This window comes from Oncorhynchus kisutch, linkage group LG17 (assembly GCF_002021735.2).
Source record: "Oncorhynchus kisutch isolate 150728-3 linkage group LG17, Okis_V2, whole genome shotgun sequence".
NCBI lineage: Eukaryota > Metazoa > Chordata > Actinopteri > Salmoniformes > Salmonidae > Oncorhynchus > Oncorhynchus kisutch.
The window spans coordinates 34,332,538-34,476,716 of NC_034190.2; the positions used below are offsets into that span (position 1 = coordinate 34,332,538).

Sequence of the window (144,179 nt, forward strand, 5' to 3'; positions counted from 1 at the left end):
TGTACAAATTACCTTGACTAACTTGTACTCCCGCACATTGACTCGGTACCATGTTAATATATACTTTTTTTTGTTTTTTTACTTTAGTTTACTGAGTTAATATTTTCTTCACTCTATTTTCTTAAAACTGCGTTGTTGGTTAAGCATTTCACGGTAACCTGTTGTATTCGGCACGTGATGAATAACATTTAATTGAATTTATACGTGTCATGTCTGTTGCGTTAGTCAACAGAGTCATGACCTGTGGAGCAAAGCTTTAATAGAGTTAGGGTCTATTCTCCTGAATTTCCGCCTGGCTGACGTGCCCAAAGCAAACTCAGTCTGTTGGCGCACAATGAAGGGGACAAGCGCTTTACTCATTTGACTTTTCTATTGAACATACTTCTTTCCGGATGAAATATTATAGTTGATTTACATTTTAGGATACTTGAGGATTAAATAGAAATGTAGATTGACTTGATTGACAAAGTTTAGCGGTAGCTTTTCTGACTCCTTTTTCTGCATGTTGAACGAGTGGATTACTGAAATCAGTGGCGCCAACTAAACAGACTTTTTTGGATATAAAGAAGGATTTTATCTAACAAAATGACCATTCATGTTGTAGCTGGGACCCTTGGGATTGCAAACACATGCTGGCTTATTGTGAATTGCATATAGGACCATGATTAGTGTCGGGAGTATTTCCTGGTCTGGTCATGTGGTAAGGAAAGACTCCTGGCATTATGTTGAATTGGAAATACACTACATGACCACAAGTATGTGGACACCTGCTCGTTGGAACATCTCATTCCAAAATCATGTGCATTAATATGTAATTGGTCTCCCCTTTTCTGCTACAACAGCCACAATTCTTCTGGAAAGGCTTCCACTAGATGTTGGAACATTGCTGCGGAGACTTGCTTCTATTCAGCCACTAGCATTAGTGAGGTCGGGCACTGATGTTGGGCGATTAAGGCTGGCTCACAGTCGGCGTCCCAATTCATCCCAATGGTGTTTGATGGGGTTGGTCAGGGCTCTGTGCAGGCCAGTCAAGTTCTTCCACACTGATCTTGACAAACCTTTTCTGTATGGACCTCACTTTGTGCATGGGGGAATTGTCATGCTGGAACATGAAAGGGCCTTCCCCAAGCTGTTGCCAAAAAGTTGGAAGCACAGAATCGTTTAGAATGTCATTGTATGCTGTCGATTTCACCTCACTGGAACTAAGAGGCCTAGCACCGAACCATGAAAAACAGCCCCAGACAATTTTTCCTCCTCCACAAAACTTTAGTTGTCACTATGCATTCGGGCAGGTAGCATTCTCCTGGCATCCGCCAAGCCCAGATTTGTCCGTCGGACTGCCAGATGGTGAAGCGTGATTCATCACTCCAGAGAATGCATTTCCACTGCTCCAGAGTCCAATGGCTGTGAGATTTACACCAATCCAGTCGATGCTTGGTATTGCACATGGTGACCTTAGGCTTGTGTGTGAATGCTCGGCCATAGAAATCCATTTCGTAAAGCTCCCGAAGAACAGCTCTTGTGCTGACGTTGCATCCAGAGGCAGTTTGGAACTCGGTAGTGAGTGTTGCAACTGAAGACAGATGGTTTTTACACGCTACGCGCTTCAGTAGTTGGCGGTCCCGTTCTGTGAGCTTGTGTGCCTACCACCTTGCAGCTGAGCCGTTGTTGCTCCTAGACCTTTCCACTTCACAATAACAGCACTTACAGTTAACCGGGGCAGCTCTAACATGGGAGAAATTGAACGTACTGACTTGTTGGAAAGGTTGCATCCTATGAAGGTGCCATGTTGAAAGTCACTGAGCTCTTCAGTAAGGCCATTCTACTGCCAATGTCTGTCTATTGAGATTGCATCGCTGTGTGCTCAATATTATACACCTGTCAGCAACAGGTGTGGCTGAAACAGCCGAATCCACTAATTTGAAGGGCTGTCCACATACTTTTGTAAATATAGCGTAGGTGCTTTTCGCTTGAAATATTATCTTCATATTTCAAAGTGTCTCTTTTTCCCCGTCAGATACTCTCATATGGGGAAGCAACCACTCACCTGCTCCATCTGTGGTGAACACTTCTCCACAAGAGCAGCCTGAAGCATCCACACACCATGCTCAGAGTAATACTAATGGGGTGTGTGTGTGTGTGTGTGTGTGTGTGTGTGTGTGTGTGTGTGTGTGTGTGTGTGTGTGTGTGTGTGTGTGTGGATTTCTTTACCAGTCTGTGTCCTCAAATCTTGATTTAATCTTTTATCTGCATGGTGTTGATAGCCCTCGTGATGTCATCTTGTGTGTTTGACTTTGCGTGGGTGGCTCTTCAAGATGCTTGCCTGTTGCTTTGCGTATGCACCCGTATCTACGCCAGCCTCTGTGCCATATGCACCTCCCTACGTCTAGTCTGTCTTCTGTTCCCTCGGCTAAGCGATGGATCGGGCCCGCACTGATAAAGTCAGCTAGCATTCACATCCATTCATATCCATATGAGCTGTTATCCGCTATGAGAGAAAAGACTTGGAGGAGCAGCAAATCCGAGCGAGGGCGTCCCCGCTGCCCACAATCCCGTACAACAGCCGCCATCCCTGCCGCCCTGTGTCACAACACACAATCCATTTTAATACAGCGCATTGGGCGTTTCGCAGGCCGTGACCTGACGATTTTTACGTGATTTATTTTGTTATTTGCTGTCCTTGTTAAATCACGCCGGCTCGGGCCCAGTAAGCGAGGTCGTCGGGGGCAATGTTGCAACACAACTTACAAGGCCTCACGCAGTCACCTCGGTCTTGTGCATATTCCCCCTTTTCACTTTGACTAATGAATTTCCCCACCACCACCTTATTCACCCCTTAATTAATTATGTTGGTGTATCTGGGAGAAGTTGTTGCCTGAATAGACGGAAGATTTTATACCTTCACCTATTTCAATGCATTGACGTCTTTGACCTCTGACCTGAAAGGGCCTCTCCCCCGTGTGGATTCTAAGGTGAGTGATGCGCGGCTGGGGAAGTCCTTACCACAGTAATTGCAGTGAAAGGGACGGGGCTTGGGGACGTTGGCGGTGGCCACCGGCGCCGGGCAGTGGGTGAGGAGGTGCTCCTCCAGAAGACAGCCGTGGCGTAGCACCGTCTGCAGGGGATCATGGGGCAGCGTAGGAAGGGGGAGGGGTCTGTCCGGTGTGGGACAGTCTGTGGATGTCCAGGCCTTCCTGGGTGACACAGTGGTAGCGGCAGATCTCACAGTTCAGAACCCCTGTGGTCCTCTCTCGCCTTCCGCCTCGGCCATGGCCTCTACCTCTGTCCTGGCCTCTACCTCTGTCCTGGCCCATTTCCCTAACAACCAGGCTGATGTCCACCTTTCTTGCACGAAGAAGAAAGTCAGTGAGATTACACGGCACAGGAGAACCCATGTTAAGTGAGCATACGAAGACAACAGGGTTAAGGGTTAAGAAAGCCGTTTACAAACGTTGACATTTCTATGGGTGATAATATCAAAGAACTCTACATCATACAATGACAAGGAACAATTCCAAAGTCCTAATTAAACTAAAAGAGTACACAGGCTAGATCCTAATACAATAAGATGGTATGAAAACACTTCGATAGGTTTAGGGAGGCAAAATTCCCTGCTGATTCCAGAAATCCTCCAACTGTAATTTCAGAAATACAAGGGAATTTGGGGAAAGTTTCATGATTGTTTCAGCTTGTTTTAAATGTCAACCCAAATGCCAGTTCCAGACAACCAAATTGTCTGTCTTTAGTCCCCTTCAACAGCTTGTTGTGCTGGCGATTTATAGAGAGGAGTATTTGGTAACACTCCAGGCTTTGGGTGTCGAGTATAAAGCTCTTAGCAGCTCATTAGACCCCTATTAATCGTTGAACACTCTGGGCTAGTGTCTAAAATACATTTTAAGGTTGCTAAGGCCTTGTATTTTTATTTGCAAAGCTTTTCGGTGTTCACATGAACAATAACCTCTCAGTTTTATGTTCCGATGTGTAGAATTCCTTTTGAAGGAAGTTATTTCTAACAGAATGTTTTGAAGACAACCCTCTAGGGCGGTGGTATTCAAAGCGCGGTGGGGTCGGCCCGTCCAAAAATTAAGAGTACAGATTATTGTATGGGACAATATACAAACGTTTTTGAGAAAGATAATTTGACAAATAGAATTGAGTAAATGTGTTTTTTTTCTCTTCATTTTTAGAAGATGAAATATAATTAATTGAATTTAAGGACCCCTTTAGGTATCCCACTTTTTTCTGTTAAAATGATTTGATAGCCTCAGTGCAATTACCGCATTGAAACTCACTGAATAACAGATGAATACATGAAAAAACAGTCACGTGGAAGTATGTTTTGAAGTGTCTGTGAAATATCTGAGAAATATAAGACAGCTCAGGAATATGTATATACCCTAAACAAAAACATAAATGCAAAATGTAAAGTGTTGGTCCCATGTTTCATAAGCTGAAATAAAAGACCTCAAAAATGTTCCATATGCACAAACATATTATTTCTCTCAAATGTTGTGCACAAATGTGTTTTCATCCCTGTTAGTGAGCATTTCTCATTGCCAAGATAATCCATTCACATGAGAGGTGTGGCATATCAAGAAGCTGATTAAACAGCATGATCATTACACTGTTGCACCTTGTGCTGGGGACAATAAAAGGCCATTCTAAAATGCCACACAATACAATGCCACAGATGTCTCAAGTTTTGAGGTAGTGTGCAATTGTGGCATGCTGACTGCAGGAATGTCCACCAGAGCTGTTGCCATAGAGTTTAATGTCAATTTCTCTACCATAAACCGCCTCCAATGTCGTTTTAGAGAATTTTGAAGTACGTCCAACTGGGCTCAAAACCGCAGACCACATGTAACCAAGCCAGCCCAGGACCTCCACATCCGGCCTATTCACCTGCGGGATCGTCTGAGACCAGCCACCCAGACAGATGATGAAACTGGGTTTGCACAACCAAAGAATTTCTGCACAAACTGTCAGAGTCTAATCTGCGTGCCATCTCCTCATGTTTCAGGACGATAATGCACGGCCCCATGTCGCAAGGATCTGTACACAATTCCTGGAAGTTGAAAATGTCCCAGTTCTTCCATGGCCTGCACACACACAAGATATGTCAACCATTGATCATGTTTGGGATGCTCTGGATAAACGTGTACGACAGCGTGTTCCAGTTCCCGTCAATACCCAGCAACAATACCCAGCACAGCCGTTGAAGAGGAGTGGGACAACATTCCACCGGCCTGATCAACTCTATGTGAAGGAGATGTGTCGCGCTACATGAGGCAAATGGTGGTCACACCAGATACTGACTGGCTTTCTGATCCACGCCCCTTCCTTTTTTTAAAAGGTATCCGTGACAAACATATAACTGTATTCCTAGTCATGTGAAATCCATAGATTAGGGCTTAATAAATGTATTTCTTTATATGAACTATAACTTGTTGCATGTCGCGTACATTTTTTTGTTCAGTGTACATACAGTGGGGCAAAAAAGTACTTATTATACTTATTTTCCACCATAATTTGCAAATAAATTCATTAAAAATCATACAATATGATTTTCTGGATTTTTTTTTCTCATTTTGTCTGTCATAGTTGAAGTGTACCTATGATCATATTTACAGGCCTCTCTCATCTTTTTAAGTGGGAGAACTTGCACAATTGGTGGCTGACTAAAAACTTTTTTGCCCCACTATATATACATACATTTGTACGTGGAACTGCCCTATATTTTCATGAGAAGACACATTTTCGGGATTTCTCCTGGTTTGATAAACACAGCCGTAGCTCTGCCATCCTCGACCACAGATGGGGAAGGCTAACATCGGCGGAAGCTGTGGTTTGAGACACAGCCCATACAAATACAACATCTGATATCTCTAGCTAAACAGGCTGATTTTGACTGGGATTTTGAAATCATTAGCTTTCAAACTGGATTTGACACGGTGCATTCAGAATCAGTTGTATTTCTTTGAATAAAACGCTCTCTCTTTCCATTTCAATGTTCCTCCCTTTTGTAGGGAGATAGCATGGCAGTTGGCCTTAATCTGTCTGTCAAGAGATTTAACGTTTTCTTTGGCATGACAAATGTAAGCCAATCGCTAAAGTCCTTGCTTGACATTATTTGTCTGTATCTATACAGTTGTACTATGTTACCAGTCAACAGGGGCACGTTTTCCCTTTGCTCCGAGTGAGAATTACGAACACGGTGAGCTGAAAGTCTGTGAATTACAAAGCCCACTTACGAAAAGTGTCCCCAAAGGTAGGTAATCTAGGCCTCGGGTTCAAATAGAGAGAGATTGTTTGGCATGGAGAAGCTATTTGGTAGTGTATTTGTGGTAACAAATCCACTGACAGCAGTCGATGTGGTTGCAAGGAAGGTGTAAAGGTGCCGACTTTTGGCAGCTGTCTGGGTTAAAGAGGCAGCCAAGCCCTAATGGTGTCAGTCCCAGGCTTAATTCTGAGAATTCTGAGCCATGGTCAGAGTGGAACTCCAATTGACCCGGGTTTCTTTTTCCAGGAGCATGTCTGCAATGCGGGCAGGTAGACAGTTAAGTCAATGAGACACTTGTACTTCCAAATGAAGCATCAAGCTCTAAGTGCTTTCACTTCCTATGGCTTGTATGGATCGCGGGGGCGTTGTTAAAATTGAATTGCCTCTGTTGAACTGATATTCCTGAGATTAAGGATACGGGTCTCATTTAGTGAGATCATGAATGAATGACTCTAAAGTGCGGACATATTTACCTGCTTCACACTGACGTGATGACATTTACCTGTTTCACACTAAAGTACGGACATATTTACCTGTTTCACACTGACGTGCAGACATTTACCTGTTTCACACTAACATTCTGACATATTTACATGTTTCACACTGACGTGCTGACGTATTTACCTGTTTCACACTAACATGCTGACATATTTATCTGTTTCACACTGACGTGCTGACATATTTACCTGTTTCACACTAACATGCTGACATATTTACATGTTTCACACTAACATGCTGACATATTTACCTGTTTCACACTAACATGCTGACATATTTACATGTTTCACACTGACGTGCTGACATATTTACCTGTTTCACACTAACATGCTGACATATGTACCTGTTTCATACTTACTTTCTGACATATTTACATGTTTCACACTGACGTGCTGACGTATTTACCTGTTTCACACTAACATGCTGACATATTTACATGTTTCACACTGACGTGCTGACATATTTACCTGTTTCACACTAACATGCTGACATATTTACCTGTTTCACACTAACATGCTGACATATTTACATGTTTCACACTGACGTGCTGATGTATTTACCTGTTTCACACTAACATGCTGACATATTTACCTGTTTCACACTGACATGCTGACATATTTACCTGTTTCACACTAACATGCTGACATATTTACATGTTTCACACTGACGTGCTGACATATTTACCTGTTTCACACTAACATGCTGACATATGTACATGTTTCATACTTACTTTCTGACATATTTACATGTTTCACACTGACGTGCTGACGTATTTACCTGTTTCACACTAACATGCTGACATATTTACATGTTTCACACTGACGTGCTGACATATTTACCTGTTTCACACTAACATGCTGACATATGTACCTGTTTCATACTTACTTTCTGACATATTTACATGTTTCACACTGACGTGCTGACGTATTTACCTGTTTCACACTAACATGCTGACATATTTACATGTTTCACACTGACGTGCTGACATATTTACCTGTTTCACACTAACATGCTGACATATTTACCTGTTTCACACTAACATGCTGACATATTTACATGTTTCACACTGACGTGCTGACGTATTTACCGGTTTCACACTAACATGCTGACATATTTACATGTTTCACACTAACATGCTGACATATTTACATGTTTCACACTGACGTGCTGACATATTTACCTGTTTCACACTAACATGCTGACATGTGTACCTGTTTCATACTTACTTTCTGACATATTTACATGTTGCACACTGACGTGCTGACGTATTTACCTGTTTCACACTAACATGCTGACATATTTACATGTTTCACACTGACGTGCTGACATATTTACCTGTTTCACACTAACATGCTGACATATGTACCTGTTTCATACTTACTTTCTGACATATTTACATGTTTCACAATGACGTGCTGACGTATTTACCTGTTTCACACTAACATGCTGACATATTTACATGTTTCACACTGACGTGCTGACATATTTACCTGTTTCACACTAACATGCTGACATATTTACCTGTTTCACACTAACATGCTGACATATTTACATGTTTCACACTGACGTGCTGACGTATTTACCTGTTTCACACTAACATGCTGACATATTTACCTGTTTCACACTGACGTGCTGACATATTTACCTGTTTCACACTAACATGCTGACATATTTACATGTTTCACACTGACGTGCTGACATATTTACCTGTTTCACACTAACATGCTGACATATTTATATGTTTCACACTGACGTGCTGACATATTTACCTGTTTCACACTAACATGCTGACATATGTACATGTTTTATACTTACTTTCTGACATATTTACATGTTTCACACTGACGTGCTGACGTATTTACCTGTTTCACACTAACATGCTGACATATTTACATGTTTCACACTGACGTGCTGACGTATTTACCTGTTTCACACTAACATGCTGACATATTTACCTGTTTCACACTGACGTGCTGACATATTTACCTGTTTCACACTAACATGCTGACATATTTACATGTTTCACACTGACGTGCTGACATATTTACCTGTTTCACACTAACATGCTGACATATTTATATGTTTCACACTGACGTGCTGACATATTTACCTGTTTCACACTAACATGCTGACATATGTACATGTTTTATACTTACTTTCTGACATATTTACATGTTTCACACTGACGTGCTGACGTATTTACCTGTTTCACACTAACATGCTGACATATTTACATGTTTCACACTGACGTGCTGACATATTTACCTGTTTCACACTAACATGCTGACATATTTACCTGTTTCACACTAACGTGCTAACATATTTACCTTTTTCACACTAAAGTGATCACCCGAAAAACACTGTGATGGTTTCGATATTTTCTTTTCACATTGTCATTTTAAAGCACGGTTCCAGTAACTATGGTGAATGTGTAACCTGGCCAGCTCAGTACAGCTTGGCTCGGTTTGGCTCAGTAGTGTGGAAATCTCTAAAGAGCATTAAAAATAACTATTTTGCTGTGTCTTAATCTGAATGTTCTGAATGTTCAGCAAACGTCAGCAATTCTTGGATACAAGCATCGGTGCCTTGAGACAGGGCATGGTGCACTTGAGACAGGGCATGGTGCACTTGAGACAGGGCATGGTGCACTTGAGACAGGGCATGGTGCACTTGAGACAGGGCATGGTGCATTTGAGACAGGGCATGGTGCATTTGAGACAGGGCATGGTGCACTTGAGACAGGGCATGGTGCATTTGAGACAGGGCATGGTGCACTTGAGACAGGGCATGGTGCACTTGAGACAGGGCGTGGTGCATTTGAGACAGGGCATGGTGCACTTGAGACAGGGCATGATGAACTTGAGACAGGGCGTGGTGCATTTGAGACAGGGCGTGGTGCATTTGAGACAGGGCATGGTGCACTTGAGACAGGGCATGGTGCACTTGAGACAGGGCGTGGTGCATTTGAGACAGGGCGTGGTGCATTTGAGACAGGGCATGGTGCACTTGAGACAGGGCATGGTGCACTTGAGACAGGGCGTGGTGCATTTGAGACAGGGCGTGGTGCATTTGAGACAGGGCATGATGCACTTGAGACGGGGCATGGTGCACTTGAGAAGGGGCATGATGAACTTGAGACAGGGCATGGTGCACTTGAGACAGGGCATGGTGCACTTGAGACAGGGCATGGTGCACTTGAGACAGGGCATGGTGCACTTGAGACAGGGCATGGTGCACTTGAGACAGGGCATGATGAACTTGAGACAGGGCATGGTGCACTTGAGACAGGGCATGATGAACTTGAGACAGGGCATGATGAACTTGAGACAGGGCATGGTGAATTTGAGACAGGGCATGGTGCACTTGAGACAGGGCATGATGAACTTGAGACAGGGCATGATGAACTTGAGACAGGGCATGATGAACTTGAGACAGGGCATGGTGAACTTGAGACAGGGCATGGTGCACTTGAGACAGGGCATGATGAACTTGAGACAGGGCATGGTGCACTTGAGACAGGGCATGATGAACTTGAGACAGGGCATGATGAACTTGAGACAGGGCATGGTGTACTTGAGACAGGGCATGGTGCACTTGAGACAGGGCATGGTGCACGTGAGACAGGGCATGATGAACTTGAGACAGGGCATGGTGCACTTGAGAAGGGGCATGATGAACTTGAGACAGGGCATGATGAACTTGAGACAGGGCATGGTGCACTTGAGACAGGGCATGGTGCACTTGAGACAGGGCATGGTGCACTTGAGACAGGGCATGATGAACTTGAGACAGGGCATGATGAACTTGAGACAGGGCATGGTGAACTTGAGACAGGGCATGGTGCACTTGAGACAGGGCATGATGAACTTGAGACAGGGCATGGTGCACTTGAGACAGGGCATGATGAACTTGAGACAGGGCATGGTGAACTTGAGACAGGGCATGGTGCACTTGAGACAGGGCATGATGCACTTGAGAAGGGGCATGGTGAACTTGAGACAGGGCATGGTGCACTTGAGAAGGGGCATGGTGAACTTGAGAAGGGGCATGGTGCACTTGAGAAGGGGCATGGTGCACTTGCCACTTACTCCACGTGTCTACTAAATTAAGTAGTGAAAGCCTCTAACAACTCTTTCCACTGATTTGTGTGACAGATTTTTGTTGTTGTTGTTGATTTATTAGGATCTCCATTAGCTGACTCCAAGGTAGACATCTAGTCTTACTGGGGGTCCAATACATTACAGACAAAAGACTTTACAATTGACATACATTTAAAAACATTAACATGTAGTGTATGTGTGTGTGTGTGATAATTAAATGCACCCACCTGCTGTCCCAGGTCTAAATCAGGCCCAGATTAGAGTGGAACAATGACAAATCGCAGTGGAACTGGCTTTGAGGTCCAGAGTTGAGTTTGAGGGATCTAGACGGTGGTGAGACGGAGTGTTTAACCTCCCAAATGTTTGTGCCAAGTCTTGTCACATTTCACGTAACCACTTTGTCCATGTAAACATCAATGTTGCAACTCCTTTTTGACATTTCGGAGCTTCAATGAATCATTGGAGCATTTAACATTCGGACGTTCAGAGTTTATTTCTGCTCAACCGTGCTTTCAGAATTTATATTATGGCTATTCGTCATAGTTACTTCTTTTTGTCTTCTTCACACCTCAAATTTGGACGATGACCTAGAGTAGCCACACAAACAAGATAGATTATCTCATCTAGGCAGTACGGTAGTGAAATCTCAGCAATTCATTTTCTCAGACATTTCATATTTCACAATTTGCGTCATGCTAAATACGCCATATCGTGACGCTAATGACAGTTGTTCCCACAAAGGGGAGGCTTTAACATGTAGACGTGTGAAAACTGGTTTGAGAGGATGTATTCTTCCTGGTTTGAGGGGACATGTCCTTCCTGTTTTGAGAGGGTGTATTCTTCCTGGTTTGAGGGGACATGTCCTTCTTGTTTTGAGAGGATGTATTCTTCCTGGTTTGAGGGGACATTCTCTTCTTGTTCATCTTTTCTCTGTTGTTTTTAGTCTAGAATCATATCCTCACATTTACAGTTGTACACGCTGTTATTTTCTGCACATAATTCAAGTACTGTGTACCATCTTTTTGACCTGTGGTTCTCCTGGCAAAGCCCCCAATTGCTTGTATTTCTGCCCACCCTGGCCACGACCTATGCCCTCACCACGCACATGTGGGTCCCAAGTGTGTGCCTCCAAACATCTTCATTCTCATACTGCACCCCCCCCCCCCCATACCTCGACATCACTGCGCTTCATTGCTTCCCTCCCCCTCTCGCTATCCTCCCCTCCGTCTCAATCCTCTTTCACTCTACACTCTCTTATTCACTTTGTTGCTCCCTCAATGCATCGCTCTCCTGCTCCCTCTCTTCCCTCCTTTCCTCTCTCTCTCTCGCTCACTCACTCATTGATAGTAGAGCGTATGTGACCGGCATGCTGAGAGCCTAATCATTATTCCACAGGCGAGGTATGGCGCCGGGGCTGAATGTCAGTTCTCCTCTTTTCTACACCCTCTCTCTTTTTCTATCTCTCTCCCTCACCCACTGGTCTCTGGCTTTCTCCTTCGTAGTCTTCCTAACACACCTTTCTGACGTTCTCTCTCTCTCTCCCTCTTTCTCTATCGCTCTCTCTGGCTTTCCCCGCCATAGTGTTCTCAGGCTGTGGTGAACAGTGGGACCACACAGACAGGCCCGGAAAGGAGAGGACAGTATGAGTGAACGGGGACGATAAAACACCACAGTTGTTACATGCAGATAAAGGGACTCGGGTAGCGCACTGCCCTTAAGCAGGGGACACTAATGTCAAGCTGTGTTTGTGTGTTTGTGTGTGTGTGTGAATGCATTAGTGTGTGCTGGTATGTTACAGTGTGTGTGTGTATGTGTGTGTGTGTGTGTGTAGATGTGTGTTAATTTTTGTATGTGTGTGTAGCTAGACATTTGTATTACATCTAGGCTGACTCTGATCAGTTTTATAGTTTCAATTCTGACGTACTAGATATCCCGGTCATCTATCATCCTTCTGAATATCTAAGCAGCATTGATTTCATGATCGGTCGAGTCTCATCCTGAATATCTAGGCAGCATTGATTTCATGATCGGTCGTGTCTCATCCTTCTGAAAATCTAGGCAGCGTTGATTTCATGATCGGTCGAGTCTCATCCTTCTGAAAATCTAGGCAGCGTTGATTTCATGATCGGTCGTGTCTCATCCTTCTGAATATCTAGGTAGTATTGATTTCATGATCGGTCAAGTCTCATCCTTCTGAAAATCTAGGTAGTATTGATTTCATGATCGGTCGTGACTCAATTTTTTTCTAATTTTTTTATATAAATTTGCATCACCTCACATTCGATTTCCCCCAATTTATTTCCTCTTTCAGTTGTTCTCGTTTTCTCTCGTCCTGATCTCATATAAAGATCTGAAGCTAGCTATGCTCTTTATGTCCATAACGTCCCAGTAAGTGGTTCTCATTTCCTGCTTTATCCTAAGCACCCAGTGGCAGTTACAACATAGAAATAGCCTGAATAGTGCCAGACCCAATGAAAATGGATATAGAGATGTGTGCACCATTGATTTAGGGAGCTTTCCATAGCAAATGTGTTATTGTGTTATTGTGCCTGTTTTTGTGTAGTGTAGTGTAGTGTAGTGTGTGTGTGTGTGTGCCTTGCGTGCGTGCGTGTGTGTGTGTGTTTGTGTGTGAATGAGTGAGAGAGAGAGAGGGGGGGGGAGTGAAGTACCTACACATCATGCCCCAGGGGGACTCTACTTTGAGAGGGAGAGAGGATGAAAGAGGGGAGAAAGGAGGATCAGGGAGGTAAATGTAATGTATTGTGAGGGACGGTACGTAACACTCCTGTAGGGCATAAGGTTTATGAGCCCTGTCTCCCCCTGTGATCAGGCATTCCCTTTCCCTTTATCCTATCCTCACTGGATGCTCACACACACACACGCACACACACACACACGCCATCCGTGATGGATTTCTTCTCTCACATAACCATCTGCCTTATGTTTTTTTAACCGCAGGTTGAGTCTGTCTGTGTGTGTGTGTGTGTGCATGTGTGTGTACACTGTATGCTTGCGTTTGTTACTGTGATTTATAAACATAATATTATGTACTTTGTAGTGTGTGGATAGAAATGGATATGCCTGTGAGTTTGTGCAGGGAATTTCAGTGTGGTTCTATGTCAGGGTGTTACTAGTAGGAAACAGCATCTCCACCCCGCTGATCCTCAACACTGGGGCCCCACAATGGTGCGTTCTCAGCCCTCTCCTGTACTCCCTGTTCACCCAGGACTGCGTGGCCATGCACGCCTCCAACTCAATCATCAAGTTTGCAAACGACACCACAGTGGTAGGCTTGACTACCAACAACAACGAAACGGCCTACAGGGAGGAGGTGTGGGCCCTCGGAGTGTGGTGTCAGGAAATGACCTATGTCATTGTGTGGGATAATATCAGGTTCCACCATGCTCAAATGGTACAAGCATGGTTTCAGGCCCATCCACAATTTACCACCCTGTACTCACCCCCATACTCTCATTTCCTAAAACCCAAATGAAGAAGTTTTCTCCACATGGGGGTGGAGAAAATAGGCGCCCTCGCGAACAAGCCGCCCTTCTCCAGGCCATGGATGACACATGCAATGACACCACTGCAGACCAGTGTCAGGCCTGGATTTGCCCAAAGAATCTTCCCAAGATGTTTGGCTAATGAAAACATCCATTGTGATGTGGATGAGAACCTGTGGCCAAATCCACAAGACAGAGTTGAGGGAAATATAGAAGTACAGTAATCAATCCTTTGTTCAGCTTTTTACAGTAAGCCAGGTGAGGAACACCGCAGTTGATGTTTTACTGTAGTTTTTTTTCTTTTTTGTAGCTAATTATTTTTGCTCTGATTCAAAAGGAACCTATGAGTGATTTTATTGTATTTCATCAATAAATGTCAGATTTTGTTCAATGATTCCACTGTGTCTGTAGTATTATCTTTACTAGTCCTTTTACAGTGATGTATTTACGTGTAGTACCATAAACAAACATGTATCACATATTTTGTGCTACAATATTTAATGATTGTACTAACAACTACACAGTGAAACTATCGGTAGATTGTGTGTGGGTGATCTAAATGAATGTTTCTATGGTATTTCATGATAAATGAGTTATTTGAACCAATGATTCTGCAAGTGCAAGGTTTCTTTAAAGATATGAATGCACAATGCTATGTTTTGAACATTGGACAGCCTGTGTTACAAGTGAGGACCGTTTTGAGTTTTGTGTCTAGAGTTTTGAAAAATGACCACAAGGTTCTGAAATGACTGTTTACATATCCTACATTACTCATCTCATCTCATATGTATATACTGTATTCTACACCATCTACTGCATCTTGCTTATGCCGCACGGCCATCACTCATCCATGTATTTATATGTACGTATTCTTATTCATCCCTTTACATTTGTGTGTATAAGGTAGTTGTTGTGAATTTGTTAGATTACTTGTTAGATATTACTGCATTGTCGTAACTAGAAGCACAAGCATTTTGCTGCACTCGCATTAACATCTGCTAACCATGTGTATGTGACCAATAAAATGTGATTTGATTTTGTACTGTGCGAGTATGTTACTATATGCCTGTGTGTCTGTCTGTGTTTTAGTGTGTGTCTTCTCTTGAGAGAGAGAGAGAGAGAGAGAGAGAGAGAGAGACGATTGGACTGGAGAGAGCTGAAGAGGTATGGAGGTACAATGAAGAGAGAGAGAGAGAGAGAGCAAGGAGCTTGCTGGTAGTGCTGAATGCAGTCCGTTCCTTCGCTAGCCCCACAGGAAATACAGCGAGCCCAATACTGAGGGACAACAGGACAAGAGGCGTTAGATAGAAAAAAGAGGAGTCAAAAAGAACAGGGGAACAGGGGAACAGTTACACAGCTTTCACTCATCTCCAAATGGACTGGTCTTTATGAAGAAAAGGAGCACCACAGAAGCCCAGAGAGGAGGGGGTCGATTCCTGTCATCTTCTTGTGACAGCCTGTGGAGCCGTAACCGGGGTGTCATTGCGACAGCGTTTGCTCTGCATTTTATTTGAGTGTGTGTATCCGTCTACCTGTCAATAGAGTCTGGAGCTGTGATTGGCTTCATGGAAAGAAAGTGATCTGTCGTTCTGTTTGTAAAAGGGGATTTGGACAGGACGGATTTTGGGAAATTCAGGGAATGCTTAAAGGACACAGACCTGATAGGGTCATAGTGTCTCTATTGCGCCTGCAACGCGCAACTCTGCTCTTCTCTCCTCTGCTCCTCTCCTCGGCTTTCTCCCTCGTTTCCCCCCCTTCCCCCTCCTCCCATTCTCTCCTTTCGCTCTCTTTTCCCCGTCGCTGGCACACACGCTCGTAATAGCCGTCCGTTTGGCATTTGGCTGAGGGCTCCCTCACTCGCTCTCCGTGGCAGCCGCTAACTGCTGATGTAGCAGGGGCTAACCGTTCGTTCGCCCATGGAAAGGGGACTGAGATGGGTGAGTGTGGGTTTTTCCCTCTCCTCTTTTCTCCCCCTTTTCATCTCCTCCTCCTCCCTCTCTCTCATCCCCGTTCTTATTTCTGTTACATCTTTATCTCGCTGGTCGTTATTTGTCCATTGTTCTCCATCAATCAACCCTCGTCCGTCCCCCCCCTTTCCTATATCGACTATGGTCATCCATCAGCCATTTTATCGCCCCCCTCTGTCTTTCGTTCCACTCTTTCCCGTTCCCTCGTTTCTTTCGTCACTCATTCCCGCCATCACCCACCCAGCCACCCATCGAGGGTGCATACATACTGTATGAACGAGCCTGGATGTCAACCGCCGTTCAACCGGTCAAAAACCGTCACTCACAGCGAACTCCCCACCCCCGGAATTCCTATTTCTCCACATAATCCCACTCCCCCCCCCAAGTTCCCTCACCCCTACTCAACCTCCATGATTACCCCCAAACCACTAACCACTAGCATCATCTCAGCTCCATAGACTCATATTTTTGGTCAGTGTCTGAAAAGCCATAAGGACTGTAATGGCTGTACGCTAATGCTAACACTAGATGGCACTCGGGGTGACGGGGTCATAATAGCACAAGCTGTGTTCTGTTACTGAGATCACCATCACTCTGTGTGCCTCCGTTGGGTTGCTGCAGCGGGTCTAAACAGCGGGAGGCAGGGTCCTGTTGTCCCGTAGGCTGCAGGCGACGTTCTGGAATAGAACACAGCAATGACAAACCAGTGTCTGTTCAATAACGCTATAGCTACACCTCAGGGGGGGATGTGTTGAGTTCTCGTGCACATACACACACTTACGTTCGTTCGCACGCACACACACACACTGTAACATACCAGCACACACTAATGCATTCACACACACACACACACACACACACACACACACACACACACACACACACACACACACACACACACACACACACACACACACACACACACACACACACACACACACCCTGACACACATTCTTTCACAAGATGCCTACAACCATGATGCAGAAAGGGGTACAGACACACACACCTACTGTTTTGCCATCTGGCTGTACCACAGGTTTCTACATTCTGAGACGTAAATGGTGCTTTACCGTATGAAGACACAAAGATGACCCTGTGACTAAAACAACGTGAAGCCTAACGAATAATGACACAAATGAGAGAGAACTGTGATTTACAAACAATGACTCATGGGTTTGGAAACAGAAGTCCTAAATTACATTGAAATATTGGAGATGATATCAGAGCAAACCAGCACTTATTTTGTCTAGGCCTCAATATATAACCCAGATGATGTAAACAGAGATGCTTAGGGGACATTACTCATTTTTAAAAGGCTTGTGATATTTTTTTACCTTTATTTAACTCGGCAAGTCAGTTAAGAACAGATTCTTATTTTCAATGATGGCCTAGGAACAGTGGGTTAACTTGTTCAGGGGCAGAACGATAGATTTTTACCTTGTCAGCTTGCAACCTTTCGGTTACTAGTCCAACGCTCTAACCACTAGGCTACCCTGCCGCAGTTGAACCTGTATCTTTCCCACTGGAAAGTTGCCCCTAAGCACAGATCCAGGGACAGTTTATGTTTAATCTCTGAGAGGTTTACTGTTAGGGCTGGGATAAGGAAAAGCTGATCTGAGATATGCTATTAGGGGCATCCTCCGCCTGTGACCTCTCCATCCAGCTAATTTGCCTGCCATCACCATTCACCGTCACACCACATGAACTCCAAACTCCTACTCACCGTACACACCACACACACACTTTCAGTTCTCACACATTCAAACATCTATCTATCTGTCTCCCAGGAGTTGGAAGCATCCACACAAAGAACTCGCTCACAATAGCTACATGCGAGCTGTTGTGCTCTGCAGATGCACTTTCGGCTGGAGTGTTGCAGTGAAGCCGGGTAGCTCCATTTGCTAAGTGCTAAATTAGACTGTAGTTGCTAGTCGGTAGCTACATGCGGAACACAAGAGGCCACTTGACCGTCGTCCCCCGCTAAGGCGTGCAAGCTGTGCGCGTTCGGCTCCCGCTGCCACTGATGGCGTTACGTAAAGGGCGCTAGCGTTAGGCAAATGTTAGTCAAAATGTTGGTAGAATGGTAAAATATCCAATGTCCATCGCTGTGGCTACACCTTCAAACACGTCCACCCCCCCCCCCCTCCCTTTTGAACAGCCTCTGCATTTTCTGAAATGAACGCCCTTGGTGGTAATGTATATGATATGAACGCGCTGCTAATGTCATGGCAACAGTGAGGAAACATTTAGACAGCGTACGTTTGAAGCAGTGCGGCCTTTTAAGTACAGAGTGTAAATGTTGATGTTACAGGGAAAATACCATAGAGTCCTCCCTGTCTGTGTAAACACTTACTTAGAAGAGCATTCGCTATATGTACAAAAGAATGTGGACACGTCCTTGATTCGGCTACTTCAGCCACACCCGTTGCTGACGGGTGTTTAAAATTGAGCACACAGCCCTGCAATCCCCATAGACAAAGATTGGCCTTATAGAAGAGCTCAGTGACTTTCAACGTGGCACCGTTAAGAGATTTCACCTGTCCAACCATTTTTTATTTAACTAGGCAAGTCAGTTAAGAACAAATTCTTATTTTCAATGACGGCCTAGGAACAGTGAGAGCCTAGGAACCTCGTCTGCTCAGAGGAGTCGATCTTGCAACCTTTCGGTTACTAGGCCAACGCTCTAACCACTAGGCTACCTGCCGCCCTGTCAAGTAGTCAAACAAGTCAATTAGTCAAATTTCTGCCCTGCTCGAGCTGCCCCCATCAACTGTAAGAGCCGTTATTGTGAAGTGCAAATGTCTAGGAGCAACAATGGCTGAGCTGCGAAGTGATTAGGCCACACAAGCTCACAGAACGGGACCGCAGAGTGCTGAAGCGTGTAGCGGGTAAAAATCGTCTGTCCTCGGTTGCAACACTCACTTCCAAATTTCAAACTGCCTCTGGAAGTAATGTCAGCACAATAACTGTTTGTTGAGAGCTTCATGAAATGGGTTTCCATGACTGAGCAGCCGCTCACAAGCCTAAGATCACCATGTGCAATAGCAACCGTCGACTGGGGGGGGGGGGGGGGGTGTAAAGCTCACCGCCATTGGACTCTGGAGGAGTGGAAACGCGTTCTCTGGAGTGATGAATCACGCTTCACCATCTGGCAGTCCGACGGACGAATCTGGGTTTGGCGGCTGCCAGGAGAACCTGCCCGAATGCATAGTGCTAACTGTAACGTTTGGTGGAGGAGGAGTAATGGTCTGGGGCTGTATTTCATGGTTTGGGCCCCAGTTCCAGTGAGGAGAAATCTTAACACTACAGCATACAATGACATTCTAGACGATTCTGTGCTTCCAACTTTGTGGCAACAGTTTGGAGAAGGCCCCTTTCCTGTTTCAGCATGACAATGCCCCCGTGCACAATTCAAGGTCCATACAGAAATGGTTTGTCGAGATCCATGTGGATCCATGTGGCCTGCACAGAGCCCAGACCTCAACCCCATCGAACACCTTTGGGATGAATTGGAACACCAGCTGCAATCCAGGCCTAATCGCCCAACATCAGTGCCCCGACCTCATGAATGCTCTTGTGGTTGAATGGAAGCAAGCCCCTGCAAGTTCCCAGTCACCTGAGCCACGGCGTGTTCACACTGTTACCACCTGGTACACAGTCTCGGACCAGCAAGCTACGAGGATTCTACTACCACTAGACCCATCTGACTGCTGAACAGCTAACTCTAGCTGCCTCCCTGCACAGAACTGCACCTTAGAGACTAGTTTCATCTCATAGACTATCTGCCCTTTGGAGACTATTTGCACTGACGACCCGCACATCCAACCCTTACACCCAAACCCAGCCACATGCACTCAAAACTCACACACAGGCATACACACAGTCAATGCTGCTTTTTCTACAATATTTGTAAGTACGGTCCATTATGACCGTGTAGTACTATGCATACTACGTCTCATATTGCTCCTATTGCTTGTTGTTCTTGACTTGTTATTGAAATGACTGTTATTGACTAATGTGCTGCGTTGTTGAGGGAGTTAGTCCAAAAGCGCTTCGATGCACCCTTTCTACCTGCTGTAAACTGCATGAGACATATAATGTTATACTAACATTCATTCCCGAGTTGAACAAATAGTGTCGTTTACCTCGAAAACAAAGTATGATTCAAGTCAGCGGAACCACACATTTAAAATTGGATGAACAATGACAGTTTGCATAACTACAAAGGTGGCTGTGCCTGCTATACATTTCTTATGAAATAGATGTTGTAATTGAACACTGACAAATAAATAGAATAAGTCACATTAAATGCGGCCTTTTTACAGTGCATTTTCTGGGAGATGGTGAATAATGACTGGGTATACAATACAGTATAATGTTGAAATACTGAAACGCACTCTCTCTCTCTCTGCCTCTCTCTCTGTCTCTCTCTCTTGCTCTTTTTCTCTCTTTCACTACAGATCTCGAATCACTCCTTTTCACCTGGCGTCCATTTCCTGCCCTGACAAGGACCACACTTCCCTCCATGGGGGCCACTCTTCTGTGTGATCACCTCTAGAGTACCCCGCATCCTTCACACCTAAAGACTTTGCATCAAGCTTGCTTCCTTTCGGTGGTGCCATGGCAACCCGTTCCGTTCACAGCCTCAGTGTTTTGCTGCCACGTTGAGTGACGAGCGGATTTGGGTAATTTTTTATGTATGATGACAAGTGGATGTGAGAACTAAAAGACAGGAAAACCATCGGTACCCGTGAATTTCCTGCCAAGATGTCTCACACGAGGTGATGCGGCTGTCATGTAAGGAAGTACAGTAATGTATTGGATTCCCGAAAATCCTTTAGTTCCAGATAATCTCATTTCAACATAAACACTCTTTGTATCCTTCTGTGATCTACAGATCGTTTGAAATTGCAACTAGGTTATTATCTGCCCATCTCTTCTCTCATATTCCCATCATTTCACGTATGCTTTTGAGTAGCCTAATTATGTTTGGCTTACTCTAAGAGACTGCGTGAAAATCTTCCGGCCCTCCCGGTGAGAAGTACACCTGAAACAAACAAATTACAACAACAACAAAAAGGGGTAGATACGGAAGAGAGAGGTAGAAAGAGAGAGATTAACAAAGATAAGCGTGTTAAGTGGGAGAACAGGTGTAGAGTATCTAAAAGAGAAAAGTGAGAGAGAGGGAGGCTGAGAGTCAGGCTGACATTTTTCAGAAGCCCGGTTATAGAGGAGAGGGGAGAGAAAGGAGAGAATCTGTAGGGATGGTTGGGCAGGGGGATGGATAGAGTGGGGGGGTCTGGGTAAGGATCAGGGGGCCATTTCTGTCAGATAGTGGGGTAACGGTGGGATCCCAACCTTTAGACTGACACCCACCCAGTGTCATTGGCATTCTCTGCACTGCCTTCCTCGCTATTCGTCAGGCAAAGGGGAGAGTGTAAGAGAACAAAAAGAGAGAGGTGGGGGGAGTGAAAGAGAGAGCAAAAACGAGTGCTTCTGAATGATTGTACTGTTGCCACAACCGGGGCCAATTAAGAGAATTGCATTATATGCCTTAATCTTGCCAGTCAAGTGGGAGAGATATAGACAGAGAGAGGAAGAGAGAGGGAACCCGAAAGAGAGAGGGGTACAGGTACCACAGACACATGTCATTATCGCCTTCCTCTTTAATTTAGTTTTTTCTTTTCATCTCGGAACGAGATCCCTTTTGAGGACTGTTCGCCCCGTTCGCCGCAAGGGAAGGCGGGAGAATGAAAGAGTTCTTTTTTTCCAATTGAAACAGAACGTTATTTTTCCTCCCGGCTCTTTTATTTGTTAACAGCACACACTCGTTCATTCTGCCGTCTGTTCATCGCTCCACCAGGGCAGAAAGCTAGATACTTCCCCTTCACCTCCGTCTAAATCCCCTTTTCCTCTGCTGTTGGATATTTTTCACTCCTGTAGAAAATGCATCCTTTTGCACCCTGAGGGAATAATTTCCTATTAAAGAACAAACCCAGGGGTTGGACATTACTCCTATATAGGTTTCCCCCGTAATACACCGTATCACCATATCAAAAAGAATAGACTACTTGGTGAAAAGAAACAGAAAACCCTCCCAAAGCCCAGAGACCCAGTCCCTCACGACACCCCCCAACTCCTTTCTCTTCCTCCCCTCCCTCCCTCCCTCCCTCCCTCCGCCTTCCCCTCCTCTCGGATCTTACTCCTCTCGCTCCATTCCTTTTATCCGTGGGGGCATCCCACTCCCCGCCGGGACTAAGCCGGCTTGCATCCGCGGGAATCTTTTGATATCGGCTCCTGGTGTCGTCTGATTCATTCTGTGAGTATACCTCTCTTTCCTCTCGCTCTCCCCTCTCAGTTGGTGTGTGAGTGCGCCATTGTGTGTCTACTCTACAGGTACCTTGCCTCCTGTTAAGGCGTCTCTCCCTTCGTTTGATTATAGTGGCGAGCTTGTAGTAATGCTCTCTAGTAAAGGGTAGACCGGTTTAGTCCGTGTGTGTGTTTTTGTGTATGTGTGTGAGATGTATTTACATGTGAGGAAGGCAGTAGTGTTGATGATGAATGATGCACCTGAGGTACTTTGTGCATGATTGTAGATAATTATAAACTGGGTGGTTTGAGCCCTGAATGCTGATTGGCTGAATGCTGTGGTATATCAGACCGTATACCACAGGAATGACAAAACATATATTTTTACAATTAGGTTGGTAACCAGTTTTTAATAGCAATATGGCAACTCGGGGGTTTGTGATAAATGGCCAATATACCACGGCTGAGGGCTGTGTCCTAGCACTCTGCGTTGAGTCATGCTTAAGAAGAGCCCTTAGCCGTGGTATATTGGCCATATACCACACCCCTTTGGGCCTTATTGCTTAATTATACAGGTATGGTTGTGTCTTCTCTGCAATGTGCTTGTGTTAATTATGTGTGTGTTCATTTTTTCCTTTTACATGTGTTTGATGGAATGTGTTGATTTACAAGCTTTCATTCTGCACTCCCCAAAAATATTTTGGCTGCCCTTCAGTTTTGCTCTATCATATTTTGTGAACATTACACAATCAATTCATGTTTTCTGGCGGAATGTAATCGTCTCTTTTAGAATTTACTTAACTCGGTGGGACTTGATGTGCACCAGATTCATTCATGTAGAAATGAACTGATCAAATTTCGTTTGGTCACAGAGTTTTTTCTTTTTTGGGGGACAGAGCTCATTAGACTAATACCCAGCATGCTTTGCAATCATATATTTGTACATTTACATTTACATTTTGGTCATTAAGCAGACACTTTTATCGAGAGTGACTTCAGTCAGTGCATTCAACCAAGTTAGATAAACAATCACATGTACAAAATAAAACGTTTATGTAACCATTACTGAGAATGTTGTTGTAGTTAAAGCGATACTTCGGGATTTTGCATGCTAGCAGATACCAATAGGCTTCAAGTCATTGTGTTAACACTAATTTGCATTGACCTGTGAAACTAGCGCTAACTTCCTTCACTGGACACATAGACTTAAAAAGGGTTTGCACGAGATAATCTGACTCTTGGGAAGTAGATAAATGGAATTGCCAAGATCCTGAAGTATCCATTTAAACTGGTCTGTTGGTTGATACACTGTACCTTCAACCCTGTTGGTTTAGGAGCTGGTAGAAAAGCTCATGGATGAGCAAGAAGCAGATGGGAGGGCAAAGCTCCCTACTTAAATCTTTGTTTGTTGTTGATTTTTTTTAAAGTTAATAAATGCTTTTTTAATTTAGCAGTTAGGATGAATGCAACTCAGAGCTAAAACTGACACAATTGTTTCATTTGGGAGGTACTTCTAATTAGGTCAACATGATTGCCTGAATAGATTTGGTCAATCTGAGGTAATCATTTCTAATTATTATCTCTTAATTCCATAGTGTTTCAATAACACAATTAAATGAAGTAGATCTGTGTCAATCATTTCATGTAAAAAATAACCTGTTTCCATTAGGTGTAACTACTGTCCAAAATTGAATTGTGTGTGTATCAGGATTGGGCTCATTTCGAATTAATGGCAGTCAATTCGGGAAGTGATTTGAATTTAAAATTCAGAAAATTTCAAACATTTGAAACAACTACTTTTCACTTTATTGAGAAGTTGTTGAAAATAAATGCCCTTTTTTTTTGGTTTATTGAATTGTAATTTTTGTTTACTTCCTGAATTGACTGCCTTCAATTCGAGTAGATCCCAACCCTGGCGTGTATATGGCTTTTGATGTACTGTGTGTGCCAAAGCAAGGCACTTTACATGATGTGTACTAAGTGTTTACCACTTCACCAGGCTACTATAGAAAAACATCTTATCATACAGAGTGTGCATAACATCCAAATGTTTTTAAAAAAATGACATGCTAAATAGTCCACGTGGCAGCAGAACTATACTCATACCATACATTGTATTAACCCTGGGATAGTAATTGATGGGCCCACAGAATGTAATTCCACCACATCCAAGGCCTATAGATAGATGGACAATCTGCACCGACTGCATTTCCGAGAAGCACCAAGGACGCTATTTCTGCCAATAAGTAACCGTGGGGTATGTTATGATTAAGATCATTTTTCTTTGTGCTCTTTCAGTCCAACTCCACTGACACCTCTTAGCTCTGCAGAGCTCTGTATATTGTAGAGTGCTAAGACCTCCTCTATCACTGTCCAGGCCACACACTGGGCCTTGTCGATAATTCGAAAACTATATTGATATTCTGCTTGAACTAGATGGAGGAAAATCACTCCCTTTTACAGTTAATCGCTTAGATGGAAATGGCCTCTTTTTTCACTCCAGACAAAACTCTTACCTGGAAAAGTCAGGGAGTTTGTGCTATAGCTTGAGAATTGAATAAGAATTGTCAATCTATTATCCATTATTCTGGTTTCAGAGTTGATATTATGCAGTTTGACGCTACGGTGTTGACGCTACGGAGTTGACGCTACGGTGTTGACGCTACGGAGTTGACGCTATGGTGTTGACGCTACGGAGTTGACGCTACGGTGTTGACGCTACGGAGTAGACGCTACGGTGTTGACGCTACGGAGTTGACGCTACGGAGTTGACGCTACGGAGTTGACGCTACGGAGTTGGCGCTACAGAGTTGACGTTTCAAAATGTATGTTTTTGAGGTCATCTTTTGATGTGTGGGGAATATCAGTCATCAGAAATCAAATGGCTTTATGTTGATTAATAACAGCTGCATGAACTTGGACACGTAATCATTCAGTTATGGTGATTCATGTTAGCGATCAGATTGTTTTGTTAAAATTGGTGAGGATTTCTGTCAGTCACACAGAACACCACTCTATGTTGATTCATTCATAATGATACATGTCAGATCTATCTGGATTCATCTACCCATGCATGTGAAAATGAAGGACGAACCACAATGCAGCCTACATGTCCAATGTTATACAACACGTCTGTGTTTCCAATTGATAAGCAGTGGGTATAAGTCAAGTATGTATATGAACGATATTCAAATTCCAGATTGTGTGTTGCTAGGAATTATCATTTGAATGGGCATCAATGATGTTGTCCTCCAAAAACAATTGAATTGAAGTCCTCTATTCTTCTCAACCTTGGCAACGCGTTCTAAGTACCATCTCACAGGAGACAAAGGGGTCCACATTCGCTGCCAGATAGAAATACACATCACAGACACTTCTGCGAGGGCGCTGAGAGCCGATATCAGTCATAGGAAGTAAGATAGTAGGTTATGATTAGTTAGAGTGATTATATGCCTGGTGGCCTTACATCAGCTGATGAGCACCTTGGCTTGGAGTGTGTGCAGCACTGAACTCATGTCTCTGAGCTGAGCTGCTTAGTCAATGCCGCTCGCTGGAGAGGGGCGCTGCTTCTACTGTGGCACGTTGCTGGCTTGTCAGGCTCTGCAGCCAAGCCACACAGCTCAGCACATGCTGCACACACTGCCACTAGAAACACACACACACGCACGCACAGATGCACACGCACACACGAAGAAGCACTGTCCAGCTGTATGGAAGGCGGAGGACTTTGGGTCAAAGCATGTCCTCGTGGGACAGCCTCAGCTGGGTTTTGTCGCCATGCTATTGGTGGATCGGATCGTGCCATTTTGTTAGCAATTTGTCACATAGTTGATGTCGGCAGTAAAGGATGTCCCAGTCGGCCAGTGGCAGAAGTGACAAATATAGAGTTCTAGAGCCTTCCTATGTGCTGGGATGTCAGCATTGCAGTCAAATCGAGAGAGTGGGGACTAGAAACGCATTCCCATGGTGTCCTCTTCTATTGCTGCGGAGTCCATCTTTGTTGACACCTTTGGAATTTTGAAATCCTCCTGACCTCTCTTACAGACAATGAGGTAGAACTATCTTTTTCATGTAATAATTTACGCATCAAAGATCATCCTTTGGCATTTTCTTCAGAATGGGCCAGCGACAAAAAATTTAAAGGCCCAGTGCAGCCGTTTTTATCTCAATATCAAATCATTTCTGGGATAATAAATTAAGCACTTTACTGTGATTTCTCAAGCAAGAATTTTGCTAGGACTGTCTGGGAGTGGTCTGAGTGGGGAGGGTAAAACTGAAAATGAGCAGGTTTGGAACTCTCTTGGTCTATCAACTTATTCATCGCCTAGTGATGTCACCAGGCAGGCCAAAACTCCACCCCACCCAAAACAGGGTGAATTTTCAGGCTGTCTTTTCAAACCGCTCTTACACTAAAAGGGCATTATCATCATTTTTACAATTTCAAAGTATTATTCCAACTTCATAGTGTAGAAATATATGGAAAACACAGGAAATCACATTTTTGTCTGCACTGGGCCTTTAAGAGATGGATTTGAAAAGACTACAATTAGTCTTTTCACAGTAAGGGGTGTACATGTGTATTCAAATTAGTCATTCCTCATATTTAAATGGTATTACCCAGAGCAAATTGACAATAAACCAGCGTATTCATATTTTGAGATGTGCAGCTTTGTCAAGGACTTTGTTTGGGAAGGTTGCGGTTCAGTCAGTGCCTGGTTATGTGGTTGATTATTGTTGAAAAGATTGCTGATCTGCAATTGTCACATCTTTGTGTAAAATATCCCGATTTTTCTTAGTTTACCTGCGTGTTGGGTGCTGTAGAGTGGAATGAATCAATCAAAAGGATTGGTAGAATAATGAAACCACATTTGGAATAGAACAGTTGTCATAGTTACCTTTGTAGGTATAGAAAAATGTAAAGCTTTATTAGGGAATCATACAAAAAAACAGCTATTCACTTACCTCTGATTCCAGTAATATTCAGTGACAACAAAAGCCTAATCGTGAGTGTGCAAAAGTGGTGCAGGTAGCCTTCACAGGGTCCTTCCATCAGCATTGGCCAAGCATCAATGTCTCAATGTGGTAGCAAGGCCATTACTTAGTAAACATCTCTAACATTCACTGACAAGGGACAGTTCACCCACAAGGTATAATGGCTAACCAGCTAGTTAATGACATCAGTGTTCACCACCAAACAGATGTTCGTTCGTCCACTAACTCTGTTCTTCTGACAAGGTCTCTACTAACTAAGAAGGGTTGCCGTTTGGCGGCTACAGACCGTTTCAGTAATGAAACCACCCGGTAATGAGGTAGCTTCTGGACATCAGATGACAGTTACTAACCTCAATTTCGACTTCAAATAAGACTTGAACTCCGACTCAGCTGTTCCACTGTTCATACCGGACCCTATTCCTTTGTTCCATGGGCTACTAAAACGCTGCATGCGTAGAGACGGGAGACAAGATGTAGTCCTGGTGAAATTGAGGCGAAGAGGAAACCGAACGACGCTCCTATCTGTTTTATATGCAAATGTCCGGTCACTCGAGAATAAGATGGATGAGCTTCGTTTCGAGAGTCTCGTATCAGAAAGACTTTAAGAGCTGCAATATTATAGGTCTTACTGAAACGTGGCTGGAGGACGGCACTATGCACGTGGTACTCGGTGGATTGTCCATGCAGCTTCAGGATCATACAGCGGCTTCGGGGAAGTCAAAAAGGAGGGGGAGTGTGTTTTTTCATAAATAACAACTGGTGGGCTGCTTCAAGTATGATGGTAGGTTGTAGACACTTATCTATCAAGAGAGTTCTCATCCGTAATTATCACAGCTGTCTACAAGCCAATACAACTATGGACGCTAAAACTCTAGACCTCTTTTAATCTACCGAAAGAAACGCTTACTAGGCAAATCTGACCATGACTCCATTCTCCCGCTTCCTGTTTACACGCAAAAGCTCAAACAGAAAGTACCAGTAATGCACTCAATACGGAAGTGGTTGGATTAAGCAGAAGCGAGACTACAAGACTATTTTGGTGGTACTGTACAGACTGGGCTATGTTCCAGGATTCATCCGATAGCATTGACCACAACAGTCATAGGCTTCATCAATAAGTGCATTGACAATGTAATCCCCACAGTGACTATAAGAATGTATCCAAAGCAAAAACCATGCATTACAGGCAATATCCGTGCTGGGCTAAAGGCTAGAGTTACCTTTTCCAAGGAACGGGACACGGACATGGATGCATACAAAAAAGCCTGCTACAACCTCCGTGACATCAAACATGCAAGAGTACAATATCATCTCAGACACCCTAGACCCACTCCAATTCACATACTGTCTCAACAGATGACACAATCTCAATTGTACTTCACACTGCTCTCTCCCACCTGGACAAGAGGGGAAATAATTATGTGAGAATTCTGTTCATAGACTACACCTCAGCGTTAAAAACACCATAGTCTCCAAGCTCATCACCAAGCTAGGGACCCTGGGACAGAAATTCTGGACTTCCTGATGAGCCAGCCCGATGTGGTGAGGGTAGGCAACAACACCTCCACCATGCTGACTCTCAACACGGGAGCCCTTCAGGGGTGTGTGCTTAGTCCACTCTTGTATTCCCTGTTCACCCACGACTGCGTGGCCACTTACGACTCCAACACCATCATCACGTTTTCTGACAACACGACGGTATACGGCGATGAGTCAGCCTACAAGGATGTCTGAGACTTAGTAGTTTGGTGCCTAGAACAACAACCTCCTCCTAAATGTCAGTAAAACCAAGGAGCTAATTGTGGATTATAGGAGAAAGAGGGGAGAGCACACCCCATACACACTGATGTGGCTATTGTGGAGTGGGTCGAGAGCTTCAAGTTCCTTGGCATCCACACACACCTGCACAGTCATGAAAAGGGCACGGCAGTGCCTCGTCCCCCTCAGGAGGCGGAAAAGAGTTGGCATGTGCACTCGTATCCTCAAAATGTTTTACAGCTGAACCATTTAGAGCATCTTGATGGGCTGCATCCCCACTCGGAATGGCAAATGCACCGCCCATGCCTGCAAAGCGCTACAGAGGGTGGTGCGAACAGCCCAGTGCATCACTGGGGCTGAGCTCTCTGCCATCCAGGATCTCTATATCAGGTGGTGTCAGAAGAAGGCATGAAAATGTGTTAAAGACTCCAGCCACCAAAGCCATAGACTGTTCACCAACAGGCTCCGAGACAGCTTCTACCCCCAAGCCATAAGACTGCTAAATAGTCTGCTAAATAGTAAAGGAATGGTACCTGAACTATCTGACCTGACGCTATCTTGCACTGATCCTATGCACACTCACTAGACTAAATATACACACTCACACACGCTACATTGACACCCACACAAAACCCCCACACACACATATCGCCACAACCCAAACACACAATCATACACACACACACTTTTACACTTATCATTTGCTGCTACTGCTCTGTTCTTTATTTTACTCATATTATTATTATCTATCTTGGTGCCTAGTCACTTTACCCTGCCTTCATGTACATATCTACCTCAAATACCTCGTACCTCTGCACATTGATCTGGTACTGGTACTGTAATTAGCTCCATTCTTGTGTGTTTTATTTTATTCTTACGGTAAAGTCAACACCCGTTTTATTCGGCGCTTGTGACTCAAACATTCAAAAGGCACTCGCAGGTCTGAGCTCTCCTGCTCCACCCACATCCGTTCAACGCATTGACTGGGGTTGGAGACGAGGGGAAAATAAACGTGTTGCCAAATATAGCCATGTGCATTTCACAAGTATTCTAATCAAATGTGTTCATAAAACGTATTAAAAACACGTCCGTAAACCCACGATGAGGACATCGACCGATCGAGTAAGTTTCCATAAATCATTGGGTACAGTTGCATGAAAAAAATGTCAGATCGGCTGAAGTGGTGGCAAATCGGTACATGTGACAAATAAAATTGGATTTGATTGGATTAGCTCTTTGCCTTTGTTATCGGTCAGCTGGAAGGGCCTTGGACTCTTCAATTACCAACGGATTTCCCAAGGCTCTGCCAGGCCGTCCCACACTCATCATTACTGGCCTTGGGAAGGCATTCATCTCTATGGGCCGAAAGTACTGGAGAAAAAAATCAATGGCCGTCTCCCAATAGATTTAATGACTCCTTTTGCTTGTCGGCTTTACTTTAGGACCACTGGTTGGGGAAGGTAACAGACAGGCTTCTCCCACCATATTGTGCTCAAGTATGAGGCACTGTGAGACCTGAGTTCATGAAAGAACATGAGGAGTAAAGAGAGCTGTTTTAAACTATTGGAGCACAACCAATGCCTTCGGGCTAATGTATTTTTGTCCTGCATACTTGTCCAGCCAGACCCCGTGCATATGAATGAGAGATGAGCTATGCATCAAATACATGCCAAATAAATGGATCATCAATAAGGACCAAACTTGGGTTAAAATACAAGTTTATTTGAGTATGTGTTTTTTAAATAATTATTTTCTGTGTATTTGAGTATTTTCGAATAATGTGGTCTGAATCAACTACTTTTGTAAGGAGTGTGAATCTGGTGGCAGTGAAGTCAGACGCAGGAGAGCAGAACTTGATAATAGCCGGAGCAGTTTAATAGTAAAACCAACGGCATAAGAAATACAAAGTATGGGCACAATATCCTGACGCGCACCAGTCAAACAAGGAGAGGCTTCGACTTCGGGAGACGTCGTGACAGTATCTATTTTCAAACAACTTCTTATGAATAGCTTACTACAGTAGCCTTTTCAAATACTTATTTCAATTACAACGTTCAAATACCCGGGCTAAATGCATGGGAGTGTATTTGAATTATTGTATTTGAGTATTTTCAAATACTTTCCAATATTCAACTGTCTTTTCAAATACAAAATATCTTAATACTTACTTCCAAATGTATTTAAAAGTAATGAAATACCCTATTTGAACCCAGGACTGATAAGGATAAGGACGCCAATGGAGTCCGACACATATTTACATACATTCAAAAACATTAACATACGTGTGTGTGTGTGTGTGTGTGTGTGCATCTATCAGTTACGCATACATGTCGTTACTTATACACAACAAATACAAATAGGTCACATGAGGGAGACGGTTTGTGCCGTGAGGTGTTGCTTTATTTGTTTTTTGAAACCAGGTTTGCTGTTCACTTGCACTATATAAGACGGAAGGTCATTCCATGCATGGCTCTGTATAATACTGTGCTTTACTTGAATTTGTTCTGGACCTGGGGACTGTGAAAAGACCCCTGGTGGCATGTCTGGTGGGGTAAGTGTGTGAGTCAGTGCTGTGTGTAAGTTGACTATGCAAACTATTTTGAATTTCCAACACATGAATGTTTCTTATAAAAACCAGGAAGTCACGCAGTCAGTCTTTCCTCAACTCTCAGCCAAGAGAGACTGGCATGCGTAGTATATTAACCCTCTGATTACAATGAAGAGCAAGACGTTCTGGGCCAGCTGGAGCTTAACTATGTCTTTCTTTGCAGCACTTGACCATATGAATGGACAATAATCACGTTAAGACAAAACTAGAGCCTGCAGGACTTGCTTTGTGGAGTGTGGTGCCAAAAGAGCAGGGCATCTCTTTATTACGGACAGACCTCTCCCCAGCTTTACAACCATTGAATCTATATGTTATGACCATGACAGTTTAAAATCTAAGGTAACAACAAGTAATTTAGTCTCCTCACATTGTTCAACAACCACACCATTCATTGCCAGATTCAGCTGAGGTCTAAAACTTAGGAAATGATTTGTACCAAATACAATACAATACTTAATAATCAGGACCAGAGTATTACTGGCCACCCAATCCAAAACAGAATGCAACTCTTTGTTAAGGGTTTCAGTGACTTCATTAGCTGTGGTTGCTGATGCGTGTATGGTTGAATCATCAGCATACATGAACAATATACTTTGTTTAATGCTAGTGGCCGGTCATTGGTAAAGATATTAAGAGAGGGCTTAGAGAGCTGCCTTCCGGTACACCACACTTCACATGTTTGACATTAGAGAAGCATCCATTAAAGAAAACCTTCTGAGTTCTATTAGATAAGTATATACGGTAGAGGTTGAAAAGCCATAACACATACTGTACGTTTTCTCAACAACAGGTTATGGTGAGTAATATCAAAGGTTTCACTGAAATCTAACAGTACACCTCACACAATCTTCATATTATCAATTTCCTTCCACCAATCATCAGTAATTTGTGTCTCCATAACCTTCTCCATAAGCATGGTGAAAGTCTGTTGTTCATTTGTTTACACAGAAATAGCATTGTATTTGGTCAAACACCATTTTTCCAACAGTTTGTCAAGAGCTGGCAGCAAGCTGATAGGTCTGCTGTTAGAGCCAGTAAAGGCCGCTTTACCACTCTTGGGTAGCGAAATGACTTTGGCTTCCCTCCGAGATATGACAGATAGGAGTGGCTATAGTCAGCTTCCATCCTCAGTAGCTTTCCCGCTAAGTTATCAATGCCAGGAGGTTTGTCATTATTGGTCGATAACAATCATTTCCCCACCTCTCTCTCACTAACTTTGCAAACATCAAACTTTTGTTTCATTCTATATTATTTATGCATGAGTATGATGGCTCACTGTTCATTGTTGGCATTTCCTGCCTAAGTTTGCCCACTTTGTCAATGAAGTAATCATTAAAATAATTGGAAACATCAAATGGTTTGGTGATGAATAAGCCATCTGACTCGAGGAAAGATGGAGTTTAATTTGTCTTTCTGCCTATCTTGGCTTCATAATACAGTTTCATCTTCTTTTTGTTGTTTCGTCACATCATTTCTAAATTCATGGTGAGTCAGTCAGTCAGATGTGCAGCCAGACTAAGTAGCTGCTCCTTTTGCCCCATCTCTTTCAACCATACAGTTTTTCAAATTCCTCATCAATCCATGGAGCCTTAACAGTTCTAACAGTCAGTTTCAAATCAAATGTTATTGGTCACATACAAGTGTTTAGCAGATGTTATTGCAGGTGCAGTGAAATGTTTGTGTTTATAGCTCCAACAGTGCAGTACTATCTAACAAGTAATATCTAACAATACACACAATCTAAGTAAAGGAATGGAATTAAGAATATATAAATATTAGGATGAGCAATGTCAGAGCGGCATAGACTAAGATACAGTAGAATAGAATACAGTATATACATATGAGATGAGTAATGCACAATCTGTAAACATTAAAGTGGCCTGTGATTTTAAGTCTATGTATATAGGGCAGCAGCCTCTGAGGTGTTACTGATGGCTATTTAACAGTCTGATGGCCTTGAGATAGAAGCTGTTTTTCAGTCTCTGTCCCAGCTTTGATGCACCTGTACTGACCTCGCCTTCTGGATAATAGCGGGGTGAAGAGGTAGTGGCTCGAGTGGTTGCTGCCCTTGATGATCTTTTGGCCTTCCTGTGACATCGGGTGCTAACCCTAACCCTGTGGTTGCGGACGGTTGCCGTACCAGGCAGCGATACAGCCCGACAGGATGCTCTCAAATGTGCATCTGTAAAAGTTTGTGAGGGTTTTAGGTGCCAAGCCACATTTCTTCAGCCTCCCGAGGCTCAAGAGGAGCTGTTGCGCCTTCTTCATCACACTCCCAGGGCCCTCACCTCCTCCCTGTAGGCTGTCTCGTCATTGTTGGTGATCAGGCCTACTACTGTTGTGTCGTCTGCAAACTTGATGATTGAGTTGGAGGCGTGCATGGCCACGCAGTCATGGGTGAACAAGGAGTACAGGAGGGGGCTGAGCACACATCCTTGTGGGGCGCCAGTGTTGAGGATCAGCGAAGTGGAGGTGTTGTTTCATTCCTTCAACACCTGGGGGCGGCCAATCAGGAAGTCCAAGACCCAGTTGTACAGGGCGGGGTTCAGACCCATGGCCTCGAGCTTAATGATGAGCTTGGAAGGTACTATGGTGCTGAAAGCTGAGCTATAGTCAATGAACACCATTCTTACATATATATTTATCTTGTCCAGATGGGATAGAGCAGTGAGCAGTGCAATGGCGATTGCGTCATCTGTGGATCTATTGGGGCGGTAAGCAAATTGAAGTGGGTCTAGGGTTTCGGGCAAGGTAGAGGTGATATGATCCTTGATTAGTCTCTCAAAGCACTTCATGATGACAGAAGAGATTGCTACGGAGTGATAATAATTTAGTTCAGTGACCTTTGCTTTCTTGGGTACAGGAACAATGGTGGACATCTTGAAGCACGTGGACAGACTAGAATAGGGAGAGATTAAATATGTCCGTAAACACACCAGCCAGCTGGTCCACACATGCTCTGAGGTCGCGGCTAAGGATGCCATCTGGGCCGGCAGCCTTGCGAGGGTTAACACACTTAAACATCTTACTCACGTCGGCCATGGAGAAGGAGAGCCCACAGTCCTTGGTAGTGGGCTGTGTGTTATCCTCAAAGGGGGCCAACAAAGGTTTTTTCGATTGTCCGGAAGCAAGACGTCGGTGTCCATGACGTGGCTGGTTTTCCGTTTGTAGTCCGTGATTGTCTGTAAACCCTGCCACATATGTCTCGTGTCTGAGTCGTTGGATTACGACTCCATTTGTCTCTATACTGACATTTTGCCTGTTTGATTGCCTTACGGCAGGAATAACTACATTGTTTGTATTAGGTCATATTCACAGTCACCTTGCCATGGTTAAATGCGATGGTTTGCGCTTTCAGTTTTGCGTGAATGCTGCCATCTATCCACGGTTTCTGGTTAAGGTAGGTTTTAATAGTCACAGTGGGTTCAACATCTCCTACAACACTTCCTGATAAACTCAATCACCGTATCTGTGTATTCGTCTATTTTGTTCTCGGAGGCTACCAGGAACATATCCCAGTCCGCGTGATCAAAAGCAATTTTAAAGCATGGATTCCGATTGAATTTGGGTAGCTTAACAGAGATAAACATAATATGGGAAATCGCAAACAAAGCCAAAGAAAAATATATACATTCAGCAGTCCATTAATCAGTTGGTGTGTGTAAGTGTGTGTGTGCTGTGGGGTTGAATCCACAGGCTTGGCTCTCTCATCCCTTCCAGGCTTTTGGGAGGGAGGGTGAAAAATAAGCATGTCATAGCAGATGTAAGCAATGTCCCCACGCGATCTGGCAGCTTTCATGGCTGGGAGAAGTTTTTTCCTCTTCTGACGCACAGCTTCAGGATAGTCCTCGTTGAGGAAATTGTACCTTCCTCTCAAGTTCTTGGCTCTTCCAGAACCGCTACAGTACCTTGTCCTTGAACCTCAGGAACTTGACCACTATCGGCCTGGGCCTGTCACCTGGGCCAGTGGTGAGTTTTCGAGTCCTGTGAGCTCGCTCCACCTCAATCTTCCGTTTCTCCGAGACCATTTCCCTCACTTTGCCCTCAAACTCGGACCAGGTTTCAGATTCTGCAATTCCGTCCACAACAACGTTGTTCTGTCTTGACTGTCCCTAGAGATAATCTGATTTCTCATACAGATCTGTCTTTTCTCAATGACTTTCCAATTGCAGTCATCTTGCCATTCCCATGTTTAAATTCATTGAATTGAATTGAATTTATGGGTAACAGACATATACAACAAAATGTACAATGTGCACCCAGAGGATATCACTTGAAAGTATTAATTAAAACGCTTGTTTCCACAGTGGTCCTCGATGGTAAAAACAATAACACACACAATGATTAAAAGGCAAGACAAATTTACAAACAACCATAAATACATTAATTTACACTGACATCCTAGAAAGTGACACTATTCACTGCACTTTTCCCGAACCTTAAAAATCAACCATATTCATTTCACATTTCAACCTTTAAAAAAACGCTCTCTTCATTGCACATCATACCTATCATTCAAATAAATACACCTGACCAGCAGTAGGGAGGCACAAGGGGTAGCGGAGTGGTTTCTCTTACTTATACAACCTTGTCCAAATGAAAACCTTTGCCTGATTTTTAAAGCTATTTCTTAGCTTGATCTCTAAGGGGAGGCAAATGTCTGTATGGAAAAACATGCTCCTCGCAGTACTGTTTACTCTTGGGATTTTACAAGACATATCACTAGCTCTGGTATTGTAACTGTGTTGGTTATAGATCATATCGATGTATTTTTTCATATAAGCTGGGGCACGATCATTTAAGATGTCAAACATTTCATTAAGTTTAAGTTGGTCAACTCTGGACTCCAAAGGCGACAAGCCCACCTCCCGGGAACTCCTGCTCCCCTATATGGTCCTAGGGGGTCATTAAGCATATACCTGATAACATTACTTTGCATGACCTGCATTATCTTTTTCAGTTTTTTTTGATAGCCCACTAAACTAAGCGGAGCAGGCATAATAAAAATGACTCTGAGTCAAGACAACGATATAAACGATATAAACATTTCAATTAGTTTGCCATTTGAGAAATACTTTTAGCAGCAATCAGGTCTCCAGAAAGGGATTGATCTAAGGACACACACATATAAGTTGCACTTGGTTTAAGATTCAATCTCATTGCCTGCACAGTTTACCTTGATCTTGTCAGCCCTAAGCAATACTGAGCTGACTCTGTGAGAACTGCAAACTGTTCTTCAGGTCCTGGACCTCTCTGGTCAGGTTGTCCATTATTTTATTGGTTTACTCCACCAGTATTTGGACCCAACACTTGAAGCTATTTTCTTGTTGTTGCTTGTAGAACTATTTTTTGGTAGATTAAAAGACCCTTCACCTGTGATAGAGAGACTCCACTGTCCTTTTGTCTTTATCATGGTAGCAACGTAGGTTAAGCGATTCCTCCTGGCAGTTCCAGACAGGGCAGGATGCAGGGGAGATTGGAAACAACAACAAACAGCAGGGTTCTAGACAGCCACAAGCCACTATGGCTAAGAAAATCCAGCTAGCTTGATAGGCAGCTAGCTAAGAAGAAAAGTGTTGCCACATTTTTCATCACAGTAACCAGGTTTCCATCCAACCTTTTTATGCAAGTAATGCACATGTCGGATAAAATATGTCATGACGGGCCAGAGTTTTTTCTATTTAACCTAAGAACAAATTATTATTTCCAATGGCGGCCTACCCCGGCCAAACCATAACCCGGACGACGCTGGGCCAATTGTGCGCTGCCCTATGGTACTCCCAATCACGGCCGGTTGTGATACAGCCTGGAATCAAACCAGGGTCTGTAGTGATGCTTCTAGCACGGAGATGCAGTGCCTTAGACCGCTGTGCCACTTGGGAGTGGATGGAAACGGCAAATATGCCAGTCAACTTTCAAAATGTCGACAAAACAGGATACTCTAGTCAAGGTGGGATATTTTTGTGTGGGGGCGGTAGGGTAGCCTAGTGGTTAGAGTGTTGGACTAGTAACCGGAAGGTTGCAAGTTCAAATCCCCGAGCTGACAAGATACAAATCTGTTGTTCTGCCCCTGAACAGGCAGTTAACCCACAGTTCCTAGGCCGTCATTGAAAATAAGAATTTGTTCTTAACTGACTTGCCTAGTTAAATAAAGGTAAAAAATATATATATATATTTTTGTGTCAGTAAAATGTATAATGCTAGAAATGGCGGTGGAAACGTGCTTATGCGCAAATATTGATATAATAACCATCAAACGATATGTTACGTGGTCCTCCCACTAAGACTCGGGGCAGCGTTTCAGTTTGTTAGGCTACAGATTCGATAAGTTCTGATAAGATTCACAGGGGGGTGAAAGTGCACGGTGGTGAGCTTGATACTCCACGGAATATTTATTTATTTTCTGGCGACATGCCGTTTAAAAATACCCGCACTGTATTTGTGTTGTCTAGAGCGCACATGCCAACTGTCAAGTGGGCAGATTTGCTATATAACACACATTTTTTTTGTGTGACAAAACCATCAGTACAGTTGAAAATGGGATGGAAACCCCTTTTCAGAAACCCCCATTTAACCGCAAAAGTAATTTTTATGTGCACTACGTAACCATGCACAGACGTTTTATCCGCAACAAGTCCATTCCTACACAGTGTTTGTGCGTGACCTCTTGTACGTCACCTCTACAAAGACATTGTGGGGATCAGACTACCATAATTGACCTACAGTAAAGAGGAATTTTCCAAGGACGTTAATGGAGAGGAGGCCAGATAGATACTGCATCTCAGGGTAAATCGCTTGTGGGTTGAGAGGTGGTTATTTGACTGCAGTCTATTTCCTGTGACAAGGGACCCTTTTAAGCCTGGTCTATGATGACCGCTTTGGCCGCTGCAATAGGGACCAATCAAAAGCCATTGATTAGCTGTCAGAGTCCCCCCCCCCCCCGTAGCCAAACAGCCTTTCGACAGCCACAGTGGTAGGGAGGTAACTAATGTGTTATTGAAATGGTACAGGAACTGGATGGGGCTTTTAGTTTTTTTTAGAACATTGCGTAGAAGGTGGATGTGATTGTGTGAATAAGCCATTGTCATGACTTTACTTTCATTAATGTGATGACTGTTATTTATCTAATCAACTGTTACGGCTTTCTAAGTGTGGTGAAGGAGAGTCGGACCAAAACGCAGCGTGTAGATTGCGATCCATTTTTAATCAAACAAACGTAAACACGAAATAACAAACACTACAAAACAATAAACGTAACGAAAACCGAAACAGCCTATACTTGTCAACTAACACGGCGACAGGAACAAAGACACTAAGGACAATCACCCACGACAAACTCAAAGAATATGGCTGCCTAAATATGGTTCCCAATCAGAGACAACGATAAGCACCTGCCTCTGATTGAGAACCACTCCAGACAGCCATAGACTTTGCTAGACAACCCACTAAGCTACAATCCCAATACCACCATCAAAACCCCAAAACAAACACACCACAATTACAAAAACCCCATGCCACACCCTGGCCTGACCAAATACATAAAGATAAACACAAAATACTTTGACCAGGGCGTGACAGAACCCCCCCCCCTAAGGTGCGGACTCCCGAACGCACCTCAAAACAATAGGGAGGGTCCGGGTGGGCGTCTGTCCATGGTGGCGGCTCCGGCGTGGGACGTGGACCCCACTCATTTAATGTCTTAGTCCCCTCTCCCTTCGTCCCTGGATAGTCCACCCTCGCCGCCGACCATGGCCTAGTAGTCCTCACCCAGAACCCCACTGGACTGAGGAGCAGATCGGGACTGAAGGGCAGCTCGGGACTGAGGCAGCTCGGGACTGAGGGGAAGCTCGGGAGTGAGAGGAAGCTCAGGAGTGAGAGGAAGCTCAGGAGTGAGAGGAAGCTCAGGAGTGAGAGGAAGCTCAGGAGTGAGAAGAAGCTCAGGAGTGAGAAGAAGCTCAGGAGTGAGAAGAAGCTCAGGAGTGAGAGGAAGCTCAGGCAGGTAGATAGATCTACCAGCTCCTGGCTGGCTGGTGGTTTCAGCAGATCTGACTGGCAGATCTGGAAGATCCTGGCTGACTGGCAGATCTGGAAGAGTCTGGTTGACTGGCAGATCTGGAAGAGTCTGGTTGACTGGCAGATCTGGAAAAGTCTGGTTGACTGGCAGATCTGGAAGAGTCTGGTTGACTGGCAGATCTGGAAGAGTCTGGTTGACTGGCAGATCTGGAAGTGTCTGGCTGACTGGCAGATCTGGCGGCGCTGGGCAGCCTGGCGGCGCTGGGCAGACTGGCGGCGCTGGGCAGACTGGCGGCGCTGGGCAGACTGGCGACGCTGGGCAGACTGGCGACGCTGGGCAGACTGGCGGTGCTGGGCAGACTGGCGGTGCTGAGCAGACTGGCGGTGCTGAGCAGACTGGCGGCGCTGGGCAGACTGACGACGCTGGGCAGACTGGCGGCACTGACGGCGCTGGGCAGACTGGCGGCACTAGCTGCTCCATATAGGCTGACAGCTCTGGCGGCTCCGTGCTGACTGGCAGCTCCTTGCAGACTGACAGCTCCTTGCAGACTGACAGCTCCGTGCAGACTGACAGTTCCTTGCAGACTGACAGCTCCTTGCAGACTGACAGCTCCTTGCAGACTGACAGCTCCTTGCAGACTGACAGCTCCTTGCAGACTGACAGCTCGGGCTGCTTCATGCAGACTGACAGCTCTGGCTGCGCTGAACAGGTGGGAGACTCCAGCAGTGCTGTAGAGGAGAAAGGCTCTGACAGCGCTGGAGAGGAGGGAGACTCCGGCAGCGCAGGAGAGGTGGAAGGCTCTGGCTGCGCTAAACAGGCGGGAGAATCCAGCAGCGCTGTAGAGGAGAAAGGCTCTGGCAGCGCTGGACAGGCGGGAGACTCCGGCAGCGCAGGAGAGGAGAAAGGCTCTGGCAGCGCTGGAGAAGAGGGAGCCCCCGTAAGGATGGGCCGGAGAGACAGCCTAGTGCGGGGGGCTGCCACCGGAGGACTGGTGCGTGGAGGTGGTGACGGATAGACCGGGCCGTGCAGGCACACTGGAGCTCTTGAGCACCGAGCCTGCCCAACCTTACCTGGTTGAATGCTCTCGGTTGCCCTGCCAGTGCGGCGAGGTGGAATAGCCCGCACTGGGCTATGCAGGCGAACCGGAGACACCGAGCGCAAGGCTGGTGCCATGTAAGCCGGCCCAAGGAGACGCACTGGGGACCAGACGCGTAGAGCTGGCTTCATGGCATTTGGCTCGACGCTCAATCTAGCCCGGCCGATACGCGGAGCTGGAATATACCGAACCGGGCTGTGCACCCGCACTGGAGACACCGTGCGCTCCACAGCATAACACGGTGCCTGCCCGGTCTCTCCAGCCCCCCGGTAAGCACAGGGAGCTTGTGCAGGTCTCCTACCTGGCATAGCCATACTCCCTGTGAGCCCTCCCCCCAATACATTTTTGGGGCTGACTCTCAGGCTTCCATCCGCGTCGCCGTGCTGCCTCCTCATATCTGCGCCTCTCCGCTTTCTCCGCCTCTAGTTCTTCCTTGGGGCGGCGATATTCTCCAGGCTGAACCCAGGGTCCTTTACCGTCCAGTTCGTCCTCCCATGTCCATTTCTCCAGGTAGTGCAGCCTCTCCCACTGCAGCTGCTGCTCCTGCTGCTGCTGCCTCTGTTGCCTCTGTTGCCTCTGTTCCTGCTGCTCCTTTGGGCGGCTACACTCCCCTGGTTTAGCCCAGGGTCCTCTCCCGTCGAGGATTTCCTCCCATGTCCAGAAATCCTTATTTAGCATCTCCTTTTTTGGCTGCTCCTGCCTGTTGACACACCGCTTGGTCCGTTGGTGGTGGGTGATTCTGTTACGGCTTTCTAGGTGTGGTGAAGGAGAGTCGGACCAAAATGCAGCGTGTAGATTGCGATCCATTTTTTATCAAACAAACGTAAACACGAAATAACAAACACTACAAAACAATAAACGTAACGAAAACCGAAACAGCCTATACTTGTCAACTAACACGGCGACAGGAACAAAGACACTAAGGACAATCACCCACGACAAACTCAAAGAATATGGCTGCCTAAATATGGTTCCCAATCAGAGACAACGATAAGCACCTGCCTCTGATTGAGAACCACTCCAGACAGCCATAGACTTTGCTAGACAACCCACTAAGCTACAATCCCAATACCACCACCAAAACCCCAAAACAAACACACCACAATTACAAAAACCCCATGCCACACCCTGGCCTGACCAAATACATAAAGATAAACACAAAATACTTTGACCAGGGCGTGACATCAACTAACTATGTTTAATTTTTACCAGATTAAATCAATCATGCTAACAATTAACTCATTAGGATTTAGGGCACCACGAGAGCGGTTGTTTAAAGAGTTATCATCTCCAGAATTAAACTCTAAAAGGTCTTTACCTATCACACCCATAAAACAGTCAACGTATTAATCATAACCTCGTATCATATCATCATTAATTTTCTTAGTCAACCTTGTGTTCTGTTTCGTTGTGTTCTTGAACGTAGCCCTTTTTCTTTGGGTTCTTGAACATAGCCCTGTCTTTGATTTTTGTTCATTGATTTCACCTAGTTACTCACCTGGTCTCATCAGCTCCTTATTTAGTTCAGTTCATTCTGTATGTGCCTTTGTGAGGTATTGTTCGTTTTGACTCTACTAAGCCTTTTCCTAGCTTGTTTGTGAGAACCAGTTATATATAGCCTTCAGTCCTAGTTTTGATTCACCTGCCTGTTTGCCAACCTGTGTATGACCATTGCCTGCATGTGACCACGATTTCTGCCTTCTGCGAAGGCATAATAAACACCTGTTGCGCTCTGCAAGTGAATCCTTTTCTCCCTGAGTATTCATTACATTTAGAAACTTCTCTCACAGTAATCCTATACTTTGCACACAAACTGCCGCACGTTTGGAGTAAGAAATCATGAATGAAATTATTCTTTGAAGATCGGTGGTTCTCAGTGGGGTGATGAGAGTAGTAGAATATGGTGGTTTGGAGAGTAGTATAATATGATGGTTTGAAGAGTAGTAGAATATGATGGTTTGAAGAGTAGTAGAATGGTCCCATTTAAATGAGCTTTTCTAGATACCTTACTTAGGACAGCTAGTCAGTCATACCAGTGATTGTCCGGGAGGTGACGTTATCGTCTCTACCTTGTGTTGAGATTGAGTTTGAACCACTTTGGACGTGAGCTGGAGCTAAACATCTCTCTGGTCTGATATGTTCATTCTTAACCCACCATTTTATACAGCTCATTTAAAAGGGGCGGTGGGTGAGGCTGAGACACTCTCTGACTTCACTCAAGTTACAGAAAGTTACAAAGTTACAGAAACAATTTCCTCTTACAGTTTCTAAGATAATTTTTCATATTTCCTACACTATGTGGAGGATGGAGAATTCGTACAGTTAGTGTATATACTTTTCAAGTTACAGTATTTTTTAATGACATTACAAAATAACAACCCGAAATTACATTATTACTCTTTAGATCGCCTCTGACCATCCCCCACGGTCTACGTTGAAATATTGTTCTAGTATTCGCTTTAGGACGTGTTAGAGTTTCGGCGGGAAAACGTCTGTGAAACAAAGGCACATTCCTGTGTGAATTTGGAGAGGGAGATAGCTGTAAATTCTAATCCTTGATTTACAACAGGGTGTGAACTGTCAACCCCCCCCCCCGCCCCCCCCAGTTCACCCTCTGTGGGTGAGAGAGGGTCTGGCCGAAGTCATCCACCGCAAAGCTGATCCAACCCATCTGGATCCGCACAGGACAATCATGATACCATGTTGTTTGCTGGGAAAGAAGTGTTAAGGTTTAGTAAAAATTTGAATTCAGAAATGTGTTATTCCAAGAAGAGTGGGACAATCATTTAACATTTCGAGAGTATTTAAAGAACACATTGAGATGCTGTCCGTAACAAGCATACAATGCAGCTATCATTTCATAACTGAACTTGCGTGAGCATTGCGTGACTCATTTCCTAATTAATGTGCTATTACAAACAGAGAAATGTTGAACTAAATTGATAATGTTATCATTGTATGTCACACTCTTGATGTGCTCAGCCATGGTACCAAGATATAATACGAGCTAGACTCCAGGAACTTTCAATAATGCAATAGAGGTTTTGATTCCAGAGACAGGATTATTAATAGCGACATTCAGTCATCTACATGACAAATCAGTGGCAGTGGGTGCCATTTAAGATGAAGGAGGATGATTTTTTTTTGTGAACATGACCTTATTTCTATTACAGCGTATTGGATGACTGTCATTCATATTCCATTCATCCAGCTCAATGTAACATTGATAGGTTTATGCTACTAGATGATACTCTAATTTCCCTGTACCCATCATGAGGTAGCTAAGACCTAGCCTATGAATGAATGTTTACCAACGTGGGTGTACACAGGTCGAGAGAATTTTGAGTAATGAAGGTGACAGACAGTGTCACATCAATACCACCGTGCACACTCTTGCCTGCATCTAGGTGTTTCTAGGGAGTAATCATTGTTCCAACAATTGCAAACGAGAGTTTCTATAAGACAAATTCAGGTATGTTTATCCTCGTTTCGTTCCGTTTAAGAAACGTTTCTCAACAGAATTGGCGCAATGAATCTGTACTTTACTATTTATATGTTTGACAACTTTTACTTTTATTTCACTACATTCCTAAAGAAAATGATGTACTTTTTACTCCACACATTTTCCCTGATGCCTAAAAGTACTCGTTACATTTTTCCTGCTTAACAGGACAGGAAAAGGGTCTAATTCACACACTTACAGTGCATTCGGAAAGTATTCAGACCCCTTCCCTTTTTCTACATTTTGTTACGTTACAGCCTTATTCTAAAAGTGCTTAAATTAATTGTTTCCCTCATCAATCTACACACAATACCCCATAATAACAAAACAAAAACAGTTTAAAAAAAGATTTAGCTAATTTATTTTTTTAAATTATAATAATTGACATAGGTATTCAGACCCTTTGCTATGAGACTCGAAATTGAGCTCAGGTGCATCCTGTTTCCATTGATCATCCTTGAGATGTTTCTACAAGTTGATTGGAGTCCACCTGTGGTAAATTCAAATGATTGGACATGATTTGGAAAGGCACATGCCTGTCTATATAAAGGTCCTACAGTTGACAGTGCATGTTAGAGCAAAAACCAAGCCATGAGGTCGAAGGATTGTGTCGAGGTACAGATCTGGGGAAGGATACCAACACATTTCTGCAGCATTGAAGGTCCCAAAGAACACAGTGGCCTCCATCATTCTTAAATGGAAGAAGTTTGGAACCACCAAGACTCTTCCTAGAGCTGGCCACCCGGCCAAGCTGAGCAATTGGGGTGGAAGGGCCTTGGTCAGGGAGGTGATTAAGAACCCGATAGTCACTCTGACAGAGCTCCAGAGTTCCTCTGTGGGCATAGGAGAACCTTCCAGAATCACAACCATCTCTGCAGCACTTCACCAATCAGGCCTTTATGGTAGAGTGGCCAGGCGGAAGCCACTCCTCAGTAAAGGCACTTGACAGCCCGCTTGGACTTTGCCAAAAGGCACCTAAAGGACTCTCAGACCATGAGAAACAAGACTCATGAAATGGCTGCACCATTCCATATTGTGGTGTACCTTATAGATGTTAGTATGTCAGTAAAGCAATATAGCATAACAGTAGCCGTGCATCAAAATAAAAACTCTATTTGGCAAGCACGGAACCCCATTATCCATCTAAAGAATCACACTATTTGGCAAGCACGGAACCCCATTATCCATCTAAAGAATCACACTATTTGGCAAGCACGGAACCCCATTATCCATCTAAAGAATCACACTATTTGGCAAGCACAGAAACGATTAGATCGCAATATTTCAACCATTCATTTATCATTGAGAAAGTTATGGTTACTAAAATATGAATATTTGATCAAATACATATACATCCTTTATAAATCATTTAACTAACTACCACCTCATTAACATCTAGTAAATTATTTACAAGGTACTTAATATCCAGAGTATTAGCTAGTTATAAACCACTTATAAGCTGTTATCTATTTACAAATCTGCTTATTAACTAAATACAAACCCTTTCATAGCTTCTAGTAACTACTTATAAACCCTTTAATAGCTTCTAGTAACTACTTATAAACTCTTTAATAGCTTCTAGTAACTACTTATAAACCCTTTATATGCCCTTTGAGTTACCTTCATGTAAAGGGCTACCAACAAAGGGACATGGTTGTGGTTTTTGTGGTGATGCTCTCTCCAATGCAGTGGCAGAGCCTGTCTGGTTGGTTGGGCTGGTGCATCGGTTCTCCAGAATGATGGGTCTAATTTCCAGACGTTGTGAGAACACCTCTGAGATTTTTCAGGCCGCACAACTCTTTGAAGTGCTCCTTATTGGCATATCATAAATAAACATGAGCTTTGGATTAAGGAGGCTAAGCACACAGGATGGAGCAAGGAATAATCATATGCTCCTGTATGTTGTGGCCAATGTTTTGCATGTTTTGTGTGTGTGTGTGTGTGTGTGTGTGTGTGTGTGTGTGTGTGTGTGTGTGTGTGTGTGTGTGTGTGTGTGTGTGTGTGTGTGTGTGTGTGTGTGTGTGTGTATGTGTGTTGTGTGTGTGTGTGCGTGCGTGCGTGAGTGTGTGTCTATGGATGTGAATGGGATGTTTATGGATGTTTGCATCTCATTTTGGAGGTGTGTGTGGATGTTTCATCTTCTTCTAAAACGATGAAATCAAGCGGTTACAGTACATAGAGTTAGCGTAGCCAGTCTTTTCCCTTTGATCTAGTTGAATTCATTTTTTTTTTAAACACACAATTGATTTGATGTTGTAAGGCAGGGGTGTCAAACTCATTCCATGGAGGGCGTTGTGTCTGCGGGTTTTTGGTTTTCCCTTTCAATTAAGACCTAGACAACCAGGTGAGGGGAGTTCATTACTAATCAGTGACTTTAATTCATCAATCAAGTACAAGGGAGGAGTGAAAACCCGTACACTCGGCCCTCCGTGGAATGAGTTTGACACGTGTTGTAAGGGGGTCAAAAAATGCTCAGAATAGCTCATTGAAAAAAGTAATACAGTTTCCATATAACCGAATTACCAGGTAGATGAAAAGATAATCAAGCACAGAGTCAACTGGAATGTCGTGGAATATGAAAAGGTTTAAAGATAAATGGATAAGAGGATAATAGGAGACTATCTAGATAGACATTACTATCAGCTTCAACTGGTCAATTCTACAAGTAGATGGGATGCCCAAATGTACTTGAATATGCACATCTCATCTTATACTATGACATTTTGTATTTCTCCTTTAGTCCCATATACACTATATACAGTACACAAAAGTATGTGGACACCCAATCAAATGAGTGGATGGCTATTTCAGCCACACCCATTTGCTGACAGGTGTATAAAATCAAGCACACAGCCATGCAATATCCGTTGACAGTTCGTACAATTTCTGCCCTGCTAGAGCTTCCCCGGTCAACTGTAAGGGCTGTTTTTGTGAAGTGGAAATGTCTAGGAACAACAACGCCTAGGAGCATCAATGCTTTGCGAAATGCCAAGTGTCGGCTGAAGTGGTGTAAAGCTCGCCGCCATTTTACTCAGTGCAGTGGAAACGCGTTCTCTGGAGTGGTGAATCACACTTCACCATCTGGCAGTCCGACAGACGAATCTGGGTTTGGCGGATAACAGGAAAATGCTACCTGCCCCAATGCATAGTGACAATTGTAAAGTTTAGTGGAGGAGGAATAATGGTCTGAGGCTGTTTTTTCATGGTTCGGGCCCCTTAGTTCCAGTGAAGGGAAATCTTAACGCTAGACGATTCTGTAGTTCCAACTTTGTTGCAAAAGTTTTGGGAAGGCTCTTTCCTGTTTCCCGTGCACAAAGCGAGGTCCATACAGAAGTGGTTTGCCGAGATCGGTGTGGAAGAACTTGACCTGCCTGCACTGAACCCTGACCTCAACTCCATCGAACACCTGAATTGGAACGCCGATTGCGAGCCAGGCTTAATCGGGCCAACATCCGTGCCTGACCTCACTAATGCTATTGTGGCTGAATAGAAGCAAGTCCCTGCAGCAATGTTCTAGTGGAAAGCCTTCCCAGAAAAGTGGAGGCTGTTTATAGCAGCAAATGGGGGACCACCTCCATGTCAATGTCCACGATTTTGGATTGAGATGTTTGAGCAGGTGTCCACATACCTTTGGTCATGTAGTATACTCTGACTGTCACATGCCTTTACTTCACTGCACCTATCCTGTGTATGTGACAATAATACACTTATTTCTACCATAAATAAATACATTAAAGTAATTGAAAAGATAGAGTACAATTATACATGATCCCCTTATGGGATTGCAGTAGCCTATGAGAGGCCCACGGCTAAGATTAGTTAATGGTTTCATTCCGGGCACCATATCATATCTAGATAAGCATATGGAGTAACCCCAAGTGCTTACTAGGAAAAGCAATAGAAGCCATTGACCTCCAAATCTCACTTAGGGCCCCCAGAAGACCAGAGCCGGGCCTGTGTGGAGGTGCTGCTCAGAATTTATCTTGTAAATGTGGAAATCTTTGCTTTGGTTTTCTGTAATGATCTTGACTGAGGTCACCATTCTGGGGCATGGCACATCTTGGCACACAATGAGGTCATTTATGCTGAGCGAGGTTAAGAGAATCCCCACATTACATCCGTCAACAAAATGAGGCGGACATAATACACGGATTACCCCGGCCTGAGGGACATTTATCTTCATTCAACCACACGACTCCATTATGTACCCTTGTAATGGCAAGAATGAAAAGATCACAACACTAAGAGTTATACGCTGGCACTTTATTTTACAGCCCGATTAAGCTAGCACTAACCTGGTATTGTCACAACTTCCCCCGGAGTCGGTCCCTCTCCTTGTTCGAGCAGCGTTCGGTGGTCTACGTCACCGGCCTTCTAGCCATCACCAATCCACTTTTCATTTTCCATTTGTTTTGTCTTTGGTTTTTACACACCTGATTTCAATTCCCCCATGACATGTTCATTATTTAAACCTCTGGTTTCCCCCATGTTTGTGTGCGTGTTTGTTCTATGTTGATGGCTGTATCTGACGGCTGGTATGTTGTTTCCCGAGTTTTGTATTTGCGCCCGTTTATTCGTGGAACCAGTATATTTCACTCTGTTGTATTGTTTTTTTTTTTTGTATTAAATACCTTGTTAAATATCTCAACTCTCCTGCGCCTGACTCCTTTTCACAGGTTACCCAAAGCCTTGACAGGTACGTATTAACTCAGAAACTATGTGGTAAAATGTATAATTTCTGATATTAGGGATGGCTCGAAATTTACAGAATGGTTACTTGGAGGAAAATGGAGGAGGGTCATGATTTTTCAATTTCAGTCAAGAGGAGGGTTTAGTGTATATATATTATTTGTCCAGGTGATGGTCATGTAATTTGTAATTAATGAATTTTCTATATTTCTCAGTGTTTTAGAATGATGCTTATTAGGCTATATTGACGTGTGCCCGATGCTATTATTATTCTCCGCTGGGCGCGCAATATCAAGTGTGCCTATAATGCTATTTAGTGTGGTCTCAATAAAAAGATCCATAGCCTATAGGCTACAAAGTGCATGCTCGGAGAAGCGCAGAGAAAAGATAGTCGTTTCTAAGATAGCTGCTGGGATGGTGTAAATAACACTAGGCTGCATTACACACTGCAATGGACATTCCAACCCTGAGCCCCGGCCTGCTCTCCTCTTGCTAATCAAACACTTTTTTTGTGTGCTGCCTAACCAATGGCTGTGCTGTGTGTAGGCCTAAGGTGGCTGTTCAGGAGGAGAGTCAAAGGCTTCTTCCGAAAATAATTGTTGATTAGGCCTAGCCTATAGACACTTCAAACTCAACTCTGGACCTCGAAGCCAGTTCGACTGCATTTTTTTTCATTGTTTTCCCTCTAATCAGGGACTGATTTAGGCCCTGGGACACCAGGTGTGGGTAATTAATGATCATGTAGAACAGAAAACCGACAGGGTCCGGACCTCGTAGGGTAAGAGTGCAGTATAGACTATGTTCTGTTCAGTTTGAGAAGGAGAGTGCAAAGATGAGGACTGGAGGTCAGCTTTGGTAGCTTGCTACTACTATAATTGATTTGATTAAAAACAATGTGTTTCTTGCCCATTAGCTATTTATCAGAGTTATTGAGGTCACAATAAGCCAGATTCGAGTAACTTACATTGTGGTGCTGGAACTTGAAGCAGCAGCCGTGGCACAATAAATCATAAATGGACAAGTCATGGTGCTGAAAGTAGGCACATTTATGTAGGCATAATTCATTTAAACCGTCTTAATTTGAATTATACATGACTAACTATGAGTGCTTTGTGTTGCAGTCTATTTGCTCCTGTTTAAGAAATACCTGTTTGACAGACAAAATTAGGCTATTGGCTGTTATATCCAATTCCTCCACCCAACATGCACTCTTTAAATCGCTTACCCCTGTGTCATTGAATGGCTTTAAAGTTAAAAACCAAGACTCAAATTGAGGGGGCATGAGACTACTTTTATTAATCAATATAAAGGAAAAAAGCACAGGCCTACGCCTTGTTAGCTTAAGATGTTGAATCAAATAAAACTGATCAGATGATATAAAGTGATCTACAGTGTTTTTGGTCCGCGACGCTTTATGCTACAAGCTGTAACTCTGATGGAGATATCTTTGTTTCCTTTCTTTGACATTCAAAGGCTGAGCTACAACTTTCTATAGGCGAGGAGACCTGTGTGCGATCAAAATTCCTGAGCTGCCATGTAATGCTTACAGGACAAAGAGCAGTTTCTAAAACTGCATAAATAAGGCTCTGGTCTGTCCAAGAAATGAGGGTAAACTGTAGACATGTTCTCTGTAATCTACTTTGTTTTAATTATTGTTTTGGGCATAGGGGAGGGTTTTTCATGCGTTCAGGGAGGGTTTAGGTCAAATATATTTTGCTGAAGGGAGGGCCATCCATTTTAATTTCAGAGAGGTCTGATTTTCTCCATGTAACCCTTATTATAAACAACGTTATCTCCCTTGCTTGCCTCTTGGGTGACAACATTTCAGGAACGTTCAATAAAATCCCTGATTTTCCCGAAATCCCGGTTGGAAGATCCCTGTAATAAGGAGGGAGTAAGCAGGAAACCTGTAAGCTTCCAACCGGGATTTCTGGAAAACCAGGGAATTTATTAAAGGTTCCTCGAATTTATTTTGCAACCCTAATCACCTCAAAGAATTAAAAACAAATGGTGACTACCTGGTACCAAATGGTCAATGAATCTTAAAGGAACTGACATGCTACTGCTATGCAATTAGGTTATTACTGTTTTACTGTAGAAAGTCATTTAATATATAGTGATATATGCCATTTAACAATATCTAAGTGGTAAACATGATAGGTAAGCAGCGGTCTTTAAAGGAAAGCGTCACCGGGTATGCTTCCATTCATCCTTTAGATGAGATGAAGTTGTTTTTGTGTTTTCGTAGGCGAATTTACTTGCCTGTGTGCCTGTATGATTGTAGTTGTTACACGACAAAAGGTGATGTTATCTTTTTTTTTTACCAGAGCGAGAGAGCGAGAGAGAGCTCAAAGTTGAAACACTTTCGTTATGGAAATATCTCGGCGGCTCGACAACTCTGTAAATAAAGTAACCCACTCCTATCCACAGAGATGATCCTTTGACATCAGTCGTATACAGTATAGCAATTTGGTTTCTGTGTTTTTCTTGGCTCCTCTCAAAATCGATGGTGTCATCCTCTCTCCGAGTATTTTGGTGCGTAGGTGCACGCGTTTGTGAGTGAGCGAGCGAGCGTGTGCATGTGCCTAGAAGTTTAGAGTTCATGCCCATTCGTTTAGAATAGGCTACACGTGTATAGTTACAGTACATGCAATACTTATGTCTCCGTGTCCGGATGTTGGTGCTTAGATACTGAGAGAGTCTGTATTGTGTGCCTACAGGTTGAGAATACGTGTGCAGATGCCTGTGAGTTAAGAGTACGCTACACGTGTATATGATTAATGCAATACAAATGTGTGTGTGTCCGTGTTTGGACTTTTGCGTGCGTCAGAGAGAGAAATGTGTGAATGTACGTGGGTATGTGTGTTTTAGTGTGTGTTGATGTCTCATCATCCCAATACTGTATGTGCAAATGTCCTTTTGAGCGGCCACATTTCTTCCCCCAGTCTGTCTCCTAAGAGGACTGCTGCAGAATGGACAGTGAGAGAAGAGAGACAATGACGAACACTATTTGAATCCACTCGCCCTAGGCTCTCCCGGTTACACACAATATAAAAGCCCATAGCACAGAGCTATGTATTCAAAGACACTGAGCTTATGAATGCAAAAGGAACTTCGCTTCACACAGTCCACGGTGCAGTGTTCTAAGTGTGGCTCTGCCATTGTTTCTGAAGACACACAAATGCCAGTGTTTACATTAACTATACTAAAAGTGAATAAAAATTAGAAGAAAAAAACGAACTGTGAAAGTCCAAGAGAAGACAAGGAAGGGAACAATGTTCTGCAATGCTCTGAAGGCCATATTCCTGTCCATTCTGTCTGATTTGCACTGTAAGTGCTACAAGTACATATGAAAAGCACGATAGACAATATGATCATTTATAATAATGGATGAAAAATGTTTTAATGAATAGCTCGGAGTGGAGAGGTAAAGGCAAAGGTAAAGGAAGCCTATTGTGACTGACAATGGATGACTTGCTGTAGCTGCCTTTTGTCATTGTCAGTATGATTGATTGACAGGGTTGGTTGGAAGATGATATATGAATGCGCTTTTCGGGCCTTGGGGACAAGGTGAAGTGACATGAAAAAGCACAAGGTCTTTGGAACCAGGGACAAGGGCACATCCTGCGTGTCTCTGTCTAAATGTGTGTGTGTGCGTGCGTGCGTGCATGCATGGATGGGTGCGTCCGTGTGTGTGTCGGCATGCATGTGTGCTTGCATGTGTATTCTATTCAGAATATGAGCTTCTGCCAGGTTTCAGACTTGGCATGGCACTCGCTGCCTCTGGAGCTATCCGTTGTGAGCGTGAAAAAAACAAACATTTCTGATCTTAATTACTGGCGGTGAAAGAGGGAGAGGCAGGAGGACAAAGAGGGAAGCTGAGCTTCGTTCCAATAATCTAAACCTGTCAACCATTATCCATTCCTTGGCTCACGCCTTTTCCTCAAGACCTCAAAGCCATGAGGAATATCCCGAATATCTAATCAGTCCTAGCCATAAAGACGTGCAGTTCTAGATATTTTATCTTTATGGTCCTAGCTATCAGTTGTCAGTGGGTTTGAGAGAAACCAGGAGGGTGAAGTGAAGTGGTAGACTGAGTAAAGAGAAAGGCAGACATGTCAAGTGAAGTGGTAGACTGAGTAAAGAGAAAGGCAGGAGGGTGAAGTGAAGTGGTAGACTGAGTAAAGAGAAAGGCAGACATGTCAAGTGAAGTGGTAGACTGAGTAAAGAGAAAGGCAGGAGGGTGAAGTGGTAGACTCAGTAAAGAGAAAGGCAGGAGGGTGAAGTGAAGTGGTAGACTGAGTAAAGAGAAAGGCAGGAGGGTGAAGTGAAGTGGTAGACTCAGTAAAGAGAAAGGCAGGAGGGTGAAGTGAAGTGGTAGACTGAGTAAAGAGAAAGGCAGACATGTCAAGTGAAGTGGTAGACTGAGTAAAGAGAAAGGCAGGAGGGTGAAGTGAAGTGGTAGACTGAGTAAAGAGAAAGGCAGACATGTCAAGTGAAGTGGTAGACTGAGTAAAGAGAAAGGCAGGAGGGTGAAGTGGTAGACTCAGTAAAGAGAAAGGCAGGAGGGTGAAGTGAAGTGGTAGACTGAGTAAAGAGAAAGGCAGGAGGGTGAAGTGAAGTGGTAGACTCAGTAAAGAGAAAGGCAGGAGGGTGAAGTGGTAGACTGAGTAAAGAGAAAGGCAGACATGTCAAGTGAAGTGGTAGACTGAGTAAAGAGAAAGGCAGGAGGGTGAAGTGAAGTGGTAGACTCAGTAAAGAGAAAGGCAGGAGGGTGAAGTGAAGTGGTAGACTGAGTAAAGAGAAAGGCAGGAGGGTGAAGTGGTAGACTGAGTAAAGAGAAATGCAGGAGGGTGAAGTGAAGTGGTAGACTGAGTAAAGAGAAAGGCAGGAGGGTCAAGTGAAGTGGTAGACTGAGTAAAGAGAAAGGCAGGAGGGTGAAGTGTGGTAGACTGAGTAAAGAGAAAGGCAGGAGGGTCAAGTGAAGTGGTAGACTGAGTAAAGAGAAAGGCAGGAGGGTGAAGTGGTAGACTGAGTAAAGAGAAAGGCAGGAGGGTGAAGTGAAGTGGTAGACTCAGTAAAGAGAAAGGCAGGAGGGTGAAGTGAAGTGGTAGACTGAGTAAAGAGAAAGGCAGACATGTCAAGTGAAGTGGTAGACTGAGTAAAGAGAAAGGCAGGAGGGTGAAGTGAAGTGGTAGACTGAGTAAAGAGAAAGGCAGGAGGGTGAAGTGGTAGACTGAGTAAAGAGAAAGGCAGGAGGGTCAAGTGAAGTGGTAGACTGAGTAAAGAGAAAGGCAGGAGGGTGAAGTGATAGACTGAGTAAAGCGAAAGGCAGGAGGGTGAAGTGGTAGACTGAGTAAAGAGAAAGGCAGGAGGGTGAAGTGAAGTGGTAGACTCAGTAAAGAGACAGGCAGGAGGGTGAAGTGAAGTGGTAGACTGAGTAAAGAGAAAGGCAGGAGGGTGAAGTGGTAGACTGAGTAAAGAGAAAGGCCGGAGGGTCAAGTGAAGTGGTAGACTGAGTAAAGAGAAAGCCAGGAGGGTCAAGTGAAGTGGTAGACTGAGTAAAGAGAAAGGCAGGAGGGTGAAGTGAAGTGGTAGACTGAGTAAAGTGAAAGGCAGGAGGGTGAAGTGGTAGACTGAGTAAAGAGAAAGGCAGGAGGGTGAAGTGAAGTGGTAGACTGAGTAAAGAGAAAGGCAGACATGTCAAGTGAAGTGGTAGATTGAGTAAAGAGAAAGGCAGGAGGGTGAAGTGATAGACTGAGTAAAGCGAAAGGCAGGAGGGTGAAGTGATAGACTGAGTAAAGCGAAAGGCAGGAGGGTGAAGTGGTAGACTGAGTAAAGAGAAAGGCAGGAGGGTGAAGTGAAGTGGTAGACTCAGTAAAGAGAAAGGCAGGAGGGTGAAGTGAAGTGGTAGACTGAGTAAAGAGAAAGGCAGACATGTCAAGTGAAGTGGTAGACTGAGTAAAGAGAAAGGCAGGAGGGTGAAGTGAAGTGGTAGACTGAGTAAAGAGAAAGGCAGGAGGGTGAAGTGGTAGACTGAGTAAAGAGAAAGGCAGGAGGGTGAAGTGAAGTGGTAGACTCAGTAAAGAGAAAGGCAGGAGGGTGAAGTGAAGTGGTAGACTGAGTAAAGAGAAAGGCAGACATGTCAAGTGAAGTGGTGGACTGAGTAAAGAGAAAGGCAGGAGGGTGAAGTGAAGTGGTAGACTGAGTAAAGAGAAAGGCAGGAGGGTGAAGTGGTAGACTGAGTAAAGAGAAAGGCAGGAGGGTCAAGTGAAGTGGTAGACTGAGTAAAGCGAAAGGCAGGAGGGTGAAGTGATAGACTGAGTAAAGCGAAAGGCAGGAGGGTGAAGTGGTAGACTGAGTAAAGAGAAAGACAGGAGGGTGAAGTGAAGTGGTAGACTCAGTAAAGAGACAGGCAGGAGGGTGAAGTGGTAGACTGAGTAAAGCGAAAGGCAGGAGGGTGAAGTGATAGACTGAGTAAAGCGAAAGGCAGGAGGGTGAAGTGGTAGACTGAGTAAAGAGAAAGGCAGGAGGGTGAAGTGAAGTGGTAGACTCAGTAAAGAGACAGGCAGGAGGGTGAAGTGGTAGACTGAGTAAAGCGAAAGGCAGGAGGGTGAAGTGGTAGACTGAGTAAAGAGAAAGGCAGGAGGGTCAAGTGAAGTGGTAGACTGAGTAAAGAGAAAGGCAGGAGGGTGAAGTGAAGTGGTAGACTCAGTAAAGAGAAAGGCAGGAGGGTCAAGTGAAGTGGTAGACTGAGTAAAGAGAAAGGCAGGAGGGTGAAGTGAAGTGGTAGACTCAGTAAAGAGAAAGGCAGGAGGGTGAAGTGAAGTGGTAGACTGAGTAAAGAGAAAGGCAGACATGTCAAGTGAAGTGGTAGACTGAGTAAAGAGAAAGGCAGGAGGGTGAAGTGAAGTGGTAGACTGAGTAAAGAGAAAGGCAGACATGTCAAGTGAAGTGGTAGACTGAGTAAAGAGAAAGGCAGGAGGGTGAAGTGAAGTGGTAGACTGAGTAAAGAGAAAGGCAGACATGTCAAGTGAAGTGGTAGACTGAGTAAAGAGAAAGGCAGGAGGGTGAAGTGGTAGACTCAGTAAAGAGAAAGGCAGGAGGGTGAAGTGAAGTGGTAGACTGAGTAAAGAGAAAGGCAGGAGGGTCAAGTGAAATGGTAGACTGAGTAAAGCGAAAGGCAGGAGGGTGAAGTGGTAGACTGAGTAAAGAGAAAGGCAGGAGGGTGAAGTGAAGTGGTAGACTGAGTAAAGCGAAAGGCAGGAGGGTGAAGTGATAGACTGAGTAAAGAGAAAGGCAGGAGGGTCAAGTGAAATGGTAGACTGAGTAAAGCGAAAGGCAGGAGGGTGAAGTGGTAGACTGAGTAAAGAGAAAGGCAGGAGGGTGAAGTGAAGTGGTAGACTGAGTAAAGCGAAAGGCAGGAGGGTGAAGTGATAGACTGAGTAAAGCGAAAGGCAGGAGGGTGAAGTGGTAGACTGAGTAAAGAGAAAGGCAGGAGGGTGAAGTGGTAGACTGAGTAAAGAGAAAGGCAGGAGGGTGAAGTGAAGTGGTAGACTGAGTAAAGCGAAAGGCAGGAGGGTGAAGTGATAGACTGAGTAAAGCGAAAGGCAGGAGGGTAAAGTGATAGACTGAGTAAAGCGAAAGGCAGGAGGGTGAAGTGGTAGACTGAGTAAAGAGAAAGGCAGGAGGGTGAAGTGAAGTGGTAGACTCAGTAAAGAGAAAGGCAGGAGGGTGAAGTGAAGTGGTAGACTCAGTAAAGAGAAAGGCAGGAGGGTGAAGTGAAGTGGTAGACTGAGTAAAGAGAAAGGCAGACATGTCAAGTGAAGTGGTAGACTGAGTAAAGAGAAAGGCAGGAGGGTCAAGTGAAGTGGTAGACTGAGTAAAGAGAAAGGCAGGAGGGTGAAGTGGTAGACTGAATAAAGAGAAAGGCAGGAGGGTCAAGTGAAGTGGTAGACTGAGTAAAGAGAAAGGCAGGAGGGTGAAGTGAAGTGGTAGACTCAGTAAAGAGAAATGCAGGAGGGTGAAGTGAAGTGGTAGACTGAGTAAAGAGAAAGGCAGACATGTCAAGTGAAGTGGTAGACTGAGTAAAGAGAAAGGCAGGAGGGTGAAGTGAAGTGGTAGACTGAGTAAAGAGAAAGGCAGACATGTCAAGTGAAGTGGTAGACTGAGTAAAGCGAAAGGCAGGAGGGTGAAGTGGTAGACTGAGTAAAGAGAAAGGCAGGAGGGTGAAGTGAAGTGGTAGACTCAGTAAAGAGAAAGGCAGGAGGGTGAAGTGAAGTGGTAGACTGAGTAAAGAGAAAGGCAGACATGTCAAGTGAAGTGGTAGACTGAGTAAAGAGAAAGGCAGGAGGGTGAAGTGGTAGACTGAGTAAAGAGAAAGGCAGGAGGGTCAAGTGAAGTGGTAGACTGAGTAATGAGAAAGGCAGGAGGGTCAAGTGAAGTGGTAGACTGAGTAAAGAGAAAGGCAGGAGGGTGAAGTGAAGTGGTAGACTCAGTAAAGAGACAGGCAGGAGGGTGAAGTGAAGTGGTAGACTGAGTAAAGAGACAGGCAGGAGGGTGAAGTGAAGTGGTAGACTGAGTAAAGAGAAAGGCAGGAGGGTGAAGTGGTAGACTGAGTAAAGAGAAAGGCAGGAGGGTCAAGTGAAGTGGTAGACTGAGTAAAAAGAAAGGCAGGAGGGTGAAGTGAAGTGGTAGACTGAGTAAAGAGAAAGGCAGGAAGATGAAGTGAAGTGGTAGACTGAGTAAAGAGAAAGGCAGGAGGGTGAAGTGAAGACAAAAGAGAGCACACAGTCTGAAACCCCAAAGGGCCCGTTGTAGTCACCGCAAAAAGTCAAAGAGACAGGCAGGAGGGTGAAGGCAGGAGGGTGAAGTGGTAGACTGAGTAAAGCGAAAGGCAGGAGGGTGAAGTGGTAGACTGAGTAAAGAGAAAGGCAGGAGGGTCAAGTGAAGTGGTAGACTGAGTAAAGAGAAAGGCAGGAGGGTGAAGTGAAGTGGTAGACTGAGTAAAGAGAAAGGCAGGAGGGTCAAGTGAAGTGGTAGACTGAGTAAAGAGAAAGGCAGGAGGGTGAAGTGGTAGACTGAATAAAGAGAAAGGCAGGAGGGTCAAGTGAAGTGGTAGACTGAGTAAAGAGAAAGGCAGGAGGGTGAAGTGAAGTGGTAGACTCAGTAAAGAGAAATGCAGGAGGGTGAAGTGAAGTGGTAGACTGAGTAAAGAGAAAGGCAGACATGTCAAGTGAAGTGGTAGACTGAGTAAAGAGAAAGGCAGGAGGGTGAAGTGAAGTGGTAGACTGAGTAAAGAGAAAGGCAGACATGTCAAGTGAAGTGGTAGACTGAGTAAAGCGAAAGGCAGGAGGGTGAAGTGGTAGACTGAGTAAAGAGAAAGGCAGGAGGGTGAAGTGAAGTGGTAGACTCAGTAAAGAGAAAGGCAGGAGGGTGAAGTGAAGTGGTAGACTGAGTAAAGAGAAAGGCAGACATGTCAAGTGAAGTGGTAGACTGAGTAAAGAGAAAGGCAGGAGGGTGAAGTGGTAGACTGAGTAAAGAGAAAGGCAGGAGGGTCAAGTGAAGTGGTAGACTGAGTAATGAGAAAGGCAGGAGGGTCAAGTGAAGTGGTAGACTGAGTAAAGAGAAAGGCAGGAGGGTGAAGTGAAGTGGTAGACTCAGTAAAGAGACAGGCAGGAGGGTGAAGTGAAGTGGTAGACTGAGTAAAGAGACAGGCAGGAGGGTGAAGTGAAGTGGTAGACTGAGTAAAGAGAAAGGCAGGAGGGTGAAGTGGTAGACTGAGTAAAGAGAAAGGCAGGAGGGTGAAGTGAAGACAAAAGAGAGCACACAGTCTGAAACCCCAAAGGGCCCGTTGTAGTCACCGCAAAAAGTCAAAGCGAGTGCAACAGACGACGCTTTAAACAGAATGCAACACATGCGTTGGTAACAAACAAACACACAGAGGGAGGTGGGCGGGAGAGGAAGGAGAGGAGAGAGGGGGGTGTTTCAGACGATTTGTTTGCTTCTAAGGTGGAACGCAAATCTGACAGGTATAACAATGGGAGCATGAATCAGTGTCATTATTAAATGCGAGTCTTGGAATGGCGTGCGATAGGCTTCTCCTCGCTGGCCACCATTAATAGCTATTGTTTCCCTAAGCGCTCACATTGGTCAGAGAGGAGGGAGATGAGACTTGAAGTATACAGTGAGGTTATGGACGGGTGACACTCACAAAAACATGTAGATGGAAAATAACACACACACACACACACACACACACACACACACACACACACACACACACACACACACAAGCAATATACTGGATATCAAGTATATAGTATATATTGTATCAAGTATATATTGTTTGCAATGGACACATATCTATACAATACAAATAGATGGAAATAAAAACCGCTGATGAAATAGATAGATACAGCAACTAATGATAGCCCCCCTCGAAAGTTAACTGTAAGTCTTCTAGCAGTGACCAGGGCTCTCCAACCCTGTAGGTTTTTGCCCAACCCCCACTTGTAACTAACATGATTCAGTTTATCATCCAGCTAATTAGTAGAATCAGGTGTGTGAGATTAGAAATGGAGAGAAAAGCTACAGGATGGTAGCTTTCCAGGAACAGGGTTGGAGAGTCCTGCACTAGACACACTACAAGTATTGTCGGTTCCTTTTCTGATCCCTAGGCCAAACCACTGACTGTCTCCTTTGTGTGCGATCATTGCAAGTGAAGGTTTTATGCTCTCTGACTTTGTGTTTTCAGCTAGTCAATATTGAGCGACGATTGTCCGGCCCCGAGACTACAGAGAAGAAACGTCCCACGGTGTGGTTGCAATCGACCCGTTTGACAAGCGTTTCGCCACGCTTCACAACACACACCGTTGATCCACAACAGAGACACTCTTTTCGTGGAGCAAAAGCTTCCAACATTCAACTTTTCCCATTTTGAGTGTGTTGAGTTACTCGCTCAAACTAACTCGTAGCCTTGTGCAGTTGCAGTTACCTTTCCTAGCAGTTGATGACTCACTCACTCACTTACTCGGGTGTCTATCTGTCACTCCAATAGTCACTCATCCTCTCACTTACACACTCACCAACTCCATCTCTCGCTAAAGTTATATTACCGATTCTGTCTCTAACACACGTCCACACATAGGCACACAGGCACACAGGCACACAATCACACGTACACACGTACACAGGCAGGCTGCTCATCAAAATGACCAAGATGGCATTTGCCATTTTGCTCTCCTCCTCCCTCTCTCCTTTCTTCCTCTTTTCCTCCCTCGCTCATTCTTTTTCACACTGCTGCCGTGGCAACAGAGAACCAGGAGGGAGATAGAGATAGATGGAAAGGAAGAAGAGAGGGAGAGAATTGCTCAAAATGAGATTGGCGTCAGAGTCCAGCAATGGTGTGAATCAGAGACGGGGGGTAGATTGAGAGAGGGAAAGGTGGAGGGGGTAGAGGGGAGAGATGTGGGGGTCTCGGTCTGCACAGAGTCTGTTGCGTAATTCCTCCACCCTGTCGACCAGAGCTAAAAATGGCCACTTTTATGGCAAGCAATCATTCCGTTTGAAAAACATTGAACAAAAACACACCCGGCACACAAGTGACTGCAGTGAAGGACAGCGGGTGGATTTCATTATGCAATGAAGGCTTACAAAAGTGATTTGCATGTGTGGAGTGTATGTGTGTGTGAAGTGTGTGTGCATTGGCACATGTGTGATTATGCAGGTCCTTGTGTGTGTATGCATGAGCATGTAGTCAATTATCAGTGTATGAGCGGGAGCATGCATGTCATTTTGTTTGTGTGTGTGTTAAGAGCTAGTATGTGCAAAAGGGTATCTGTGTGTGTATACTGTATCAGTGTGAGGGCAGGTATTTTTGTGTGATAGGAGAGACTATTCTCTCTCAGTCTTTGTAATTAAATGTGAAATGTACTCAGTGCGGCAGGACTACATAACGCTCCCTCGTCGTGTTCATTACACAAACAAAAGTTCACCAATCAGGGGCTGTGAACAAGCAGCTGTGTACAAATGCGTATCCCTGCATTCAAAAGGTCTCCTGGAGGCCAACACTGACTACAACCTCATTAACAGGAAGCAAAATCTCGCTCCGGCGCCAGAATCCATGATTAAAGCCCATATTTACCTCCCTTAAATAACAGGATATCAATTTGCTGCAGGGCATTAGCTCCAAATAGGCCTTTATGCACTATTACTTTGCCAGGAAGTCAAGGCGGCTTCTTAGCAGTTAAACATATGCAGGGTTGGGGAGTAACGGATTACAAAAATAATTATATCTGTAATCCGTTACGTCACTAGCAAAAATATCAGATTACAGATACTTTTGGAAAAACTAGATGATTACTTCAAGGATTACTTTTAAATTCAGAAAGGATGTTTGCCGGTTTTTTCGGGGGGACACTTCTCTGTTTTCTCAACATTCAAATCAGCATTGAAAAAAGGCGCAAGTTTAAGTTTGTTCCACCTGAGTGAGTCTGACCATAAGTCAGAGACCACTATGATGACACACCAAATGGGTTTGATGGATCGCTGGAAAAGAGCAGGAATAGGCTTTTGTAGGCTACAGTCCAAGCTATGTCTTCCAATGGTGTGATTGCTCTTGGCATCCAGAGATTATCTAACTTGAATAAATGCTTAGAGGTAAGGATGACAGCAGTGGTGTAGTCTACGGCGATATGGATAACACTTATTATTGATATCTACATAGCGCATTGATGTGAATCTCTCTCAGAGGACCTGAGCCCTAGGACCATGCCTCAGGACTACCTGACATGACGACTCCTTGCTGTCCCCAGTCCACCTGCTGCTGCTCCAGTTTCAATTGTTCTGCCTTATTATTATTGGACCATGCTGGTCATTTATGAACATTTGAACATCTTGGCCATGTTCTGTTATAATCTCCACCCGGCACAGCCAGAAGAGGACTGGCCACCCCACATAGCCTGGTTCATCTCTAGGTTTCTTCCTAGGTTTTGGCCTTTCTAGGGAGTTTTTCCTAGCCACCGTGCTTCTACACCTGCATTGCTTGCTGTTTGGGGTTTTAGGCTGGGTTTCTGTACAGCACTTTTTGATATCAGCTGATGTACGAAGGGCTATATAAATACATTTGATTTGATTTGAATCACTCTGCTGCTCTCATTTAGTTATTTGCGCCTTACAGTTTGTGGTTGTTGTGGATGGCTGTTCACAAATCTAAATGTGTATTTGAACCCAATAATGGTGAAATTCAAGAAGTTTAAGCTCCCTATCAATCATTGTTTTTTAAAACCATTGGACAGCCAGTGAAAAATGCCCTCTTGCAACAACTGCATAGTGCGGATCCCAGCCTATGGAATGAAAGTGGGGCTGTTATTGCTCAATGTAATTCATGCTGATAAAAAATAAAATAAAAATCCATAGGCCTAATGGACATATGCTCAATTTCGCACACTTTTGATAGACAATCTGTAGTTGTTACATCTATTTTTGGACATAAATGATATATATTAATGTAGAGATGTCATTTAGTTGTATTATATGTAGTAGAAAGCGATGGGTTAGAAGAAGCCTACATAACCAACCCATAAAGTAAAATGTTATATCCACATATGGCCAGCTATGTAAACTTTAACATTGATTTATTCTGCCATAGATGTCGTTCAATTGGTAACATACATTTTTGTCTTCTTCTAATGCCTCTTAAGGGGAAAGTAATCTAAAAGTAACTGAATGTAATCAGATTACGTTCCTGAGTTTGGGGTAATCCAAATGTTACGTTACTGATTGCAATTTTGGAAGGTAACTAGTAACTGTAACGGATTACATTTAGAAAGTAACCTACCCAACCCTGAACCTACAGTATGTTTGTCTAAGTATCTGTTCATATACATGTGTGTTTGAGTGAGTATCAGTTTGGATTTGTGACCTTTGCCAAGTAAATGCAAGTTCATACACTAGCAAAGCAGAAATAGTAGACTGAATGACTAAATGGTTGAGTATTATGCAGAGACTGTGTGTTTTGGCGAAGCATACTTGCCCTTACACTGCACTGCATGTTCTCCCTAGGGGGTACTTATTAGGCAGGTCCCTCTCTACACTGCTCTCCATTCAGTGAGCTGAGTAGTGTTGCAGAAGAAAGGGCCCGTTTCAGGATCAGCCTATTGATTTGCTTCGCAAATCCACCACCGCAGGCTAGTCCCGTGTGTGTCGTTCTGACTGCACCGTGGTTATACGCCTGAATCGGTGTGGGAGTGTATGTACCGCAGACATTGTCCTACTTTACGCCTGGTTTGACAATAGCTGGTGGATGGAGGTGGACAGTGCAGAATCTCAATGAGCTGTCTGTTGCCCGTGTCTATGATTCAGCATTTCAACCCCCTCCTCTTTCTTCACATCCTTCTCATCCCCCTGTCCTGCCTCCCAACAGGCAGTCTCCCTGGGGACATGATCCGAGGACGCCCCTCCCCCTTTCACCCTGTTTGATCAGAGGGGGCTAGTGCTCTGCCTGTCAGACCGGTGGGTTAGCATTACGCTACACAGGGCCATATGCTCTCATGAAAGAAGGAGACAGAAAGGGAGGGGGCAGAGAAAGAATAGGAGGAGAGGAGAAGGAAGCCTTAGGGACGATGGGGAGTGAATGAAAGGGAAAGACTGTGAAAAGAGGGAGATAAGAGAGAAGCAAGTGAAAACACTCAGAAGGATTGCTCTGAAATTTGTGAAACCTGTTATGGCCAGTTGTTACCTGTTGTGGCCAGTTGCTACCTGTTGTAGCTAGTTGCGAACTGTTGTTGCTGGTTGCGACCTGTTGTGGCCAGTTATTTTGACCCATATAACACCTGTGGGTTGTTTTGTCTACTGCCTCTTTTTGAAATGACATGTTTTTCAAATGAGCTAATGACATCTGAAAGATAGGTGCGAAGGAGATGGGTTGATAGGTTGAAGATGTGAATTCTTTGGAATCACATAAAAACAAGACCTTTGAAGACTTGAGAAAATACTTCAAAGAAAGCCTTTCCTTAACAATATAGTTATTTTCACACTGATGTGTAGTTTCTCATTACTCTGAACAAAGAAAGGGAATCAGGGTCGGTGATTATTATTAAATTTTTTACCTTACTCAGATTTCTATGGCAACATACAGATGTAGGATCTTAATTTGAGCCAGTTTACTACACAAGGAAATAATCCAGGAAATGTGAATTATTATGTGGATTATAATTAATGGACATTTTTGTAGGGGCTGAAAATTTTTTTGTTAGGCCAAATCAATTTTGAAATATTGGATTGTAAAAACAAACTTTAGAAGCCTTTTAAAAAATCAAATACACGACAAGTTTGCATTTCTTGCTTTGCTGGAGAATTCTCAGCAACAAAAGAGTTATCAAATTAAGATCCTACATCTGTAGGGGCTCCTGATGCAATCAAAAAAGGATTGAAATCAAAAAGAAGATTATCCTGTTTTTGTAGCGTTTTGAAAAATACAGATTTAATCGAATGTTTGGTTGAAACCTAACTGTAATGTCTTTGTACATGCTGTTCACATTTGTAAGGTGCAATCTACAGGAGTAGAGTGGTTTCCTGGCCTTTGATCTGTTAGTTAATGGCCTTAGAAGATAAGTCAGAAGAAAGTCAGTGAGCATAATGATAATAATGCAATTAACACCAGCGGTGGTGTTCAATGTACACTGTGTATACAAAACATTAAGATCACCTGCTCTTTCCATGACATAGACTGACCAGTTGAAAGATATGATCCCTTGTTGATGTCACTTGTTGAATACACTTAAATCGAATGAAGAGGAGGAGACGGGTTAAATAAGGATTTGTAAGCCTCCAGACAATTGAGACATGAATTGTGTATGTTGGGCCATTCAGAGGGTGAATTGGCAAGACAAAATATTTAAGTGCGTTTGAACGGGGTATGGTAATAGCTGCCAGGCACACCGGTTTGTGTCAAGAGCTGCAACGCTGCTGGGCTTTTCACACTCAACAGTTTCCCGTGTGTATCAAGAGCAGTCCACCACCCGAAGGACATCCAGCCAACCTGACAGAACTGTGGGAAACATTGGCGTCAACATGGGCCAGCATCCCTGTGGAACACATTCAACACTTTGCACTGTAGAGTCCATGCCTCGATGAATTGAAGGTGGAGGACCAAAAATGGGCCATGAGACTCAAAAAATGTCTGTATTAATACAGTACCGTGACAGAGAAGTTAAAACCATACTGCACATCTGAAACATTCTACCGCACACGCTCAGTGTGATCCTAGAGCACAGGGTGGCTTCATCCTGTGCACATGCTCAGTGTGATTGGTCTGCTGACCGGTAATTTACAGTAATGCAGGGGTGGCGGAATGATATTTTGACAGGGGGTGAGGGGAACACTGTAAAAATGTGTTCTCTTGTTAATGCGGCATGAACACAACCAGGCATGTTGTTTTCATCTGACTGTCAAGCAAATCACTTCAGAACGTAGGCTACTTGCGCACGTTCGATCCACTCTATAATGATTCCAGCACGTAAAACAGTGCAATTTGATGAATGGAAAGAGATGAGATATTAAAACACCAAAGGTATAATGGCATTTGGCGATCTTCATTAGGCACACTTGTAGCCTGAATTGATTGATGCCTCCACCTGCTGTCCTGTGTGTGTCACGGTCCCAGCCAGTCATCTTTGCCTACTCACCACTATTTTAGATATGCAAATAATATAATTTACGACATTTGGTCGGCTATTTGTCAACTTGTCTATCATTAAATAGGCCTTACATGCAGCTTCTCTTCTGTCATGACTTGTTGCCCTAGAAGACAAAAAAAGCGGTGCTCACCAGAACAACGTAATAAATCCATAGAATGAACGCACCAATAATAAGATGAATCCAAAGTTTTCTTTGTGACATTATTCGGATAGTCCAACTGTAAACGCTCTACAGACTATCAGTAACATTTCAACTAGCTATCTACTAACCCTAACCTTGAACCTTATCCTAAACTTAAACCCCTGCCCTAAACCTAGCCCTAAATTGAACCTGAACCATAACCTGAGCAAGCAGTTGCATATCAACAGATAGTTTGTTGATAGTGTGACCATCTGTAGAGCTCTTCCATTTGTGTTCGCAGAGCAAGGACTTGCAGGGCCCTGGGAGAAAATGCAATAGCCTACCTCTAAAACAATGGAAAGATTTTCTCTGCAACATTTCCAAATTATTTCAGTTTGACCATTTTCAAGGAAATTAAAAGGTGGGAAAACTATCCAAAATGAATCTCATTAGATTTCAGTTAGCCTTGGATATTGTATGCGGTAGCCTACTGTCAGCTTTTACGGCACTGACAAAGACAGCACGTTTGCACAGTCCCTCACCTTGCATTCGCATTCTCTCAAGATGCTGAAAGAAATACATCTTATTTCTCCACTCGTATTCCCGAGACAAAATTAACATTTGTTGTATCGTTATACCGCAATAACTACTATTATATTAGGCTACATATGAGAGTTATAGGCATTTAGTCTGTGTCCATAATTCACTTCACTTACTAGTGGCTTCCTCACTCCCCTACTTCCGTCATCTCTGGGGAGGGGGGGGGGGGGGGGGGTGCTAGGGAGAGTAGCCAATATGACAGAAGCTCACAGTCTTGGGCACAGTATCTGCTCGGACATCATTTAATGTGATGAGTCATTATGGATTAACTGTGATAAAGGCCACCCAGGACACACCGTGGCAGAACAGGGTCACCAAGCTCCACCAGGCCTGAACTATCACTGTCTGACGGTCGCTATGTCAGAGGAATCACTAAATAAAGAGTTTCGTTTTCCTTCAATTTGATATCGCTATGGCTGACACCACAGTAATTAGGCCTTTGCGTAAATCAACTAGTTATAAATGAATGTATGTACATTGAACAAAAATGTAAACGCAACATGTAAAGTGTTGGGCCAATATTTCATGAGCTGAAATAAAATATCCAATACATTATCCATAGGCAGAAGAAGCTTATTTCTCTCACATTTTGTGCACACATTTGTTTACATCGTTGATAGGGAGCCTTTCATCTTTGCCAAGATAATCCATTCACCTGACAGGTGTGGCACATCAAGAAGCTGATTAAACAGCATTATCATTACACAGGTGCACCTTGTGCTGGGGACAATAACATTTGCAGTTTTGTCACACAACACAATGCCACAGATGTCTCAAGTTTTGATGGAGCGTGCAATTGACATGCTGACTGCAGGAATGTCCACCAGAACAGTTGCCAGAGAATTGAATGTTCATTTCTTTACCATAAGCATTCTCCAACTTTGTTTTTGAGAATTTGTCAGTATGTCCAACCGGCCTCACAACTGCAGATCACGTGTATGGCGTCATGTGAGCGAACGGTTTGCTGATGTCAACGTTGTGCTGTGCCCTGCGGTGGGGTTATGGTATAGGCAGGCATAAGCTACGGACAACGAATACAATTGCACTTTAACAGAGATACCATGACAAGATCCTGATGCCTATTTCTTTCAAAGTATCTGTGACCAACAGATGCATATCTGTATTCCCAGTCATGAAATCCATAGATTAGGGCCTCATGTATTTATTTAAATTGACTGATTTCCTGATATGAAGTGTAACTCAGTAAAATCTTTGAAATGGTTGAATGTTGTGTTTATATTTTTGTTCAGTGTATATTATTGTACATGTATGTACAGGTAACTGACAAAATAAAGGAAACACAAACAGTGTCTTCATCGGGCATCGGGCCACCACAAACCATTCAGAACACCTTCATTGCACCTTGGCATAAATTCTGAAAGTGTCTGGAACGCTATTGAATGGATGCGACACCATTCTTCCATAAAAAAATCCATAATTTGGCACCAGAATCTCCCATAAGTGTTCAACTGGGTTGAGATCTGGTGAAAGACACTCACACTGATACAACACACACACACACACACACATTTTAAACCCCTTTGCTTCTTTGAGACCCCTCTTTGAAAGTTACTGAGATCTATTCTTTTAGCCATGGTAGCCAAAATAATGGGCAACAGGGCATTTGTATACAGCACATGACCATAAGCACGGTTGGGATGTGAATTGCTTAATTAACTCAGGAACCACACCCGTGTGGAAGCAACCTTTGTTTGATACACTTTATAACCCTCTTTTATTCAAGTGTTTCCTTTGTTCTGGCAGTTCCCTGTAGATGTAGGCTTCCTTGGTCATGAACACATACATGTGTAAGCAGTCAGTGGAGATTTAGCTAACCACTGAAGATTACATTGGATAAAAGGCGTCTTTTGCTCTCCAGCCCAGGTGGTAGTCAAACCGATTACATGAACAAGAGGAGCCGGGGAGGAGGTCATTGCTGAGAAGCGTGTTAAAATATAGATCATAGTGCTAGCTCTGCCTTGACGTCAACGGGTTATATCTGCCTCCCAGCTAATGTCTTCTACATCAAACAAAACAACAAAAGAGATCCTAAACTGTACGCTTCTTCTCTCGACCTCTCGTTTAGGGAAGGCAGCGAAAGACGCCCCGGCTAAGAGTGGCGAACATTACTCATCCTCTCTCTCTCTGTCGACTCAAAACATCTCATTGTTACTCATCGTTGTGTTCTGTTCGATTGAAATGTGGATAACTGTCAGTTTGGGTATAAAATGGAAGGCTAGGTTATCACCTTTCTGTTTTGCAGCCCGTGGCTCGGGGCGTTGCGGAGAGCAGCAGTGGTGAGACTGAATGCAGTGTTGGCTATAGACAGCATCTGGAGATGGCTTGGTTGGGGGTTGAGGGCTGGATGTGAGCGAGCGAGCGAGGGGCTGGTGGCGGGATGGTCTCCAATGGCCCGTGTCGCTCCAGCTGTCACTCAGTGCCCCCAGGACTCTCCGCTCACACCTTGTCATCTCCTCTGTTACTCAGGGACAGCTGAGAGAGAGGGCAAAAGACAGGCAGAAAGTGAGAGAGATTGAGGAAAATAGGTGGAGGGAGCCCATAGGCCTACATAGTCATTGGGAGAGAGTGTATGAAAGAGAGAAAGGGAGACAGACAATGGCTAAGAGAGAGAGAGAGAGAGAGAAAGACAGTCTTTCTTGACTAAGATAACACCGTTTGCAGCCGTCCTTTGATATAGAATAGATATTGTCAGAATGGAGGAGATTAACGGGAACTCAAAACCTGCCAAAGGTGCCTTCTTATAAAAGAATCAACCATAAGCCCCACATATCATACAATCTTGCCTTATGTATTGGATGAAACATAGGTGATATTATCAACACAATTTACTTTGTAGTTGGTGAATGGGATTGTGTGGTTATGGCAATAGATAAAGATGCAGAAATCGCTCCCCATTTCCTGGTTGCTCAAATTTGAATAGTTTGCCTAATTTCAGAATACGTGACAAAACAAGCAATAGAGTGGAGTATTATTGTACCATCTAAACCGCTGTGAAATATAGTTTCCCAAACCAAATATATTGTATTTTCAGTTGTTTGAAACCGGTGTAAAAAAAAAAAAAAACACAACTGAAGAACATGAAGCATAGAAATAGCACACATAGAACAGAGCTACTGCTTCTTAGTCTTGTTTTCAATGAGAAAAGCAGATCTATAAGTCACGTTCTATGTGAATTTGGTCAGGTTGCCCAAAAAGTTACATATTTCAGTTTTAAAGTGTAGTAGTAATAACAGTCGTTGTAGTGTAGTAGTAGTAGAATAAGAGCATCTGCTAAATGACTAAAATGTCAATGTAGTAGTAGTCTACTGGATCGGCCATTTCATGCAGCGTATATGGTCTAACAATAGCTTTAAGCACTTCATTTGGCCGTGTGTGTGGATAGCTCTGCATGTCCTTTGATTTACACAGTGTGCTACAAAGGGATATACCTCAATCCCCTTACTGCCCCAAAAAATAGAAACCAAGATTCAAGAGAAAAGGAGGGAATAAGATAGGATGATATGAGAGACTTAATAGCCTATAATACAATTGATATTTTACAGAGAAGTCTGGGTCTGTGGGTCTCAGCTGGGGCTTGTGTTACTGCACTAGTGATATGCCTGAAATTGGGTCTGCATTCACGCTGCTTTATACCTGTAATCCGGCTTTGCTTCTAGTACCTGGCTGTAATCTGCAGGCATTTTGGTAGTAATCTACCTCAACTGTGTCACGGCATTCAGAGGTGGAAGAAGGATCAGACCAAAGGGCAGCGTGGTAAGTGTTCATGATGTAATATTTAATTAATCAAACTGAACACTGGAATACAAAACAATAAAGTGAACGAATGAAAACCGAAACAGAACCGTGTGGACCAAACACTCACACGGAGACCAAACACTCACACGGAGACCAAACACCCACAAACCAAAAGTGAAACCCAGGCTACCTAAGTATGATTCTCAATCAGAGACAACTAACGACACCTGCCTCTGATTGAGCACCATACTAGGATGAACACAAAAACCAACATAGAAAAACAAACATAGACTGCCCACCCCAAACCCCAAATCACGCCCTGACCATACTAAAACAAAGAATAAAATAACAGAACTATGGTCAGAGCGTGACAAAATGCTTCTTCTCCGTTTAACCTCGCTGAAACAATATTTGTTTTAGAGACTGGATCAAATAAATAAAAAAAATTCTGACATTATTTAAGACTAATGTAATTGATCAGAGAAACACACTACCGTTCAAAAGTTTGGGGTCAATTAGAAATGTCCTTGTTTTTGAAAGAAATTGTTCATGTTAATGTTGTAAATGACTATTGTAGGCGTATCTACATAGGCGTACAGAGGCCCATTATCAGCAACCATCACTCCTGTGTTCCAATGACACGTTGTGTTAGCTAATCCAAGTTGATCATTTTAAAAGGCTAATTGATCATTAGAAAACCCTTTTGCAACTTTGTTAGCACAGCTGAAAACTGTTGTTTTGATTAAAGAAGCAATAAAACGGGCCTTCTTTAGACTAGTTGAGTTTCTGGAGCATCAGCACTTGTGGGTTCGATTACAGGCTCAAAATGGACAGAAACAGACTTTCTTCTGAAATTCGTCAGTCCACTCTTGTTCTGAAAAATTAAGGGTATTCCATGGGAGAAATTGCCAAGAAACTGAAGATCTGGTACAACGTGGTGTACTACTCCCTTCACAGAACAGCGCAAACTGTCTCTAACCAGAATCAAAATAGGAGTAGGAGGTCCCGGTGCCAAACTGAGCGAAAGGACAAGTACATTAGAGTGTCTAGTTTGAGAAACAGACGCCTCACAAGTCCTCAACTGGCAGCTTCATTAAATAGTACCCGCAAAACACCAGTCTTCAATTAAAACTAGACACTCTAATGTACTTGTCCTCTTGCTCAGTTGTGCACCGGGGCCTCCCACTCCTCTTTCTATTCTGGTTAGAGACAGTTTGCACTGTTCTGTGAAGGGAGTACTACACAGCGTTGTACGAGATCTTCAGTTCCTTGGCAATTTCTCACCTGGAATCGCCTTCATTTCTCAGAACAAGAGTAGTGTGACCGTTCAGGGCGGGGTATTGTGATGGCTATTTAACAGTCTGATAGCCTTGAGATAGACGCTGTTTTTCAGTCTCTCGATCTCAGCTTTGATGCACCTGTACTGACCTCGCCTTCTGGATGATAGCGGGGTGAACAGGCCATGGCTGGGGTGGTTGATGGCCTTCCTGTGACATCGGGTGATGTATGTGTCCTGGAGGGCAGGCAGTGGTGATGCGTTGAGCAGACCGCACCACCCTCTGTAGAGCCCTGCGGTTGTGGGCGATGCAGTTGCTGTATCAGGTGGTGATACAGCCCGACAGGAAGCTCTCAATGGGCCAAGACAAATTTCTTCAGCTTTCTGAGATTGAAGAGGCGCTGCTGCACCTTCTTCGCCACACTGTCTGTGTAGGTGGACCATTTCAGATTGTCAGTGATGTGTACGCCGAGGAACTTGAAGCTTTTCACCTTCTCCATTGCGGTCCCATCGATGTGGATGGGGGCATGCTCCCTCGGCTGTCTCCTGAAGTCGACTATCAGCACTTTTGTTTTGTTGATGTTGAGGAAGAGGTTATTTTCCTGGCACCACTCCCAGGGCCCTCACGTCCTCCTTGTAGGCTGTCTTGTCATTATTGGTAATCAGGCCTACTACTATTGTATTATCTGCAAACTTAATGATTGAGTTGGAGTCGTGCGTGGCCACACATTCATGGGTGAACAGGGAGTACAGGAGGGGGCTGAGCACCCATCCTTGTGGTGCCCTTGTGTTGAGGATCAGCTTAGTGGAGGTGTTGTTTCCAACCTTCACCAACTGGGGGCAGCCTGTCAGGAAGTCCAGGACCCAGTTGCACAGGGCAGGGTTCAGACCCAGGGCCCCGAGCTTAATGATGAGCTTGGAGGGTACACTATGGTGTTGAAGGCTGAGCTGTAGTCAATGAACATCATTATTACATAGGTGTTCCTCTTGTGCAGATGGGATAGGGCAGAGTGCAGTGCAACGGCGATTGAATCGTCAGTGGATCTATTGGGGTGGGTCTAGGGTCTCAGGTAAGTTGGAGAAAATGTTCCTGTTTTAAAGCAGATTTCCTGCAATTCTACACATATTATCATGGGGCAGAGAGAAAGATGTTTAGTTGTATAGCTAATCTCATGCTATTCTACACATTGTGCAATGAGACTGAGAGAATTTAGCATTTTTAAAACTAAATTCCTGCAATTTTACTCATTTTGCCATTAGGCTAAGGGAAAATGTAGCAGTTTTACAGCTAATTTCTTGTAATTCCATTTTTTTTAGATCCGCCTATACAATCGGAGGTGTGTGGTACGTCAGTGTCTAAGATCCCTCCCAATGTGTTCTCAAACATATAAAACATTTTCAAAAAAGGCTCAGTGCCATTATCCTTACAAGGTGAGGTGTTGAAAGGTACTCAAAACAGGGTTGTCAATCATTTTGACCCCTACTTTTTGAGGAAAATTATTATTACTTTTAAACAAAATATGTTTCCCTGAGCAATTGCAGTAGTATCATAATATAATATATAATATAATTTCCCATTTTTGTTTTGCATACAATAGCTCCATATTTTGAATTATTTATTTTATACAGTCATATTTCCTCATCTTTATCGAGGGTGACAGCAATTTCGGAGCCCACTGTAGTAGGTCAAGTTGTATGCATATGGATTACAACAAGAGGGAGGCTGATTTGTACAAACTCAATTTGAATTTGATAAATCTTTCACATCCACTACAGAACGAAATCCCCAAAGATTTGCGCCGCCTCTTACTGACCAATGAGCCTTGTAAATGTAGAAAACAAGGCATTCTGGTTTTTAAATATGTTTTGGGAGGAAAATATAGAATGATGTTGATAGAAACCAACGAGGGTCGATGATGAGGCTATTGACGAATGTAAAAAAAAAAGTGTTATTCATTTCGGGATATGACATTTGACTCTAATTACTTCAATAGGTCACATTGGAGCATAGAAGAATCACCACTGTCTCCCCCCTTCTCTAAACCTCTCTTGCTCCCTCTCTCCCCTTCTCTTCATCCCCCCCCCCCCCCCCCCGTGTTAATCTACCACTTTGTTTTGATTAATCTCTCTTTCAGTACAAATCCTGGCCACCTCTTCCCCTACGCTTTGTACAGCGTTACACGAGGAGCCGTATGTCTACATTTCCTTGTTTGCAGTAGACATGAAATATGGATATCAGACCGTATCAAACAAACTGTGATTTCCTCTAATAGGCCATTTCAAAAGAACCAAAGCACTGACAGAGAGAGAGAGTGAGAAGGGAGAGGAGGAAGAGGGGAGAGAGGAGAGAAGAAAGGCTATCGAGGGATTTTTCACTCAGTACTCGCTACCCTCGCTACAACTGTACAGTTTTTTTCCCCCTCCACTATCCACCCCGGGGATGGTGCGTTTCATGACCACAGGCTGTGATTGATGACAGACTTGGTATTTAGCGCCCAGATCTGACCATTTTGGAAAATTACATTCTGACAGAAAGCAAAAGGAGGACATTATTGCCATGCGGGAGGCGGAATGCTCTTTAAGCCATTTAATTTACCTCCCATAAATCTAGCCTACTCACCCTTTTTTCTTTGGATGCGGAGGGGAGATAAGAGAGGATGGTAAGGGGCCTTGGTGGGGGGAGGGGAGAGGGGGAGCGGGGTCAGGTACATTTCCATCAAACACTAGCCAGCCTGTAATGAATCTGATATGACACACGTTGGATGATTTCATGCAGATAACAAAGCATGAGGGAAATGTTTCCCTCTTCCTCAGCCTCTCAGAGTATATGCAATTTACTGCGTGTGAAATTGTAAAATGTTTGTTTCTTTTCCCGATGGTATTTACAGTTCTTATACCAAGTGACAAGTCTGAACATTCAGAGGCTGTGTTTACACAGGCAGCCCAATTCTGTATTTTAGATGTTTTATAATTGGTCTTTTGACCAATCAGAACAGCCCTGAAAAAGTGCGGATGTGAAAAGATCTGATGTGATTGGTCAAAAAAACTATTAGTGGTTCAAAAAGATCAGTTATGCTGCCTGTGTAAACTCAACCATACTATCACACATGATGATATAAGCCTATAGAATGAAGTAACAGACATGCTATACATACTAAGTAGGGAGTAAGTATGTATACTGAGTATGTATACTACATATGGTAAGTTTCAATTAAGCCTGGCTGCATGGCACTTCAAACTGAAAACAATCCCTCTATTTATCTGTTGCACAGATTGTGAGGGCATGGCAAAGCTGGTAGAATACGGTGCTGGCGGCAGAAGCTAGTGGCATATGGAGTGACTCGGTCGCTATAGGGACAGCTCGGCGTTCGCAGCATTCCCTTTGTTTCCACGGCGATGGAGGTAATTAAGAGGAAGTGTGTCCTTAGCGACTCCAGAGGGGTCATTCCCAGCTCCGCTAACTAACTCTCAATGTAAATACTTAACGTACAACAGTTTTCATAAAGCATGCAGCAATGAAAACAACCATGATGCTACTACTGCACTGGGATCCCGCTCCTAGCTATCGGCTCCCTGCTTTTTACAAAAACTGTCTCAATCCCACTTCCTCTTACATCAACCAATTCCAAGACCTGTGTCCTCTGTCAAATCATCCAACTAGAAGGATTGAGAGCGATAAAGAGAGAGAGGGTATTCTCTGTCAAGTATAGTAGCGCGTAACTCCATAGAGCAGAGTGGAAGAACCTGCCATAGCTCGGGGGCCATTTTGTTTAATTTTAGCAGCACTCTGACTAACTCATATTAGACTTAGCATGGCTCTACTTTTTATAGGAGTGGTGGATGTGGGGAAGGCTCTAGGGGTGTTAGACTGTCATTTGGCTCGCTGCTGACAGTGAAAGACTGGCAGAGAGCCTACTTTTGCAATTGCAATTTTAATGTACCCCAAATTAGTGAGTCTCTAGTAGCATCCACAATGTTCTGACTAGCTCAGTCAGTGGCCCCTTAATTGAATGTGTCTCTGCATGTTCTGTCAGACGGAGAGTCAACTTACTCTGTACATCCCATGATGTTAGCTATCTTCATTCCCTGGCCAAGCAACTGTTAAATGTACCTTAGTTGAATGTGTCTCTGTGTAAGGTATCTTCTTGTTATAGGTTGTACTGTGGACATTTTTACCAGGCTTAGAATCTGTTTTCTATGTACATCCCTTGTAGCTAGCTAGCTCTCTGTATTCTTTAGCCAAGTTTGTGCTTGTAGAATTGAGAACGTTTTCTCAAAACCAGTCAAGGTTGTGTTGTGTTCCATCCTTAGAACCTTGCCATACATGTGTAACCTTGGTCAAGTTGGACAGCAAATTTTCTTTTTTCCTCAAATTTGACCAATTTCTGTGCTCTCTAGGCTCACATTTTATATTGCAGTTACCCTCCTGCCCATATATAAAATATATACACCCTCCCCCTCTCCTCCCCATCTACCTCTTTCCCCCCACTTTCGTTCTGTCTTCGCTGACACTGTACAATCTCACTCATTCCCCGCCGGTGTGATGTCTCATGTTCTCCTCTGCAGCTGAGCGCAGTCAGGCCACAGAGGTTCAGCCTCACCTTCGCACTGTAGAAGCAATACCCTTTCCTCCCTCCCTTCCTTCCTTCCTTCCTTCCTCCATGTTTGTGATCGAGTGCTTTAACAACGATTGGAGTAGAGAAACGCAAGAGTAAACCTGGAAAGAACAGCTGAAGCAATATAGAATAGAGGCACAGTGCATGATTTTAATCCATTTATTCACAAACCCTATATATACAGTACAGCCTACAGTGCAGCCAACTGTACACATACACAGTTGGTACCAACAATGGAACAGCCATTTGTTGGACTGTGCAATACATTAACAATACAGTTGAGTGTCCAGGTGGTTTTCCCTAACCATCTGTGTCAGACAATGGGCCGCCGTTTAAAAAAATACAATTCAAGAAGACACAGAGACGTCAAAACACGCAATTAGTGGAGTCAATGTAAACAATATAGCTAGTTACCACCATTCACCATCCACTGCCCATTCCAAATCAATTTGGCTCACTCTTTCATTTCCTGTTTGTGCCGCATGTGGTGGCATGCTAGCTGTCGGAAGAAAGCACAGCGATAAGGGTGTGCTCGTGTTGAACCCATGCCACTGTTTGTAGGGAGAAATGTATGTCATGTGCCTCGGGCTAAATGAAAGGATTACCATGTCATTATAGCATTTGAGTCAGCAAGACGGCTCCATGATGCCGGCTAAGCAAAACAAAACCGTCTTATCCCCCAGGAATATAATGCGAATATTCTATATTTAGGGACGGTATTAAGTCCCATTACCCAACAGACTAACAATTGATCCGGATGGATTCTTTTAAATATGTTATTGGACCATAAACATATTTAGCTCATTAAACTATAAGGTCCAAATAATGATGATCCATGCTGCTTTGAAAATATAATAATTTATCAAGCCTACAAGCAATACAAGACTCTATTATTATGGTGGGAGAATATAATACAGTTTTAAATAACTCAATGAATCATAAATGTCATGCCCTGATCTGCTTCACCTGTCCTTGTGCTTGTCTCCACCCCTCTCCAGGTGTCGCCCATCTTCCCTATTATCCCCTGTGTATTTATACCTGTGTTCTCTGTCTGCTTGTTGCCAGTTCGTCTTGTTCGTTCAAGCTTACCAGAGTTTTTCCTGTCAGCTCATTTCGTTTCCTGGCCTCTCTTTGCTAGTCCTCCCGGTTTGACCTTTGCCTTTCCTGACCCTGAGCCTGCCTGTCGTCCTCTACCTTTGCTCCACCTCTGGTTTACTGAACCCTGCCTGTCCCTGACCCTGAGCCTGCCTGTCGTCCTCTACCTTTGCTCCACCTCTGGTTTACTGAACCCTGCCTGTCCCTGACCCTGAGCCTGCCTGTCGTCCTCTACCTTTGCTCCACCTCTGGTTTATTGAACCCTGCCTGTCCCTGACCCTGAGCCTGCCTGTCGTCCTCTACCTTTGCTCCACCTCTGGTTTACTGAACCCTGCCTGTCCCTGACCCTGAGTCCGCCTGCCGTCCTCTACCTTTGCTCCACCTCTGGTTTACTGAACCCTGCCTGTCCCTGACCCTGAGTCCGCCTGTCATCCTCTACCTTTGCTCCACCTCTGGTTTACTGAACCCTGCCTGTCCCTGACCCTGAGCCTGCCTGTCGTCCTCTACCTTTGCTCCACCTCTGGTTTACTGAACCCTGCCTGTCCCTGACCCTGAGTCCGCCTGCCGTCCTGTACCTTTGCCTTACCCTGGATTTCTCGACCCCTGCCTGTCCCTGACCCTGAGTCCGCCTGCCGTCCTGTACCTTTGCCTTACCCTGGATTTCTCGACCCCTGCCTGTCCCTGACCCTGAGTCCGCCTGCCGTCCTGTACCTTTGCCTTACCCTGGATTTCTCGACCCCTGCCTGTCCCTGACCCTGAGTCCGCCTGACGTCCTGTACCTTTGCCTTACCCTGGATTTCTCGACCCCTGCCTGTCCCTGACCCTGAGTCCGCCTGCCGTCCTGTACCTTTGCCTTACCCTGGATTTCTCGACCCCTGCCTGTCCCTGACCCTGAGTCCGCCTGCCGTCCTGTACCTTTGCCTTACCCTGGATTTCTCGACCCCTGCCTGTCCCTGACCCTGAGTCCGCCTGCCGTCCTGTACCTTTGCCTTACCCTGGATTTCTCGACCCCTGCCTGTCCCTGACCCTGAGTCCGCCTGCCGTCCTGTACCTTTGCCTTACCCTGGATTTCTCGACCCCTGCCTGTCCCTGACCCTGAGTCCGCCTGCCGTCCTGTACCTTTGCCTTACCCTGGATTTCTCGACCCCTGCCTGTCCCTGACTCTGAGTCCGCCTGCCGTCCTGTACCTTTGCCTTACCCTGGATTTCTCGACCCCTGCCTGTCCCTGACCCTGAGTCCGCCTGCCGTCCTGTACCTTTGCCTTACCCTGGATTTCTCGACCCCTGCCTGTCCCTGACCCTGAGTCCGCCTGCCGTCCTGTACCTTTGCCTTACCCTGGATTTCTCGACCCCTGCCTGTCCCTGACCCTGAGTCCGCCTGCCGTCCTGTACCTTTGCCTTACCCTGGATTTCTCGACCCCTGCCTGTCCCTGACCCTGAGTCCGCCTGCCGTCCTGTACCTTTGCCTTACCCTGGATTTCTCGACCCCTGCCTGTCCCTGACCCTGAGTCCGCCTGTCGTCCTGTACCTTTGCCTTACCCTGGATTTCTCGACCCCTGCCTGTCCCTGACCCTGAGTCCGCCTGCCGTCCTCTACCTTTGCCTTACCCTGGATTTCTCGACCCCTGCCTGTCCCTGACCCTGAGTCCGCCTGCCGTCCTGTATCTTTGCCTTACCCTGTATTTCTCGACCCCTGCCTGTCCCTGACCCTGAGTCCGCCTGCCGTCCTGTACCTTTGCCTTACCCTGGATTTCTCGACCCCTGCCTGTCCCTGACCCTGAGTCCGCCTGCCGTCCTGTACCTTTGCCTTACCCTGGATTTCTCGACCCCTGCCTGTCCCTGACCCTGAGTCCGCCTGCCGTCCTGTACCTTTGCCTTACCCTGGATTTCTCGACCCCTGCCTGTCCCTGACCCTGAGTCCGCCTGCCGTCCTGTACCTTTGCCTTACCCTGGATTTCTCGACCCCTGCCTGCCTTGACCTGTCTTTGTCTGCCCCTGTTTGCTACAATAAACAGTGTTACTTCAACAGTTTGCATCGGGGTCTTATGTTGACCCCTGATAGTTTATAATGTGGTTTCCTATCAACCTCATGCACGAATATCATGGATATATTGGAATGAGTGGATATACAGTATGGAGGCTTAAATATCCAAGTCATCTTGATTAAATTATGTAATTCTTAAAATTGTTGATAGGGGTCAAATTTGCTCTTACAGAATCTCCATGTGGGAGAGGATATTGGACATTTAATCAAAGCCTATTGGATAAAAACATTTTTTTGACTAGACCCAAAAAATGTATAACTGACTTTTTCCAACATACCATAGGTACAGCAAGATCCCCTTGTTGCTTGGCCTTTAGAGGCAATTGATAATTACTCATCTTTAAAACAAAAGCAATTTAGGAAAAAAGAGTTAATATTCGCAAAGGACATTGAGGGACTAATAGTACAGATAGATAACAATAAAAACTGTACCATATAGGCACAGAATAAGTTAGAGGAACTTGTTTAAGAGAGATTAAGTGTAATTTTTTATTTTTTTATTAAGCGTACTGGATGGACTATGGGGAAAAATGCCCCATTCACTAAACAATATTTTGAAAGAGGGACCAAAGAACTTTAAGAATAAGTTTTCATTTCAGTTTCCTCCATTTCCACTAACCAAAGTTCATTTCTATTAATAATGTACAAATAACGCTGTACAGAAAGATTCATGTGAAGGCCAAATTACAGAGGTGGAACTTGATGCAATTAAAGCCTTTAACTCCAGGGCTGACATACCAGCCGTGAGGTACACAGCCTGGAGGCATATCAAACCTTTTTTGATGTACTCAAAAAAGGTTTGTTATTGTTTTAACCACTCCTGTAAAAATGGTAGATTATCAGATACTCAACCAGGTTTTATTTCACTATTACTAATTCAGGACTCAGGGTGGTAAACATTATTTTTTATTTTTTTTCCTCCAGGTAGGATAGTTGAGAACAAGTTCTCATTTGCAACTGCAACCTGGCCAAGAAAAAATATATAAAGATCCAGTCCATAAAAAAAATTGGAGGCCCTTTACACTTAAGTGTTGTGCCACAAAAAAAAATTGGCAAAATGCATAGCGCATAGAATTAAAAAGGTATTGTCGGATATTATTCATCCTAATCAGAAAGGTTTTTTACATGGATGATACAGTGGAGATAATATAAGGCAAGTACTGGAAACAAAAGAACACTATGAAATATCTGGGAAACCAAGCCTGGTATTCATAGCTGACTTTAAAAAGGCTTTTGATAAACTAAGAATGGAGTTTATACTGAACAGAAATATAAACACAACATGTAAAATGTTGGTCCCATATGTTTCATGAGATTAAATAAAATATTCTTTACACAGGTGCACTTTCTGCTAGGAACAATAACAGGCCACTCTAAAATGTGCAATTTTGTTTACATCCTTGTTAGTGAGCAGTTCTTCTTCGCCAAGATAATCCATTCACTTGACAGGTGTGGCATATCAAAAAGCTGATTAAACGTCATTATCTTTACATTACACAGGTCCACCTTGTGCTGGGGACAATAAAAGGCCACTCTAAAATGTGAAGTCTTGTCACACAACACAATTCCACAGAGGTCAAGGTTTGAGGGAACTAGCAATTTGCAAGCTGACTGCAGAATGTTAATTTCTCCACCATAAGCCGCCTCCGTTGTTTTAGAGAATTTGGCAGGACGCCCCACCGGCCTCACAACCACAGACCGACCATGTGTAACCATGACAGCCCAGGACCTCCACATCCGGCTTCTTCACCTGTGGGATTATCTGAGACCAGCCACTCGGACAGTAGATGAAACTGTGGGTTTGCACAACCAAAGAATTTTGAACTGTCAGAAACCTTCTCAGGGAAGCTCATCTGCGTGCTTGTTGTCCTCACCAGGGTCTTGACCTGACTGGAGTTCGGTGTCATAGCCGACTTCAGTGGGAAAATGCCCACCTTCGATGGTCACTGGCATGCTGGAGTAGTGTGCTCTTCACGAATGAAGCCCGGTTTCAACTGTAATGGGCAGATGGCATACAGTATGTAAAAGAGTGTTGGAGGCTGCATCAGATGATCTGGCCTCCACAATCATCAACCCAATTGAGATGAGTTGGACCACAGAGTGAAGGAAAAGCAGCCAACAAGTGCTCCTTCAAGACTGTTGGAAAAGCATTCCAGGTGAAACTGGTTGAGAGAATGCCAAGAGTGTGCAAAGCTGTCAAAGGCTACTTTGAAGAATCTCAAATTTATATTGATTTGTTTAACACTTTTTTGGTTTTTGATTCTATATGTGTTATTTCATAGTTTTTATGTCTTCACTATTATTCTACTATGTAGAAAATAGTAAAAATAAAGAAAAACCCTGGAATGAGTAGGTGTGTCCAAACTTATATATATATCAAGGGTGTGGGGTTTCCACATCACCTAATTCAATAACAAAATATGCACCAGTAGCACAACTAGAATGCAAATAGGGAGTTTATTAGGGATTTTGGTACACTGGGGAAGAAGGGGGAATTCACCAATCACCTCACAGGCCACAAGCCGTTCTCGTTGTTTGTTCCATTTTCCAGGGGTAATCCTCACACTCGGGTCCTTAGCCAATCTGGTCCTGTACCCAAGGGGTGTAGTCCGACAGTCCAGGTCACAATGGGTAATCACACAGATATTGTTCTCTCTTCTCCTACTCTTCATATAGCACTTTGTTCTCTCCTTACTCTGCCCCTTTGTGCAGACTGCTTCTTCCTTTATCCCCAAGCACTCCCTGGCTTAACGTCCACAGCCTCGCTTCGTTGGGGCAGGAAGACCATATAAGGCTTGGGGGTGGAGCCAGCGACCTGCAAGAAATCTCCCCTCAATAACCACTCCCCTCACCTCTCCCTGCCGTCTGCCACAATATATTTATTTTAAAAAAGATGTATGGGGGATTGGAAATGATGCAGACAATTACATTGATAGAAGCCACAATTTACTTTCAAAATTAAAGCTGATGCACCCCTTTAAAAAAAACAAGAAAATAACTTTCCTTCGTATCTTTCAGTATTTGCGAGGCTATCTTCCTCCACATTAGAATAGTTTATGGCAACTACTTTTTACTTGAAAGGCAGAGCTAATGTTAACTCGAGTCTTTCGTTTTTTAAGCCTCTTTAAACTGGACCAAAAAACACTTTCAAAGCAGCAGAAATAATGTGAGGCAGATTTTTTTTATCAGGACCATATTGTTTAACATGGTAAAGAGCTTTCAGATAAGATTTAACGATGAGAAAACTCCATGTTGATATTTGCCATTTTATTCGTAGGAAAGTAACTCGTCGTTTGTAATCCCCTCTTGATTTTATAGGGGTAATCTGCAGTTCAAACAATAGCAAAGCCACCACACCACCACTGTTTTTGTGAATAGCTGAGGGATGGGTCTGGTGATCTGTAACCACTCAAATTCATAGACAGAGCTATGGATGCAAGGACTCACCATCGATCAACACAGTTCTGACCATGTTCTGTAAACAAAGGATATATTTTGGGTTCTGATGGGGTATGACAGTTTAACTAAGCTCATGAGACGTTTAGAAGTTCTACTCTTCAAGACTCAATGGCTATATGTATCATTAATTTAAAAGTCCCCAAAAAATGGATGTGGCAATCTAAGATTGCCTCTTTAAGCTAACGCACCCAGAGGTGCTGTGTTTTGTAGCAGTGTACTGGAACAGCAGGCTCACTACATGGCACCACTTATAGCCTAGCGGAAGATCCTAATTAATTAGGATCATTATAATATTTATTTCTACCAGGCACCATTTCTCATTTTCTCCTACAATTTGTACCGTGTCTATTCCTACTATATTTTCTGTCACTCAGTGCAGCTGTCTCGTGTGCTCTCTCTCTCTCTTCCTCCAATATTAGCTCCATTCGCTTTCTTTATCTATTACCGCTCATCTCACTCTCTCGCACTCCTCAGCCTCTTGCCTCGTCAGCCTGTCCTACTCAACTCTTTCAATTCAAATTATTTTTGGAATCCAGTTTAAATGCACGCAGGAAGGCGTGTCCTTGTCAGGACAAATAAGCATTTAGCAGGGGTAACAAATCAGACAGTTGACAAAACAACTCGCTGTCCAGAGTACAGATGAAGTTATGGGATGTGATGGAACGATATTAGATTTGTTTTACCCTGTGGCTACATCCTGTGTTCAGTTATGCCGGCACTCCTTAAATCTCACTACTGTAGCTGTAATCTACTTTGAAGATTTTTTACACATTTTGCCATCCCTCCCCAACTAATTATCCTATTTTTCGACACCTTTATCTCTCCTTTTTTCTCTCGCTCCATTTCTCTCTCTCTCCTGGCTTCCCCTATTTCTTTGTGCTCGCTTTGTGCTCTTTAAGTTTTCCTTGGGTGACTAATTCTGGTAACCATGTGAGTTTCTATGTGAGTGGGACCTATCTGTGTGTGTGTTGCCTCCTTACCTCTGAAATATAGACATGAAGTCCTGGGGAGCATCTCAATGACGTACTCCACACGTCCTCTCTCCTCACCTCCTTCGAGTAGCAAGGACCCATTGGAGTAGAAGGTCAGAGGGGAGGGGCCTCTGGCTTGTTCATCCAATGGATTTTAAGGAGGCGAGGAGAGAGGATGCGAGGAGTACGCAACTGAGATTCTCCCCTAGTCAGGTGTGTATTATATCACTTAGCTCCAGCCATATATTATGTCATATAGTTGTATGTTATGTTATAATGAGTCCTCCCATCCAGCAGGTGGTGGACCAGGCAGCCAGAAGACCGTTCTCCATGAGGAGTAGTGGAAGATGCCGGCTCTGCCAGCGCTGCTGCTGTCGATTTACTTCCTCTTACTGTTGCTGACCATGGCCCCGCTCTCTTTCACCCAGGCTCCCGCACTCTCCTCCGTCAGAATGGGTGGGATTTCTACTAGTTACCACAGCCACAAAGTCCAAATGGGCTATATCATAAATGGGATGTCAAATGTAGAATGTAATAGAACACACGACTAATAGGACAGAACACACGACAAGAGAGCCACGACAACACTACATAAAGAGAGACCTAAGACAACAACATAGCATGGTAGTGACACATGAAAACACAGCATGGTAGCAACACAACATGACAACAACATGGTAGCAGCACAACATGGTAGCAGCACACAACGTGGTACAAACATTATTGGGCACAGACAACGGCACAAAGGGCAAGGAGGTAGAGACAACAATACATCACGCGAAGCAGTCACAACTCTCAGTAAGAGTGTCAGTAAGAGTGTCTGGTAACACAGGAAGCTGCAGTACAGTACAGTTCACAGTACAATGTTCTATCAATGTCTCCATGGATACGCATACTGTAGGCTAATTGAAGATCAGGAAGATAAGGCTTGGATCAGAGAATGCCTCATTCCTCAGTAATTGTAATGTAAACAAGGATCGTTACCATAAGGATGATAGGATCATTTATGAACTCATTTGGTTATGTACATCTCGCTGACTTCACCGATGTGATCATCATTCAGTGATCGTCCTAAATGTCAGATGACAGGTTGTCCAGTTTTCCCCCTGAATAACCTTTCCTTGAAAATGTCTCTAGTCCGTGTGATTCTCTGTGACTCACCCCTGGTATCCATTTTGCAGATGGGTTGAATGTTAGTCAAAAGGTCAGCCTCATTGGAACATAGATCAGATAGACTTACTTTGAAAGGAATCACAAAACCCAACAGTGGATTTGAATCCATCTGCCCCCGGGTCTGGTTTTTCATGCTCCTTTATCTTCTCGTCTGTCTTTCTATCGTTCTATTTATCCCCCCAGCGGCCATTTTGGACGACCAGTCGGTGTGTGGGCGAGGGGAGCGGCTAGCGCTGGCCCTGGCCAGGGAGAACATTAACAGTATTTTTGAGGGCCAGTCCAGAGCCCGGGTGGAGGTGGACATCTTCGAGCTGCAGAAGGACTCACAGTACGACACCACCGATACCAGTAAGCATGATCAGTACAAACCACTATTTTCTCAATTGAGCTGGATAGACATTTTATTCATTCAAATTTGACAGAATGGGTTCAAACCAAGATCTCCTGAGTGCCACAAGACTGTTAGCCCTCTGTGCTAAAAACAATACATTATCTCAGAGGAGCTAATGCATGTCTTCTGATCCCAGGCAAGGTTACTCATCACATGAGTTACACCGACATACACTCACACACTCACAGTGTACCGCTGACAGAAGTCATTGTCTTGGAGAAGGACGAATCGACCGAGGAAGCTAAGTGTGTGTGTCCGAGATCATTATTTTTCACGTCATAGCCTTTTGTACTCCCACCATCACAAAGGGAGGCAATATGGTAGTGGGTGTTAACAGTTGCTCTTTAAACAGTGAGTGACCTGCAAGTATTCACGTGCAAACACACTCACACACACATACACACCACAGGAGGTTGGTGGCACCTTAATTGGGGAGGACGGGCTTGTGTGGTAATGGCTGGAGCGGAATTGGTGGAATGGTATCAAATACATGGTTTGATGCCATTCCATTTACTCCGTTCCAGGCATTATTGTGCCCTTTCCTCCCCTCAACAGCCTCCACTGATACACACACACACACATTGCTGATCTGTCTCGGATCTGGGAGAGCCGTGGAGGTTTTCTGAACAGAATATTAACACTCATCTCCAATAGACAGAGTGTGGATTCAGATTGCCATTATGGCTACAATTAATCAAAAGTGTCCAGCATTGACTCTTAATTTGATATATCATCCAAGAACTGGACAGAGACAGAACTGGACCTTGTCCAGAACTGGACCTCCGTCTTGCTGGTGAATAATCTCTCCTTACTAATTCCCCCCTTTCTCATTCCCTCCTGTCTGTCCGTGTCCGTGTGTCTGTCTGTGTCTGTCTGTCTCTGTCTGTCTGTCCCCTCGTTTCTCTCCCCCCCCCCCCATCTCGCTGCTGTCTGTCTCTCCTCTCTATCTCCCCTCTGTCTCAGTGTGTCAGATATTGCCAAAGGGGGTGGTCTCTGTGATTGGCCCCGCCTCCAGTCCTGCCTCAGGGTCAACTGTCAGTCACATCTGTGGAGAGAAGGAGGTGAGCTAGCTATGTCCTCTAAACCACATTCACACTGCTACTCATACTATATCCCCAAACTCCCATAAACCACTACTCCACTACTTGTCTGCTTACTGGATGATTACCAATCATTGAAAGGACTGGATAGGTTTCGGACATTTTGTTTATACCTATCCTGCTGGGGTTTACTTATTAAGGAAGTGTTCTCTCAGATTATTAGGTACACCCATCTAGTACCGGGTCAGACCACCCTTTGCCTCCAGAACAGCCTGAATTATTCTGGGTGTATTCTACAAGGTGTCAGAAAAGTTACACAGGGATGTTGGTCCATGCTGACGCGATGGCATCACACAGTTGCTGCAGATTGGACGGTGGTACATTTATGCTGCTAACAGCCCGTTCCATCTCATCCCATTATGCTCTATTGGGTTGAGGTCTGGGGACTAACCAGGACACTCTAGTAAACTGAACTCACTGTCAAGTTCCAGGGAATGTTTGTGATTGCGTGCCCACTGGAGCCGCTTCTTCTTGTTTTTAGCTGAAAGGTGTGGAACTTGGTGTGTTCGGATGTTGCAATAGCCCATCTGTGACAAGGAGCTGTTTTCGCCCACGGGACTGCCGCTGACTAGATGTTTTTTGTTTGTCGCACCATTCTCGGTAAACCTTAGACACTGTTGTGCGTGAAAAGCCCGAGACGGTGGCAGTCTCTGAGATACTGGAACTGTCGTGCCTGGCACCAACAATCATACCACGCTCAAAGTTTCTTAGGTCACTTGTTTTGCCCATTCTAACGTTCAACTGAACAGTAACTGGATGCCTGGATGCCTGTCTGCCTGCTTTATATAGCAAGCCAAGGCCACGTGACTCACTGTCTGTAGGAGCAATCCATTTTCATGAACGGTTGGTGTACCTAATAAACTGGCTGGTGACTGTATGTAGCACTGCTATAAATTCAAATCAAACTTTATTTGTCACATGAGCCAAATACAACAAGTGTAGACCTTACCGTGAAATGCTTATTTACATCCATTAACCAACAGTGCAGATCAAAAGAGTTATGAAAATATTTACCAAATAAACTAAAGTAAAAAATAATAAAAAGTAACACAATAATAAGGGAATCAATGTAAATAATCCGGTGGCCATTTGATTAATTGTTCAGCAGTCTTATGACTTGGGGGTAGAAGCTGTTAAGGAGCCTTTTGGACCTAGACTTGGTGCTCCGGTACCACTCGCCTTGCGGTAGCAGAGACAACAGTCTATGACTGGGGTGACTGGAGTCTCTGACAATTTTATGGGCTTTCCTCTGACACCGCCTATTATATAGGTCCTGGATGGCAGGAATCTTGGCCCCAGTGATGTACTGGGCCGTACGCACTACCCTCTGTAGCGCCTTACGGTCAGATGCCGAGCAGTTGCCATATCAGGTGGTGATGCAACTGGTCAGGATGCTCTCGATGGTGCAGCTGTAGAACTTTTTGAGGATCTGGGGACCCATGACAAATCTTTTCAGTCTCCTGAGGGGGAAAAGGTTTTGTCGTGCACTCTTCACGACTGTCTTGGTGTGTTTGAACCATGATGGTTCGTTGGTGAGGACACCAAGGAACTTGAAACTCTCGACCTGCTCCACTACAGCCCCGTAGATGTTAATGGGGTCCTGTTCGGCCCACCTTTTCCTGTAGTCCATGATCAGCTCCTTTGTCTTGATCACATTGAGGGAGAGGTTGTTGTCCTGGCTGTCTCATAATTGTCGGTGATCAGGCCTACCACTGTCGTGTTGTTAGCAAACTTAATGATTGTGTTTGCTTTGGATAAAAGCCTCTGCTAAAATGGCATATGTTTTATGTCCTTTCAGGTCAGTTGATGTTAGGGAGAGGAGACGTGGAAACAGTTCATGTTGGGATACAGCCCACATCACTCTAGGAAATGTCCTCTCTGACCTCTCTCTCGGTCGTAGTTTAGTGAACTCTGTAATGAGTTAACTGTGGCTCATTCAGTTCGAACCTGCATGGTCACACTTTGGTCATGCAGAGATTTAACCTGGTTAATACTCCTTCTTTCATTAGCTATGATAATGAATCAGTCTTAAACCGTGGTTAGATTACGATCTCTCGTCATTTAAATCTGCAATGGGATGCTGTCAATCATCTACCAATGGAAATCTCTTCAGGCATTTTCACATTAGATTTAATTTCAGTACGGGCCAAGCAGCATTTCATCCCAGGGGCGAAACAATTCAGACCTGGCCCTTAGCCAGATGAAGTCAAACAAGGGTTTAAAATCTCGCAATAGGAAGAAAATGCAAATGTGAAGAAAATAGAGCCTGTTTACCATCTATGGATGAAATACCAGTATATCAACAGCTTTTGCTTTGTTTGGGTTGAATTGGGTTGAATATGTCAATGTGATGGACAGTGCATGATAATAATGTCCAGGGTAAAAGCTTGAATGCTTAAACTCCCAAATGCAGCCATTTTTTAAAATATCAATATCAAATTATTACCTTGCTGTAATAGTTCTCAAGCAAGAATTTTGCTAAGACTGTCTGGGAGTGGTCTGAGTGACGGGGGACAGGGGTAGAGATATGTCATCTGAAAACTAGCTGTTATTGGCAGAAGTCTTAAATCAAATCGAATCAAATCAAATTTATTTATATAGCCCTTCGTACATCAGCTGATATCTCAAAGTGCTGTACAGAAACCCAGCCTAAAACCCCAAACAGCAAGCAATGCAGGTGTAGAAGCACGTTAAGCATGTTAAACTCTCTTTGTTATTGGTCTATATGAACGTATACTGCCTGGTGATGGCACCAGGCATGCAAACAACTCCACCCATGCAAAACCTGTTAATTTAGAAGGTCTTGTGTAGATTGTATCTTCAACCAGCAACTATCAGGAAATATCCCCGATCAAATGTTTTCCCACTTTTTACAGTGTTAGTTTCATCAGCTGTTGTACAATATGATACAAAACACAGGAAAACATCATTTTGACTGCACTGGGCCTTTAAACCCAACCCCTTCATCTCCCTTCCTTTACTCTTTGTGTATGATATGATAATAATAATTTTGCTTATTATAGTATACACAAGTATGATAATAATAATCCATTATCATCATACGTCATACATCATTTATAACATACTCACATAAACAATTGTGCACACTTCCCATGATCGATTCATGATGCCTAAAAGAGCAGTTATAATGCCTTTTGTTGCCTGCTGTCTCAGATCCCTCATGTGAAGGTGGGCCCGGAGGAGACGCCCAAACTCCCATACCTCCGCTTCGCCTCGGTCAGTCTCTACCCCAGCAACGAGGACCTGAGCCTGGCTATTGGGGCCATCCTCCGCTCTTTCAGCTACCCCACCGCCAGCCTCATATGCGCCAAGGCAGAGTGTGAGTGTATATGCCTCAGGTTGTCTGATACTGCATGCATGTTCCTATAGTTCCCTACTTGTAGAATTCCGTACAACAATATTTCCCTACGTACACATTTTGTGGAAAGGATTCTACATGGAACCCAAAAGTGTTCTATCTGGAAACAAAATGGTGCTATCTCGAACCTAAAATGGTCCTTTGGCTGTCCCCATGGGAGAACCTTTTGAAGAACCCTTTTTGGTTCCATGTAGAACCCTTTCCACAGAATATTTTACATGGAACCACAAAGGGTTCTACCTGTAACCAAAAGTGGTTCTACCTGGAACCAAAAAGGGTTCTCCTAGGGGGACACCTGAAGAACCCTTTTGGAACCCTTTTTTCTAAGAGTGTACAGTCTACTTCCTTTACCTCCATACATCAACTCTCCACGGTTACGGTTTGATCTGAACAAAGGTTGAGTGTGAGTGCAGGATGTTTGATACTGCATTTGTCTCATGCTTCTAGACCTTGATTATTGTTGCAGTATCACCTGTGTGAGCGTGGAGAGTGTATAAGAAATTATACATTGTATACGTTGTCAAATGAGATGCCCTGCGTTGCTGTTTTCCTCAAGGTGCATGTTTACATTTGAGTCATTTAGCAGATGCTCTTATCCAGAGCGACTAACATGAGCAATTAGGGTTAAGAGCCTTGCTTAAGGACACATCGACAGATTTTTCACCTAGTCGGCTCGGGAATTCAAACCAGTGACCTTTCGGTTACTGGCCCAACACTCTTAACCGCTAGGCTACCTGCCGCCTCCATGCTCATGTAATCCTTTATTTAGCAGGTTCAAGTAGTCCAAGTAGCTTCAAGTAGTGAATATGTAACCGGTGTGAAATGGCTAGCTAGTTAGCGGTGGTGCGCGCTAATAGCGTTTCAATCGGTGACGTCACTAGCTTGGAGACCTTGAAGTAGTTGTTCCCCTTGCTCAGCAAGGGCCGCGGCTTTTGTGGCGCGACGGGTCACGATGCTTTGTTGGGTGTCAGTTGTTGATGTGTGCAGAGGGTCCCTGGTTCGAGCCCAGGTAGGGGCGAGGAGAGGGACGGAAGCTATACTGTTACACATAGCTATCTGTTGAGGTTCATGTATTGTGTGTATGTTTTGACGCTTTAGACTTGTCAGCGTACAGCCGATGCCCCTGAAGCTTCAGCAGAGCAGTAGTGCGTATCATTTTGCATTGGTCTGATGCTCCTCTCTTCAAATAATACAACTCCAACAAAGACCCTGAACTGTACAAGAGTACTCCAGTAGCCTGGAGCCATTCATACAACCCCTCTATCACCCTCCCATCATTCCTCCTGCGTTCCAGTGTCCCCTGCACACAGAGTGCAGCCGCCCAGCCAGTCTAGGTGGTGGATTAGCCCAGCTCCCCTCCATAGTGGCTTATGCCTTCCACTTATGAGCTGCTGCTCTACTCGACTGCTCAGGTCTAGGCCAAGGTTGGGTGTGCCGAACGCATCTTTCAACAGTCCGCGCCACCCTCCCTCTTTATGGAGCCCACTATTTTCCACTTGGCTGGTCTAGTCTGCGCTCTGTGTAATGTTCTTTCGCAAAATGGTGTCTATTCATTCCTCTTCCCTTGGTTTTTCTTGTTTTATTTTCCAGTCAGCTATGTTGCCACTGTATTGGTTTGTCTGTTCCCTGTTCAAGGCCCAGATTATCAAGGTCAGGCATGTGATAGACTCGTTTCTGGATAGGGTAACTCACTGGACACTGAATGTTATGAAAAGGGGTAGGAAGTAAAGGTGGACATGTACTTTCTGTCCAGGGATGAAGAGGAGGATGGTCCTCCTCATTCATTTCAGGAAAAAATGAAACAATTTAACACGTTCAGAAATCCTTCTTGTAACTCAAACGATACCTTTGTTTACACACCTCACCTAAATATCTGATTAAACATACTGGTAACAGATATATATGTGTTAACAGCACCAGCTAGACATGTACAGTTACCTTCTGGTTGCCAAAGTAGATTTAACGTTACTACACAGCATAATATAAAGTGATGGGGGGGACAGAGAAATAGAGCAAAATATCATGTTTTTCCGGTTGCAGTAATCAAAATGTCTTTTGAAATAGCAATACAGTGCTATAGTACTCTGTAATGTTTGGTTGAGGTATCACAAAGTATGTGTTTCATCAAGCCTCTGAAGTGCTCCGCCTCCACCCCCTAGGCCTGCTGCGATTGGAGGAGCTGGTACGGCGCTTCCTGATCTCCCGGGAAACACTGTCCGTTAGGATGCTGGACGAAAGCCTGGACCCCACCCCCCTGCTAAAGGAGATTAGAGACGATAAAGTGGCTACTATCATCATCGACGCCAATGCTTCCATCTCCTATCTCATCCTCAGAAAGGTCAGGACCCTCACCAGGCTACAGTCACAAAGACAACTAACAACAGTGTGGTCCTCTGTAGCTCAGGTGAAAGAGCAAGGCGCTTGCAATACCAGCAGCATCGGTTTGATTCTCGGGACCACCCGTACGTAAAATATATGCACGCATGACTGTAAGCCACTTTGGATATAAGTCCTGCTTAACAGAATATACTAGTATTATATATTTAAGCAATAAGGTCCAAGAGGGTGTAGTATACAGTATGGCGTATATACCACAGCTGTTCAAACATGACGCAAACGTGCCTGGATACAGCCCTTAGCCGTGGTATACTGGCCAATTACCACAAACCTCCGAGGTGCCTTATTGCTATTATAAACTGGTTAACAATCTAATTAGAGCAGTACAAATAACTGTTTTGTCATACCCGTGGTATACGGTCTGATATACCACCGATGACAGCCAATCAGCATTCAGGGCTCGAACTATCCAGTTTATAATACAGTTTAAAATCTTTCAAAGAATCAAGTAGCACATTATTTGAAGGTTACCTAGAGCTACATAAGGACTTCATAACACATGTATAACTCACACATAACACATTTGTAAGCAGCACATAAGCATTCCATAAATGCTTATGTCAAGTTGATAATTGTATCATAGCAATGTCACCATGATATAATTAATCTACTTGAAGGCGTTGACATGAGTATTACACTCAAGAAATGCTTAAGCACTGCTTATGAATCTGCTATATCTGAATTATTCATGTTTTAGCAGATCCTTATGTAGGTTCGCCTTGCCCAGCTCAATGTCATTCTCTGCGGTATAAAACACACAGCACCATTTATCCTACTCAATATTGTGGCCAGAAGGCACATTATATATGTATGCTTTGAAATGATGTATTATTCTGTTCTGTAGTCTACTGGTGGCACCAGAACTGTAAGCTATGTAAACGCTAGATGTAGTGTTGACGTATGCTATGTGTATGCACGTGTAATCAACTGTCAAAAATAGCAGATATGTTAGCTTTCAACGGTCAAAGTTCTACATGCCAAACACCTGCTCATATGTCTAAAGCTAGCAAACTTGTTACCTGAATGCCATATGATAAAGTTACTGCATCACCCACAGTGCAGTGCAATTCAGTGTATCAGCACTGTTACAATGCCCCCCCCCCTCACCCCTCTCTCCTTTTCCATCCCTCAGGCATCAGAACTGGGGATGACATCAGCGTTTTACAAGTACATACTCACCACAATGGTAAGAGCATACCAATCAAAATTCTCCTCCCCTCCCTCTCTGTACCCTACCCACAATCCTCTCTGCTCGGCCTGTGGACGGCTATCGCGGCAGATCTCATCTGAAATGCATGATGGGAGTGCACCGCTTGTCATCATTATTTCTGTGCCTGGCGCATGCCCTTGTGCGAGGTGACTTACATAGCTAGTAATATTTTCTACATCGTATCCCGTCCCGTCTACAGAGCAGGGCATTTTTGCTGTGGTACTTACAAGGGCGCATGCCTCACACACCCAAGTGAGAAACGGCAGTTCCCTGAACATTGGAGAGGGACCAGAAATCTCTAAATCATGACCCTTTTCATTTTCATAGCTGAATGGCACGCCGCTCTACTGTCTGGAACTGGAACCGTTGGTGTCCTGCCTCCCGGTACCAAAACGCTGTCCCTGTATTGTACCATGGTCTCCTTAGTGTATTCAGCTACTGTGGGATGCTGTGGTAAACTGTTACTACCGCTGTCCAACTGCAATGAACTTTTCCAGAGCCGTATTTCAGATAGGCTGTATTTCAAAATTATTTTAAAGAGAAGAAAGATGTACTTACTTACTACCCCTATTCCACACTGCTATCTCATACCTCACTGTCAGTGGCGGTCAGTGCTGTTTATGAGCATGTCCTTATTTCTATTACAGCTTGTTGGATGACTGTCGTTCATATTCCATTCACCCAGTTCAATGTAACATCAATAGGTTTAGGCTACTACATGATACAAAAATGTTCCCTATACCCATCATGAGGTTTCTACAAACTAGCCTATGAATGAAAGTTTATAACATAGGTGCACACAGGTCTAGAGAATTTTGCAATGACAGACAGTGACACATGGACAGACAGTGACACATTCAATACCTCCTTGCACACTCTTGCCTGCATCTAGTTTATCTAGGGTGTAATCATTAGTCCAACAGTTGCAAATGAGAGTTTCTATTGGACAAATTCAGGCATTTTTATCCCCGTTTCGTTTGTTTCCGTTTAAGAAACGTTTTACAACAGAATCGGCAGAAGGAATACACATCCCTGATCACGCATCAACACAGTTCACTTTCATAGCAGCCACGTTGCATTCTTTCTCACCTCTATGCACTCTCCTCCTCTCACCTTTTCCCTTTGTTTGTGGACTTCAATGAACAACATATCAGCTGTATGTGACCAGGCGAAAAAACCTTTCCAAACCATGTCATAACCGCTACCACAGCCTACATCATTGTCCCCATATTTGCCAAAGTAACATCCTAGTCAATATAGCTAATAGAACTAATGTGTTAGTAAACCCGCTATAATCATGCAGTAACGTTACATTGTACAGTCAGTCAGCAGTTAGGCAATATATTAATAAAACCAAAAGCTTACCTTGACTTGGAAAAGTTTCAGTGTTGTGTGGGATAGTCATAGACAACTAGCTAACATAGCATCCCTCTGTTTGAGCCGGGTGTTTGAGTAATTAAACTAGCCAGCCGCATTTGCTAGCTAAGTAAGTGAAACTGAAAGTGAAAAAATGACAATCTCTCTCACTTGCTTCTCCTTCATTTTTGAAGAAATGAATTTGTTCAAAACTGTTCAACTATTGTCTTTCTCTCTTTTCGAGTAAACTGCTCACCACATTTTATGCACTGCAGTGCTAGATAGCTGTAGCTTATGTTTTCAGTACTAGATTCATTCTCTGATCCTTTGATTGGGTGTCAGTTCATGCTGCAACAGCTCTGATAGGTTGGAGGACATCCTCCGGAAGTTGTCATAATTATGGAAGGGGGTAGGAACCAAGAGCCTCAGTTTTGTATGGAAGTCAATGTACCCAGAGGAGGATGAAAGCTAGCTGTCCTCCAGCTACACCATGGTGCTACCCTACAGAGTGCTGTTGAGTATCCTGTAGACCTTCATTGCAAAACAGTGTGTTTTAATCAATTATTTGGTGACGTGAATATATTTAGTGTAACTTTTTCAATGTAATACCATTTTTGTTTTTGTGAAATTCACTGAGGAGGATGGTCCTCCCCTTCGTCCTCTGAGGAGCCTCCACTGCTCACTGTTGAACAATCATTTATTTGACATGACTGGGGAGGGGGAAAAACATGAACATTTTCCCCTACCTGTATGGTTTAGCTAGCTCTCCCAAGCCCCTCCCACCTTCTTGTGCCAATCAGGACTTTCTCCTGCTGCGATTAAACTAACTCCCAAGCCCCCACCCCCCCCCCCTCTTTTGTCAATCAGGACTTTCCCCTGCTGCGATTGGACGACGTGGTGGATGACCAATCCAACATCGTAGGTTTCTCCATGCTCAACAGCAGCCATCCCTTCTACCTGGAGTTCATCAGGAGTCTCAACCTGTCCTGGAGGGAGGGCTGTGACCTCAGCCCCTACCCCGGCCCGTCGGTGAGAACCGGAATCCTTGTATGTGGTTGTACTCATACACTATTACTGTGACTAACACTCATACTCAAACTCACTCTCTTTCATAAACTGTAACTCATCTCTTCTTCAAACACTCATATCTTGTGTAGTCTTACTGTCACTCGTATACTAATTATTTACCAGCACTCATATACTTGTTACTCATATCGTTTTCTCATACACTGTCACATACTGTTACTGCTGTCACTCATATACTGCTACAGTAATTTACTCATATACGGTCAGCTAAGTATGTTTGTGTTCTCCCTACTGCTAAGTTATCCACGTGCTGTTACCTGTATACTCTCGACTATGATAACTTATACTGATATAGTATTATATATGTTATACTATAACAGTGTAATGACATCCAGTTCTACATTCTCACTCATACACTTACTCGTACGTGCAATGCCACACATTTATGCATACATTTCTAAGTCATACACAGCGGAGGGGACTGGTGGGACGAGCTATAGGAGGACGGGCTCTTTGTAATGGCTGGAATGGAACGGTATCAAACCCATCAAACATATTGAAACCACATGTTTGACTCCGTTCCATGAATTCTAATCCAGCCATTACAATGAGCCCGTTCTCCTATAGCTCCTCCCAGCAGCCCCCTCTGATTGACAGACTTTATCACTATTCCTTTTTACACGGTCAAACTGCCAGTTGAAGTACACATATTGTCATGCTGTCACTCACAGTCTGCTGATTCTCACTCTGCCAGGTTGACTGATGCCTGACCAGATGTCATTAATTTTTAAAGGGATACTTCGGCATTATGGCAATGAGGCTCTTTATCTAGTCAGGTGAACTCATGGATACCATTTTTATGTCTCTGCGTGCAGTTTGAAGGAAGTTGCTAACCTACACCTAACTTTTCGCTTATCGCAACTGCTAACTAGCGTTAGCACAATGACTGGAAGTCTATGGATATCCTATTAGTATCTGCTAGCATGCTAGCCGATACCCATAGACTTTCAGTCATTGCGCTAATACTTGTTAGCATTGGCTCGCAAAACTACCTCTAACTTCCTTCATACTAGACACAGAGACATAAAAATGATATACACGAGTTAATCTGACTCTGAGGAAGTAGATAAAAGGCCTCGTATCCAAAATCCTGAAGTATCCCTTTAAGGTTTGATTGAATCACACAGATTTGGCACAGACCACAGCGCCACCTTGTTGACTGAGTAGCGTTACATCTATCCCAACGTTTCTCACTCTTTTTGTCTTTCTTTCTCGAGCTTCATGCCTGCCTCTCTCATCTTTCTCTCCATCTCTCGCTTTCCTTCCCTCCCTCCCTACATCTATCTTACTCTCTCTCACATTTGTATCAACTATTCTCTTACTCTCTGCTTCCCTCCCTCCCCCCTATCCCCTTCGCCCCTTCCCTCTCTCTCTCTCTCTCTCTCTCTCCCACAGCTGTCATCGGCTCTTATGTTTGATGCGGTGCATGTGGTGGTGGGGGCGGTGCGTGAGCTCAACCGGAGTCAGGAGATTGGAGTGAAGCCGCTCAGCTGCACCACTCCTCAGATCTGGCAACACGGCACCAGCCTGATGAACTACCTGCGCATGGTACCCACACATGCTCTCTCTTTACCCAACGCTGTCCCAACGCTGTCCCAACGCTGTCCCAATGCTGTCCCAACTATCCCGTTTTGTATTAGCCAACTGATTCGTAATGTTGTTGACTACAGAAACCGTTAGTTCACCTGTGTGTACCAACTAGCCAGTTGTGCCACCTGCATATAAGCCAACTGATTGCTGTCTTGCCTAGGAAACCATGTAACATTGTTTAACCTTTTCCTGCAGTGGGCTAAATCAGGATAGAGTGTCTCTTGATAGTCTTAAGTACACACATGGTTATGGGCTTGAAAAAAAGAAGGCACCTGTGCCATGTCAGATATAGAATTGAAATGTATTACATTTTGAGTTTGCTTCCTAATATTACACATTATATACATCCCAGAAGACTGAAATCTGAAATATAACAAAACTGTTTGATGTAGAAACACCGGATCTTCTGCTGTTTTTTAAAATTATGTTGATTAATTATGAAATCATAAAAATGATTAATAACATTCCACCTATGAGGTCATTTGACTGCAGGAAAGAGACAGGTTGTGTCCCAATAGGTCCAGCGCTTAGTTGAAGTATGCAACATGGCATGGTACATTCACCTGTTACTGAACACACTCCCAACTAGCCTGGCTAGCTATTTATGCGTTTTCCACCTTAGCCAACTCGTTCTCCTGCCAAGGCAGCAATGTAATGTTGTTGAGTACAGAACAGTCAGGTACCAATAGATTCCATGCTTAGCTAAGACATGGCCGCCTTTGGTCCTGAACTACAGAAGTATCAAGGGTTGTGGGACAAATCCATGTAAATTCAGTACATTTGCGGAATGAATGGCATTTCAGCTCATGAAATAAATGTGATTGAATTGTTCAATTCATGAAGTGAATCCTGAATTATTGAGCAATTGACTGAAATGGATTGGAATTTACCCCAACCATACCAGTAGGCTAACTAGTGAATAGCACAGCTCCACTTCGCAGTACATTAGAGCTTGAAGCACTGTCCTATAACCTTCCTGTTGCCTTTGGGAGTTTCGGTCGTTGCCATGTATACCACTGCTCTTGTTTTGTGGGCGTTGTTGCTGTTAGGGTGGTTGGTGTGTGTTGTGGTCTTGATGGTATTCTTCCTATCGTCATTGTTGCGCTCTGCTGGGCAGCGTATTTTCTCTATTTTCTCTCCATCCTCTCCTCTCCCCTTCCTTCCTTCCTTCCTTCCTTCCTTCCTTCCTTCCTTCCTTCCTTCCTTCCTTCCTTCCTTCCTTCCTTCCTTCCTTCCTTCCTTCCTTCCTTCCTTCCTTCCTTCCTTCCTTCCTTCCTTCCTTCCTTCCTTCCTTCCTTCCTTCCTTCCTTCCTTCCTTCCTTCCTTCCTTCCTTCCTTCCTCCTATCGGAGTCTACCACTTCTTATCTTCCCCCCATCTGTTTCTCCCCTCATCTCTCTCCATCTCAGACAATGTTTTCTCGCTCTCCGCATCATTCCATCATTCCTACACTCTCTTTGGCAGTGGTTCCACTCTTCTCCCCCTTTCTCCCCCATCCTTCCCCCGCTTTGTTGTTCCTCGTTTGGGCATCTCTTGTTCTTCCTCTCTTTTAGGGTGTAATTCATCCTGAATCTCTCTTCACACCCTCCGTCTTGCTTGCCTGCCTTTTGTTTTAGCCATACATCTCTCTGTCTTTCTCGCCACTGTCAAGCCTAGCTATTGTCTGTCTGTTTGTCTGTGCTGAATCTTTCCCTCTCCCTTTCTCTCTGTTCCTCTGTCCCTCTTCTCTTTCGGTTCCACATAATTCTTCTCTCTATTTGCCGCTCTCTCTTTCTCTGGCTACTTGAAATAATAAATGTATGTTTTTCTCTCTATCTTGCTTCCCCTCCCTCCCTCCCTCCCTCCCTCCCTCCCTCCCTCCCTCCCTCCCTCCCTCCCTCCCTCCCTCCCTCCCTCGCTCTCTCTCTCTCTCTCTGTCTCTCTCAGGTGGAGTATGATGGGTTGACCGGCAGGGTGGAGTTCAACAGCAAAGGCCAGAGGACAAACTACACCCTGAGAATCCTGGAGAAGCACCGTGGGGGTCATAAAGAGGTCAAGGGATCATGGGTTCAAATGTCACTGGGTCATGGTGGGGTCGGGGGGGAATAGCTCAATTTAGGAGTTGATTTGACAGGCACAATACTTTATGACTAAAACATACACATTGATCATGGGTTCAACCTTATTCTCTATCTCTTCCTCTTCATCCCCCTCTCCTCTCTTTCTTTCCTTCGTCATCCCTGTGTATAGATCGGGATCTGGTACTCTAACAACACATTGGCGATGAACTCGACATCTCTGGACATCAACATGTCGGAGACGTTGGCTAACAAGACGCTCATCGTCACCACCATATTGGTAAAGACAATGCACATTTGCATTGGTAGATGTGAAACTGTTGGTTTTCTGTTGGCCATTTTGGGTCAAACAAACATTTCTCAAGTGTTCAAGATTCATTTGAGGGCGGCAGGTAGGCTAGTGGTTAGAGCATTGGGCCAGTAACTGAAAGGTTGCTGCTCCAAACCCCCGAGCTGACGAGGTAAGAATCTATCATTGACCCTGAACAAGGCAGTTAACCCACTGTTCCCCGGTAGGCCGTCATTGTAAATAAGAATTTGTTCTTAACTGACATGCCGAGTTAAATAAAGGTAAAAAAATATATATCTTTTAAATTACATAAAATTGGCCAAGAACAAAAAGGAGCCAGTTAGTGGTACACTAATAATTTAATTGTACAGTAACTTGTAATATCAGTTCTATACACCTCATCAAGTCAGTGCTAAGTACTGTAGATGTTAATGTCATTCATGGCTAATAAGTCACATATAGCCCCTTAATGACAAATCATTTCGCCAGTGACCTCTATGCAAGAAATTACAATATATGTAAATGTGGGTATGTGCTCGCATTACAAGTAAAGAGTCAGCTCCTTCAGGACACTGTTCCTTCTTTGAATAATGATGAAGAAATATTCAGCAGCTGTTGGTAGGATGTTTACTTCAAAGATATATATTACATGTAGATTTCCATTTCAGTCACTGAGCACACAATCTTATCCTGAGCGACTTAGTTAGTGCAATCATCTTAAAGGTAGCTTTGAGAGACAACCACACATCACAGTCATAGTAAGCAAATGTATTCCTTAATAAGTGTCTGTTAGCAAAGTCAGTGCTACATATAATAACAAAAGACAAGCGGAAGGGGGGGGGGTATTCTTTTTTAATATATATTTTTTAATCAACACGTTTCGGGAAAATGCGCCTAATTCGCCTTCTTTGAATTATAGCTCTTGATGGACCTTTTGATGTCCTTCTATTGCAGGAGAACCCGTATGTGATGCATAAGTCCAACTACCAGGAGCTGCGGGGAAACGACCGGTACCAGGGCTTCTGTGTGGACATGCTAAGAGAGCTGTCGGACTTGTTGAAGTTCTCCTTCAGGATCAAGCTGGTGGATGACGGGCTGTACGGAGCGCCTGAACCGAATGGATCCTGGACAGGCATGGTGGGAGAGCTCATCAATAGGGTAAGCGCACACACACACACACACACACACACACACACACATGCAGGCACACCGTCTAGACGACTGGCTGTAAAAGTGGGTCAATGAGGTGGGTCGTCAATCAGTCAAAGGCAGCCTGTGATCGCCACGATAACTCATGAGAAGGCTGTCTAAAATCCTTGGTCGTAGAGAGCTATAGGGACGGGCAGGCTTTGCCCCTGCTCTGCGCTACAATACGTGATGCAATTAGTCTAAAATTGTGATGATTAGTTGATTCATCGAATCGGGTGTTAGTGCTGGGATTGAGCAAAAACCCGCTGAGTTCTCTAGGACCATGGTTGGTGACAACGGATCGAAAGGGTGTGAAGTCATGCGTCTCAATCAAAGTCAAAGATATGCTTATTGAAACAGTCAGATCATTGCAAGGGCATGTGACAAGATGTGTCTGTCAGGGGCTGGTATGTCAACTGAAGCTGACACTTGACATTTATCAAACATAACCCAAAGAGTGTGTATCAAGGTGGCTTTCACTGGCACCCACCTGCAGTTCAGAGGAGGGGTTGAGCAGGAACCGGTCCCTGAGGAAGGGGGAGCAGGCAGCCAGGACCACTTTGTGACGCAGAGCAAAATGTACCAGAATCCGCAAGGCACTTAATGCTCCTTCGACTGCTATTGCCATAGTAACAACACGGTGTCTAGCACTACGGATGCTGCTACGTTTGTGACTGATAACGATAGGTTCGCCACAACGCCATAGACTCACCCGTTACTTCTACCGCCACTGCTGTTGCCACAACTAAAAAGGACAATTGCAATTACCGATGCTATCTGTGTGATTGCTGGCCCTATCTCGACTCCCGATAGCATCTAATAATGCCGTTACTGAAAATGGTAATGATAATGATGATGGCATCCATAATGACCTTACTTTCCCCCAGTGTGAGTGGAGCTGGTGGGGTAGTGGAGCCGTGCGTGACCTATCCGGCGCGTTAAGAGCTGAATCAAATGTCTCTCTGTCGCTAATTATACAGTGGTGCAGCCTGTGATGCCCTGGCGTAGGTTGGCCCGCACACACCCTGATGAACGCACGTGTACACACACGTGTACACACTTAGACAAAAAGGGTTCCAAAAGGGTTCTTCGGATGTCCCCATAGGAGAACCCTTTTTGGTTCCAAGTAAAAAAAACTTTTGGTTCTAGGTAGAATCATTTTGGGTTCCATGTAGAATCCTCTGTGGAAAAGGGTTTTTACATGTAACCAACAATGGTTCTTCAAAGGGGTTCTCCTATGGAACCTTTTGGGTTCTAGATAGCACTTTTCTTTCTAAGAGTGTACACACTCTAAGTGCACACACACATGCGCTCATGTGGAGTGAACACGCTCTTGGTGGCACACACAGAGAGACACACACTAATGGATATGCAGAGTGAGCCCTCACACACAAAGTTATGTAAATTCCATGAAAATATACACTCACTAGATTTTTTTTATATGCATACTTATGCAGTACACACACACACACACACACACACACACACACACACACACACACACACACACACAAACTAGCATTGCCTAAACAGTTCATTGAATAACACACTAACCCACCCCCTTCTCTCCCTCTCTGATACGGCATGATGAAAGTGGGTGAAACTCGTTAACGAGTCTGTCCTCGTTAATCAATTAAGCTGTAGTTAAGGAACTGAGAGGTGTCTGGGGTCTTGTTTTTGTTTGAGCAGCCATGCACTCTATGATGACTATGCCCTCTATGGTGTTTCCCGCCCCTCTCCTTCCTCTAGACCTCCCTCTTGAAGACTCTTCCCCTCCTGCTTTCCTACATGTCAAGACTGCTTTCAAGTCCTCCTCGATAACATCCTTTTTTTATTTTTATATATCTCTCTCCATCTCTCTGCTCTCTCTTCGACTACCCTCTGTCTTATATCTCTCTCCCTCAATATTTTTCTCTCGCTCTGTTGTCTTTTCTCTCTTTCTCTCCCTTCTCTCTCTCTCCCTTCCCTCTCTCTCCTTATCTCTCTCTCTCACACTTTCTTTCTGTCTCTCTCTCTGTCCCTCTACCCCCCCCCCCCCCTCACCATCCCTCTCTCCTACAGAAAGCAGACTTGGCGGTAGCTGGGTTCACCATCACCTCAGAGAGGGAGAAGGTCATAGATTTCTCCAAACCCTTCATGTCCCTGGGCATCAGCATCCTGTACAGAGTCCATTTGGTAAGATGACCACGGAGACCAGTCCATTTAGTTATGATTTACCACTAATGGTTCTGCACTGTCATTGAGTACAGATATTATGTGTGCTGTACTACGTTGGTGCTTTTCCACTGTGAGAGTTGTCACGGCTCTTGCCATGTCCTTAGTGTCATTCCTAGCTATGAAAAAGCAATGGAAAGCCTCCAGCTGGACCAGGGGTGCAGTGGAATATACACAGTTTTATACATTGTTGTTACTACCTCGGCTAACACTTTATTTGTGTGCCTATAAACTGTTTATAGACCGTGATAAAATGGTTTGTTAAGCATTAGCAAAATGTCTATCAGACGTGGATGTATTTAGTCCCATAGGCGAGTACATTGCATGTATCAATCATTTCTTATGAGGACACGTAATCATATACAAGTCATGAATAAGGATGTATTCAAACTATGATCATGATGAGTATTTTAACGTCTGCTGATAAAGTGTCACCCCCAACCGGATTCATCCAAAAAGCAATTATCACATATGGATAACAAACAAAACAAACCACATTACTCTGTAGCCGAATACATTCCATTATCAATGTAATTACTCAAGCTGTCGTGGATCATATTCATTATGTACCAAATTGAAGAAAATGGACTGAAACAACTTGTTTCCATTTTTCTGCTGCAAAACCTTTTGCTCTGTTGAGTCCTAATGAATACGACCTTGTACTCACATTGCCCAGTCTGTGATGCAATCAATGCCAATACACTGCCCCATTGTGTTTGAAATCTGAACTGCACCGTCCGCTATCGATCTCCGTTAACACGAACTTTGTCCTCGTCCTCCAATCAGGGACGGAAGCCAGGTTATTTCTCCTTCCTGGACCCGTTCTCTCCGGCCGTGTGGCTCTTCATGCTGCTGGCCTACCTGGCTGTCAGCTGTGTGCTCTTCCTAGCCGCCAGGTAGCTAACTACGCCACCTAGTGGGCTGGGGGACACCTCAACCTGCATATACACTGGTTAGAGTAGCCTGGTGGTCCTATATCTGTTGGCTATGCAGCACAAACAGATCTGGGACCAGAGGTTATACAAGTCTTCTTTCCCTCATCTACTTATCTAATAGAGAGAAGCGAAATGCAATTTTGGGGAACTTTTTTTCACTCATTAAGACACAATGCTAGTATGTGTGAATCATGTGTTGAAGACATAAATCATATGTCGAAGCTCATAGTCCACCTCTCTCACTGTCCACCTCCCAGGTTGAGTCCGTATGAGTGGTACAACTCCCACCCGTGTCCTATGGGGCGAAAGGACATGCTGGAGAACCAGTACACCCTGGGTAACAGCCTGTGGTTCCCCGTGGGAGGCTTCATGCAGCAGGGCTCTGAGATTATGCCCCGCGCCCTGTCCACGCGCTGCGTCTCCGGGGTCTGGTGAGTGTGGGAGGGGGGTTTTTGGGACGTGTGTGTGTGTCTATCTACAGTATCAATCTCTATATTTCTTCCTCCGCTCTTCCTCCACTTTACTCTTCTCTCAAAGCTACTGTTCATCAGCTCAAGCAGATGGCAGTCATATACTGATGGGAATTATATTATGCCGCAGTATTACACCCAACCTCACCCACTTCTCACTCTAGTTTGTTAGCTCCGTTAACTCTGAATTGTCTTGATACTGCAATGCACTGCTCAGAATAAAACTGGGTTCAACCTAAAGGGTAAAGTAGTGCAATAAGTTACTTTTTTTGTAAACTATGTAGATGCTCAGATGATCAACAAACGTTTCATTATATCAGTGCAACAGCGTTCTGTGAATGGGAAGAGTTCAACAATTTGTCATTTTGACCTTCACAAGGATTCAGAAAAAGAGCAGAACTTTGAGGTGTAATAAAATGGGATAGTCTCCTGGACACAAATGAAGCCTATTTCTGGACTAGGGTTCTGGTAACTTACCCACATTTCCCAGGTTTTCCTGAAATCCTGGGTGGAAGATTCCAAGAATCAGGAAGGAATAACTAGTGAAAAAGCAGGAAATGCAACCAGGATTTTTAGAAAAAATGGCATTTTGGGAAAGGTACCATAATTCTGCCACCATATTCTGGACAACAACTAAGATCCTATTGTAAGGGTTGTCGTCGGTGGAAGAAGGATCGGACCAAAGCGCAGCGTGGTAAGTCTTCATGATGATATTTAATTGAAACGAACTGAACACTGAGGTGGGCGTCTGTCCGCGGTGGCGGCCCTGGCGCGGGAAGTGGACCCCACTTCACCACAGTTTTTGTCCGCCTCCTCAACCGCCCCCGTGGCCTCTTACGAGCGGCAAACCTCGCCGCCGACCTCCGACTGGGGACCCTAGCCATGGGTCCCGAATGGACGGGAGTCTCCGGCAGCGTCGGACAGGCGGGAGACTCTGGCGGCTCCTGGCTGGCTGACGGCTCTGGTGGCTCCTGGCTGGATGGCGGCTCTGGCGGCTCCTGGCTGGATGGCGGCTCTGGCGGTTCCTGGCTGGCTGGCGGCTCTGGCGGCTCCTGGCTGGCGGCTCTGGCGGCTCCTGGCTGGCGGCTCTGGCGGGTCCTGGCTGGCGGACGGCTCTGGCGGCTCAGGACAGACGGGAGACTCTGGCGGCTCAGGACAGACGGGAGACTCTGGCGGCTCAGGAAATGGGAGACTCTGGCGGTGACAGCCAGACAGCCTGGTGCGGGGGGCTGCCACCGGAGGGCTGGTGTTTGGAGGTGGCACCGGATAGACCGGACCGTGCAGGCGCACTGGAGCTCTTGAGCACCGAGCCTGCCCAACCTTACCTGGTTGAATGCTCCCTGTAGCCAGGCCAGTGCTCCCTCATATCGCTGGCTCCTCTCTCCGGCTGCCTCTGCTCTCTTAGCTGCCTCCATCTGTTCCCATGGGAGGCGATCCCTTCCAGCTTGGTCCTTTTGTGGTGGGTGTTTCTGTAAGGGTTGTGGTCAGGGGAAGAAGGATCGGACCAAAGTAAGTGGTAAGTGTTCATGATGACATTTAATTGAAACGAACTGAACACTGAAATACAAAACAATAAACGATATGAACAAAACGAAAACCGAAACAGTACCGTGTGGCCCAAACACTCACACAGAAACAAACACCCACAAACCAAAAGTGAAACCCAGGCTACCTAAGTATGATTCTCAATCAGAGACAACTAACGACACCCGCCTCTGATTGAGAACCATACTAGGCCGATCACAAAAACCAACAGACTGCCCACCCCAACTCACGCCCTGACCATACTAAAACAAAGAATAAAATAACAGAACTATGGTCAGAACGTGACACCTATAGGTATCTTTTTTTAGTCCAGGACTAGGCTAGGCTTAACTTTGCCATAGTGTAACTCGTGGTAATATGCCTGTCCCCTGTCTCTCCATCCCAGGTGGGCGTTCACTCTTATCATCATCTCCTCCTACACGGCCAACCTGGCAGCCTTCCTCACTGTTCAGAGGATGGAGGTGCCCATCGAGTCTCCTGACGACCTGGCTGACCAGACAAACATCCAGTATGGTACCATCCAAGGAGGCTCCACCATGACCTTCTTCATGGTAGGGATTGCATGCTGTGTGTGTGGGGTGGGGGGGGGTGCAGGACATGTAAACAGGTCATACATGTATGTTTAGAATTGCAGGAAATCTGCTTTAAATATGAAAAAGGCTCATTGCAATATGTGTAGAATTGCAGGAAATTTGCTTTAAAACAGCTACCTTTTCTCTCAGCTTCATGGAAAAATGTGTAAAATGGCATGAGATTAGCTATAAAACTGTAACAAAAAAATGTGGTTGGGGCCTTGCTCAGACGGGGGGGGGGTCCATTCTAAGCTGCGCTATGCCACTGGTGCAGGGGTTTGTGTGTGTGTGTGTGAGAGAGAGGGGATGGGGGTTCATGTGTATGTGTTGGGGGTATCACAAAAAGTTCAAAACCCTTCTTGTCTTGCCATGACAACCTTCAACACACCCATCAACAGAACTCGCGCTACCAGACGTACCAGCGCATGTGGAACTACATGCACTCCAAGCAGCCCAGTGTGTTTGTGAAGAGCACGGAGGAGGGCATCGCCCGCGTGGTCAACTCCAAATACGCCTTCCTGCTGGAGAGCACCATGAACAAGTACCACCGCCGCCTCAACTGTAACCTCACCCAAATAGGTGGTCTTCTCGACACCAAGGGCTATGGCATCGGCATGCCCCTGGGTGAGTGGAGAGGGAGTGTGGTCGGGGGGGGTAGGGGAGAAGGAGTGAGGACTGCCATCAAAATGCCCCTGAGTGAGTGTTGGAGAGGGTGGAGGAGAGAGAATGAGGGAAGGAGAGAAGGATGGGTTAGGAGGCATGCTGGACACCAAGAGTCACGGTTGCACACCCTAACAACCAAGAGCTCTATTCTTATTTGGTGTCATTTCCCTGGAACTTATCATGTTATTACACTTCTCTCATTTTATTTTGATGATAAACCTAAATGTAAACTTGCATGTTCTTGCTGGAGGCCCACTTTAACATCAAACCCACCTGGTTTAGATGGATTCCTGGCTATGTATTACAGCCTCGGGACATTTTTCCCCAAAGAATTCCCAGAATTTCAATACATCAAAGTAGGCCTCAGACATACAGTATCACATTTCCCTCAAGGACTGACCAGGGATACTGTTCCTCTTTCTTTCATCAACATGCCTTTACATTGCCTTCCAGCTCAAAGGTCAGAAATAACTCACATCTCATCACCCAACATTTTCTTTTAAGAAGCCTGTCGCCATGGCTACAGTTGCTTCTTCCTCAGCAACTTTGATGTTACACAAGTAGGTGGTCCTCAGCGACAGATTTATTACGGACAGGCTTGGATCCTTGTTTTCTTGGGGGAAGTATGTATTTCCACGACTCCAGCTATGTGGGAGTTCTTTCGCCTTCCCTATTAGCCGGGGGTGGAATTGGGATGGAACGCTTGGGAACAGCGGTCCCACAGTGAAAATCTCAGGGGGAACATTTTGACATTTAACATTTTGTTAGTGGAGATCCATCTGTGGAGTTCACAGATGGTTCCATCCCAGCTGACTAGCCTATTACTGAATATTAACAGTATGTCTGGCTGGCCTACCTTACAACCTCTGACTTACATGTAGAGTATAATTGGTGTTTGTTGTATTTGCACAACAGCATGGATGCCAACCTCTAAGGTTACAGTTGGCTCACATGTAGTGCAGAGTCCCAATTATAAATTTCTCTCTCTCTCCCTCCCTCCCTCCCTCTCGCTCACTCACCCCCTCCCTCATTTTCTTTCTCCATCACCACGTTCTCTACCTCTTTTTAAAGCCCTCTCTATTCCTAATCCTCTCTTGCTTCCTCCATCTTGATTCGATTCAATTCAATTAACTTTATTGGCACGATTTGTCACTATCTTTAATCGCCAAGCAATGACACAGGAAGTTAAATCAATAATGAGGACATGGTGATACACAATTAGAAACAGTAATATTGTTCTCTCTCTCTCTTTCACTCCTTCTCTCCCTCCTTGTCCATCTGTCTGTCTGTCTCTCTCTCGCTCCCTCTCTCCTTTCCTCCCGCACTCTGTAACTCTCTCTCTCCCGCCCTCTCTCTTTTACTCCTTCTCTCCCTCCTTGTCCGTCTGTCTCTCTCTCTCTCCCTCTCTCCTTTCCTCCCTCTCTCTGTAACTCTCTCTCTCCCGCCCTCTCTCTCTTTTTCTCCCCCACCCTCTATCTCTCTCCCTCCTCCCCCTCTTCCTCAGGCTCGCCGTTTAAAGAGGAGATCACTCTGGGGGTGTTACAGCTGGCAGAGAACAACAGGCTGGAGATCCTGAAGAGGAGGTGGTGGGAAGGGGGGCAGTGCCCCAAGGAGGAGGACCACCGAGCCAAGGGTGGGTACAGCACCACCTGTGCCAGTAGTTTTTATTTGATTTAACCTTTACTTAAACCAGGAAGTCCCATTGAGTTCAGAAGACTTCTTTCGCAATGGAGACCTGGCAAAGTACCAGCACTAATGATCAGGGGGCCCCCCATATCAAGCGTTTCAAAGTGGGCCTGCTCATCTGGGATCACTTTTTCCTTTTTGATCTTAATCAATAAGATTAGATGGACAGGGTGGAGCTGATCCTAGATCAGCCCTCCTACTCCGAGAGGCTTGAAAATGAATGGAACACTTGTGGGGAAATGAAATAGGACCCTAACCCTCACACACCCTCACAGCCCAGCATATCATATACCTTAAGTTAGGCTAGTAAATACACAACTTTTCCATCCAGGAGTGGCTCCCCGTCAGGCCCTGTTCTTGGTAACGACTGCCCAGCAACCGCTGAGATAATGTTCATTTGTTCCAAACCAGCTCCTATGCAGTCACATTAGAATTGCACACGACTACTGTACACAATACCATTTGTACACAATACAATTGCTGACATTTCCTCAAGTAGTAGCAAGCACTTGTTCCTCAGATACTCATAAAGTCCATGTATTTTTGGTGTCGCAGAATCGTGGTATATAAGTGAATTGATACGTGTAGTCCATTCTATTCCCATCACAATGACTCACAGCTGGAAATGACATTTGCGTTAGATGTGTGTGTTTGTGGTGTGTGAATGTGTGTTGGGTTTATTATGCCTCATCCTTAAAGATGGATTCCGCAGTAGGGGGAAACTGAGTCACTGTCCGCCCCACCACCGCTGTTATTGTTTTGTTGACGAAGCATAGGTGACGAGCCTCTCGGGGGGGGGGGGGGGGGGGGGGGGTACATATTCTGCTGTTCTATAGCGCATGCAATGATGCCTGAGGAGAAAAACAGTGTTGGTTTAAGAACAAAACAAATTTGGAAGATTTATTTGATTAGTGTCATGATTACTGCATTTTACCAGGGGGATATAAATGTCTACATGGTGTGTGTGTTTGTGTGCCAAAAGCACATTTGGTTTTTGTATTTGCCCCTTTTCTGAAGTGTTTCTTATTTTTCATCTCTGCAGTTTCCTTTTGGGACATCTGCTAACCCTTCTCCCATTCCAAATGCTTAGATAGCTACAAGCAACAGACTGAACGATATAGACCCAGACGTAGCACGCTAGATGTTGTTTGTGGTTTGCATATTTGGCAGCCCCGCAGTAAGACACATGTGCGACCCAAATGGCACTCTATCCCTATATAGTGCATTACTTTTTAACCAGACACACTCGTTACAGTTGAGTCATCCATGGGATAAATAAGTGCCCTGAGGTTAAAGCAGGGAGACTTGAGCCTTTGTTTTGATACACTCAACATAACAAGGGTACTTGCTCAGAGCATTCTTATGAGACATTTTGAGGGTAAAAAAACCATGTAAAACCTTCGTGCTGAATATTCTGTCTTTCAAATAGAACAGGAAGAGCTGAAGGGGATTCGTGTGGTTGATTGACTTATTAAGTCAATGAATACAGGCTTGTTGAATTGTACACACCCACAGCAAATCAAATGTGTCACATGCGCCATATACAACAGGTGTCGAACCTACCGAGAAATGCTGACTTACAAGCCCATTAACCAACAATGCAGTTCAAGAAATAGAGTTCAGAAAATATTTACTAAATAAACTGAAGTTAAAAAATGTAATAAAAAAGTAACACAATAAAATAACAATAAGGAGGCTATATGCAGGGGGTACCGGTGGTACTGGTTAGTCGAGGTAATTTGTACATGTAGGCTAGGGGTAAAGTGACTATGTATAGATAATAACCGCAGGTAGCAGCAGTGTAAAAACAACGTGGGGTAGGGGTCAATGTAAATAGTCCCGGTGGCCATTTGATTCATTGTTCAGCAGTCTCATGGCTTGGGGGTAGAAGCTGTTAAGGAGACTTTTGGACCTAGACTTGACGCTCTGGTACCGCTTGCCGTGCGGTAGCAGAGAGAACGGTCCAGGCCTTGGGTGACTGAAGTCTTTGGCAACACACACACTCCCTGTAGGAACATTAGGCCGCTTAAGGTTCACAGAGCTTTTCGCCCCCCTAAGGCTTTGTATAGAGAGCGTGAAAATGACCTTATGATCCTGTGGAGGCTATTTCATCGTGTCCTGGGCTTTTTCTGTACCCTATGTGTGTGCCGGGGTAATCACAAATATCTGTGTGCGTGTCGTGCATGTTTATGTCCTTACACACAGCCCTACCATTCCCTCTCTGTCCGTGTGTTCGAACTGTGTACATAATTCCTCTGTTCCTCCACAGGTCTGGGCATGGAGAACATCGGGGGCATCTTCGTGGTGTTGATCTGCGGCCTCATCATCGCTGTGTTCGTGGCCGTCATGGAGTTTGTGTGGTCCACCCGCCGCTCGGCAGAGACAGATGAGGTACGCCCTCACTCCTGCCCCGGCCAAAACCACAGACGCACTCCAGTAGGTTACTATGGCAACACAACTCCAGCCCGCCCGCCCGCCCGCTCTCTCTCCCTCTCTCTCTCGTGTGGTGTGTAGTGCAGTGAGTGTTGTGCTTCGGCGTCGTCGTGTTGATGTGTAAATGGCTGCAAGCAAACAGAGGGTGATGGTCGACGTCTGCATTTTCCTTTCCTTGTCCTTTGTTTCTCTCCATTTCTCTCTCGCTCCCTCGTCTCTCTAGCTCTCTGTCTAGGATGTCTGTGATTCAGTTCTCTCCCCCCCCCCCCCCCCCCCCTCTCTCTCTCTCTCTCTCTCTCTCTCTCTCTCTCTCTCTCACTCCTCTGTCTCTGTCTCTATGTTTTGTGTTGGTCATTGTTATTCCTCCCGCTAGTCCATTGTGTTGTTTATTTCATTGCCGTCTGGGTAAAAAGCTGTTTGTGACTTTCATTTGCCCCCTACTTTATCTCTGCTTGCTGCTTTCTTTGTATTTGTGATTCCTGTCTCCGTTGTCGCTCCGTCTTTAGCTTCGTTCTGTATGTGAGATCCTTTTGAATGTGTGTCAGTGTCACTGGCGGTAGCTACTTATTTGTCATATTTCCATTGCCCAGAGGTCACATCGTATTTGAACAGAGCAACAAGTTGAGTAAACCTCGGAAGATTTTCCTCTGTCCTTCTCCCACACATTCACACGATCATCCCCTTCTCTCTTTATCTCCCTATCCTGACTCTCCCTCTCTCTCCCTCCCTCTCTCGCTCCATCTTCCTCTTCTCTCTCGCCTAGGTGTCAGTGTGTCAGGAGATGCTGACTGAGTTCCGCAACGCCATCTCCTGTAAGAAGAGCTCACGCTCTCGGCGGCGGCGTCCCTTGGCCAGCACTGGCGGCGTCTTGCGCCACCCCACCCGCCTCCAGCTGGGTGTCCCGAGACCCATCCGCCTAGTCCGCGAGATGCGCCTCAGCAACGGCAAGCTGTACAGCAGCTCGGGCCACCTGACTGGCGGAGGGGGAGCAGCAGGGGGGGGGTGTGGGGCCGTAGGGGGGGGGCCCTCAGACATGGGTCCGGGGCCACAGCGCCTCCTGGAGGACCCGCTGGGTGCCAACACCACGACACCCCCTCCCCCGCCCGAGGCTGCCACGGCGCCACCCTCCCGGAGCTGTGCCCATGTGCGGATCTGCCAGGAGTGTCGGCGCATCCAGAGCCTGAGGTCAGCATCGTCCTTCTCACGCATCCCGCCCCACCTCGGCCCACACTCTTCCATGTCCCTGCCCCGCCTCACTCCACCCCCGCCACCCTCATCCACCAACACCGACAGCGAGGGGGGCGGCTGCGGCACAGCGAGCCCCAAGCGACCCAAGCCTAAGCCCACGCCCCCTCCGCGGCCCTTACCCCCGGCGAAGGCGCCCACCACAGACCTGCTGCTGGGGAAACAAGACTGAGGAGGGACGGAGGGATCGGACATGTGACAAGGGTCGAGGGTTAAAAGTCAAATGTCAGGGTTCAACAGAGAAACGTGTAGGAACGAGGAGCGGAACGGGCTGTGAGCTTGTAGTGCATTGACACGGCAGGATCAAACCACTCTGACCTGTTTGAGGGGGTTATTCTCCAGGGCAGAATTTGCGGAGACACCAACCTAGTCAAGGCCGTCCTCCTAAACCAGGAGTCCTGCTAAGCAATGGATCAGGCTGTCTATGGAGTGGGAAATGACTTTTGACCACATATGACCGTTAGCTGCCCTTACGGTGCAGTGAGAGACCATGTGGTGACCGTTCAACAGTAAGCATAAGTGTGTTCAAGCTGCCTGGTTTGGCTTTTGACCTTCTCTCTCTCTTTCACTTGGATCTGATGGGAGGACTTGACCTATCCAACAAGCGCTGGAGAGATTCAGGGGACCATAGAGACTTCAAACACACAGAAACTCTTGCGTTTAAAGAAGTCGGTTCTCGCCAAGAAGATGCATATTTTTTTCCCCAGAGCAGCTGGAAGAGCTTGAACTTTGGAATTTGTGTTTTCGATTTGCTTTCTGTCAGAGTCTAACTCGCCTAATTTATTTTCTTTCTTTCTTTCTTTCGAATATCTTTTTATTGTCGTCATTGGTTTCTTGGTCACTGTTTAGTTATTGACTCATGTTTTTGGTCTGTCATTAAAGATCCTTACGAAAGCCAATGTGGAGATCATGACCATTCGTGCGTAAATGAGGTCTCTTTCCCACCAGTCACAAGCCCGGGAACAAAGTTCAAAGGTCAATAGTGTAAAGAGGCCTTCTCTAAAACACATTCTGAAAGTACACTCAGATCACAGGACTCAATATTACAGTCCATGTTTGCTTGTCAGAGTAGCAGAGAGTGGCCTTGCCTTCCACTGATCAACAAGCCAGTTTTGCCACGAGAGTTAGTGTATCAATAGCCCCATCAAATGACAACGCAACAGAGCTACAGAGCACAGTTAAACAACACGGTACGTTGTGAATCCTTCAAACAGATCAGAATTGAATAAACTGGATATAAATAGCAAGAGAAAAGGAGAATACCAAACTCAGCACAAGGAATGAGACAAAACGATGATTACATATGTACAAAGCAGAACAGGAGAAACGTAATGCACAGTCCGGTCTGGCCAATGGTAATAGGGAAACCTGTGTTAATGTGTGTTCGGTGATTCATATGGGGGTCATAAGTGTGTATGTGTGTGTGTGAGTGCATACAGAGGAAAGAATGGTGTCGAAGTGTATTTTGTCATATTTAATGCTCTTTCTTTCTCTCTCATTTTCCCTCAGATTTCTATACCAGTGCTAAATGGATTATTAAGGAAATGACGACAAATGTATATTATTACGATTATATTGTTATTATTACTACTGTTGAAGTGTGGGGTACTGTAAGAGGGGCGTAGTCGTCTGATGTTAAATATATAGACACACAAAGGTATTTGGAATAAAAAAAAACTGTATACAAACGTCTGAATCTGTTGTCGTTGCATATGTCCGTGCCGGTGTGTGCATGGACATAAACCTGATTTAATATCTAGAAGTTGCACTTTCCTGCTGTATCTAGTTGTGTTATCGGTGGTCTGTCACACAGGATGTTGTACACCGCACTGACAGACTCATACAAGTCATGAGAGGCCTCAACAATACATTCTGTCTCAGTAGAAGGAGCTACAGTGCACTAGAGTACAGAATAAGAGTCATTCAGTCGGTAAAAGCGACAAGTAGCATACTTTTTTCATGCTTTTTTTAAAGTTCATTTTGAGGTCACGTATGACTTTTCATGTCAGCTGTTGGTAAGATTACTGAATACATTATGACTGTTGCATTAAATAGGGGAGCTAAGAAAACAAAGTTTCTTGATGTCTTGCCACTGCAGATAGTTGAGGCCAATATCCACGCCATCCACACTTGTAAAACCAATCTCTCTCAGGATACTGCAATGGAGAGGGCATACTGCCAGCTGGCCCTTTGTTTGTGTTACTGGGAAAGAACGTCCCGTTCAATACCACACTCAACCCCTCAGATGTGGTCGACTTTATCACTGTAGCATGGAATTTCAATGGTGGCAGTGGACTTGTACCTGTTGTCACTTCTGTGCCCAGAGGACAGACAGTTGAGGCTACGCAGGAAGTGTCATTGAATTCATCTGCCTGCGTCCCAACGTGGACCTTTCATGACGAAATATAGCAGGATTATTCCCTACTTTCAGGCTTGTTTGTATATATATATATATATATATATATATATATTTTTTTTTTTACGATTACAAACTGCTATATCTGGTATGTCTGTGTTTTTGTGGGCAAACATATTTTCATTTGGGACTGAGAGATTTTATAGATTTTCACAGTTCAACATCCCCTGGCCATCAATAGTCTAACACAGGATCAGTAGCGAACAGTGGAGTACAGCCACTCCACAGTGCTACTCTGTGCCACAGGGTGTCAGGCCTATAGCCAAGGCATTGAGGCAAAAAGGAAAATATATTTCACGTAAAGGAGTTCTTAATTCAAGAAAACGAGCTCTGTCTCCTAGAGATGTCTCCTAGAGATGAACGTACTTTGGTGCGAAAAGGGCAAATCAATCCCAGAACAACAGCAAAGGACCTTGTGAAGATGTTGGAGGAAACAGGTACAAAAGTATCTTATATCCACAGTAAAACGAGTCCTATATTGACATAACCTGACAGGCCGCTCAGCAAGGAAGAAGCCACTGCTCCAAAACCGCCATAAAAAAAGCCAGACTACGGTTTGCAACTGCACATGGGGACAAAGATCTTTCTTTTTGGAGAAATGTCTTCTGCTCTGATCAAAGAAAAATAGAACTGTTTGGTCATAATGACCATCATTATGTTTGGAGGAAAATGGGGGAGGGTTGCAAGCCGAAGAACACCATCCCAACCGTGAAGCATGGGGGTGGCAGCATCATGTTGTGGGGGTGCATTGCTGCAGGAGGGACTGGTGCACTTCACAAAATAGATCTCAAGACATCAGTCAGGAAGTTAAAGCTTGGTCGCAAATGGGTCTCCCAAATCGACAATTACCCCAAGCATACTTCCAAAGTTGTGACAACAAAGTCAAGGTTCTGGAGTGGCCATCACAAACCCTGAGCTCAATCATATAGAAAACTTGTGGGCAGACCTGAAAAAGTGTGTGCGAGCAAGGAAGCCTACAAACCTGACTCAGTTACACCATCTCTGTCAGGAGGAATGGGCCAAAATTCACCCAACTTATTGTGGGAAGCTTTTGGAAGGCTACCCGAAACGTTTGACCCAAGTTAAACAATTTAAAGGCAATGCTACCAAATACTAATTGAGTGTATGTCAACTTCTAAACCACAGGGAATGTGATGAAAGAAATAAAAGCTGAAATAAATAATTCTCTCTACTATTATTCTTACATTTCACATTCTTAAAATAAAGTGGTGATCCTAACTGACATAAGAAAGGATTTTACTAGGATTAAATGTCAGGAATTGTGAAAAACTGAGTTTAAATGTATTTGGCTAAGGTGTATGTAAACTTCCGACGTATTTCCCCAACAGTGAGGTACTGGTACTAGTGTCAACATAAAAGTGACTTCAAATGTAGGGTACCAGTCAAAAGTTTGAACAGAGAGAGGGTTTCAACATGGCTACTTAAAGACATGTTCCGAGGCCTCTCCACTAAAGGTTGATGCTTTTATGTTTTAACCTTTTATCTATCAATATTAGAACACACTTTGCACACCTACTGACTCTAGCAACATTCGGGTGGCATGTATTTGATAGGTCTGGAACTGGGAAAACAAGAAGATGCAAAGAAGACCAGTAACAAGATGGCGGATGCTAACGTTATGGAGATGCTAGCCACCATCCGCACAGAAATGGCTACACTACGCTCTGATTTCATGACCAAACTTCGCTCCTCTGTGTCAAGTCTAGGAGCTGAAATTATGACAGATGTCCAGTCAACTATGGCGACACGACAAACAGCTATCGCGACCCAAACCCAAAAAATAAAGGATATTGTAACCTTGCTGACCGACATAGATAAGCGGCTTACCGAATTGGAGACCAAAAACAATGAGTTTACCTCAGAGAACTTAAAGTTAAAGGTCTAGATGAACAGGAAAACTGTTCCCGGAGACGTGTGGTCAGGAACTGCAGAAGGGACGGAAGGGCGCAATGCTACCGAGTTCATGGCCTCTTTCCTGCAAGACATCTTCGGGGGAGATACGTTTGACAGGCCCCCAGTCATCGACAGGGCGCATCGCACTCTAGCGGCAAAACCACAGCCAGGTCGACCTCCCAGAGCAATGCTGAACTGCCTACATTACTTCCAGACCAAAGAGAAAATCATTCGGACATCCCGCAAAATAGAACAACTGAACTACAGTTGGCAAGCTGATGATATCTTCCCAGATTAGTCGGCAGACCTGGCAAGACTCAGAGCTGAATACAAAGATGTGAAAGCCCGCCTTCACAAGGCAGGAGTCAGATTTGGCCTGATACACCAGGCTAAAATGAGGATTACTTTCCAGGGGGCTGGCCACACATTTGATGACCCCCAGTCTGCGATCACTTTCTACCGGGACAATATCCACTCTACAGCGACACAGAACCCAGATCCGAGAAGGTTGTTAGTTATGTTATTAGGGTGCACACATGGTCAGTGTATGGACATGAACGTGAGTAACTTTTCTTTACCCTAGCTGGGCAGGTAATGCACCGCATACAAGATGGCTGACTAACTTTACCTCTCGACGGAACCGTCTACCATGCCATGGTATTCAAAGTAATCATTAATAAGCGTGTAATGTGTAATGTAACTAAGCTTTTCATGTATAGAACTGAGGTTGAACTTTTTTTGATTTTTATGAATAAGCCAAAGCCCAATGACGTCCCTGTTAATTTGCTCATTTAGTTGGGTCTCAAGGTAGACGAAGGGGCGTTATTACTAGGCTATATTAATTTACTTTAGGCCCACAATTTGCATTTTTTATGTTTTATTATATAGGCTAGGCTACATGTGACTGTATGGTGTGTCTGTTCGGGCACATGCATATGAGTGCTATAGCGTTAATGCTTAGGACAATTTGAAAAATGAGGTTATTCATTTTTCATCCACATGCCCATAGATCTATGTTAATTCCCCTTTATTCAACATAGGACATAGTGAAACTTATTTTTCTCTTTTTTCTTAAAAACCCTGGGCTTCCTGTTTAGTAAAGTGACAGAAAACAGGGTAGGTTGTGTGTTTGAGATCTGTCGTATAATTTGGGGACTTGGCAGTGGGGTTCTTCTAAACTTTATTAGTATGTTTTTTTAAAGTTTCGGGTTGCACAAACATCTTAGTAATTGTTTTCGTTTTTTTGTGATGCACTACTAGGTTAAGTTATTCTATACTACTGCTGTAACATAAACAGTTCATTTACAGCAGTCTCCTGGAATGTTTTGGGCATGTGGTCAAGAGGAAGAAAATTCTAACATTCTTTTTTTTTTTTAAAGGAAAGGGTTTCAATTGCCATTTATCTTCAACAGAACATGCTAAACTGAAGAGGGATTGGGTGTGCCAGGTGTACTTTTCTTCTTTTAGTTCAAACAAAAGAGGCCCCAAAAAATGTGCATTTATATTTGAGCACCAAGATACAGACCCTGAAGGAGGATTTATTTTGATTACAGGTAATATACTTGGGCAACATTTTACTATACTAAATGTAATTGGCCCAAACACAGACTCCACAAAATGTATGCCTGACATTATTTCATTATTTAATCATCACTGCAAGGGACTTGGGTTTATTTCAGGAGAATGTAATTGTACTTTGGGTAAATTGGATAAATCATCAACTTGTCCAGTCTCGAATCGTAGAGCCTCAAATGCTCTCAGAAGAGATTGTGATTCATCTGGTTTAGTAGACGTATGGAGAGAGTTACATCCTAATGTCAAGTATGTATGTATGTATGTATGTATGTATGTATGTATGTATGTATGTATGTATGTATGTATGTGTATGTGTAGTGTGGTGTAGTGTATTGTGGTGTGGTGTGGTGTAGTGTGGTGTAGTTTCCACGTCACCAAGTTCAATAACCAAACACGCACAAGGAACACAACTAGAATGCAAATGGGGAGTTCATTAGGGAGTTTTGCACACTGGGGAAAAGGGGGGAATTCACCAACCATTTCACAGTCCACAATCCGTTCTCCTTGTCTGTTCCGTTCTCCAGGGGTAATCCTAAAACTCGGGTCTTCAGCCAATCCGGTTCGGTACACAGTGGGGGTAGTCAGACAGTCCAGGTCACAACGAGTAATCACACAGTTATTCCTCTTACTTCCCTCTCTGTTCTCTGCCCCGTTGTGCAGGCCGCTTCCTCTTTTATCCCCCAGTGCTCCCTGGCTTAATGATCCACAGGCTCGCCTGGGGCAGGAAGTCCATAAAATAGTCAAATAATATGCATAAATATATACATACATACACACTGCATATATACACATAGTGTACCTATTGTGGCAGACGGCAGGGAGAGGTGAGGGAGTGGAACCAGCGGGCTGCAAGATATCTCCCTTCAATAAACACTCCCCTCACTTCTCCCTGCCATCTGCCGCAGTAGGTATGTGTATATATGGCAGTGTGTATGTATGTATATATGAATGTATATTATTTTACTGTTCTAGGGATGTAATTATTCTTTTGATGACCTTACTTACTATTATGTATTTTTTCACTCTTTATGTGATGCGCAATGCAGAGAACGCCGGAAGAAGAATGAATGAATGAATCCTATAATAGATGGGTTGCCAATTGGCGATTTGACACGATAAGAGACTATACTTTCTACTCTAGACCCTATAATTCATATTCTAGATTGGACTATTTTTTTATGCCCTCTACTTGCATGCATGTTGTCCAGTCATGTGCTATTGGCTCTATAGTAATTTCCGACCATGCCTCAGTGTATATAGATATTGAAATCGGCAAAACAGTTCCCAAAACGAGATATTGGAAACTTAATACGTCTCTGCTTAACAATGAAGGATTCTGATCTGTGATAAAAGATAAATGATCACATTACTGCCTCAACAATCAACTCTCTCCTGTTTGAGCTGCAACTGTCTGGGATGCTGCCAAAGCAACCATAAGGGGTCATATCATTTCCCAAGCCTCTCTGATCAAGAAGCTTGGAATGGAAGAAGCATTTAGTAAAGCATTTAGAACTTTTACATAAACAACCACCAACCCCGGAGAACTGGAATTCACTAAGTGGTGCTGAGGCCAAACTCAATTTAGAGCATACAAAGCATGCAAAAAAAAACACTTTTTTTTTTTACCAAGCAAGAATAGAGTAAGTTTGGTAACCGTCCGAGGCGTCTACTTGCACACCAACTTTAAAAAGAACAGAATGAAAGATTGATTAAGTCTATAAGAATGGCAGATGGCTCCACTTCTTATGATCAATTGCTTATCAATTATTTTCTTTTGCAACTTCTATACGTTCCTTTATACTTCACAATGTACAAGATCGAACAACGAAATTGCAAAATATCTGAATAAGATTATCTTGCCCATTATATCTGATGAGCATAGAAATAGACTAAATGCACCCTTTACTCCTGAATAGGTTTGGGACACTATTAAGGCAGTGCCTTGTGGCAAGGCACCAGGCCTAGACGGCTTCTCGGCAGAGTTCGACAAGACGTTCTGGCCGGAGACATGCCCTATCTTCATGCCTGCTCTAAATAATCTGTTCGAAAGAGACATCACCTGTCAGGGTACAAAATTAAAATGGATAAATCCACGGCTTTACCTTTAAATATCCCTTCTACAATCAACTTAGAAATAATATCTCCTTTCCAATGGTCTGAAACAGGCTTAAAATACGTGTTACTCCAAATCTTAAAAACCTGTTTACTTCAAATGATATGCCTTTGCTCACAGGGATTAAACAGGATCTGAGTAACTGGTCTACCCTACCAACTCTCTTTTTGGCGGAATTAATGTCGTCAGGATGAATATCCTTCCACGGTTAAGTTACCTATTCCAAAATATTCCCTGCTGTCTATCTCAGTCCTTTTTGTCAGAAAATGAATGCAAATATATCTATGTTTTTTTATTTATCTGGAACAAAAATAAACCTACAATCAAATGTACCAAGCTAATGAAGCCTAAGGATTTAGGAGGGGTCTCTTTGCCAAATCTGCAACTATATTACTGGTCTGCACAGATCAAGCACATGATTAGTTGGTGCCTAGACAGATGCCACTCACTTTAGGTTGGTAATGGAATCAATAGCATGTCATCCAAGAGCATTAGCTTCCTTACCATTTATTAATATCTTTGAAAATATCCAGTCTTTATCTGACAATGTCACAGTACATACTGTAATGCACTCTTAGCTTGGAAAGATGCAAGGAGGTACTTGGTCACCGATTGCCCTTAATCCAGATTCCCTCCAAAGATTTCTTTAAAGTACCTACAACTTAGACATTTCATAGAGGGTCAGAAGAAAGCCGATAAACTACGTTTTCAAATGACTGAAGTTGGAAATACAATTTACGAAATCTACTGTTCGGAGAGGTTTAATCTCAGACATATATTATATTTTATTGAACAGAAGTGCCTCATCCTATGATGCGTTGAGACATGTTTGGGAGAGAGACATTGGACATGCATTCGGTGAGGAAGAACAAGCTTCTATCTGCGAAAGGGTCCACCCCAAATGCACCCCCCATAAGCATACAATAACTAGGTTTCAACATTTTTCATAGAACCTACTTTAAACCGGTCCGCCTTCAAAGAATGTTTTCCAGTGCATCAAATTTATGTTTTAAATGTTAACAAGATACTGGCACTCTTCGCGCATTTTTGTTTGGTACTGTAGGAGAATCCAGTCTTGGAATGATATCCATTTACACATCCAAAAGATCTTGGGTAGACAATTAGCTTTTTCACCGAATGTAGATTTGCTCTACTTTGATTGTAAGGTTGTGTTTGATCCTGACTCTGAACGTCTGTTCAATACCCTTGTATACTTAGCCAAAAAAATGCATATTGTTATTATGGTCCACACCTGAAGTACCATCTGTGATAATGTGGCTTTCTCAAGCTTCTGCTATCCTACCTCTAGAAAAACGTACCTTTGATTTATACCAGAGGTCTGATACATTTAGGAAAATCTGGTCTCCATTGTAGAAAAACTCCCATAAATTACCTATGTTAAAATTGTGATGTTTTAAAAAAAATAATTTATGACTGCCTTTTTGCATAACGTTTTGCTCTATCCTTATTCATTTTTATTGTACTTGGTCTGTGTGGTGCAGTTTGTTTGGTTGTCTGTGTAACCCCTGTTAAAAGAAAATAACATTCAAATAGAAAGATAATTACAAATAATTACAAAACAGTTTGGACACACCTACTCATTCAAGGGTTTTTCTTTATTTCTACTATTTTCTACCTTGTAGAATAATAGTGAAGACATCAAAACTATGAAATAACATATATGGAATCATGTAGTAACCAAACAAATCAAAATATATTTTGTATTTGAGATTCTTCAAAGTAGCCACCCTTTGCCTTGATGACAGCTTTGCACACTCTTAGCATTCTCTCAACCAGCCTCACGAGGAAGTCACCTGGAATGGATTTCAATTAGCAGGTGTGCCTTGTTAAAAGTTCACTTCTGGAATTTCTTTCCTTAATGCGTTTGAGCTTTAAGTTGAGCTTTCAGTTGTGTTGTGAAAAGGCAGGGGTGGTATTTAGAAGATAGCACTATTTGGTAAAATACCAAGTCCAAGGGCCTCCCAGGTGGCTCAGTGGTTAAGGGCGCTGTTCTGCAGCGCCAGCTGTGCCACCAGAGACTCTGGGTTCACGCCCAGGCTCTGTCGTAACCGGCCGCGACCGTGGAGCGACGCACAATTGGCCTAGCGTCGTCCGGGTGAGGGAGGGTTTGGATGGTAGGGAAATCCTTGTCTCATCGTGCACCAGCGACTCAGGCGCAGTGCGCGCTAACCAAGGTTGCATGGTGTTTCCTCTGACCCATTGGTGCGGCTGGCTTTCGGGTTGGATGGCACTGTGTTAAGAAGCAGTGCGGCTTGGGTTGTGTATCGGAGGACGCATGACTTTCAACCTGTCTCTCCCGAGCCCGTACGGGAGTTGTAGCGATGAGACAAGATAGTAGCTACTAAACAATTGAATACCACAAAATTGGGGAGAAAAAGGGGGTAAAATTCAACTAAAAATAAATAAATACCAAGTCCAAGGGCGGCAGGTAGCCTAGTGGTTAAAGCGTTGGGCCAGTAACCGAAAGGTTGCTGGATAAAATCCTTGAAAGGTAAAGAGCTATTGTTCTGCCCTGAACAAGGCAGTTAACCCACTGTATGCCGTCATTGTAAATAATATTTTGTTCTTAACAGACTTGCCTAGTTAAATAAATAAAAATGTTAAGGCAAAAACAGCTCAAATAAGTAAAGAGAAACTAAAGCTTTAAGATTACTTTAAGACATGAAGGTTTGATAGTTTTTTCAAGCGTAGTCGCAAAAACCATCAAGCACTATGATGAAACTGGCTCTCATGAGGACCGCCACAGGAAAGGAAGAGTTACCTCTGCTGCAGAGGATAAGTTCATTCGAGTTAACGGCTTCAGAAATCGCAACCAAAATAAATGCTTCACAGAGTTCAGGTAACAGACACATCTCAACATCAAGTGTTCAGAGGAGACTGTGTGAATCAGGCCTTCATGGTCGAATTGCTGCAAAGAAACCACTACTAAAGGACACCAAGAAGAAGAAGAGACTTGCTTGAGCCAAGAAACACGAGCAATGGACATTAGACCGGTGGAAATCTGCCCTTTGGTCTGATGAGTCCAAATTTGAGATTTTTGGTTCCAACTGCCATGTCTTTGTGAGACGCAGAGTAGGTGAACGGATGATCTCTGCATTAAAGGTCGACCGATTATGATTTTTTTCAACGCCGATACCGATACCGATTATTGGAGGACCAAAAAAGCCGATACCGATTAATCGTCCGATTTAAAAAAAAAAAAAAATGTAATAATGACAATTACAACAATACTGAATGAACACTTATTTTAACTTAATATAATACATCAATAAAATCAATTTAGCCTCAAGTAAATAATGAAACATGTTCAATTTGGTTTAAATAATGCAAAAACAATGTGTTGGAGAAGAATGTAAAAGTGCAATATGTGCTATGTAAGAAAGCTAACGTTTCAGTTCCTTGCTCAGAACATGAGAACATATGAAAGCTGGTGGTTCCTTTTAACATGAGTCTTCAATATTCCCAGGTAAGAAGTTTTAAGTTGTAGTTATTATAGGAATTATAGGACTATTTCCCTCTATACCATTTGTATTTCACTAACCTTTGACTATTGGATGTTCTTATAGGCACTTTAGTATTGCCAGTGTAACAGTATAGCTTCCGTCCCTCTCCTCACTCCTCTCTGGGCTCGAACCAGCAACACAACGACAATTAGAGCTCGCTAATTAGCCAGCCATTTCACTTCGGTTACACAAGCCTCATCTCAGGAGTTGATAGGCTTGAAGTCATAAACAGCGCAATGCTTGACGCACAACGAAGAGCTGCTGGCAAAACGCACAAAAGCGCTGTTTGAATGAATGTTTACGTGCCTGCTTCTGCCTACCACCGCTCAGTCAGATACTTGTATGCTTGTTTGCTCAGTCAGATTATATGCAACGCAGGACACACTAGATAATATCTAGTAATATCATCAACCATGTGCGGTTAACTAGTGATTATGATTGATTGTTTTTTATAAGATAAGTTTAATGCTAGCTAGCAACTTACCTTGGCTTACTGCATTCACGTAACAGGCAGTCTCCTTGTGGAGTGCAACGAGAGAGGCAAGTCGTTATTGCGTTGGACTAGTTAACTGTAAGGTTGCAAGATTGGATCCCCCGAGCTGACAAGGTAAAAATCTGTCGTTCTGCCCCTGAACAAGGCAGTTAACCCACCGTTCCTAGGCCGTCATTGAAAATAAGAATGTGTTCTTAACTGACTTGCCTAGTTAAATAAATGTATAAAACAATTAAAAATTACACTTTTTTTTAAATGGGCAAATCGGCGCCCAAAAATACAGATTTCCGATTGTTATGAAAACTTGAAATCGGCCCTAATTATTCGGCCATTCCGATTAATCGGTCGACCTCTACTCTGCATGTGTGGTTCCCACGTGAAATACGGAGGAGGAGGTGTAATGGTGTATGGGTGCTTTGCTGGTGACACTGTCAAGGATTTATTTAGAATTCAAAGCACACTTAACCAGTATGGCTACCACAGAATTCTGCAGCGATACGCCATCCCATCTGGTTTGCGCTTAGTGGGACTATCATTTGTTTTTCAACAGGACAATGACCCAACACACCTCCAGGCTGTGTAAGGGCTATTTGACTAAGAAGGAGAGTGATGGTGTTTTGCATCAGATGGCCTGTCCTCCACAATCACCTGACCTCAACCCCATTGAGATGGTTTGGGATGAGTTGGACCGCAGACTGAAGGAAAAGCATTCCAGGTGAAGCTGGTTGAGAGAATGCCAAGAGTGCACAAAGCTGTTATCAAGGCAAACTAGTGGTTACTTTGAAGAATCTAAAAGGAAGACACGAACATTGTGCCCACAGTACAACTGAACTGTCAAGATGAAACCTTGTCTAGCTTATTCCACTGGGTGTCAGCACTGTCAAGGCAGATGGCAAAATCAAACGTTCACCTTAAACAATTACAGTAGACTACCCTACAAAGTTTTTTAGGGTTTGTGTGGTGAATATCTTTTGAAAAAATAAATATTTATTTTTTCTTAGAAATTGTTTCCCATGGTGGAAAAGTAAAGTCATTCCTACATTTCAAGCAGTAAATTGTATTTAGTTTTTCTTAAATGGTTGAATTGCTAAATTCACAGTAATAGTAGCCGTACTATTCTATGAGCAGATATGACGACTTGTCATACATTGTTAGGCTGTTTGAAATATTTTGGCACAGAACTAGACATTTTCTTCGATATGTTTCATTCTCCGCAGTAGTAATAGTTGGTACTATGTCAAAATAGAGTGTAGTATGTGAATGGGTCCATTCTAAGAGGCGGGTTTTCTGATGTTGACACCTTTACTGGGTGTGTACCATGAAGGAGTGTACTCAATTCAGTTTGTAAAAGCGACAGGTAGCCCGCATTATCGCAAGAAGGGTTCCAGACATCTGGGATGGATTTGTTTAATTTTAGGTCGCTTGTCATTTTGCTGTCAGCAGTTGGTAAGATTAATGAATATATAAATTATTGTTAGCCCTACATGTAATAGTGGACCGAAGAAAACAAAATGTTTGGAGATGTGTTGGGTCGGTTAGGTTTTGGAGGCGCCGTCTGAAGGCGCATTGACGTGGTTCTAGTAGAATGCCTTTTTCAGGCCAATAATATAGGCTACCATTACAAACATTTATTTATAGTTTTTACTAGTGCATTGCATATATCTTGCTTCCTTCTTGATGTATATCACACACTTATATGTTGAAGTGAACATCTGTACTCAAACCGGTTTCTCTCAGGATGCTGCAACGGGCAGAGCGTACTCCCAGCAGGCCCGTTGCAGGGAGTACAGGGAAAGAACGTCACGTTCAAAACCCTCATCATGCCCACAGATGTAGGCGACTTTATCACAGTATCTTGGAATTTCAACGGAGGTAGTGGACTTGTACCTGTTGTCACTTCTGCGCCCAAAGGAGAGACAGTTGGCGCAGGCTACGCAGGAAGAGTGTCACTGAATTCATCCACCGGCGTATTGAAGCTGGGACCCTTGACCGCGAAGGATAGCGGGGACTATGCGGTGACCATGGTCACAAGTGCTGCAGTACAGCGCACAGGTGTAACCGCGCTCAAAGTTCTAGGTGAGTAAGACGTTGATTGTGCATAAAATACGTTAATTGAATGCCTACATGTCCCGAAGTAGCCTACACATTTTGGCATATGTTTACCAAAATCAACTTTGTTATTTACAGCCAACTGTTTTCGTCTACTCTATTCATTCCCAAGTAGGCCCTTACTCCACAGATACATTTTGATGCATAATTCCCTAATAATGATTCAAGGGTGTGGCCCTGTGGCTTGGAAAACGAACATTCTAACCTACTACCATGCTCTAGAAATATGGGATGGAGTTATGTCACTGGCATTATACTGTATTGCTACAAACCTAGGCCTGTCTTTAGCAATGTGTGTGTCTGTGATGGCTCAAGGCATTTCTTGGATTAATGCTTATCCATGCCAATATCCCAAATGAGTTACCTACACAGCACTGCCTTCAGAAAGTATTCACACTCCGTGACTTATTCTACATTTTGTTGTGTTAAAGCCTGAATATTTTTTTTCTCTCAACCGTCTACACACAATACCCCATAATGACAAATTGAAAACCAAGAAGAAAAATGTTGCACATTTATTTAAAATGAAATGCAAAAATAGCTCATTTACATTAGTATTCCCACCCTTGAGTCAATACTTTGTAGAAGCACCTTTGGCAGCTACTGTATTACAGCTGTGAGTCTTTCTGGGTATGTCTAAGAGCTTTCCACACCTGGATTGTACAATATTTGCCCATTTATTATTTTCAAAATTCTTCAAGCTCTGTCAAATTGGTTGTTGATCATTTCTAGACAACCCTTTCCAGGTCTTGCCATAGATTTTCCTATAGATTTAAGTCAAATCTGTAACTCGGTCACTCAGGAACATTCACTGTCTTCTTGGTAAGCAACTCCAGTGCAGATATGGCCTTAGGTTATTGTCCTGCTGAAAGTTTAATTAGTCTCCCAGTGTCTGGTGGAAAGCAGACTGAACCAGGTTTTCCTCTAGGATTTTGCCTGTGCTTAGCTACATTCTGTAGGCCTCCTGCCTTATGTAACCATACCAAATGTAACATATCATACTAATTTGAGTGTCCCAGATTTATGTTTACTATGTTACGTCTAGTCGATGAGACCAGGCATTATACTGATTTAAAAACTCTGTCAACTTCCTCTGTGACAACAACACTGAAAAATAGGGGTATGGTTTTAGAGACCATGAATGTAATAAGAAACCTTAGGTGCTGACTTAAGGCCGGTAGCAACCGCTACAGCATGTCCGGCCAGAACAAGGATGAGGCGGATGTCCAGGTTAAGAAGGGCTTCATGGAAAAAGAGAGCCACATTCACACACGTGTCACACACAGCTGACCACTCATGGTTCAGAGAACTGAGAATCATGTCCACTGAGAACTGACATTAACTATGGTTCTGAAAGGAAAGAGGGCAAAGAAAAAACAGGCTATAGCACTGCTATAAATAAAAGTTCAATTAAAAATATATATAAATAATATGAATGACATGGCTGTCTAAGCTAGCGCAGGTTAAGTATAAAACAGGAAAGGCTATACACTACAGCAGCAATTTAATATTTGTATTAGTATTTATTTTTTCGCATACTGGTTTGTAATTAAGGCATGTGAAAGTTCAAATGTTACAGATGGCATTTCTGCCCCCAACAAATGCATTTTGATGCAAAAACGTTTTTATTTTTTATTTTTTAACTTTCAAACGCTTCTCCTTTAAAGTAATAACGTCCGTCATTCGCCCCCATTTGCATGCTGCGTCACATATTCAAAGCTTGAAGGATGGCAATGACGAGTCAGAAGTAGGGAAATAGTTTGCAAGTAAAACTGGACTTTCAGGTTCATGGCAAAGTGTAAAACCAGTAAAAGGTCATATACCATTTTGTTGGGTCAGATTAGAATGTCCCCTGTGTATTTTTGGTCAGTTAAACAGCAATTTATTTTACGACATCACAGCCATCGAATGAGCACTTGTTCAGTTCACAACATGTTCAGAAAGCCTTTGCTGCCAACCTGTGGTTTACTTTTCATCAGTTTAATGCTTTCGCTCCCTTCCCCCTCAGCCTTAGAGTACAGCTTCATCAATATGCCACTCTCCTCTCCCCCTCCCTCTCCCTCTGCCTCAAAACTCAAGCCCTGATAACAATTACCCTGACATTCACCCACCCCTACCTACCTCCCTCCCCTCCTCAGAACCGGTCGCTGTCGTGACCATCAAGTCCAACCTGAATGAAGCGGTCGAGTTCAACAGCACTGTGGTCTTGACCTGTTCGGCCAAAGGCTCCTTCCTCATGTACAAGTGGCTCAACGGCACCGCCCCACTGGTCGCCGATGGGAATCATGTGACTTTGAGTGCAAACGCAACAGTGCTAACCGTGGCTGGAGTGGTCAGGGAGGATCTGGTCGGACCCATCTACTGCACAGTCTCCAACAAATTAGAGAGCGATAGCAGTGCCCCCTTCAACCTCACTGTCAGCTGTAAGTACCTATGTTCTTATAGCCTGGTCTCACATCTGTTTGAGCTGTCTCCTACTCCTATGGTCATTGCTAGAAAGACAGCACAAACAGATCTGGGACCAGGCTAATATTCTTATCCATTGATTCCGCTCACGTCTCTGCAAGGCTATCTGAAAGGTTCAGGTGGCGTTTAGTTTAGAGTCTTAGGAGGCTTTGTGTGACTTGGGACACTCCCAGTAGGGGTTTCTACACCCAAACCCAACTCTCCTGTTTACACCATGCCTGTGGTCCGATGGTTATGCTGATTTACCCTTATCAAGAGAGTTGAAATCCCGGCAACATTTTCTTTCTCAATTTTATCAACACGTAGATATGATATTGAGCAGTAGATCAATTCGTTTGTGTGACGGCTTTAGAATAAGTCATGCCAGCCATTTTCTATATTGTAACAGGTAGAGGCTGCTGATCTAAATCAGCCAGCTCAGGGTAGTACAATACAGGTGTCAATACAGGTGAAAATGCAGGTCAGATAAGATCCACATTTCATCAAAGTCCATCTGAGTAGAGCACCTGGGAGGGGATAGACCAAGCATGGCTTGTTTTCGTTAAAATTTAATGAGCTGCTACATTGTGGTTTGTAGCCTTAGGTCCAGATATTTTTCAAATGTAGGCTTAGGCCTAACTCCAACTCTAATATATTTGCAGATGGGCCAGAAAACATCGCTGTGGCAGTCACCCCCATGGCTGAGGTCCAAAAGAAGGGTTCCAACATTACATTGACCTGCTCAGCCCAGTCTAGCCCTGCGGCGGTGATTCAGTGGCTCCACAATGGAGTCCCGCTCAATGTGATGGGCCCCAAGCTGGTACTGGACAACGTTGCCGAGGCACAGAGTGGAAACTACTCCTGCATGGCCAGCAATGCCAAAACCTTGCGATACCTGGAATCCACCACAGCCAAGTTCACTGTAGTAGGTGAGTAGAAGAACCACAAGAGCCAATGGGAAATCAAGGTTTTGTACATGGATAGGAAGGGTGCTTTAGCAAATACAAAGGGGAACCATGGACAGTATACTGGTAAAGACCTAGAGACTCAAATCTTACTCTAATGGAAAGCAAAGTAGTGAAAATGGTGGTTGCATTCAGTTGAGCTACAGTATTCTTCCGAGGTTGTTGTCGGTAACATGTTTCTCAGATGTTACACGCATTTGATTTTATTAGACTTATAGACTGACTTGATCTTTTTTAACTAATTACAAGGAAGTTATTATTACCCGTTCTCCATTTAATGGTGAATATTTCATCGAAAAGGTTTGTTACAGCCAAATCAACAAATCAAGATAAAGAATTTGTCATTAGTCCTCCATCCCTGCCTCAAAGAGATGGCATCATCCTTATTAAGCTAATACCATGAACAGACAGACTGAAACCTGTTTCTTGGCTTCGCACCCAGAAGGCATAACACCGAACACTGAATGGATTCCGTATGATTTTTAAGCCTCCGGTACAAGTTTGAAACCCAGTGACCTTGTATCATGGCAACTTTGTACGTTCCCTTGTAGGTTTTTAAAGCTTGTGAAATATGTGCTGCATACCATACGGTACAAAGAGTGCATGGCCCGGTGTGTACTGAAACGATTTACAACAGGAGACAGACAGTCTACCATGTTGTGAGTGACTAAAACCTGCTCGGTTGGGGGGAGGTCTTTCAGAATGCCTGGAGTCTTTGAGTCGTGTGTTGTTTTTTTTCAAAGGAAGAGAGATTGTGGGATGTGGGGGGGTCATTTCAGTCATTCTATGAATGCTCCCCTCTACTTGGCAAACAGTAGTGACTTCAAGTCCAATTATTCCGTCATGAATCACAGTGACACGTTTTTACTTTTAATGACTGACCAAAGCTGAGGAAATAAGAATTTGCCTCTGAAAATGTTTGCCTTCAAGCCTAACACTTATTGGCCAAAGTATTGATTAGGCAGTTATGAGTCACCCATTGAGGGCCATGAACTTTGTGTTTAAAATATATGATCTTGGCATTTGTTTTCCAACACTTAATAGTCTGGAAAGAAGACCTCAAGATAAACAAGACAGTGGTTTCTCCTGTTCCACTGGTTCACCTGGTCCAAAGCAAAAACTCAAACTTGGCCTTAGTCTCACTTTCAAGTGGTCTAGCAAGACATGTTAATTGCATTGTCTATTCATGTAGGTCATTTGGTTTTGCTTGGTACATCAGCCCATTCAAAGACTCATTGTAAAATAACATTCTATTTGATGTCACATTTTATGGAAACATGGCCTGGTATAAGGTGTACAGTGATATTGTATAGTAGCTACCCACAGACGTCAAATCAACTATTATTCCATGTTGGTTCAACGTAATTTCCTGGTTCAACCAGTGTGCCCAGTGTTCAGATGTCATGTCATTAAGGTATAATGAAAGTACAATGTCTTCCAATTTAGTAGGCATCGCTAAATCCATCCAACTAAAATCGAATGAAGAGTTCATCAAGCTTCATGGGGTTCATCAAGCTTCATGGGGTTCATCAAGCTTCATGGGGTTCATCAAGCTTCATGGGGTTCATCAAGCTTCGTATATTCTAAATACTTTGTGGGTCTAGCACTCTGTAGTTGTGAGTGAAACAAGCTGTCTCTCAGTGTTACCATCTGGTCTGTGTAAACCCGAACTCCATTTGTCCTCTGTGTTTGTAGAGGCCCTATCCGGCACTAAGATCACAGGCCCCAATGGAACGCTCGTTGCAGGTAACAGCTCGGCCACCCTGAGCTGCCAGGCAAGCGCCGGCACCGCCGGCACCCGAGTGTGGCTGAAGAATGGCGTGGCACTGTCTCCTAGCAACAGGGTCATGGTCTCGGCAGACAAGAGCTCGGTCACGATCAAGCCAGTGCAGAAGGAGGACAGTGGGGAGTACCAGTGCAAGCTGACCAATGCTGTGAACACAGACTCTGCCAGTCTCAAGATAGGGGTCAACTGTGAGTCTCTGGCCTCTTGACCTCTACGCTGACCATTAACACCAATGAACGAAGTTAGCTTTATGTTTTGTTGTATATTCATAACGTTACAGTATCCAAAAAGAAAAGCTTTGTGTTTCATCCAAATCTACGATGAACTGTCTGAATGCTAAAGTGTAGTATTATTGAGGTCAGAATGGCCAAATCCAGCTGAAAATCAGGTATAAATTCTCCTTTCCTGTATCTCAGTTGGTCCTGAGGCTGTGTCGGTGAAGGGGGATAGTGCCGTGGTGGTGAAAGACCGTGTCACGCTCAAGTGTACCTCAGTCTCCCTCCCTGCTGCCACCTACACCTGGAAGTTCAACGGGACGCGGACCGACGTGATGACAGCCGAGTACATCATCGAAGCCGCCGTGTACAAGAACACTGGGATTTACACCTGTGAAGCCAGCAACGCCGTCACCGGGTTGAGCACCGCCGTCGCCCACCAGCTGTCCGTCAAAGGTTTGATAGCGGAGGCTATAAGAGTATTCCACCATTTGGCACCATGGTTCTTAGGATGTCTTCTCACCCTAACTTTTATTGGGATATTCTACTTGTAAATCATGTACGGTAGCACTGTACACATTTATCTCCAGAGGAAGCCGCATTACTGTGAGATGTTCTGATGACGATGATAAATGATAGGTTGTTTTTGTGATTCTTCAGAGGAGGGAACACTGGAGAATGGTCTGACGGGCGGGCAGATCACCGGGATCGTCATCGGCGTGATTATCGCCCTAGGGGCCATCATCGGTGGAGTCCTCCACCTGAGACGGAGAAAAAGACAGTGAGTTCTCTTGGTTTTACCTTTTGATCCACTTGTGCTATTCCATTAAAAGAGCGTATGGCTTTGCAGACATACCTGTTGTGTGTAATGATACCCAATTCCTCCCCGTCTCTTAAGTGCCCTTCCTGTGAACCTCCAGTCCTCACTTCCTTCCTCTCATTCTTTGGCATCCTAGAACTTGTAGTGTTCCCAAGTATCTTCACTTTGTATCGTAGCAGTCAAAATCTCTGCACTTCCAAAAACCCTATTTTAGCAAACTCTTTGTGGCTTTTCATTTGCCTCAACACAGATAAAGATACTGATTATTATTAAAACATTTGGGGGGGGGGGTCATATGGAACTCCAAGGTTATGGAACTCCAAGGTTATGGAACTCCAAGGTTTCATATGGAACTCCAAAGTGGAACTCCAAGGTTATGGAACTCCAAAGTGTAATTTCTGATCAATCGTATCACTGAGGTGAAAGTGATGCAAACGACCACATCCTCTGAGTTACCTGCCAGTGGATTCAGGAATCATTATCTTAAAGCAAAGAACAAACCGTTTAGTCAAGGCAGACACGGGCTGACACGCCTCGCACATTCCAGCATTTGGCAACAGAAATCTATGATAACACCCCTTCTGAACAAATCAGAAAGGGAGAAATATACCACAGGTGTCATTGCTCACAGTTTTGCATCAACACCCTTTTTCTCATTGGAACTCTTGTTGTAGTTCACGTTCTCATTCCTCTCCCCTCCCTCACTAATAAGAGTGTTGTCAGGCAGAGCAGACAAAAAAAAGTGACCTGATGGGACAGAGATCGCTGGAGGTCAAGCATACTGTACCTGCAGAGCACGGTCTACAACCGCCGCTCCAAGGTTCAGAGTTTGTCTCCCTGCTCATCGTTATCATAATCTGACAAACTCAAACTTGATATTGGAGGCGATTGTTCCTTGACGGCGTTCGCACTCCTGGAGGTAACTGGAAACTGTCTGTATCCATTGACTAAGAATGTCAGGTTTGGATCATTGGCAGGCTCCTCTCCCCTGTAACTATTCCCCAGGTCGTTGCTGCAAATGAGAACGTGTTCTCAGTCAAACTGACCTGGTAAAATAACGGATGAATAAATAAATAATTATTGTAAGGTTGTCAATGGAAAAACAGGAACTCAATAAGTGAAGATGAACTACTGGGATTGCTCACTTAATATTTACCTGGCTGATTTCTAGAGTGTGCCTGCAGATGCATTCCTTCAAATAGTTTTTGTTTCATTTAGTAGACGTCGTACAAAGTAGTATTACTTACATCAGCTTTTTGTGTTTGTGGCCAGTAGAAAATAAAGAACGGAGGTAAAGGTTCAAAACAAGGAAAGGGAAATAAAGTTACAGGGATTTCTGATGCAAAGACCAACCGCCTTCATCCAGTCAGGAAGATGAGCCTCCAGATAACCAACCAGCATAACACGCTGTTCCCCCAAAGTGCAGACTTCCTACTGGATAACTTAACAAGCTGATAAAAAAGCTAAAGATACAACATTTTACTTGAGTTCACTTCATTGTCATGTTTACAGCCGGTGAACAAGGGGAATGCAGTGTGGCGTTAAAAGTAGGCCTGGTTGGTTACGTTTAGACAACCCTGTGTGCACAGCTGGGTTCACACAGACGCACACCTGTTTTAGATGAGAGAGGGACTGGCAGGTTCAAAGCCCCAAACACCATACGGTTCCTGATTAGTGCGATAGATGACTGGCAAATTGGTGCACAGCAGGCCAGGCCCCTATGTAAAATGGGGGGGATTAGTGATTACAGGTGCCGATAGTGTAGGTTTCTGGAAAAGGGCACAGTCTTTATAGGGAGCAGATTATTTTCACCGGTAGAGGATATAGATAGATATATGTCTTAGGTGTACACTGAATTTGTTTAACCATGTTCTGATATACGTTACTGGACACTTTCTTTTTTACAGAGTATCCAAGATTGATTAAAGCAACTAAGATATGATTCTGTTGCTATACCATGACATGTATACAGTAGATAACTGTGAAACGTCACAGATAAACCACTGCCAAAGACCTGCATGTATTTATTCTGGCTCGCTCTCCTCATTCTGCCTGGCCTTGTCAGCCTGGATCAACGCTGTGGTTTTCAGTATTTTGAAAACACAGTCGGACCACATTCCAACACTCTCTCTCTCTCTAGCCTCACACTCAGGAGAGGAAGATTCCATCTCAACAGGGGGGTCCGCCTCTTTTCGCCCCTCTCTGAATCACCTTTAAGATAACAAGCTGTCGGGGCGTGGTGGCCCCGGGCCGTGGAACGGACACTTCCAGCCGAGCTTAAGCCCCTCCTCACTTCAGATTCAGAGTATTTAATAGTCACGTACAGTGTTGCAGGTGTGATTGTAGGGTACAGTGAAAATCTTAGCCTTAGAGCTCCAACATGCAGGACTAAGTGAAATAAAATAATGGAGATGGTAATAAAAAACAACAATAGAAATAGCACTATATACATAATAACAACTGTGGCGGTGATAAATAAATAAATTAAGTAGCAGGTAGCTGACTAGTGGTGGCTATTCAGCAGTCTGATGGTCTGAAGGTAGAAACGTTCCGTTTTTGACACGATGCTCCTGTACTGCCCTTGTCTGAGTGATAGAGGCAGGGAGAACAGGGCGTGGCTTGGGAGGCTGGGGACCCTGATGATCTTCTTGGCCTTCCTGCAACACCTGGTGTTGTAGGTGTCCTGTAGGACAGACAGTGTGCGTTCGGCTGCACGTACCACCCTCATAAGAGCCTTGCTGTCCTCGAGCGGTGGAGTTGCCGTACCAGGCTGCGATGCAGCCCGACAGTATGCACTCGATGGTGCTCCTGTAGAACACTGTGAGGGCCCTCGGGGACAGGCCAAATTTCTTCAGCATCCAGAGGTTGAAGAGTTATCACGTCGGTCAGCGTCCAATTGAACTTCCAGGGTTGTGAGCTTTGTAATGAGCTTATAGGGCACTATGGTATTGAAGGCCGAGCTCTGGTCGATGAACAGCATCCTCACATATGTGACCAACCGGCTCAATCTTATGTAGCAACATTTGAAATTGTGTTTTTTACATTTAGATAAAAGTAGAGACTCGGGGCTACAAAATGGTATATCATACACTACAATTGAGGAACAATGGGAAAGTAATTCTACTTTGAAAGTTGATAAACTTGTAATCTCACTTTGGAGAAAATTGCCCTTGAATATTTTGGTACACCTACTGGAGAGTTCTTTGTCTACACCCATTCAGCATCGTTCACACCCTCTTAAGCTTCAGCCCCACCCAGCTCTTTAAGGATTCACATGTGAGGCCATATAGTAAACATTTCAAGACTAAAGGCTGGTTTATACTACGGGTGTGTTCATAAATTCAATCTGGAGTGCCAGAGTTTGCCAGGCGTTTGTAAATTCAGAGCGTTTTGCTCTTGGAGCGTTCAGACAGCATACTGGACGCTCTGGCCTAGGAGTAGGGTTGATCTGAGCGTTCTGACCTAACAACAACAGTCAAGCACCCAAACTAACTGACTAACATTGGCTAGCTTGCTAGCTACTTCCAGACACAAATGAGGAAACAGCTCACTCTGACCCTTTTACTCACCCTAGCAGAGGTGGTTAGGTTGTTTTTGTTGGTGACTGCAACTGTGCTTCTCGCAACAATTTAATTCAGCTCTTTTTCCCAACGTTTACTGACACCGGCCATATTGAACAGGTGTTGAGCGTTCGTAAATTCGTCTGTTATTCTGCTCTCTGGCACGCTCAGACAAGTGCTCTGAAATCGGAGTAAATAGCCAGAGCGAATTTACCTGCTACGTCTATCGACAGTTGTTGCAGTGGCATCATGAACATTCTATTGAAATGGTTACTTGCATAGTGGAGTCTTTTGTTTAGACATGTAGCTAGCTAGCTAAACAATGAACCATAATCCCAACTCACAACGTTACTACCCTGCATGAATCTGCAGGTAGCTAACCAACCAGGTTCAATGTTAGCTAGCTAGATAACATGAGGCTATAACTACCAATGCAAATAGCTCTGAGATACGAATAATATTACTACACAGATAATACACGTAACGTTAGCTCGCGAGCCAGCCAGCTAAGGTTAACTAGCTAACTAACAGTACACTTTAACTTGAAATGAAAACAACTTTCTGACAAAATGTAAAATGTGTAATATCTGAAAATGTAGCTAGTTTACTATTTTGCCTGTATTCATGGATGGACGCTTCTCCCTCTCTGTCACGGATGCCATGGTTGCCTTAGTTTGAAGATGTAATCCGGAGAGAGGTGTTTTATACAACAGCCTTCAGTGTGTTCTCTTTTCAACTCCGTCTGCATATTTGCAATCAAACGGCAGAATTAGCTACTGTATCATACTCTAATTCCACCATGCATTCCACTGATTTCAAAACATGGTCCTCCAGAAAGTGGAGAGCAACACCTTTGCAGTTCTACTATGTGATATCTTTAAAAAAAATCTGCATTAGAGAGGATTACCTACACACACTGACCAGCTCAAATAGACAGTAGCGTGCTACATGACAGACCAATCTGAACTCATCTCTCGACATGTCCAGCCCACCCATTATCTCAGCCAATCATGGCTAGTGGGAAGGTTCCTGTCTTTTTCTGTGGCTAAACCAACTAGGCTCGTAATTGAACAATTTTATTCATATTTACAGATTGCATATCAGTTTGTTATTAAGGCACATGAATGTTTACATGTTCCAGAAGGCACTTCTGCCCAAAAAACGCATTTAGATTTATTTTATTTATTAAAAAGTTAACTATGTTCAAATGGCTTTCCTGTGGAGTGGTGACGTGCGACATACGCCTAGTTTCCTGAAATGAGTCACATTTGCATTCCTATGGTCCAGGTGGGTAAGGGCAGTGTGCAGTGCAATAGCGATTACGTCGTCCGTGGATCTGTCAGGGCGGTAGACTAATTGGAGAGGGACGAGTGTGTCGGGGAAGGAGGAGGTGATATGGTATTTGACTAGCCTCTCAAAGCACTTCTTGATGACAGAAGTGAGTGCTACTGGTCTGTAGTCATTCAGCTCAATTACTTTCCCTTTCTTGGGCACAGGATGATAGTGGACATCTCGAAGAAGGTGGGTATAGAGGCCGGAGTTAGGGAGAGATTGAAAATGTCCGAGAACACAAAACAGCCAGTTTGTCTGCACATGCTCTGAGGGCACTGCTAGAGATGCCGTCTGGGCCAGCAGCCTTGCAAGGGTTAAGATGTTTGAATGACTTACTTGAATGGTAGCTCAGGGTCATTGTGCTCGTTTCTTGAGAAAAAGGTGTTTAGCTCGTCCGGTAGGGTGGCGTTGGTGATCGTTAGGAGCCCCTGCCACATACGCCTTGTGTCCGACCTGCTGAATTGCTCCTCCCCTTTTGTCCCTATACTTGTGTTTCACCATCTTGATCGATCTGCGTATGTCATATTTGTACTGTTTAACCAAACTATTGTCCGCGGTCACCTTGCTCTGTTTATAAGCAGCATCTCTCTCTTCAGATTTCTGGTACTTTTTGGTGGACTAGAGAGGTGGACAGAAATTGAGTCAGTGGAGCAACAATTAGATAAGGGAAATGTATGCTCTTCTTTATTGCCATCACTTGGATTTTCCCCCTTTCCATGGGAGTCACTGGTGATAGGGGAGAGGCTGAGTTGAGAGCATGGTTGGAATGCCACCGTCTTGTCTGCACAGGTCTCTCGCTCTCTTTCTGTCCATCTCCCTCTTCTTCTCGCCTCTTCTGTCTGTTACTGTCTTTCACTCTTTCTAACATTCTTACTCTGCATTCCTCTCTTCCACTTGGTTCCATCTGTCCTCGCTTACTTTCCGCTATGATTTAGAGTTTCCTCGACACGGCTTGTCCTGAGGGACATTCCTCACGGAAGTACTCATATTTTCTGGAGACATGCCGTAATTCAGCCATAGTACACGGGCATACCTGCAGGATCAAAGTGAAACTGCGAAGTACTCATTGTTGATATTGTAATTATTGAGTCATCCTCTTCCTGTGTTTGTCCCCATTGTTATGTCTACTGTTCTTATCAATGGCACAAAACTAGGCTAGATGCTTAGATGCTTTCTGAGATGAGATCGCAGCATTACAAAGGTTACAGTACCTACCAACACTGCTCTTATTCGTCAGGGCATTAGGGTTTGTTCACTAACCATTTAAACTCGTAGGAATTGGCCTATATGGATAGGGCTAAATATATTTTTTTTTACAGAAGAAATATGAAAACCATATGTATAACCATGGTAGAAATGAAAAGGAAACAGTTTGAAAATTAGGGGGAAAGTATTTAGACTAAAGGCGAGGACAAAACAGTTCATCTGAAAGGAGATGGAATCTTATCTTTACATTGTTGATTGTATGTGAATTTTACATTTGTCTTTTTCGCTGCATTTGCTGATAACGAAATCGGAAAACACTGTGGATACATTCAGCAACATGATAAGGATATACAAATTTGGGGTAGGTACAACATAAGACAAAGAGATGAGAAGGGTTTGAGTGAGAGGTCAAACTGGTGTCTCCAAGTGGCTTTCACACCTCTACAAAGTGTCCACAGTTCCTAAGCAATTTCAATGCAATATTATGACTCCAAGAAGAGTCTTCAACAATGAGCTGCTATTTCAAGCTCTCCTAGTTGTGTTGTTGAGGAACGAGAGCAAGCAGACGTGTAGTTGTTCAGAACAACCCAGGGTATGACGCCATGTCGTCTTGGAACTGAACATCAAGCACAGTGATCATAAACGTTGACAATGTACTCTATATCACATGTGTCTTACGATATGGGAATGGGAAGTCTTTGGCTTGATTGCACGGCATAAAAGCCATATTTTATTATAATCCTCAACGTCTCGTCTTTCAAAATACTTTGAGTCCTCTTTTATTTACAGCATTTCCCTCACTCGGACAACAAAACATTTGCTCAAATTGCCCAGTTGCAGGGAGGGATGGGACCAACATCTTGTCACTCGGTGTGCTCAAGCTCAGAACCGCTGTCAGTCAAAACCCATACCGTGCTGTGAAGCGGAGACCTTGAGCTCTGACGTCATGTACACTCGGTTGGCAGTTTATTAGGTACGCCACCCCGTTCACGTGGCCATGGCTTGCTATTTTAAAGCAGGCAGACTGGCATCGAGGCACTCAGTTACTGTAGGATTAGAATGGGCAAAACGAGTGACCTAAGTGACTGTGAGCATGGGATTATCGTCGGTGACAATCAAATAACATCCAGTCAGCGGCAGTCCTGTGGGCCAAAAAGGCTAGTTGATGAGGGGTCGAAGGAAAATGGCAAGAAACATGCAAGCTAACAGGCGGGCCGCAAACAGTGGTGTGGCGCAGTACCACAGTGGTGTGTAGAATGGCATCTCGGAACGCACAACTCGTCGATCCTTGTCATGGATGGGCTATTGCAGCCGGCGACCACACCGGGTTGTGGCGACCACACCACATTGCCTGTTCTGACGAATCCCGGTTCATCTTGCTGATGGCAGAGTCAAGGATTTGCCGTAAGAAGCATGAGTCCATGGCCCCATCCTGCCTGGTGTCAACGGTACAGGATGGTGGCGGTGCTGTAATGGTGTGCGGAATGTTTTCCTGGCACACGTTTGATCCCTTGATACCAGTTGAGCAACGTTTCCATGCCGGAATAATTCTGGCTGTTCTGGAGGCAAAGGGGTTGTCTGACCTGGTCCTTCATGTACCTAATAAACTGGCCACTGAGTGTATAGCATGTTACTGTAAAGCCACTGCGTTACAATTTAGGCGCTTATCAGTGTCCAAATCTGCCAATTTCAACATGTATATGGGTACAAGTGTAAAGAGCTACCTATTGGGTTTCCATCAAAGAAATTAGGATACACAATTATTTTGAAATAATAGCTGCCTGCTTTATATTTGTTGCGGTCATGTGGATATATGAACTAAAATCAAGTCATTCAGGTTGTCAAAGCGAAGTTATCATCCCCACAACAATGACGCGTCTTGTTTTCTCAAATCCCTTCAAAGCCAACTCATCATTACACTAATCGCAACTATTTTCTTTTATGTTCTGTTTCAGTATCGAGTCGCCATACTAGAAGAGTGCCCCGAGGAAAGCTGGTAAGCCGCTCTTTGATAACTCTATATTATCCTGAAGTTGTTTTTGCGTTCCCTTGTCAGGCAACACAGGCCAGCATTATCCTGTTGTTAACAACAGTTATCAAGGCTGTCTCCACTGACCTGGGACAAACATTTCCTTGTTGAGGACATTTTTATTGCATTGCGTTTGAGGCTATAGCTACTGTTCTGTGGTGCCACTCCGTATCACACACATTTTACCTGAAAGGCCTTTCAGATAAGAATGTTGACTTTATACGTAGGGAGTGAGCACCGAGTCCGAGTCTGGCATAGCTACAGTAAATCAGTGTATCCATCTTTAGTCTGAATGAACAAGTAAGGCAAAGGTCCTCATTGCTGTTATCATTTGATTATGGCCTATTCGCACTTTGGGAGTTGAAGTAGAACAAACGCCAGTAGACACTGTATAGCCTAGGTATTGCCAATGTTCACCTAAGAGGACTTTCAGACGAGGGCTGATGAAAACAAGATATTCAACTTCAGAACGTGTTCTTGTGGTTGTGAGTAGCGCTCAGTGGTAAGCTATGAGTTTCTTCTTCCCCACAGGAGCTATCAGCCCAAAGAATCAGCCAATTATTCCCCTCAAGATCAATCTCTGCAGTCGGGAAGACCACTCAGGTGGAAACCTCCCCCAGGTCTGTCCAGCCATACAAGCTATTCATCACAAAGTCCATATAACCCCAGGGGTCTCAACATCACCCTCTCCAAAAACACTCACACATCAGAAGCCATGGTCATCTCTGTTGAAAATGGTGGTGTCCTTGGGCTTGGATTGGACCCGAAAGCACCAACACATCTATCCCATCTAACATCTATCTGTCTGTATGGACTTATTTTCCTTCACACACCTTCCCTCCTCTCCATCCATCCCATTGGCTAAGGTAAACAGCTTCCAACATTCCCTGAGATGCTGACTCTTCCCTTTTTTTTGCAAAACAGGAATGTCATTGCTTACATCAATTTCGCCACACATTCCTTGGGAAATGAATCGCATCATAGACTTGAGCGATGGTGAGAAACTGGAGGAGGATCTAGTGGTGTAATACACTGGAGTCCCACGGGACTGTAGGGCTTAGTCACTTGGTCCCTCCTCACAGAGCACACTCATCAAGGCGAATGGGCAAGTATCGTCTGAATCTTTCAAACACCTGACGGACACAGGTTCGTAAAACGTTTTGCCACAGACAGGTGTCTGCTTGATCCCAAGGATTGCTCCCCCCCCCCCTTTTTCTTTTCCGTCTTTACCTCTACAAGATCTGCTCGTAAGAACTTAATGTGAAGACGGCGATGACAAGATCCAACACGCAGCAAATATTCAGGGGAGAAGGAAAAAAAAAGGTAGGAATGTTTTTGTGGGCAAAGACATTCTTCGGTTTTGGAGGGAAAATGTGTGTGCTTCAGGGCTGTACTACTGAGTTCTGTTATTTGCTATATTCCACTTTTCAAACGTTTTAATCATTTGGCCTTTTGTAGTTTAAACCCCCCAAAAAGACAAAACTATGTTTTTAGAAACATGAATGAACAAGTGAAATCTGTAACACAACCCCTTTTGACCTGCTTTTTAGCTTTGTTTTTGCCACTAGTGTTTTTTGAACCCTCCGATGAATACATTAAGCTGATGGTGTTTTTTTTTTTATCCAATGAATGATAATAAGTTGTTTGCTGTCAAACAATTAGTTGTTTGACAGCACACACAGGTATGTGACAACCAGTCATACACACCTTCAATTAGAACACACAGAACTATGGGTTAAGAGTTATTTTATCTGTTAAGTTTTCTCCCACCATTTAAAGTCAATTGGGGGTTTTGTGTGGCATAAACAGTACAGGGCAGTTACTCTAGTAGTCCTGGTAATGTCACTTGGCTGTGGAAGGTGTTTACTCTTGTGGTTTGACCTATTCTTTTAAAACATGTAATTACATAAAGAATTCCGTATATTCAAACAGAAAGACAGATGCACAGACACCAGAACTTGAACACGGTGAACAAAGATTTAAACGCAACATGTTAAGTGCTGGTCCCATGATTCATTAACTGAACAAAAATATCCCAGAAATGTTCCATACACACAAAAAGCTTATTTCTCTCAAATGTTGTGCACAAATTTGTTAACATCCCTGTTAGTGAGAATGTTATCCTTTGTCAAGATAACCCATCCACCTGACAGGTGTGGCATATCAGGAAGCTGATCAAACAGCATGATCATTCCACAGGTGCATCTTGTGCTGGGGACAATAAAAGGCCACTCTAAAATGTGCAGTTTTGTCACACAACACAATGCCACAGATGTCTCAAGTTTTGAGGGAGCATGCAATTGGCATGCTGACTACAGGAATGTCCACCAGAACTGAGAATTTGGCAGTAACTCATTCCGATTGGCTGGGCCTGGCTCCCCAGTGTGTGGGCCTATGTCATGTGTCTGCGCCCATGCCCAGTCATGTGAAATCCCTATATTAGGGCCTAAAGAATTTATTTTAATTGACTGATTTCCTTATATGAACTGTAACTCAGTAAAGTCTGAGAAATTGTTGCGTGTTGCGTTTATAGTCTTGTTCAGCAGGTACACTGGTCAAAATTGGACCAGCCACTGCATGTACTAGTCATTACTTTTCATAGAGATCTAAGTAAGAAACTTGATTGACTGAGGAAGAATGAGATTGTTCCGTTTTCGTCTCGTTGGTTTAGTTCTTGAAGATAAACAGGGAGAAATTGACACCTTTTACCTGAAGTGTTTTAGTGAAAAATGGAAGAGCAATAAAC

The 144,179-nt window shown here is 44.1% G+C and overlaps 2 protein-coding genes across 4 annotated transcripts in view; both read left to right on the forward strand.

Moving 5' to 3' along the window:
- The first annotated feature begins 15,580 nt into the window (after window positions 1-15,580).
- LOC109907544 (glutamate receptor ionotropic, kainate 5) lies at window positions 15,581-114,619 on the forward strand. Of its 3 annotated transcripts, none has more exons than XM_031793642.1 (21): window positions 15,581-16,318; window positions 20,810-22,668; window positions 84,248-84,409; window positions 85,310-85,474; window positions 86,481-86,578; window positions 89,792-89,957; window positions 92,156-92,334; window positions 93,526-93,579; window positions 95,827-95,988; window positions 97,441-97,593; window positions 99,561-99,665; window positions 99,864-99,971; window positions 100,935-101,138; window positions 103,230-103,343; window positions 104,169-104,278; window positions 104,575-104,748; window positions 106,718-106,883; window positions 107,303-107,528; window positions 109,072-109,200; window positions 111,523-111,689; window positions 112,450-114,619. In XM_031793642.1, exons 3-21 carry the CDS (start codon window positions 84,301-84,303, stop codon window positions 113,101-113,103), a joined length of 3,243 nt encoding a protein of 1,080 aa, XP_031649502.1. In that variant the 5' UTR covers window positions 15,581-16,318; window positions 20,810-22,668; window positions 84,248-84,300; the 3' UTR covers window positions 113,104-114,619. The 3 variants fall into 3 exon arrangements, with proteins under 3 accessions (XP_031649502.1, XP_031649503.1, XP_031649501.1); XM_031793643.1 differs by having other exon boundaries at window positions 111,523-111,644; XM_031793641.1 differs by having other exon boundaries at window positions 84,251-84,409.
- An 11,659-nt stretch (window positions 114,620-126,278) lies between these two features.
- The window catches only part of LOC109907545 (carcinoembryonic antigen-related cell adhesion molecule 5-like), an 18,857-nt gene continuing 956 nt past the window's right edge, over window positions 126,279-144,179 (forward strand). The window contains exons 1-9 of the mRNA XM_020505569.2: window positions 126,279-126,412; window positions 126,704-127,042; window positions 129,214-129,498; window positions 130,183-130,449; window positions 132,181-132,459; window positions 132,688-132,942; window positions 133,147-133,267; window positions 141,360-141,400; window positions 141,965-144,179. The exon at window positions 141,965-144,179 is cut by the window's right edge and continues 956 nt beyond it. Coding sequence (XP_020361158.1) covers window positions 126,364-126,412; window positions 126,704-127,042; window positions 129,214-129,498; window positions 130,183-130,449; window positions 132,181-132,459; window positions 132,688-132,942; window positions 133,147-133,267; window positions 141,360-141,378 — 1,614 coding nt within the window. The 5' untranslated portion in view covers window positions 126,279-126,363 and the 3' untranslated portion in view covers window positions 141,379-141,400; window positions 141,965-144,179. The remainder of the gene's footprint in view (window positions 126,413-126,703; window positions 127,043-129,213; window positions 129,499-130,182; window positions 130,450-132,180; window positions 132,460-132,687; window positions 132,943-133,146; window positions 133,268-141,359; window positions 141,401-141,964) is intronic.

What these genes read in the sequence shown, in the direction of transcription:
- LOC109907544 (XM_031793642.1), top strand. Translation starts at nt 84,301, where the DNA reads ATGCCGGCTCTGCCAGCGCTGCTGCTGTCGATTTACTTCCTCTTACTG. An exon ending in GCCCCTACCCCGGCCCGTCG is followed by an intron (nt 95,989 to 97,440) that starts GTGAGAACCGGA and finishes TCTCTCCCACAG; the next exon opens with CTGTCATCGGCTCTTATGTT. An exon ending in TGATGAACTACCTGCGCATG is followed by an intron (nt 97,594 to 99,560) that starts GTACCCACACAT and finishes TGTCTCTCTCAG; the next exon opens with GTGGAGTATGATGGGTTGAC.